Source organism: Aedes aegypti, chromosome 3 (assembly GCF_002204515.2).
Source record: "Aedes aegypti strain LVP_AGWG chromosome 3, AaegL5.0 Primary Assembly, whole genome shotgun sequence".
NCBI classification, from domain to species: domain Eukaryota; kingdom Metazoa; phylum Arthropoda; class Insecta; order Diptera; family Culicidae; genus Aedes; species Aedes aegypti.
In genome coordinates, this window is record NC_035109.1 from 316,446,411 (window position 1) to 316,564,960 (window position 118,550).

General features: G+C 40.5%; 2 protein-coding genes across 2 annotated transcripts; both read right to left on the reverse strand.

The window, feature by feature from the left end:
* Positions 1–9,087: 9,087 nt before the first annotated feature.
* Positions 9,088–11,394, reverse strand: LOC5580238 (TATA-box-binding protein). Its single transcript, XM_001662382.2, has 4 exons — positions 11,290–11,394; positions 10,841–11,223; positions 10,152–10,583; positions 9,088–9,546 (listed from the first exon to the last, which is right to left on the reverse strand). Exons 2-4 carry the CDS (start codon positions 11,090–11,092, stop codon positions 9,271–9,273), a joined length of 960 nt encoding a protein of 319 aa, XP_001662432.1. The 5' UTR covers positions 11,093–11,223; positions 11,290–11,394; the 3' UTR covers positions 9,088–9,270.
* Positions 11,395–21,389: 9,995 nt separating this feature from the next.
* On the reverse strand, positions 21,390–104,776 carry LOC5580239 (calmodulin). Its single transcript, XM_001662381.2, has 4 exons — positions 104,232–104,776; positions 77,894–78,068; positions 42,202–42,444; positions 21,390–22,606 (listed from the first exon to the last, which is right to left on the reverse strand). The coding sequence occupies exons 1-4, from the start codon at positions 104,232–104,234 to the stop codon at positions 22,578–22,580; spliced, it is 450 nt and encodes a 149-aa protein (XP_001662431.1). The 5' UTR covers positions 104,235–104,776; the 3' UTR covers positions 21,390–22,577.
* Positions 104,777–118,550: the final 13,774 nt, after the last annotated feature.

Consider the following 118,550-nt stretch of genomic DNA (forward strand, 5'->3'; position numbering starts at 1 on the left):
GAAGATCGTCCTAAGCACACGTCGTTCAAAAACTCCTAGCGCTTGCAGGTCCTCTTCGAGCATTGTCCACGTCTCATGCCCGTAGAGGACTACCGGTCTTATAAGCGTCTTGTACATGGTACACTTAGTACGGAAGTGAAGTTTACCAGACCGCAAGGTCTTGTGGAGTCCATAGTAAGCACGACTTCCGGCGATGATACGTCTTCGAATTTCTCTGCTGCAGTTGTTATCCGACGTTATCAATGATCCGAGGTAGACGAATTCGTCTACCACCTCGAACTCATCCCCGTCGATCGTCACGCGTCTGCCTATGCGAGCTCTATCGCGCTCGGTTCCTCCAGCCAGCAGATATTTCGTCTTCGACGTATTTACCTTCAATCCAACCCTATCTGCTTCACATTTCAGCCTGGTATACTGTTCAGCAACCACCTGGAACGTTCTTCCGACAATGTCCACGTCGTCAGCGAAACAGATGAACTGGCTGGATTTATTGAAGATCGTGCCCCGCATGTTGAAGCCCGCCCGTTTCATAACACCTTCTAGCGCAATATTGAACAGGAGGCAGGAAAGACCATCGCCTTGTCGAAGTCCTTTGCGTGTTTCAAACGGGTCCGATAATGCACCCGATATCTTCACACAGCACTGTACACTATCCATCGTTGCTTTGATCAGTCTAGTCAGTTTCCCGGGAAAACCATTCTCGTCCATAATCTTCCATAGCTCTTCGCGGTCGATGGTATCATAGGCCGCTTTGAAATCGATGAATAGGTGGTGCGTAGGTACTTGATATTCGCGACACTTTTGGAGGATCTGCCGCAACATAAAGATTTGATCTGTCGTTGATCGCCCGTCCACAAATCCGGCTTGATAACTTCCCACAAATCTGCTTGCCAGTGGCGATAGACGGCGGAAGATGATCTGGGAAAGCACTTTATAGGCTGCATTAAGAATGGTGATCGCTCGATAGTTTTCACATTCTAACTTGTCACCCTTTTTGTATATTGGGTATATTATTCTCTCCTTCCACTCCTCCGGTAGCTGTTCTGTATCCCAGATCCTGGCTATCAATCGGTGCAGACAAGTGGCCAACCTGTCCGGGCCCATTTTAATAAGTTCCGCTCCAATACCATCCTTTCCAGCTGCTTTGTTGTTCTTGAGCTGTTTGATAGCATCCTTAACTTCGCCTATTGTGGGAGTTGGCCCGTCTCCCTCATCCGCCGTACTGATATAGCCATTCCTCCTGCTGTCTTGATCTTCCTGCTCTGCGCCGTTTAGGTGTTCATCGTAGTGCTGCTTCCACCTTTCAATCACCTCACGTTCGTCCGTCAAGATACCTCCATCCTTATCCCGGCACATTTCGGCTCGCGGCACAAAGCCTGTGCGGGATGCATTCAGTTTCTTGTAGAACTTACGTATTTCTTGAGAACGATACAGCTGCTCCATCTCTTCGCACTCCAACTCTTCCAGGCGGCGCTTTTTATCCCGGAATAGATAGGTCTGCTGTCTTCGCTTCTGTTTGTATCGTTCCACGTTTTGACGGGTGCCTTGCTGCAGCATCATCGCCCGCGCTGCATTCTTCTCGTCCAAAACCGTCTGACACTCCTCGTCGAACCAACCGTTCCGTCGATTTGCTACCACAAACCCAATGGCACCTTCCGCTGCGTTGTTTATGGCTGCTTTTAGGCTACTCCAGCAGTCCTCAAGAGGGGCTTCGGTGAGCTCTCCCTCTTCCGGCAACGCTGCTTCAAGGCTTTGCGCGTAATCAGTTGCGACTTCGGGTAGCTTGAGTCGTTCCAGATTGTACCGTGGCGGGCGTCGGTACCGAATGTTGTTCACAACGGAGAGTCGTTGGCGCACTTTAACCGTCACTAGGTAGTGGTCCGAATCGATGTTTGCGCCGCGATAAGTTCTGACGTCGATAATGTCCGAGAAGTGTCTGCCATCAATCAAAACGTGGTCGATTTGCGATTCAGTTTGTTGGGGTGATCTCCAGGTGTACCGATACGGAAGGCTGTGCTGGAAGTAGGTACTACGTATGGCCATGTTTTTGGAGGCGACGAAATCAATCAGTCTAAGGCCGTTTTCGTTCGTAAGCTGGTGTGCGCTGAACTTCCCTATAATCGGTCTAAATTCCTCCTCCTGACCAACCCGAGCGTTGAGATCTCCGATAACGATTTTGACATCATGGCTTGGGCAGCCGTCGTATTCACGTTCCAGCTGCGCGTAGAAAGCGTCCTTATCGTCATCGTCACTTGCTAGGTGAGGGCTGTGCACGTTGATTATGCTGATATTGAAGAAACGGCCTTTGATCCTCAACTTGCACATTCTGTTGTCGATTGGCCACCACCCAATCACGTGCCTCTGCATTTCGCCCATCACGATAAAAGCTGTGCCCAGCTCATGTCTGTTGCCGCAGCTCTGGTAGATGGTATAACCATCCCTATACGTATGTACCGTCGACCCTTTCCAGCAAACCTCCTGCAGCGCTACGATGTCGAACTTGCGGACCCTCAATAATTCGGAAAGAATGCGGGTACTTCCCAAGAAATTGAGAGACTTACAGTTCCATGATCCGAGTTTCCAATCGTTAGTCCGTTTTCGATGCCTGGGTCTATGCCGATTGTTCCGGTCCGAATTTACATTGTATGCTTCCTGTACTGATGATTTTTACGGCTGGCTTGTAAGGCCTGCACCAACCCCCTGTCTCGCCGGAGGATCATCGTGCACAGCACTGTTTAGAGTCCCACGCTGGCACTAGGACGATGATCAGCCGCTCCTAACATGGAGAACAGACGCTGTTTTGAGCCGCCCCTAACATGGAGAACAGACGCTCTGATAAGCTACACCCTCAGAAGAGAGGAGAGGAGCCCCCCTTCCCTGTCAGCATACGACCAAGGTTCCACCAGGGTTGGTTACCCGATCTTCCCTACGGTTACTCGTATCCCAGGCGGCACCACGGGGAGGTATTGATAGGAGTTACTGGACAAGAGGCTAAGGACCACAAATGGGGTCTATTTTATACCTGCAGGTACGCGAAGTACCGATGGTACGCATTGTCCAGTCATTTACCACCCCTATTAACGATCACACTTAAATTATTTTACGGATTCCTGTAAAATCTCAACAGCTGAACGGTTCGGTAAATTAAATTACCGGAGTACGGTAAATTTTCACAGTATTCGGTAAAAATTCACCGGAATCCGTAAAATTCCGACGAAAATACGGTGTTTTATTTCACCGAACTGTTCAACTGTTGAGATTACGGTGAAATTCACCGTAGGAGATTAGTGTGATTGATAAATTTTAAATAAGCAATTATCTTTGTGTTAATTACCGATTTTCATTGATTGACTTATGATATTTAGTAATGAAATTCTTCACCAAAATCATAAGTAAAACTTTAAAATTTCAACAATAATTACTGTGGCACCAAATCATAATTATTCTTTAAAAAATTATTAAGTTTTTTTGCCTCAGTGTACAAATCGGAGTTAAAATTGCTAAAAGGAACCTCATGTTCCGGTGGGGATCGAACCTACCACCCACATGTTGAAGAAGTGTAATCGATGGGAAAGACCTGATGTCGCTCGCATTCAAGATAAGGAAAGACGTGGGTAGTTTATTCAGTACAAAGGATTCCGATGAGCTGAGAGACGCTTTGATTGAAGGCTCGTCAGTTCATTTATGTGCTCCTGAGAAATATGTAACTCTAAGTACAACCAATACAGTGGGATTCCGTTTTTGGCACGCTCCGTTTTTGGCATGCTCTGTTTTTGGCACCCCCCGATTTTAGCAACAAAATGGATCCGTTTTTGGCAACATTTTTCAATATTATTAAAATTTGTTTTTTTTTCTGTAAATATTATTGTGTCGTTTGTTTTAGTCATTTGAAAAGCATTCCAGAGTTCAATTTTCGCCGATATTTCTCAGAATGTCACCAACTTCTAGGAGCACCGTAGTCGTACCGTTTCATGAAGTCATTAATCTCTATGAGTATCTACTAGTATCAACTAGAGTTCCAACATCTTTTCTCAGGCATTCACGCTTTATGACCAGCCCACTTGAGTATGCCGGTAGACAATTGTAACTAGTAAAAGTCAGCTTTCTTCAGCTTTTCTTAACAAAGCAACATTGACATAAGAGGAACAAAAAGTCTAAAAACACACAGAGTTTTCAACTACAATTTCGTTTCGCCATTTCAGCTCACTGTTCTTTTTATTGTAGAACTACTTACATTGCTTATGTAGAACATACCATAGCAAAAGAAGCAAATCCCTTTTTTAAGAAACGATCCAACATTGTAATCCAGTATTACACATCCAAGAGTATACTACGTAGGGTCAGTGTTTCCTTAGTGGACAGTCCCCTATAGTCGCACTAGTGGCTTTTTTCGGCCGTTTGGCTATAAATCTCTTCAAAATATTTTTTGACGTGAAGATCAGTAGCTATTTATCTAAAAACCATTGATACACAGCTTGATTGTGTTCAAAAAATGATCGAAATAATAAGTTTTGCTTTACTGAGAGAAACTATTTTTTATTATACGAAATAATTAATGAATTAAGATTTTTTTATATCAAACGAAAGCTTTTGATCCACACTTTGAAGGAAAAATATAAAAGCTTTGTAAAAATACGGTTTCGATTAGTATTTTGCCAACGCCGTGATGCTAGTGCTACTATTGGAACATAAATTAGAAATAGTGCTACTATAGGCACATCTATTCCTTTAGTGGCACAAGCGATAATAAATACAAACATATGAGTTTTCGTAGTTTTCATATTTTTTCCACAAAACCAAGATAAAAAGCTTTCAGATGATGTAAAAATAATGACGCTAGCGTTATTTTTGATTTTATACGAATATTTGCTCTTAGCTATGCGGCTATTGGTACATCGACCCTACCATATCAAGATTTAATTCAAGTATGCTTGCCGCATGAAATTATCAGAATGTTCCTTACGAGTGACCCCTGGCTGGGTCTAGGGGTTGTCTAACCGGATTCCGGAGAATCCTTACGTTTTTGGACTCCTATGTTTTTAATATGAGCTTCTGAGAATTTTCAACGAATTATTAGAAATACTGAGCTAAATTTGGGAATTCCTATCGGATATTACTTAGGGGTTTCTTGCTGGAACCCGAGAATGTATATTGTGGATGCTGTGCAAAATCTGTCGATTCCATGTAAACTTATAGGATTTCTAAGGCAGCCTGTGAATTTTTAGAGGAATAATACGGATTCTTAAGGTGAAGATGAATCGAAGCCAAAATTCAAATTTTCAAGGGCACGGATCTAGAGAACCTAACACTCGTTTGAGCTGAAAACCTAATCGAGCCAGTGACCAATCGATTAAGTTTTCAGCTTAAATAGATGTTTGCTTCTCTAGATCCGTGCTCTTGAAAATTTGAAGTTTGGCTTCGATTCATCTTCACCTTTATTGTATTTTGAATATTTTTGGTAAGATCTTGAGGATTCTGAATAGGTTTCCAGTGGAATGTGGGATTGCTAGTGGCACTCTAGAAAATCCTTTTGAGACCTTCGATCGGAAACTTGAGAATTTTCTGCAATATCGCAGTGGAATCTTGAAAGTTCAAGTGCTATCTTCAAAATTATTAGCAAGCTCTTGGGTAGATGTGAATTCCTATCTGGCTCCTTAGTAAGATTCAAAGAATTCTAAGCAAGATTCTGTGGATTCCTAGCAAGCTAGTTTAGAATACAAACGGGTTCTATACCAGTTTGTAATAATTTTCAGAGGAATTTTTCATCCATATTTAAAAGACAATATACACCGTCTTAAACCAAAGGCTGCACTTATATTATACAACGGAATTCATTGAAGATGAAACATTTTTGTTTGACGAAAAGATTCCTCCGACAGTGGCGAACCTCCACGAAATCGAACCTACACTCCGTAGTATAATACGCTTAAACGATTGACGCCGCTAACCTCATGGCTACGAAGCCCACATTTCTATGGAAAACCCTTGCGTAGTCAATATTATGTTCCAAAAAATATAATAGTTTTTTTTATTAGTACAGCAAACGATTTCAGCTGTTTTCGTGTGCTCTTTGACTGTAGTCAGTCATTTGATATCAGATGCCTTACTATGCAATGGGATTAAAATAGAAACCGTTTTTTCTTTAAGTTTATTTAACTAGAATCATTCAGTGTTGTAACACCTAGAACTTTTTTTTTTGTAAATACGCTTCCGATGAAATTTTTGTATTCTTACACTACTTTGAGGAATTGTTCTATTCTTGAACAAAGGTCACTTATGCGATTCTTGTTTTTACATGATCTAGGTATACACATATAAAGTTTATAAAACATCATTGAAGATATTTCAGCTATGAAAAGTGTGTAGAACGCCTATCAAAATAAATATGACGAATCTTCAGATTTATAACATAGTCCTATCCTACGGAAATCTCCTTCGAAATGGACCGTTCGGAAGTCTGGTCATCGTTTAGTTCCATAATTATGATGGAACAACGTCAAAATGATATTTTTGAAAATAAAAAAATGGGTTCCGATTTTGGCACGGCTCCGTTTTTGGCAACTGAAAATTTCGACTTTGTTGCCAAAAACGGAATTTCACTGTTCTATCAACGAATGGTAAATTGCGGACGGAAGACATATTTACTTTTGGAAATGATGAAAAATGTCTCCGTGGGCCATTTTGGCTCTACCTACATACAAAAAGTGGCGAAAAGCGCCTAAGTCCGATCATTAGCTATTTTACATTTTAACCTGACAAGTTTTAAAATATATGACGTAGAATTTTGAATATTTTTTCTACATTTCTACCCATGAACGTAGTCCCACACTAGAAATAATATTTCAATTCAAATTACGGGAGTTATTCAACAATCACATTGGGCATACGCGTTTTTGACCCATTCTCACACTGATGACGATATTTTAAATTCTCGGGGATTTCAAAATCCCGATTGTTGTCCGGGTCACAGTCTATCTATAAATTTGTATGAATTTCTCAATGCTAATGCCAAATAAATGTCGGTGGGGATTGCTCATCAAACCTTCCGGTCCGCCTCATAGTTACGTACTATTTGGTGCTGGGTGTAGTTCTTGTTTTTCCAGCTGTATTGAAAAGCATGAGCCATAGTCTTTGGCATACAATCGGATCTATCTTTAGCAGAAAAGAACCGAAATGTCTATCGACGACCGGTGATTGCTAGCAGATATAGTGGAGAGCTTGTCTTGAAACGTTCATCGCTTCAAGCTAGTTGAAAAACTGAATACACTGATTGCCTGTCGATCAGAGCCGAACTAGGCATAGATCGTATACATACATCTGAATCTACATGTCTCCGATGTATTACATCGTTCCAGGTGGGAGTTATCTGATATGTGAATAAGGTACCATAACAGAATTTTCCATCTGAACGAAGTGATAAATCATAATATTCCGCAAACTGTATCACACATCTACAGAATGTATTGCGTGAAGTTAAGACATAGCAGAGTATTGGGTACATAGGACCAAGTCCCTGCCGGGTGGCGCGAAACTGATGAGCGATAGACAATAGAATCAACAACACTGCCATAAGGGATAGTAAGCATGTGACTATTGTCGAAACTATGATTAGGAGGCAAATCAACATCCCAAGATCAAATTTTTGTTACAACCCAATGTAGGTATTATTAAATTAGGCTGTAGAAAATGATAAATATCTGATCACCTAGGAACCTTGCAACAGGTAATAAATGCTTGTAGTCTGTTTTCTTCGAATACACATGTATAAATTGTTAAAATTGCCGAATCATACGCGGAATTTATTAAACGGATCATGAAATTAGGACTGAAATCATAATGATGATAGATTATCAACTTTCCTTTCGTCTTGCTATTTGTTACCGTTAGAATCACCAAACTGATTGGTTTCCCACTACTTACACCAATACAACAGCACGAAAACTGAAGTATTATAATCGCGCGTTGGAACTTTCAATATCCATATATTACATCAATAGTGAATTCTTGTATGTAGCCAGTATAAATAACAGAATCATCAACTTCTTGAACATTCTTTAACTGAAAACAGGATGCTTTTTTTTATCAAACATGCTCAATCTGCACCTAAAATCTCGGATCCAAATAGTTTTCTAAATAAAATTGTGTCTAAATAAAACGTGTAGGCCAACAAAACATAATTGAGTAGGAGTTTACAAGTTACTTAGCACATGAAAAGCAGTTTAAATTAATCTATTACTAGATCAACACTAATGCTCACATTTTTATATTCTCATTTCATCATGGTCCTCATTGCTCGAGCGGAGACGGACACCCTGGAGATGGAAAAAATCGACAGCGCTACGATAAGGAAACGTAACAGATGAGAAACTATCGATACATTTATCAATTATAAAACCCCGTTTTAATGTTAACACTTTGTTTCTGTTTTTTCTGTTTTTTCTGTTTTTTTCGTTTCAGCAATCAAATAACCGAACCAACTCTACTATCTTTTCATTTCTTCTTCGTTATACTTATAGTCCTTCTGGCACTGAACCGAGTGGTGCGCCTTCCGCTTTCTTACTGGTGCTGTTTTTCCTGTACATTTGGCATAGTGTCGGAGGTGGTGTACTGTATTTGCTATACAACGCGCTACTTTCGATATTGTGCTTGGCGTGTGGGAAAGCAGTACTAGTGGTGAAGCGGAGGGCGCCATTCGGTTTAGTGCCAGAGGGACTATATCTATTTAATGTATCTGAAGCTTGTGGGACCGCTTTAATTCCGGCGCCTGCTTGTGGAAGATCCCGGTGTGCTAAACGGTATAGGACATGTTAACGGGGGAGGCTTGGTAGGTCCTCACCCAGCCCGTGTCTAGATGGGCGGATAATTGTCTGCCAGGGTGTGGATTGAGCAATTACAATTACAATTACAATTTCTCAATGCTAATGCCAAATAAATGTCATCAAAAACAAGGAACGACTAACTTATTTATTCAGAATTCATTTTATTATCGATTTTTTATGGATTAGAATTACATTCCTGCTCAGGGGAAACCGTCCCAAGTTTGGTAAAAAGGATATCATTACCTCGCAATATCCTGAAAACGTTGCATTGAACCTCATTAAAGAAATTATTTATTCAAACAAAATTGTCCTTCGCGGCGAATCAGCAATTATTTGCCTTACATTATCTCAATAAATCACTTTCAGAACGCAATGAAGAAATGCAAGTAACTCAGGAAAATCAAGGGCATAGTACTTAACATATAATAAAAGGAATGAATCTTCCCCAGGGTTACTGCTTTTTGAAACTCTTCAAAATGGGATAAATGTTATCGAACGCATCGTAGATCTCCTGCCGCACCTTGGCCCCTGTCAGTACCACCTTTCCGGACACGAATATCAGCAGCACGATTCTCGGCTTCACCATACGGTAGATCAATCCGGGGAACAACTCTGGCTCGTAGGAGCTGAACTTACCGTGGGTTAGCACCAAACCTTCCAACCGAATCGGAAACCGCACGTCGCAACTGCCGACCATGTTTTGTACTTTGAAGTCGAGGAATTTTGCCTAATAAAAGGATAAAAATGTTAAAATTTCAACACAAAATTAACGTAGGGAGCTGGATTCTATTCCTGGCACTTGTGATTCACTTTGGTATAGTGTTTTTTAATCTACTACTGATCTCTTATTTCAGAGCTGCTAGAGACTGAGTGTCTGAAAATTAGGAACTTTAGGGTCAGGAGCAGGAATCTGGTAATACAAGTTTCCATGATATTTTTGTAGAGAATCCTAGCCATTAACTGTATGGATTTTCTTTGGATTTACAATAAGTACCTAGGTGGCTTGAATTTTTGAAACGAAGAATTCCTTTCTCTTGTATCTCTAAGAATCCCTTGAAAATTCACTGGATGAATTTTTAGACAAAATTTAAGAGAATCGATGACAGAATCTCAGATGAATTTCTGGGGTGGTCACTGAAGTAGTCCTCGAAAGTATTTGAAAAGAAATAACTCGAATAATTTCTAAAGTTTTTTCCTCGAGGTTTCTCTGAGCCTCTGGAAGTTTCCACCAGTATTCACTGCTAGAGTTCCAGACAATTCTGCCCAGAAGCTCCCTAAAGTGAATCACGGAAGTGTCCAAGTAGTTCATTACCCCATGTAAGCAACTCTCACCGTAAATCCAAGTTTCTGGATGATTCGCGCGTACTTTCGGGCCGCCAGTCGGGAATCCTCCTCGCTCTTCGCCCCGGTGCACACCATCTTCCCGCTGGAGAAAATCAACGCCGTGGTTCGTGGTTCTCGGATTCGCATGATAACGGCGGCGAAACGTTTCGGATTGTACTCGGCATTACGCGCGTGCAGAGCGATTTTCTTCAGATCCAGCCTACAGCTGAGGTTCACCGTGGACACAATATTCTGCAACTGGGGCAGGATGGCCGGTTCGCTCGGGGTCATCGGAGTCATTGGCGTGGCAGGACCCATCGTCTGGTGGATGTTCACGCTTCCGATGTTGTCCGGATCCCGCACGCTGCTTCCGCTGTTGTGTACGGGGGTGGCTGAAGCCTTGCTCTCCGTCATCGGCACCATCGGGGACATGAGGCTTTGCTGTTTAAGGGAAGACAAAGAAATTTCAATTTACGTGCATTTGTATAAGGAAATTCAATGTTCAGGGTGGCCACCATAAAAAGGACCTCAAGGATTTCATCTCGTTTCTAAAAGAATAACTATGAATTTGTATGTTTTTATCACACTATTTAAAAAATAGGGATGTTTTCTAAAGCAGTAACACGAATTCACGAAATGTGATCGAAGTGATCATTTTACAAGGTTTGGTGGCCACCCTGATTACCCTCATGTCTTACCGGTGTCTGTGGTTGGATCATGCTCTGTGGGGCCGCGAAACTGGGCGCATACGTGTGCATACTTTTGCCGGGTGTGTTCATTCCGGAGGGTAATCCGTAAGCGCTGAGGCCTCCCATCGGAGTCATGTGGGGCATGGATTGCTGCTGCTGTTGATAGGCATGTGGCAAAATCTGTTGATCCTCTTCCGGTTGATGTAGCGGGGTGCCGATACTCGGGATCGAAAACCCCGGACTAAGCTGCATCTGATCCATGGTTGTTTCCGCTTGTTGTTTACGGGTTTACAATTCCGCAACGGGAGTCGAATCGATTGCACGCTTATCGGCGCCGGATAGTTCACTTCACTGCTATCACAAACGAAATAATATAAAAGTTTCTGGGTTCCCTGGATAATGAAAGGATAAAATTCGATTAAATTGCCGTGAAAAACTACAAAAATCTGGAAACTTACCCAAAATTTGCAGGAAAGCTTCGCTTTATTTTGATATTTTGACGTTTATGCGACTTTACGCGAATCATGCGAGTGTGTGAGTGCATACGGTAGAAGATTGCAGTGGCGTAGTCTAGGCTTTCCATGAGCTGGGGGCAAGGAACGCATAAGTTTTGCACGAAAAAAAAACAATCAAAAGTTCTGGACAAACATTTCAAAAGAGCACGTCGACATTGGTAAACAATGGCTTTGCAAGACGCTGTTGAGCCCAATTCAACTCGATCACGTTCACCAATACCATTATCAGGAAAAGCTAACACCAATCTGTCTGATAGTGGTGTTAGTTTGCGTGGGCGGGCTAAAAAGGGCTCAACAGCCCTTTTCAAATTTTTGTCCAGAATTGTTTGGGACACACTGCCGTATTAGGGACGATTCAAATATTACGTAACGCAAAATTTGTCAATTTTGGACCCCCACCCTCCCCCACGTAACAACTTTTGTATAGAAAAATTAAAATTTTTGTATGGACCGTAGCACTACGGAAGACCCCCTCCCTCCCCCTATTGCGTTACGTAATATTTAAACGATTCCTTAGGTGTCGGTCAGGGTAGACGCGTCACGCGAAGCGACGCGAAAATCCTTTGGAGTTTGATATTTCATTAATAATAATTGTTATTCCTTCCCGTGCAATTTTCGCTTCGCTTCGCAATTCGCGTCTACCCTGGCCGCGCCTTTATATGGTTCTGCACTGAGAACAGCGTTGCGGTTGAAAATACTATATCAGAGGGTTAAATTAAATACACAACGCCACTTGATTTGTGCAGACTAAATTCGCATTTATTTAGAATATTTTGTGCATTCAATTTTACCATGGCACCATTTGTATAGTAAAAATTACTATATCATGGTTAAAAACTTGCAGCAGACCAGAATCGAACCGAGGATCTGGTGATTGCCAAGCGCGAACGCTAGCCGCTCGGCTATCGACGCGGTTGGATTGAGAGGGAACGAAACGCAAATAAAAAGCGTTCATGATAGCTCAATCGTGGTTGGAATAGTAAATTTAAAAACATGTTCATGCATGCAACGCTTGTTTCAGTGTGGACTTAGATTGGCGGCTTTTCAATTTTACTCCCAGTCCACCCTTGATGCATTCGGTGTACTTGTTCCTACACTCAGGCAAATGGGCTATCGAAATACATAAGAACCACTTATGTATGAAAATTCATCACAATAAATCGGGTTGATGTTCATAGCTTTGCCTTATGAAACCAAACTATGAAAACAAAAAAATGTTCTCGCGGCAACCTGGAATCGAACCAAGGACCTTGCGATCGTTAGGCCCGTGCGTACACCACGCGCCTATCGACGCCTTGATGTGAGTTGATGCTAAAACGGTACATAAATCGTTCGTATTGCAATAGGGTAGAAGCACCAGTTTTGGCCATACGCCTGTTGTAGCCATAGTGTTTAAATAGCCAATTAGCATGAAACTTTTTGCGTTCAGTAGACCACATACACATGATAGAGCTAAATTGATTTACTCCAGGGGGGGTATACGCAACGAGGTGCGCCTACCGTTCATGTTTTGTGGATGTGTTCGTGTGGCTCAGAACGCTGCTAGACATCCCGCTGTTTGAGTGTTGAAAAGCATCAGCATTTGCTACCTGGCATGGCCCGCGTTTTCGACCTGTGCTGTTTGGCCGGCCCGCGTGAGAAATGATGCTGTTTGGGACGGCCCATGTGAGAGATGATTGTTAGGGGAGCTTTGTTTGTAGTTGACAGCCGTACACCCACCCTGATTTACTCGTCCGAATTGATCCAAAACATAAGAAAAACAATTAATTTTCCTTATAATTTTAACTCCCATACATCTAATTTGGCCAGGAGAGTGCAGTGGAGGGGGAGAAAAATGGCGTGATAATTTAGTAGTGTGTGATCCTTTGACCGTGACGCTTGCTCCTGCGCGGGCGGGTGAAGCGGTCAGACAGGATTAATCTTGTTACGCGCGTAGTGCAGTGGAGGGGGAGAAAAGTGGCGTGATAATTTAGTAGTGTGTGATCCTTTGACCGTGACGCTTGCTCCTGCGCGGGCGGGTGAAGCGGTCAGACAGGATTAATCTTGTTACGCGCGTAGTGCAGTGGAGGGGGAGAAAAGTGGCGTGATAATTTAGTAGTGTGTGATCCTTTGACCGTGACGCTTGCTCCTGCGCGGGCGGGTGAAGCGGTCAGACAGGATTAATCTTGTTACGCGCGCAGTGCAGTGGAGGGGGAGAAAAGTGGCGTGATAATTTAGTAGTGTGTGATCCTTTGACCGTGACGCTTGCTCCTGCGGGGGCGGGTGAAGCGATCATGTTATGCGCGTAGTGTAGTGAAAAAGTGTATAGTATTTGGCGGTAAGCTCAGTGTGGCGCGGAAAAAAAGAGCATTACATCCAGGTAAAATCGTTCTATTACCATTACCATTACCACCTATTACCATTTGAAACTAAATACGTGCCAGGGTCGAAAATTTAATTTTCGATTCGGGAAGTGTAAAAACATTTCATATATCCATTTGATATCTGGGTGTTTTTATGCGGGGCTTACTGTATATGAAAATGACCTCAGAATGTGTGTGTATTTACTGCCATTCTTGAAATGGGTCGTTGGAATTTCAGTAGAGCTATCACCTTTCATCTCCCGGGCTAAAATTGTCTGCAGATATAAAGATATCGAAGGGTATCAAAAATACATGCATACAATTTTCTTCCATAAAAGCACTGCCGGTCAGTGGGAGGTGAATTGTATACACACACACACACACACACATACATCTAATTTGGCCAGGATACTCCTAATTTGGCCACTCTCAATTAAGGAACCGAAGTTAAGTCTCTGGCCGAAACTGGTTCTGGTGGCCTATATTAACCAACGATGTTTTCAAAGCGAAACGATGGTTTTAGCTCAGTTTCGATATTTTACACACATAATACACAGTTAAAAAAATCACCGACGTGGTTCGTGTACCGAAACCTCAACAGCTGAACGGTCGGTAATCCGTTCGGTAAACGGAAAGTTTACCGAAAGGACTGTAATTTGATCCCGGCGGATGAGCTGTCAAAACTACCGGTAGATCGGTAGTGCTTATCGAAATCCCGCGCTTACTCTGTAATGGTATTTACCGAATTATCGGTAATTTTGGATGGAGGAAGCGAAATTGCAGATATTTGTGCAGTGTAAAAAAACCCAATCATAGGGGAAAGTGGGGCAGTTTGGCCACCTTAAGGAAAAGTCGATAAAAGTGCTGAAAATATTACGTGTTTTTCGAATGTTTGCATGATTTCCAACAATTTTCAGAAGAATACACAAGATCCGCATGATTTCCTTTGTCTTATAAAGTTCACGGATGAATGATTGATTTTTCAAAAATTTTAATTTTTCGAGTCGATTTTTTACTGATGGGGTAATATGAGCACCCCATTTTTGATTGCAAAATAATCTCATATAATCTAAAAATTTAATTATGTTGATACTACACTTGAAAGTTATTTGTATTTATAAACACTCTGTGCAAGAAGATATAATGTTTTAGGAACATTCTAACAGTCAAACATCATCATTCTGAAATGATGAAATTTAAAAGAACCATTCGGGGCAATATGAGCAGTTTTTTCGAACATCATTTATTTCTTTTTCTTTGAGTTTCGCACACTGACTTACAACATGCCTTTTGCTTCATTTCCCCATCAGCTCTGGGGTTACATGTTATTTCAGTTGAAAATTCAAGAATTAATGCAGTTTTCAAGGGGTGCTCATTCCACCCCATTGGCCAAACTGCCCCGACTACCACTACTCTTATTTTCGATACAAACATGTATTTCTATGTCATGAATAATCACCTCAGATTGACGAACCTAACATGCGGGGTGGTTATTTCATTTACTACACACACTTAAACGGTTTCGCCGAGAACCCAACAGCTAATATCTCGGTAATAATTTGACGATTCTCGGTAAAACTTTTACCGAATCTCGTTGACGTTCGCCGAGATCTCGGCAAAAAATTCGGATTGCCGAAATCTTGGTAAAATAAGTACCGAGATTCGGCGTTCAAATTACCGAATTCTCAGCTGTTGGGTTCTCGGCGAAAAATTTTACTGAGGTCGGTGAAATAATTTAAGTGTGCGGACTTCAAAATGGAGGTGCAGAGTCGTCTTAAAAAACCAATATGCCAGTAGAATAGTAGAAAATATTCGCCTGCAGGCCGTTGCATTTCTGTCGAATCATAGTTTCATAATGTTCTACACCATCACTACAAAATGCTGCTGAATCTAGGCGTATGTTTGAAGGGTCCAGTTCCCTCGGTTTTTGCTCCTGTAGTAAAAAGTAAATATATCCATTACAAATTTTAGTCATATGTTAGCCAAAAATAAATTACTAACCTGTAACGTTACTTCCCAATCACTTCTTTCAAGCAAAGATTAAAGAACTTTTTGCGGGGAGACTCGTCTCATGCGCTGCTCGGCGCTACGGCTCACCATCGGTATCCAAGTTCTGAAACAACTGCTTAGTAACGAAGAGCCTCTACAAATATTTTCGCCTCATTATGCAGGTGTCTGATGGTCTACATGATATGGTCGAAGACTCGCGATCCAAGAGTTACAATTTCGATTCTCATTGAAAACTTTTGTAATCACTTTAATTATTGCGCTGAGTTTTAAACACTGAAAAAAATCCACACGCTTGATCCGTGTGTTTAAAATTATGGATCGATTCATGAACGTCTATGTCGATTTGTTGTGATTTTCTTACAAACTTCGTGTGAATTACACATTCAATTCTTGAGTTTTGCTTTATGGACTGATTCATCAACCGACAACATGAATTCCATAGTTTTCCACATAAGTTCCTAAAGCTTTCCATTTCAAATTCGTGTGCGTCAACCTATGGGTACTATGGATCATCACCCAACACGGATTCAGTGTGTTTAACTTATGATTATCTTATGTCATGATCATCATGTTCAAGTTGGTCAATTTGAAATCGATGGGCTTGCTGTCGATTTCCGTGTTCCAAATTTCTAAATTATTAGTGATCAACCCATAGCGAACTTAATTGCGGATGGACCTCGTGTCGAACGACAGTCATCATCATGTTCCAAAGAGAAGAGGCAAATTCTGAAGCTGAAAGTGTTAGAGGAAAATTTGTGGATTCGTTTTTCTTTCTAAGTGAAGATGTCCGAGTGAATATGAGGAGCTCATTCTAATTTTCTATATTGTCGCACCGCCACCAAACCGGATCGCGCCAGTGAGACTCGCGACGCGCCTCAACTCGCGCGATTTTGAAATCAGTTTTTTAGTGTGGCGCTGCATTCTTACGATTTTTATGAACACAGCGCACTATTCACATATTAGCTGCGACGCACGGGGCCCGAGAAAACAATAATTATAAATAAATGTTGGTCTTGATTTCTACCGGATACATAATAAATAAAATGCATTACTTCCAGCATTGGATATAATGTATGGTGTTAGAGAAAAATCGGATTCCACTAACAGATTTTCCTAGCTTTCAGCTTCGAATAAAATGAACTATGCTAATCCCGGCCTTCTCAAAATATGGATTTGCGGCGCCCCGCTTGTTGCTGACTCACTTGTTTGAAAAAAAAAACATTCAAGTGAGCTTGCGCCAAGCACAGGAGCCTCGAATCCATATTTTGGGGAGCAAGGTTTCTTCTATCAAATTTCTTCTTTCAGTCTCATGACATTCATGTTCTATCACACATGACTATCTAAAGCCACTACATTTCGAATTCAATAAGCAAATCAGTTGGTTTTCATGATTTAATATTTAGACATTCATGTTTGTTTCTCATGACAACCTAATGTTGATACACATGTTATTATACCGTGAAGTCAATGACGAAATCCATATGGCTACCACACTCAAGTCATGTGGTTTTTCTCATTGCGCAAATCTATAAGTAAAACACACGACCTCGGCGTGTAGATTTTTCTCAGTGAACAGCACATGTGACGGAGCGCATGAGACCGCCTTGAGACACATCTCAAAAAAAATGAGGCGCACTAAAAAAGGTCTCACAATTTACAGCTCGCCCGCGCGCTTGCAAGCAATGAGGCTCCTGCACCTAAGGCTACAGCACGTGCACAGTAACTCTAATCAGCACTCAAATGAAAACATTCGCATGATTCCTTGTTCTGACAGAGTCCTCCTGACGAGATTTCCGAGACTGAATAAAGAATTTCGTCAGAGAAATCATGAAGTGAAATAAATGCGCCTCAAAATGTGGCTGATTGTAGTTTAATTTAAGATAGGGATAACTTTGGCAATTTTCAAAGCGCTGAGAAATTTTGAGCATTTAATAATTAGGTTGAGAATATATGTTATCTGAGAATCATCAAAGGAATGATGTACTTTATGAACTGAAGAGAAATAGCATTAGACTCGACTGACCCTATTACGTCGATTTTCATTGGTTGTGAAGAATGTGACATTCCACTGTACGGTTCAGTAAGAACAAGGGTTTTTTATAGTTCAACCTAAAAGTGAAGAAACATTTATTTCATATTATGTCTTTTTTGAATTACTCTTCTTGTTTTCTCTGTTGATGTTTGTTGCTGTTGTTGTTTTCTGTTCTTTTGCTGTTTTTTCATCTCTATTTCTGCTTGCCATTCTTCTGTAAGCGTTCGTTCTGTTCTTCACCTGCTGTTTCTGTACGCTGTTTTTAAATGTTTGTATCTTGATTGGTTTGTTTCTGTTGTTGTTTTTCATGTTTTGCTATTCGATCAAACTCTGTGTAATAGTTGTTGTTGTTGATGTTATTGTTGCTGTTCATGCTTTTATTCTTCTTGTTATCAAAAGGGGGGATAGCCCAATAAATATCGTAACATAAAAACACAATAACAATAGAATGGGAGGAAAAAGTGGGGAGCTAAAACGTTCAAACTGGTAAACTGACGAGTCCCGCCTGCATAAGAGGGGTTCGCATTCTTTTTAGCTAAAGATTAAAAGTAGATTGAAAAAGAGTGCTGCCAAGGGGTAATTTTTGCGTTTTTTGTTTTCGTTCGAGGGGTGAGAGGATGGTTGCATTCACTCCGCGTTCTATCAAATTATTTGTATAGAGATACGTTTTCATTTCCATCGCAATAAGATAGATAGGGTGGTACCTACATCTACGGTTTAGTGTTGGGGTAGTTGGTAAGGAAACTGATTTTTTTTTTTTGACAATTTCTTGTGGGATGGGTGAGGAAATAAGGAGAAAAGAAAAATAAAAAGAGAAAAACAACGAACGGCAAAAATGGAAGTTGTTCAGAGTTTTCTTCTCGTAAAAGGTTTTTTTGCAGTTACAGTTCCTTCTAGTCGGTTGATGTTATATAAATTTTCTTCAATTTTAAAGTTTGCTTTAGCTAGATGTTTCTATTCCTCTCTATACGAAGGAGTTTTCTTTGTTTTGGTTTTCCACTAGATGATTAACCTCGTGTTTTGGTTTTACTTAATTGTATCTGATTTTTTTTTTTTCAAATTTTTCTTTTGTTTTGCTTTGTAAGGTAGTAACAGTTTTTAAACGCGTTTTTTTGCTTTCTGTTTATAGGTTTAAAGAGAGAGAGTTTGGAATTCGAAGAAAGTATGTTGTTGCTGCATGCTGGCACACGAAAGACGAACGAAAGTTCAAAACTGAAACGCTTTCCAACGGTTCGATATATTTTCCAAATGTGTGCTTGTAGCTTTGTGTGTGACAATCTATTTTCTTCTTTCAACAACAGAATATATGTTTGTTATGGTGGTAATTGGTATTTTAGTTCATGACTCGTTTCTTTCGCACGCAATTTGCATCTACAACAGCTCGACTGTACAAAAAACAATGATTTTTTTCATATATGTTTTAATGCTTTGTTGGTGGGTGAAAAGTCAGTAACCGGTTTCAGTTTTTCTTTACTGTACGAGAGTGTCAATCAAATAATCCAACACGGGTGGATGAAATCCAGCACATAGCTGAAAAAAATCGGAAAAAGAAAATTGGGAGCCCTGATGAAGTCTAACTTTTGGGGCCTCGACGGTGGAAACGTTGCACGCTCTCACACATACGTAAAATTCGTTGCTTGCTTTGCTATCTTTTTCATTCACGTTTTCAGTGAAAACTTATCAAATGGTGGACACTCTCACGATGACTGTCTCTAGCTCTCTTGTTCGAATTGCATAGGCTTCGTAAGGTACAAAGAAAACGTTCAAATTGGAGGGAACTGTTAAGAAATGGGTTGCAACTATAGCGACATGTCATTCTCGGAAAGAAAAACTGATTTTCAGATCATAAAATATGTCGTTTGGATTCATTTTACACTTTCATATTAAGGTTTTACCGTTTTTTTGTATCTGTTTTCGTGTTTGTAATATATATACTTGTTTCTTGTTCACTTAGTACAAAAAGATTCTTCAATAGAAAATTTATACTTTATCGCTTCGTTTGCTTCATGGTTGTTTTTGCATTCTCTAAAATAGACGTGCACTAATTTGTAAAAGTTGCAACTGATTGGAATCTAAAACGAATGAGAACAGAAAATTCAAAGAAATATTTGTTTTATTGCCTGGCTGTGTGAGAGGTATGAACATACTCTTCCATTTGTGAGTGTAGTTGAGTGATTTAGTGTGCGCGAAGTATGTATAATATGTATGACTCGAAGACGAACATGCCCAATGGATCAACAGCGAGCGGCTACTACAAAAAGAATAGATAGCGCCACTGTTTCCTAGGTGATATTGGCCGAACAGCGCCCATGGCCTGCTTTGACACGGTGAGTGCCAAATGAGTTACCATCCATTGATCCATTGGTGTGACGAATAACTTATCTGAGAGAAAATACTACTACATCTTTTTACACAATACAGACACGATTTAGTCTGCTGCTGCTATTGTAGATCGCTCCTCAAAATACGTGACTGCGTTGGTGTGAGTGAGTGGGCGCGTGTCATTATGTGTGGATGAGTGTTTCACTCTCTTTTGCTTTGCTGTTTCGTGTGTTAGTGTCGGTGAAGAGTGTTGGATTAAATCATATTCTATAAGAAGAAAATTACACACAATAGATGATGGATTTGGTTACTCTTTTTCACTGTTATTCTTGTTAAGTTTTGCTGCTTCTTATGCATCAGGTTTTTTTTGCTTACTTTCTGTGTTTTACTCTCATCTAGGTACACTTAATGGTTAAATTTTCTTTTTTCACCGTTAGAAGTAAATGCTGCAAAAAAAGTAAATTTGCTGTTTTGTTTCTGTTTCCTTTTCTGCTGTATTTGCAATTTTCAAATTCTATATATAATGCGTTTACGTTTTTTTTTTGTTGCTTTTACGCTGTCCACTCTGATTACTGCTGTTACCCACAAATAATGTTTCTGTAGAACGTTCTCTCTTCTGTGTGCCTTTTCCCATTTTCTTTCCTTCCTGTTTCGTTTCTGAACTTGACCTTGACCTCGTACCGTCACAAAAATGCCTTCACCAATAATCCCCCAACAGCCAACAAATCACAAAAAAAAATGATTCCCAGGAGAAGGAGAACTTTTCTCTCTCTTTCTCTCACCTTGAAGCGAGCGCAAGAGGAGAGTGCCACCACGACAAATTAACCCATGAGTGGTTCATTTCGAACAAGAGAACGAATCGAAGAGAGATCTATGAGATACTTACGCGATCCTTTGGCCTGATAACTCTCTTGCACGCACGCACTTTAAACATCCCTCTCTCTTCATTTGCCTTATCTGACTACGCAGAACGAAAGAGACACACGGCGACGCCACCAAGAAACAGACAAACCGCGACAACGAGAGAGACTGACCGACCAGTAGCAGTAGTAACAGTGGTGTGCGCGCACGGAGAGAAAAAGTAGAAATAAGAAAACACGACATTTGGTTGGTTTTTTGATGGTTTTTCTTAGATCTTGAACGACTATAAATTACGATTTGTTTTTAATAAATAGTAATTCACTTCCTGTTAAGTATAACCATTACAATGTGTGTGTGGTTTCTGTTGTGTTTTGCTTCTCTACTGTTGTTTTTTTTCTTTGTTTCGAATTATTTGTTTGCTGAAAACTACGCTTGCCAAGCTTTGATATTTTCTGTTTTGCTGTTACTTTTTTTAGTATTTCTGTCAAATTTGTTATGTGGCTCAATTCATCGGAACGAAGTAACGTAAATTTGTTTTATTATTTTGCTTCAGTTTCTTTATTAGTTTAAAAAGTGGGAAATGTTTCATCGATCATTGTTTGCCAGCTCTCTTTCTCAAACTCGTTCGTGGATGTGTACTTCTTCCTTACTTCGCCAAGAAATCCCTAATTTCTCACCGCTTACGCGCCTCGATCCTTTCCTTCTTCCTTATTTCTGGTCTGTTTCTTGGCTGAAAAAAAAAACAAAAAAAAAACGAAAGCAAAGCGTGGTGGTCGTGGGTTTGTGTTGTTGCTCTGCTCTTGGGAATATATTTTTTTCGACCGGTTCAGTCCGTCTGTTCGTTCGTCCGTCCGTCTGTCTGTCGATGTGTCCTAACCAAGTGGTCTGACGTTCCGGACCCGTTATGCAGTGTCGTGGGAGTGTCGTCCCGCTGATTTGATGACGTCGTGGAATAACAGCCTGACACTCTCGTCCCCTGCACTCGCTTCCTTTCCTTTCCTTAAAAAACAACGAAAAAACAAATGCTGCTAACCTTTCCTGTTCCTCTCTCCTCTGTCTGTGCAACCCTAACCAACGAAATTGTCAAATTGTCTTGCAGTCCGGCGTCCTGTACTTGTCGCTATCGTCGCCTAACCCTTGCAATCTGTCCCTACACTTTCCTCCTCAACATCCTCTCGCTCCTCCTCCTTCTCCTGTGTTTGCCTTTCTCCGGTTCTGTTTTTTAATTTATATTTATATTTTATTTTTACAAAAATTTACACAAATAGATTAAGGATAGTGATTAACTTTAATTAATGTATTTTCTTTTCTTTCTTCCTTTTTTTATTTATCTTATTTAAAATTGTGTTGTTACAATTAATTTAAGTTATTTTCTCCTTACTGTGTGTGTGTTTTGTTTTTTTTTTGCATTATTTTTTGTCCTTTTTCACTTCCGTCTATTCTGTTCTGCTTCCTCTGGGTTTTTTCTGTTTTCTTTCTGTATGTGTGTTTTAAATTTAATTTAATGTTAATTTTTACTTTTACTTTTTTCTCTTTTTACTCTTTTTTTGTTATTCTTTTTAAATCCATAGCAATAGCGTTGCGCAGCTGGTGTTGCGCGTGGCTACAGTCTTCTTTATAAACAAATAATAATAGAAAGGCGCAATAATTTTCCGACCTGTAGCTCACTTCGATGTCATCATTGTTACGAATTCTGCAACGAAAAAGATTGAGAGAAGGTGAAATCAATTAGTAACGGATTAGTTTTCTTTATTTCGAGGAAATCAGGGGGGAAAAGGCGAAAATTGATGTTGACGGTGGTTGAGGTGTGATTTACTTCCAGATAAAAGTCCGACACGAATGATATTGGCCCGGACAGTACAGTGGGTTCATGTTCGTAATAAATTAGGTTCGTGCTATCGTGTGATCCTTATTACTCTTCGTCACTCACTCTTGCTGGAGGGAGCATGCCTCGCGTTTAAAGAGTGACTTTTTTCCTCGAGCACTTATTTAGATAAATTGATCGAGATAGGCAGCACAGTCGACTACCACTTGCAGAGTCGGTGGAGGGAAAGCAATTAGAAAGCAACCAACGGGGACTTCTTCAGCAACGACGCCCGATGGGGATGATTGGTTGGAAGTTGCTTCACATGGCTTGCCATTAGTGGGTCGACAGTGATCTACATTAGGCACAAAAAAGGTGAGGAAAATCATCAACTTTAATGTGATTGTGTAGGAGTGCTAGGCGGTTTGTGGTTTTTCACGACATACAAGCGTTATATTCCATGGTACCATGGCGTGTATGACTACTATGATGCATTGACAAAACCTCTCGTAAAAAAATAGTTTTCAAACATTCAGGTTAATTTAAAACCGGGTTTGTAAAACATGAGTTAACTCTGGATTGGGAGATGTTCGTCGACGAGTAAGACGAAGAAACTAGCGAGCGTGTCCGTAGGCCTCCAATAATCCAAAGACTTTGTGGAGAAATGGTGTTGGTGTCCCAGTTGGGACGTAACGCCATAAAGAAGATATTTGATGAATATGCTCTTGACGACTATCTGAAGCAACGTGTTAAAGGGTGGATCCTGGGTTTGTTGTTAACTAAATTTCTATTTTTTTTTTGATTTCCTAGATATAAAAAGAAAAGCGAAGACAGCAAGCCCATTTATTCCGAGAAGCTCCACCTGGAACAGTTGGAGTACGAAGAAATGGAGCAGCTGTATCGTTCTCAAGAAACCTGTAAGTTCTACAAAAAACTTAATGCATTCAACAGGGGTTTTATGCTGCGAGCCGAAATGTGCCGGGGATAAGGATGGAGGTATCTTGACGGACGAACATGAGGTGATTGAAAGGTGGGAGCAGCACTACGATGAACACCTGAATGGGGCAGAGGCGGAAGACCAAGGCAGGATGAGGAATGGCTACGATGGGCGAGGCACAACAATCCCGCAAAAATAGTGTTCACCACGAATCCGGTCGGTACAAGACGAAGAGGAGCGCAACGAGCTAGGTGGTTTGAGCAAATGGAGCAGGATCTTAGAAGTGTGGGGCTATCGAGAAACTGGAGACAAGCAGCCATGGACCGACTTTTTGGGCGTAACATTTAGGTGAAACTGTTTGGAATCAACTTCTGAGATTGCACTAAAACTTCAATGGCACAAATCTCAGGAAGAAAGCTGCCAATAACAGTGCACTTTTTATTTTGGCTTTGTGCACTAGCAGAAAGCTTAAAATAAGGAAAGGAGTTTTTCTTTCTCCAGACTGAAGAAAGGTCCTTTCAGAAAGTTACGCGAGAAATCTCTTAATTGGTACCTTTGAAAATCGACTTGCAGTACCTGATATTATTTCAAACTTCAAAAACTGGTAATACTTGCGCATTTCCGATATAAAATCCAAAAAGAATAGCATAAACCGCATTTGGAGGAAACATCAAAGTCCTTGGCTCGGCCGGCGTCAGCTTACCATAAGCGTGTGCGTTGTTCAGAATGCTTATCTTGCGACGCTGGCAACAGCACCAAAGAGAACCAATTGTTGGCCTAATCATATGGAATCTTCTCAACTTTTGATGAAATATAAATGACCATTCCGCTGAATAGAAGTGGATGGTCGGCTCTAGCTTCGCAAGATCAAAGCGCAAAAGTTGCCTCTCATACACGGTCATCACCAGTAGTGAAGGTAGGGCCCATCATTCTAGCGACAGAATATCCTTCGCAGTAACCTTCGTCGTAGGCGTTGATTGTGTGCCCGTGAAGCGGAACAGCAAAGCGAAGAATTTCGATTATTCCGAGCTTTTGAAGTGTGCAGAGAATCCGGGCGTTCTGAATGAGACACGATAGCCGCTTCAACCTGCCTGGTTGAAGAGGGTTCAAATTTCAAACGCTTGGACGATGATGGAAATTGTACGGTGCAGCGAAGTAACAATTGTTACAAGCACCCTACACGCCTATCGTGGAAATTAATATCGGAGAAAGAATCTTGCTTGAAGCTATCAGGTTACCTTTTCAGTTTGCAACACAGGTACACCGATCTGATTGTAGCAACTGCACGTGATTATTATTTTTACAATAAATCTCCCGGGGGGTTCCCCAATGGAACACTAGTAGCTACCCTCCAACCCCGACTCACATGACGCGAATCGACGTTGCAACGTTTTCGTCGTTTGCTTACATTTCAGACAAAATGAGACCGAAACAGAAGTACACCACCGTACAAAAAAGTGCCTCGAGAAAAAATAAATATTGATTAGAGCTAAAATTGTGTACCGGTGGTTTATTTATGTACGTCCATCGCACTCCGTCGAAGTTCATCTGAGCTGATTTAGCCGAGCGTTCCGCTTACATCTGGTCCAACACGGTTCTGCCGCAAATCTGAGTACCGTGCTGGGTCCAATTTCTGCACTTCAAGATGTACATTTGATTCTATACATCTCAATTAAAGCTTATACCGTGATGATTACATCTCTAAAATGAGTCACGATCCAAGTTCGACTCCGTACGGTTCAGTACGACGGTTCAAGTTGGTTGGAAATAGATTATCCGCCGCGCACTGCTTCGAGCTATTTATTTGTGCAATTAATAAATCTAGCGTGAACCGTGCTAGTCCACCAAGTCAGCTGTGGTTGTGCACTGTTTAATGGCAGCCAGATGAGCCACGAAACCAACGACGACGACTATTTAGGTGTAGTTAGGTATACGACCCCATCAAGTTATCACTTTCGATCACGCTCGTTGAAATGCGTCATCGCAAATAAAGTATCTTTGCCGGTTTCGCTGCTCGGTTTGACTCAGGGAGGATGGACAGTTTGGGTAATGTTTTTCTACCGATGAAATCACGTGCCGAATAGTGGCGATTGCTGCTACTGGGGGACATTAGACCAAAACAACTCGTCGCGGCGGTGGCAGGGATGGTAGCGAATAAGTTTCTCAAGAATAGGCACTTTAGGGAGCTCATGCTAGGAAAAAAAACCAACAGGAGCCAAAACGGAGCATAAAAGAGATCAAACATGAGCCGAGAAACTAACGGAACCTGGAGATAATAGTTCTAATGAGAATCAGGCTTTGCAGAATTCGCTCTCATTTGAGTATGAAGCACGATTAAAGCAAGCAAAGAAAAACATCCCATCTGTTGCGGTCCACGATCGTCATTGTATCGCAAGGTGTCACAAGTCTGATAAATGGAAGCAGTGAGCGAGAGCCCCAAAGAGAGAGCGATGATAAAATCCATTTTTCTCGCTTATTTACCGTTGGGGATAGGTGTTTTTCTTTACTGGCACGATAAACAATCCACGAACTTCTAATAGCAATAGTGTCCCCAGGCTTGGAGCATGTTTAGAGGGGTTTTATCATCATCCCCAATCTGATCAAAGTTGTAGCAGTATACGATAAACAGTCTCTCATAATGTGCAGCATGTTATGATAGTTACAGAGAGCGATACGTGAGAGATTCTCTCAATTTTTGCAGGATTCAATCCCTGATGAGAATTTATCAGAGAATCCAACTTTTACTAAAGACATTTCTAAGAGTTTGTATTCTTGTGGAGTTACGACAAGTATTACTGCTCGTATTTCTTTTAATCATTTTCTTCAAGAGTTCAATTAGAAATTGAGTCAGATGTTTGCCAAAGTTCCCTTCGAATATTCAGACTTATTCTGCAAGTCGATGAGGTGGGACGAGTCGAAAGAGGTTACAAAAGTTGACTCACTCCCGTTTGATTAACATTAGGGGCTGTCCATTAATTATGTAAGGGTTTATGGGGGGAGGGGGGGGTTTGAGATTTCTTACGCGCCATACAATTTGTTTTTAATTTTCATACAATAAATCTTACCATGGGGGGAGGGGGGGTTGAAAAATCCCGAAAATTGTCTTACGTAATTAATGGATCGCCCCTTAGGAACATTAGTCGTCTCACATCACATGAGAGTGACTCATTTCGACTCATCCGACTCGCAGAATAAGCCTGATTTTTCAGAAGATTTTTTCAGGAGTTCATCTAATGATTCTATTACGGACTTCCTACGAAATTCTTCCAAGAATTCCGTTCAAAGCAACTTTGAGAATTAAATCTGGATTTTTTCTAAGGATAACAGACAATTTACACCGTCTTGAATCAAAAACTGCATCGACTATCAGACGATGCAACGGACAACACGGAACACCAAGCAACCCAGTGAATTTTTTTTCGTTTGACCAAAGGATTTCTCCGACTGGAGCGGGAATCGAACACCAGAGGTTATACCTGAAATTTGAAGTTTTTTACCCGAATTTTCTCAAGAAAGTTCTGAATTTTCCATACATCGTTTCTTCCACCGATTTTCATAGAACCATCTTTTAAAATTCAACCAGTAATTTCTTCAGATGCCTCGAAGGATTTTTTAGAGTTTCCTTTGAAATTGTCGTTCAGGATTTCTTTGAGATTTTAAGCAGGAATTTTTCTAAAGTTGTTTACAGTCCGCAGATTACATCAGGAATTTCACCAGTATTTTTTTTTCAGCGGTGTCTGCAGGAAATAATCGAGGGCGTTTTTGAAGGAAATCCTGTAAGGATCTCCGAAAGAATTGTAGACTCTTGTTGAAGTTTTGGAAGATTTGCTAGATAAATGTTTGAGATAACTATTGAAAAAAAAAACTAATAAATGAATAATTTCATGAAAAGCATAGGACGAAAACTACTGTAGTGTTTCCTGATGAGTGACAATTTTCTTAAGAACTAGAGAAGTCATGCCTGAATGAAATGAAATCCGTAGAATTACCAAAATAGAAAGATTCCTCAAGACAATTCATGAGGAATTTTTAGTCGAATTTATTATGAAATTCTCAGAACATTTCTTGCTATTTTTTCCGCAATATTTCCTGTACTTATTTTTGGAGCAACTCCTGGAAGAAATTCTGAATCAATTCTCGATGGAATTCATCAAAAAATGTCTGGAATCCTTGAGAGAAATATTATAGTTTCTTTGAAAAATCCCTAAACGAATTTCCTAGAATAACAACAGGAGGAAACAGTGAAAGTGTTAGTGGAAAAATTTCTGTAAGGTAGGGAGATTCTTTCAAAAATGCATTGCAAAATCATTGAAGAAACTGTAGTGATCATTGAAAGTATTCCAGATTATTGTTGTTAAAATGCCTCGCCAATTCCTGAAACTTTTCTTCGAGGAATCTGGGAAGTAGTGGGAACAATAGCGTTAGTGTATCTGAAGCTTACTTTGCACCCACTAGCTCTAGCATTTTGCAACAAGATTCACTGCGAGCAGAAAAGGGAAAAATGTGACTTCAGAGACTGTTTTGGTTGAGCAAGAAACTGAGGAGATCATCCATTAAAAATAGATACTTTTTGGAGACTTGCATTAAAAATAGTGTGACCAAGTCTCCTAAAAAGCGACCTGCTACCAGCCCTGCGAATGGTGCCGTTTCTAAGTTGTGCGAGCAAGCAAGTGGTAATTTGCCGGTCATGAGCATCGTTTGCGAATTCGTATTTTTAATTTCCTTCTAATTAACTCACATGCTGAGCGTTTTCTTAATGATCAAAGTCACTGCCGGCTGACATGATGACGGGGTGTGTGACTGAGTCATTTCTGCACAGGTCGGTGACTTGCAGCCGAATCCAACGGAAAAAGGCAATGTAACGCGCGGGCATAGCTTTCTGTTCAATAAAAATCAAGGCCAGCATTCCTGGGCACGTTTCTCCGTCGACAATGCGATAAATCAAATCACATTATCGTGATCCACCCTTTTTTCGTCCGTTTTTAGCCTGATTAACTTTTCGGCGGCTTCTCCTGCCTCTATCTTGCTTCGAGCATCTCTCCTCCATTTCCTCCGAACTAAGTAGCTAATGGTTCGAGCTATCCTTCCGTCTGGGCAGGTGTGGAAGGACCTTCCATCGGCTAAAGCTTCTAATACGCTATAAATCAACGTCAGCAGGGAGGCTTCTCGCGTCGTCACCATCCATCCAAGCCGCTACTGTTCACCTAAAATGAAAGCATAAACCACCCGCACACTCCATTGTTGGATTAGAACCCACGCCCCGAACACCGGAACTTGATTAAATTGACTCGAAGAAGAATGCTGCTGCTGGTGCCTCCTGCCAGCTAAAAAGACTTTCAAAGTAGCTCAGCTATATTCCATGCCACCGACAGAGGCAGCCAAGAGTGTTCGCTCAAAGAAAACATTCTCCGAAAACGTTTGAAATTAATTTTGACGGACAGGTTGATTGGTGCCTTGTACCCGTGCCCGTGGAAAAGCATTCTTCTGTGCTGGTCTAGGTACGGGTATCTCCGGAACGAGAAAAGGGTGCTGGCGACACGTGACAATGCGCAATTCGGCTCAACACCTTCCAACGATGGGCAGCACCATACCCCGAGTCGTCGGTCGTCGTGTGATCGATACTTCACAAGAATTGCTATACTTTGCTGCAGTCCACAGACAACTGAAAACGACTGAGCAGACGTAAGTGTGAATTTGCGAACAAGTTGCTAGATTTGCATAGCAAACATCACTTACTGGCGCACTGTTGGATGTCTTCCTTTTGGGATGATACTCTCCTCTGCAGCAGCTCAACTCGTCGGGGAGCCCATCAAAAGAAACTGAAAACTCATCACTTTTGCGTCCACACTTAACGCTCCGGCCGCTCTCTCAAGTCCATAATTATATGCAACATCAATGATAGCAGCCACTTTGCATACACTCGCCTCCTCGCGTTGGGGAGCTTTCCCCAGTGGAGCTGCTAGTCTAGAATGATTCCCGGTGCTCGTGTCTTCCGACAAAATGGTGTTGACGGTAGTTTCGAGAAGGATGAGGTAGTTATGATGTGGAAAATATCATTTTGCAAACGAAAAGCGACTTCTCCGAGCTATCCAGTGTGTGGAAGAAGCTTGAAAGGATCGTCTGCTGGCGGATACATATTATATGAGTAGTTGAATGTGATGTGTGCGGCTAATGCTGCTGTTAATAACGGTACTCGTCTAGTCTTGCACTGTACTTAACGACAGGAGTAGGAGAGGGAGGATATACGTTTAATTTAACATAAATGGCAATGTGACTGAGTCGGTAGGAAATGAGTGGGGTACTTGAGGTACATCCAATACCTACTGTTTTGAAAACTGATAGTAGCAATTTGAATAATTAGAGTTTTTTGAAATAAATTTCATAAACGGGTAATAAAAAATGTCATGAAATACATGGGTGGTAACAACGGAGTGTCTATAATAAAAACTGCTACAAAAATGTACCTAATAGAGACCGAACATTAACCAGGAACGTGAGGCTATCTAAAGGTGAAAGCAGCACTTCGTTGAACACCAGAAAAAAGCTTAAAATGCAGGTAATGAGGATCAAGGCTACGGAGGAAATGTCAAACCAGCGGACGATAACAATCAGCCAGGTCCCCTTAACCCGGGAAGATAAGAATTCCACCATTCAACAGTTCAAGAACAATAAAGCAGCGGATAAGGATGGTACCGTGTACGCACCAAACTTTGCGCAGTTAAGAAATTATAATCGTATTTTTGCTTCAAATAAGGCTAAAATATGTATCTTTTTATTCAAACTTCTGCCAACGATAGGCTTTTAACCCTTCAGTAGAACGCGTGATTTAAAAAAAATAAAAATGATTCACAAAAAATTAAAAAAATGCAAAAGGTGATGCAACACCTTGTGCCTAACATTGCGCACAAAATCTGAATTGTTCCTAACTTTGCGCATGATGTGCCTAACTTTGCGCATGCCTTAAATTGCTCGTTTACTCTAAATAATTTTACTTTTTTACTGGTTTTGTATTAAATAAAAAGGTTACAACTAATATGAGTTTCATCAAGAGTTTTTCACGTGAATTTCAATTTAATTTATTCAATCACCTCAAACATAGAGTGCCTACGAATAGTAATATACTCAGTTCTTATTTTTTTATAATACATATATTCACAAGATTACAATCTGAGCAATATAGTTTACAGCCGCAGCTTATGGCTATTTGTTATCGTACGTTGCTTTATATAACTTATTCTCTTGTTTTTTTTTTTAATTCTTAAACTGAGATCGTTGATCTCTCGCGATTAATTATTTTTTTATCTATTTGCAGCCAGTACGGATATTCCATAATTGAACGCTTTTTGCTAGACAATTGGAGCTTGAATCATTGTCCTTCAACTGGGAAGCCAACCTTTGCGCTATCATTTATCCAAGTTTACAGTAATAGTCTCCTGTGTTAATACAGTGGATTTTCCGAGATTTTTCAATGCACACCTTGCCTTCAGCTTCATACAAAAGGTACTTTCAAGAATATTACATGTAGCCGCTGCCTTATGGATTGAGTAACCATTCCTGGAAAGATCGACAGATTTTGTCATTTGCAAGGACGTACATGTATTTACGTGCCATTCCGAATTGCTGGAAGTGCGCAAGAATTAAGACCCTCGTGTAAAAAATGGGTCCTAACATTGCGCATCGCTTTTTTCAAATAAAAATTCAACGTATTATATAGAAAATAAATGGAATTACTAGAATATTACCTTTCTTGCAAATACACAGCAAATATACTTTTCAAAACACAGTTTTGTTTATAAAAATGTTCATTTTTTGCAGATCCACTCCTTAGCGCTTGTTCTAAAACGGTGTAAAAGTACACGTTTATGCGTATGACGATAAGGTTTTTTGTTTATTTACTAACATTAACGAGGGTTTCCTTGTAAACAAATGTATGTCAAATACTTATTTCACATAAATGAACATGTTGCTGAAACTGAATTGTTAAAAAAATCAATGATTAATTATCATTTTTTCGTGCTTCTTTAAAATGCGCAAAGTTTGGAGCAGCGCAAAGTTAGGTGCGTACACGGTATTGGAACAGAAATCATACGGATGGCCGACTTCATTGATGGTTGATGGACAACGGACCAGATCTTCAATGTATGGCGAATTCTGCAATTCTGTGAATATCAGGTACTGAGGCATCATCTTGTCATTGATTTTAAAGCGACATAGGTTGGTATTAAATGCGTAGAACTAAGAAAAATCTTAGGAAGAATTTGATAGAGCAATCACCGGGTTGAAGGCGGAGGAAATCTTTAGAGCTCAGGAGCAAAATTCTTAGTAGAACTTCACGAGGAATCCTTAAACGAATTGATTCGATAATTCTTGTAAAAATGTATTCAAGGAAAATCGTCTGCCAAAATTTTTAGAGTATTTACTCAAGGAATCAATGCAAAAATTATTAGACAAGTGTTGGAATAATTCCTGGAGATATTTCTAGAGCAATTCCTGCCAGAATTCGCTATGGAACTTTTAGAAGAAATCTCTGTGAAATAGGCTCTGATTGCTGTAAAAATCGTAGAAACATCTGAAAAAAAATCTTAAATTCTTCTTTGTTGGAAAAAATTGTAAAAGAAAACCTGAAAGAAGGCTCTTCAGGTTTTACTGGTGTATCCTGCAGCAATCTTTGGAAGATCCTCTGAAGTAATAACTGATGATATCTGAGGAAAGATTACCAAAAAACCTCTTTTGTAAATCCTTTGGGAAATTTACGGAGCAAACTTTGTAAAAATACTGCAGAAATCAGCGTTGAACTGACATTTTCTGGAGGAAATCAACAGGAATTCATTTAAGACAAAAATCGCTAGAGAAATTCCTGGGAAGATTGCTGAAGGATTCCTTCTAGTGCAGTTCTCCTGGAGCAGTTCCTGAATGTATTCCTGAGAGAACCTCTGAAGGAATCACTGAACGAAATCCTGAAGCTCTCCCCGAGAAATCTGTAGAAAACCTAGGACCTAGACCTAGGAGAAATTCCTTCAAGATTTTTATACAAAATCAGCCAGGAATCAGTTAGAAGAAGTTAGAAGGTCCAACTTATTCCAAAAAAAAATCCCCTGGAATACCACAAGGTACTTGTTTCAATAGTTTCTCCAGGGAATCCATAAGTTTTTTTTTTTTGAAAAAGTATTGGAGGAATTACCGAAAAAAGAAGGAATTCTAGAGGAATGCCTAGAGCATTATTTGATCAAACTTCTTGCGGAATACTTGATGAGCTCTTCCAAAAACCTCTGAAGGAACTTTTGGACCTGTGAAATTCTAGATAGGAAGATTCTGTAGATAATAGGGTGAAGACTATTTACATCGTTCTGAAATGCTATCACATCAGTTATCGTCAGCAGCCAGAAGTACAGACAATCACCTTTCAAACCACTGGCCACCGAGCGGCAACTACACAGTTTGTGTTCCACTATTTGATCATGCTACGTTCTGTTTCCAAATTTCTCCAACTTTCAGATCATAGAAAAATGGTCAAAACGTTTGAAAAATAATTGAAAATTGATTTTCTGGAGGAATCGCTTGAAAACATACATGAGAAATTTTTTTTCCTTCCATAATCAATGGTAGAATCTCTAGAAAAGTTTGGTAGAACGCTATTAGGAATCATTGGACGAACTTTAGAACTCCAGACGATAGTTCTATATGAATTCCAAGAAAATATCCTGTAGGAATTGAAGGAGTAATTATTCAAGCAATCGATGGAAACATATCTGGATGGGTTTCTAGGGTCCTAAAAGAAAGGAAATTCTCAAGAGACTTTTGGATGAATTCCTGCGAGGGAGATTTTTTGAAAGAATCCATTAAAACGCCTACAAAAATAACTAAAAATATCATAGATATTTCTGGAGTTACTGGAAAAAATCTTATACGAATATTCTTTCAGTTTTGAAAAACAGAAGGAAGGATCTGAGAGAGGAACGATGAAAAACACTTAGTCATTGCTGATATTGCTTATTCATTTTCGAACGAATCTTTTTCTAATCTAAGCAAATAATTTCTCACCTTCCTTAATCATGTGGCATCATCATTATCGTGATAAAATTTTCCTTGAGCATAAAGTATTATTGTACCAAAATGGCATCTTTGGAAAAGAAAGCTCTCATAATATCTACTGAAATGCTCTTAGAACACTAAGCTGAAAAGCTGTTTCCTGTTTTTGGATACATGTCTGGAAGGAATCCACGAAGAACAGCGTTTCTTCAATTATTTCAAAGTTCAAAAAGTAGTCAACAATGCCATAAATCCAAAATCTACAGTCACTTCCGATCGCAATTATTCGAAGTTCTGATTCTAACCGTGTGTGTGGTCGACCGGACAAATCAATTCGGCACTGCCAAAATCCAGCTGGCCATACCAATAAGGATTCCCTTTAGCTGGCGCCCCCACGAATTGCTCCTTCACATATTACTCGCTACCCCACTATATAGTTTGATTTATGACTCAATTTTAAGCACAAATGCTAATTTCATATCCTACTCGGCCCATACCGGTGTGGATCCAATGGATCGGAATCGTATATAAGGAGCGTGAGCGCGCAATTACCGGGTGGAACGGGCAGCATCACGACGTGGGCACCCGGCCATCGTTCGCAATAAATGGGGGGTGTTCTCCTCCTCGTTTGGCCGCGACCGACCATCAACCCTCGCCTTTGCCTTATCGGGATGCAATTTTGCGCGCTAGCCCTGTCGCGGGGGAAACTCATTTGGCTAATGAAATGGACTCGATAATGGAGCAATGCGGGCAGTATATTAGCATAACAGCCCATTTCGCCCGGGTATGTGTTCCGTCTTTCCCTCGCAACGGTCGTCGTCGGCAGCATATCCGTCGTATGTGATGAAAACGGGTACCATGAATAATAAAATGCGGAAAGCATACTCCATCAAGCCAGCTCCAACCTGCTGCGCACATTGCAGTGACGTGCCGGGTTGCCGCTGCAGATGACACATATGCGCATATGCATCCCACCTACTGACTACTGCTGCACAGAAGTTCTCCTATAGCTTGACACGGTCGGTCGGTATACGAGCTCTGGAAGTGAAGTCTTGCGTTTGGCACAATGCGGAGAGCCCTCTATGCAAGCGAAAGCCGGTCCCATTATATCGCATTCCATCGGGTTTTATTACATTTAAAAGTTGGTCATTCGGTTACAGCAGGAGACGACGCCCAGTCGGGTAGTCGCATCCCGCATCCCCCGCATTACGACGATGAATGGCTCTTTCGGATATTTCACATCTCGCTTCCTAATTGGATTAGGCTCTTCAAACAACGACGATGATGACGACGACGACAACGCCCTCGCAACAAAGTTGCTACAAAGAGGAAACGGAAAGCAAAAAATCGAAATCGATTTGCGCAAGTGAAATAGGATGGGACATTGAGATTTTTTTTGCCGAAGTAGGTATGAAAACCATTCGTCCTAACATGCGATCAGATCATTTGCGTCATACTGCAGAAACTGCAGAAACGCGACACACAACTGTAGGGGGTACTTGACGGTTCGTGTACAAACTACACCCAGGAGTGTCGTACGCCCTTTGAAAGCGTCGTCGCAGCCTCCGAGCGTCATCATGCGGAATTATGATTGCTACAACTTTTTGCTCTATATATTCCACTTCGCTTAACCAAGCAAAACGGAGCAGAAATAGATAAGAACCGCCTCTTCGAGGTCGGTGTCGGATGACCGAGATGGGGGGTGACCCTGAGAGCACCAAGTGTCGCAGTTTTATCTTTATGGATGATTCTGCATTCCCGTGCCCGTTTCTCATCTCAGATCTTGCCGTCAAAAGAAGGCATAAACAATAACAAAAATAGTAGGGGAACCTGGTTCAATTCGGACCCTGCTCTAATTCGGACTATCAAGCATTTCTCAACACTAGAGGGCACTATTTTAGAATTAGTGGCGAACTCACCAATCCTTTGAAGGCGTTCACTAAGTATTGAGTCAGTCGATCACCAAGTATCTTCCAAAGAATCCGATAAGAAACTTCCATGAAATATCTTGATAGAATCATATGAGTCCAGTAGCTTTTTAAAAACACCCGGCCGGAACAAATCAAAAATACCAGGAATAAGATACATTTCCGTATTAGGGAATATCCAAACAAAACAGCCCGCTTGCCAGTCATCAAAGATATTCGCACGAGATTGAAGATATCCTCAGAGTATTTCCCAAGGATTGCAACAGATCCCTCGAAGATATCGCCAAAAAAACATGATATGGATGAATATGATTTATGAGAAAGGTCTGCGTGAACAGTAGGGATTTGAATTTGAAACTTGAAACCTTCTGAGTTATCGGGTCACCAAGTAGCTCGGTAGCATAGTTGGTAAAGCACCACTCGTCTAGCATACAAGAGTCTTGGTTTTAAATCCTACCTAAGCACGTGGAATTTTTCATAATTTCATTAAAAATTTATTCATCTTTCCCACGCGTAATGAGTTAATTAATTCAATGAAAAATTGTTAAGCTGCCGTGAATCGCAAGTCAGTCCCATCTGCATTTTCGCCAAAATTGAGTTGAGCTCAGTTTTCAACATAGCTTCCAATGCTCTTTCAGCTGCACTAATGAAATAATATGATTTGTTCGGAAAAAATAGAAAAAAGAACAGCAAGTCAAATTGTCCCATAATGAAAAGTAACCGCATATCAGTCCCACTACAGACTTTCGCACCGTGAAACACAAAAATGTAACGTGTTTTGATCATCTTTATATTTTTCTCGGAAAGTTATCGTAGTGAAAAGCAAAATGTGAAAGTTGCATTAAGATTGGAATATGATACAATCCTCTGGAATTTTTTGAATATTCGTATGGAAAACAAGTTCGAAAACTTCACATCCCATTTTCTCAATGCCTACTTTTTACAGATGGGACTGACTTGCGATTCACGGCAGAATTGTTAAGCACACTCTGGGAGCTGCTATAAATATATTAGGAGATCAATGAACATCTTATGATGTTTATCAGTCGAGAATATCGCCAAAAATCACAATGATAGTTTCAAGCGGGTGACGCGAATTGTTTGAGTGGAAGAATTTTTTATCTTGCCCATAACAACCAGGAAAGTAACAAAACCTGCAAAGAACTAAGCCGCAAATATCTCGAAAATTTGCTATGGATACCTTCAGGAAAGATCTAAGTTTCAGCTTCAAGTTCACACTGAATAGAATTTGAAGGATGTGCATTAGAGCAACTTCACCGGTGATCAAAATCACTAGTTTGGTCAAAGGATTGGAGCTTGCACTAGCAAATAATGTTTCATTTTTATTTTATACCAGTCTAGTTTTCTGGTCTATTTTTTGGAACAGGCAAATTACATGGTCCCTCTTTGGTCGGATTTGGACCAAGATTTGAGCTGTTCCAAATCTGGTTTGACACACGTTTATCAGTTTTTCTCCAAGAACTCCTCCGGGGATTTTTTCAAGGGATTTCTGAAAGCAATTCTTACGGGGATTTCGTCCAGATATATTTCAGTGGATTTCATTGAATAAAATTCCTCCGGGATTTTTTTTTCAGAGAATTCATTTAAAGATTTCTCCCAGAAAATTCTCTGGGGATTTGCAACAGGATTTTTTCCGGAAATTTCCTCCAGGGATTCCTCCGAGATACCCCCCAATCCCAAATACTCATTTGGGGATTTTCTCCAAAAATATCCTCGAGATTTCGTCGAAACATTATTCCGGGGCTTTCCGTTAAAAATTGCGTCGGGAATTTCATCCAGGAATTTCTCCGGATATTTCCACCGGGAATTCCTCCTGTGATTTTCTCCAGAATTTCTTCGAAGGATTTTCTCCATTCCCAAGAATCCTCCCGAGGATTTCCCCTTTGAACTCCTGGGGATTTTCTCCAGGAATTTATTATGGGATTTCCAAAAGAAATTCTTGCGGGGATTTTGTCCAGGAATTTCTCAGGTGATTTTGTCCAAAAATTCTCCGGAGATTACATTAATAAATTCCTTCGAGGTTTACAGAGAACTAATCCAAAGCTTTCCTCTATGAATTTCTCTCGGATTTGCACCAGGGATTTCCATTAGGAATTTCTTCGGAAATTTCCCCCAGGAATTCCTTAGGAGATTTCCTCCAGGAATTCCTTGGGAGATTTCCTCCAGGAATTCCTTGGGAGATTTCCTTTAGGAATTCCTCCGAGAATTTCACCGGTAGTCCATTGTCCATCCAAAATGTGTGTTGTTCCTCTAGAAATTCTTCCGGGAAATTTCTTCAGAAATTCCTTCGAGGATTTTATTTAGAAATTTTCTTTAGAGATTTGCATCAGGAATTTCTCCGGAGATTTCCTCTAGGAATTCTTCTGGGAATTTCAAGGATTCATCCAGGGATATTCTCCAAGAACTGCTAAGGAAATTTCCTCCAGGAATTCCTCAACGGGATTCCAATAGCAATTCCTCCGGGAATTCCGTCCAGAAATCCTTCGAAGGATTTCCTCCTGGATTTTCTTCAAAAAATTCTTAGGGGATTTTTCACAGAATTTATACAAAGATTTCCTCAAGGAATTTCTCTGGAAATTTCCTCCAGGAATTTCTCCGGGGTTTCAAGGACTTCTACGGGGTTATCCCCCAAGAACTCCACCCGAAATTTTCTTCATAAATTCCCGTGATGATTTTGAAAAGCAATTTCTTCGGAGATGTCGTCCAGGAATTTATCCTCAAGAAGTTCCTTTGGAGATTTCCTCAAAAAATTCCTGCTTAAAAACTCTTCCGGGGATTTGTTCCAGGAATTCCCCCGGGATTTTGCCTAGGAATTTCTCCAAGAATGTCCCCTTTTGTGGCGATTTGCCCCAGAAATACCTCCAGTGATTTCGCCCAGAAACTCCTCTTAAGGTTTTCACAAGGAAGTCTTTCCTCCGGCAATTCCTCTGGATGTCATCCAGCAATTCCTCGGAATTACCGAATTTCTACCGGGAGTTCTTCCAGAAATACATCTGAAGGTCCTCCAGCGATTCTTCTGGATTTCATCCAGTAACTCCAGTAAAGTTCCTCCAGAACTCTATCGGGAATTCCTTAGGATTTCCTCCATAGTTTCTCCGGGATTTTTTCTGGAATTCCTCAAGCAATTACCCCGGAGTTCCTCCAGAAACACATCCAAAGTTACTCCAGGAACGCGTCCAGGGTACCTTCAGGAACGCTTCCGGAGTTCTTCCATAGATGCTTCCGTTCGCACTTTGCGATCCTCTTCGGGTCACAAAAAAAAACAAAAGCTGACAATTGTTGGATCGCGAAGATGCGTAGATTATCGTTCGCGAAGAAGATCAATCGCAAAACATTTTGTTTTAGGAATTCCATTGGAGGTCCTTGAGGTATGCATTCAGAGTTCCTCCGGGAAATCGTTTGGAGCTTCATCTTCAGATATTCTTCATGATTCTTCCAGCAATTCCTCGGGAGTTCCTCCAGGAATTCTTCCGGGGCTACTCCAGTAGCTTACCTGAGAATTCTTCCGGATTTCCTCCGAGAAATACTACAGAGTTGTTCCGAAAAATCCTCCCCAGAGTTGATCTGGGAATTCCTTAGCAGCTACTCCAGCAATTCCTCCGAAGATCCTCTGGAGGTTCATCCAGAATTAAACAGCAGTTCTTCCGAAAAAGTTTGAAGTTCATCCGGATACTTCTTCGGAGTTTTTTCTTGCCATAAACTTAAGAATGCTGCTGATTCAATCCAAAATTGGTTTGTTTTTGTTGATCACATTAGAAATGGATCGAAAAAAAAAAACAAAATACAACAACCGCGCGCGTTTTGGTCTATTTTTTAATTTTGACAGGTCTGGTGGTGACCAATCGATTAGGTTCTCAGCTCAAGCAAATGTTTGGTTTTCCAGATCCGTGCTTTTGAAAATTTGAACTTTGGCTTCGATTCATCTTCACCTTAAACCATCTGTCAGTCGATACCTCTCGAACTCGATGATTCCTTCAAAATAAAGTTAGGGACAATTCACTGTACTAAATTTTGAACCAGATTCAGATTTCACTAAGTTTTTAATAAAATTCTCATTTTTATTGAGCTAGTTCTGACTTTAACCAAATTTAAATTGTTTACCTAGTGAGTTAAATTTGAGAAAAAAAAAACGATAAAATATAGAGTAGTCCGAATTAGAACATGGGGAGTCCGAATTGGAACAGGATAGATCCAATTTGGGCCTTCTGTAGAATTTTGTTCAATCATGTCATGTCCCGGTAGCAGATATAAAAAAAAACAATCTGAGAGAAAAGTGTGCACGCTAAATCAGGGTTTCGAGGAAACATAAAACTTTCATACCGAATATTTTTCCTAAAAGATATAGCCTAAAATTTGTTACTAGGCCCGAATTAGACCACGTTCCCCTATCTATCATCAACCTACAAACCGAACGAAAAGCAAAGTCTGCAAGTGGGAACAACATAAAGCTCCCAGGTCATTTTACAAGCTAGAAACGAACAAGAAGCTCTGAAATGACGCTCATGGGAACCATAAACGAGGATGAAGCCGGACAAGACTGAAGCCAAGTTTTAGGGGTACCAAACAGGCTCGATACCATTTGCCACTGGTGGATGTTATGTAAACTTTACGACCGGTGATATTACCCAAATCTCAATAGAGCACACTCAAGGTCGACAAAACTGAGCACTAGTTAGTTGCAGTCGCATTCTACAGCAAATATTTCTAGGGAAATTACGTTGTTTCACTTAATCCAGATATTCATCATGGCGCACATAAGGGGGGTGGATAAAAGTGGGAGAGAGAGTTGCACTCATTAGCTAGACAACATTGCAGTGGCATAGTTTACAATTTTTGTCCTTTCTATAGAGCTTTGCAAATAGAGGTAGCGAGTAGAGCGGCTGTCTCATATGTAGGTAATTCCGATGTGCTTATATCATGAGCATCGTGCACAAATTCGGGGGCGGTGTGGGGGTTCAGATGTTCTTCTTTTCTGACATTAGACTGGTTATAGGGCCATTTTTATCGCCTCATCACAAAATAATACTTTGTTAGGACTATACCAGGATTAGAGCGCCAAAGTCAACGATTGTCTTCGAAGTCTGTCTAGACTTTTCTTTAAACTTTGAGAGTTTTTGAAACACCTACATGGACATTCCTGACCATGTGGCATGATAAGACATATTAATTGTCCAAAACCGTCTACGAATCAGAAGGAAGGTTTCGAAAGTGACACTCTACGAGGTGTATAGACCCTAAAGTAATTAATACTTCCATTGTGCGATTGTTGAGATTAATCCATGAAAAATGTTGAAAGAAATCTTTCAATAATCCCAATAAAATCAAATATAGAATCTCACCAGAAGTCAGAAAAAATGCTTCATATGGTACAATTCAAGAATTTTAAGATAATTTGTCTTCACTAAGAATCTTTTAAGGAAAACTGTTAAAATTATTGAGAAAAATCCATAAAAATTCTCGCAAGATCTGATTTTTTAACAAGAAATTACTGCTTATCTCAGCAGGAGTCCTTTATGATCATGCAATGATCTCGCGAGGAAGCTACCTTACAATAGAACGATGATTTTGTCAAGAATTCACCAAAAATCTAAGGTGGAGTATGCTAAAGCTCTCAATAGCCTGCTACTATGATCTCATCAGAAATCTCTGGTATTAAAATTTCATGAAAAGATTCAGAGAAAATGGAATTTCTAGAATGAGATACCAACACAACATTAATTATTACAAGATTTATGGAAAACTTAACCTTCTAAACTGGTCTAATCATATCTATCCCGTCATATGTGCACCATGAGGTGAAGGTGACAAACCACCCGAAACTGAACTGTGGGTGCACCGAAAGCTGCACCACCGGAACCGGCGTTTCATTCTACGGTTGTTTTGAACCGTTTGCTTCTAGCTAGCTATAGGTACGGGGGTACAACCGAATGCATTTTTCTTTCATTTCAAACTAACGAACGGCCAAAAATACCAGACATTTTTCTCATCTGACTCTTCTTTCATTGCGCACTATAATAGCCAAAACCCGGTGTGCGAGCGATTTTTGATGACTCTTGAGAATGAAATACGACCGAGTGAGCAGAAGACAAAAAAATCAACAAAACTGCGCTTCTAAGGCACGCGAACGTTGCAGCTTGCGGGTGACGGAAACTGCTGATATTTTTAGCCATTACGTTGCGCGTTTCAGCGTTGTTATACTTCTAAGTTGACTCATCAATCATATTTGACGCTAGATGCTGCACAACTCCCACGGTATATTTTTTTCCGTATGGCAAGTGGCTCATTAGGTGAGTTGCATTCAGTGTGGAATTGGCGGCTCTCAAAATGCAAACTCCGCGGCTATAAATATTCCGGTAGACGCGGGGGGACATCCGATTAACTCTGGTCGAGAGATGAATTGGCGATTTCTTCTGTGCTTTCGTCTCGCGCTCGCGAATCAGAAAAAAAATCTGTCTGGTCGCTGTCTGGCCATCAAGCGACACCACAACCATTTGCAACATCAACATTTCGCGCTGTGGGGCGCTTATAGGGAAAGACGGAGAAATGTGTATTGGGGGGAAGAAACTTACCTTCATAATTAACTTGGCCATCGCCATCTATGTCGGCTTCGCGGATCATCTCATCCACCTCCTCGTCCGTTAGCTTCTCGCCGAGATTGGTCATGACATGACGCAGCTCAGCTGCCGAGATGAAGCCGTTGCCGTCCTTGTCGAAGACTCGGAACGCCTCCCGGATTTCCTCTTCGCTATCGGTGTCCTTCATTTTGCGAGCCATCATGGTCAGGAATTCGGGGAAATCGATCGTGCCGTTGCCTGTGTTTTGGGGGGAGAGAGAAAAAGAAACATTTCGTCAGTATTTTATAGCGATAGTTTTGTATGATTTAACGTGCGTGGCGTGTGTCGGCATTTTGCGAATGAAGGGAAATCAAATCGATTAGGTTCTGGTGAGAATGAGAGGCAGTTCGCGGAGCGAATGCTATGCCAGAAAGGGAAACGTGACAAAAACGAACTGGCGCATATTAATTTTTGGCTCGTAAAATTTCCATTCGGAATTGTTTTACGACTTTTCTGTTTCACATCAACGATGAAATTACCGGTCGGACATGCAAGCAAGGCAAGTCTCCCCAGGTCGTTCCCAAGATTCGGTTTATTAGGATCGTACCCCCAATGCGGTTTGCTTCTGGGAACCAACTTATTCATCAACAAAGATTTAGTATCGTGCTACTTCCACTGTGATCCGGTGGCGGCATTGATGATGATGGTTGATGGGATGTTATGTGTTTTCCATCATCCTACAAAAGTTAGGAATGATGCATTGGACATGCCAAGTTTTCACTTTAGCACCAACAACGTGGCAGTGCAAGTGCACCCAGCGCCAACAATCCTAATAACAAGCAAAAGTTTTAATTAAATACTCGCGTGCAGCCAGAATCGACTAAGAATTCATTATCGTCCAATAGGCAGCTCGTCTCACTGACTGCTTGGAATTCCCAAGGTTTTTTTTCTCACCTCTTGCTTCTACGAAAAAAGGTCAAATCCACCCCCAAAGTGCACGTTTAGCGGAGAAACTTTGCGCCACGCCTATTGGCGGATACCATAGAGACTAAGCAGAAACGTGATAATAGACTTTCCATAGTTTTCTTATCGTTCGACACAGAAGCAGCGAAAATTGCAGACTAGCATTCCATCACAATTATCTCTGGTGGTGATCTCGATTTCCAGTCAAGATGACGACAGTTGCCTTGCCACCGCCGCTAACCAACCCGACCACAGCACGGTTCCACAATAAAATGCTATTTATCGACCCCGCGCTGCCTAAATGTCAAAGTTGTCCTACACGCTCAGTGCCACTATAATGGCAATTGTGCTTCGGATGCCCTCTAATGTCCTTCTCGGCAAACCGACGACGATGCCCGTCACAAGTTTGCAATTTTCTGCTGCTGGTAGATATAATCAAATGAATTTCATCAATTTTCATGACTACCCGCTCATGGTCCTAGCTTCCGGCCAGCATCGATATTGAGAGAGCTGTGCTGAAAAAAGACATAGATGAGATATCTTGGGCCGGCGGCGCCACTGGGACGTTTTTTTTCGCAATCGATGAGAAAGCTTTCAAGGAATAACTACTGCTATATGTAGTCCACAGTTATGGATTGGTTGGGTAAAGCTTTTGCCAACCGAGGAGCAGTAGAAAATGTGATCGTGCACAATCTGATTGCGAATTGATACATCCGTCGATATGAACGTCTTCTGAGTTTTTTTTTTTTATGTTAATGTATGATGAGATTTGAATTCGGAAACAATAGCATGTCCGATGGTTGTCTAATATTCAAATATACGATTCTAGTTGATGCTTATTTGATTATTTTGAATAAAAGCCTTGACCGAGCAACATTTGCAGTTTCGCCTATTTGATACAAATCGCGACATTTCGACCTTTTATACATAGGTACTACAAACAACATGTTTGCAAGGATAAAGCTAGCAAGCTACTGGTAATTCGCCTTATAGACTTCTAACAAATTGCGAGATCGAATGGAATAATGTACATTTGAAATAGTGGGTGGGAACATGAATTGCAAAATTCCCACAAGAAATCCAGAACGCCTAATGGAATCCTGAGAATTCTACAAGAATCCCAAAACCTATCGCTGATTTCCTGAGCATTTCTTCTTAAGATTGGAATCATGGGAGGATCTTTTGATTCCACAGAAAGTCAGTAATTCTACTGGAATATGAATCCTCAAAATCCCGGAGCAAGACTTAAGTGCTTCAAATGACTTCTTGTTTTGCAAAATAATGAAGTTTGGTGTGTCGCAAGAAATGGTTCAGAACGACTCGTAGCCTCACTTTTTACCTGTTATACGATACTAAACATTGATATTTTGACCAATTTACAATCAAAGGCTGAATTAAACGATTGAAATAAACTATTTTAACTATTCCCTACTCAGTAGATGCACATTTGTTGTGAACATTTTTGAACTTCCATATGTAGAACATGTAGTTTTGAGGTTAGGGAACCGCCGCTGCATCCTTTTGCGAAATTTTCAGGACTTCAAGAACATGTTCTTCGGCCTTCGGATGGCCGAAAAATGTCCGTTTGAACACAAACCAAGTATTACTAATTTAAAACGGCTCTGAAAACTATGATTTGTTTTTGTTGTCATGTTCGAATAAGTTAGTTAACTCTCTCTTTTCCATGTTAGCTCCAGAGCACCATTGATTTTCAACGAACTTGAGACAAACCGAATTAGACGACGAATACTGTGCAATAGTTACTAGAATATGGTTCCATACTCAATAGATTAATCAAATAGTTTCAATGATCAATTATTTATTGAAGAACTCAGATAGAAGGCTGCATTTGTCGACAATTGTCGAGGCTGTTTTTTGTCGACAATTGTTCCAGAAGCATCAGTTTACATCTTCGAAAGAATCTTCTGATTATCCAACTTAAAGATCTTTAGGAGTTCACGAATCAATAAACTAAACTGCAAAACTTTGAAGTCGAATTCCAGAAAGGATTGAGAGGAGTCCCTGAAGAAGAGGGAAGAAAGAAATTCTTGAACGCACTCGTAAAAATGTATTCACTGTTTGCAATAGCTCATGCTTGAACAACAGTTCAATCGAATAAAAATTAATGGTGCGTGTAATACAAGAGCAAAAAGGGGTTAAAACTCATTCAACGGAATGCTAGATTGAATTTCTAGCAAAACTTTCAAAGAAATACCCGGGCAAACTTTCCACAAAGTTATTCTTGAATTGTCTTAGAGATGTCCTCCAGAACCTTTTTCTGGAGTTTCTTCAGAAATATTTTCCAATGCTGTGGAACTTTCAGTTTGAACATGATAAAATATTGTTGACAATGGTAATTTTCTGTTTCGGTATAAGATTATTTCAATTGATATCAGTATAACAAAACAATCACAGTTTCATTTATCATTCCATAAATAGAAAATAACACGACTTTATTTATATTCATCCACAAAAACTGCGCATTTCCATTCTTAATTTCCATTGTCGAGAGACCCAATTCCCTCTCCCCCTAGCGCACCCCGTAATAGCCATAAATATAAATCTTCAGCACGGTCGATTCCACACCTGTAGATTATAGTCAGCGCAAAATAGCACCGAAAATCGACACAAAGAAAAGCTTATCGAGGTTTTCGTTGCATGATTGTGCTCTAGATTGTACCTATGTTGTACTCGCCACCGAGAGGTTTTCTATAGAACGACTTCTGAGTGTTAAAACAACTCGGAGTAATCCAACTAGTGGTGATATCGTGCAGATTGGAACCAAAATCAATTCAGTTTCTCTGAAAACGATCAAAAAACTAAACATCGAACCCTTACACCGAATATTCATATCATGAATGAAATCGAAGCCCTTCAGAACATCCGCAGGCATATGAGAAAGGCGAAAAACTACCATGTTCTGCTAACGGCTTTCCACGCCCCTCCCTCTCGAACAATCAATAATCAAGTATTCATAAACAATTCGCCCGCCCGGCAGTGTTTGATGGCAAACCCCTCTTTGTCCTAGTCTTGATTTCCACTATCGCCCTGCCCCGAACCGGCTGACATTGCTTTCGGTGCCGCAAACACGTAAAAAACAATGACGACGAAACTATTGAATATTTTTTTTTTTTTTTTTTTTTTTTTTTGTCGGTAGCGATAGGGGTAGTACTGGCACTCTTAATCTGCCCTAAGCTCCTTCCCAGCATTTGCTTTTATAAGCCTCTATTGCGTTCATCACACAGACGTTCCTAAGCAATGTTGCTCAAATGGTCACTGTGTACGCTAGCAGCAATCAGCCCTTGCCGTAGTTTTGCAGTCTAGTAGTTCAGACTACTATCAAACTATGATAAGGCCTGAAATGCTACTAGAGTGGTTAAAGTGAAGAACGAAATAGTTTTATTAAAAGGTCCTCATTCCCCATTTCATTTCATCACTCACTATCGTCACTTTTATTTTCGACACTATCACGTATATCACCTATTATCACTCATCAACTTTCGTAATACACTTCAGATATACTTTCTATTATATCACTTTTCACATCACACCATTTTCATATAAATCTGTTAGCATTACCATTTGTTAGCATTACTAAGTAATTTAAAAATATTCAATTTAAATGTATCATTATTTTTGTTGCTGTAGAGTCATTACTATTCAAACTACGATTTTGCACAATGATCAAGAAAGTTACATTAAAAAAAATCACTTCGATCCATTCTTCTGCACTCGCTGTCATTATGTATCAACACTTTTATCATGCACGTTTGAAGAACTAGGCAATTAAATTTATATTCAGAAAAATGATTGCAAAATGTATTATGGCCATTATTAAATTAGTAGAGTTCACATCATTATTATTATATTTTTAACAAAACTATCAGAATCACTTCCACCTTAATTTTCAAATTTTCATCACTATAGATTTAATTATAAAATCACTATTAGCACCTTCACAATCACTAAATTTAATAACGACGAGTGTAACGCACAGTTCCACCAAACACCCATTCTTATGTTGCATTATAAAACGATTGATCACACGTTGGCTTCGAAACTTAACCACCATTTCTGATTAGTACAAAGGATGCTACAGCTCGTGTAAACGAATTGAAACATCAAACAACCAGCACTGGTTTATAAGTAACTAATGAGCCCTGGCGGTCCCTCCGTTCGAAGAGGACCTGATAATATGCCGAAACATATTAACAGATCCTCCGCCTGAATGCAGCCGTTTCATGATAAATCATGAACCGTTGGAGGTGTGCCAAAGTATTGGGAAGGTGATATGTTTCACAGACGGGTATTATTATGGTGCACCTTCTACTTTGGCACCGTCAAACCCTGTGATCGTGGCCAGGGAATGACGACGAAACTATTGAATATTTTATTTCTAAAATATGCCTTCTGTATATTTCATGTCCCGGGGGTCCTCCTCCACCCAACATTTTCCATGCCAACACGTTCCACCGGAATTCCCTCCTGGGAAAGTCGGGGGGTGTGTGTGGAAATATATGGAGCACCACCATTTGCTGTGGAAACGGGAACAATCCGCATTCTTGTTGTTCTAGTTTATGGGATTGTCGGAATGGCTTGCTCTGCGGGGATTGGAAGCCACGGCTTTAACCTGTTCAATATTTCATACGCCACCAACACCTAGCACGAGTAAACTCCAGTTTCCAGATTGAAAATGTGCTTCCCCCCTGTGGGGTGTAACAACCGATTGTTGAACATCCTCTTTTCTGCGCCGGAATGTTGGATTCCAATCAACAACCCCGGTTCGAGGGGGTGGCTGCGGTGGTGGATCAATATTTCTGCCCTTTCGATTTCAGTATTGTACGACCGACACCGTCGCAAATTGATGGTGCAGTTCTTCTGCTTCTGTTCTGATTGTGTCCTGATGGGAGTCCTTTGTACCATTACTGGCGGAAAGAATGATATTGAAGTTTTCAATCACCGGGTTTCCGGGAAAAAGGTTCCTCCATTTTCGGAAGTCATCAGACGGAAACAATGCTCCGGAAGCGAACGGGAAAAACTCGTCGGATGGTAGAGTCAATTAACTTCGGATCATCTAATTGAGTTTGCTTGGAATCAGGGATCGATATGGACCATTGCCATCGTCAGCCATCTATGGGCACACGCACCCGCACCCGGACCACGGTGATTGGTGGAAACTTTGTCTTTTGCCATCGTCGTCGTCGGGATGATGGCGGCGGAAGTTTACACAAATTAACGAGAACTTTCGCCAGTGGTTTCCTTCCTCTGCCGTGGTTTTGGAGGGGCATCATCGATTGTCTTTCCGGAGGGGACCGAACCGTACATGGCAAAGATTTTAATCAGTCGCTATGGAGTTATCCCCTCGTATCTTGTGGGTTCTGAAACAACCATTTCACACTGATCCAGGGTGCGGCTTGGATTTTGTTGCATTAATTATCAAAATCGAACGACGGGGTTTTTCGGCTTTTGGCTCCGGATTGAAGGATATGAACCTCTTGTAGAAGCGTGTCTACGATAAGCTCATCGCAACTTATTTTTGGAATACCCATTTGCGGTTTCATTGGTTGTGCTCCGTTCAGCTTCTTGTAGGTCGATTGCGGTTATTGAATTTGATAGTTTATTTTTATGGAAAACTAGCGTGCCGTCTTTTGTGCACGTTTCGCTGAAATCGATGTAACATCGAGATGCCTTCTTGGGTAGCGGTCGTGGTCTTATCCTTGAATCACAGCGAAACCTCCTGCTGGAAACCACAATAGCGAAAAAAATCTATTTAGGTGTGATCAAAATGTAAATGCTCGCTAGTAGACTCCGCTTTTGTTCGGCGACGGCACCACCATCGTCATCGTCGTCGAAAGTTGTAATTTATGAAAAGCTAAAAGCAGAAAGGAGTTAGCAAAAGCTTCTGCTTCTTATGTCCATAACTCATGCAGTCACGTAAAAGGATCGTTGTTTATTATGGACCACCCATAAAAAAGGAGCCAGTTCGGGTCGGAAACTACGAGACTGGAATGCTTTTATCCTCCTCACCCCATCGACAACCGCAAAGCATCCGTCGTTTTGATATTGCCATGGATGGGGTCATGTACAAACAGAAAGTCCTTTGGTTTCCGATGTCCTTTTCTGCGCATTGTGTTTTACAGGAAGAAAGTGTTGTAAATTATGGTGTTGTGTCTCTCAGGACTGCCGTTCAAGGCTTAGATAGTGCGCCATAGCATAGCATATATCGGAAACGATCAAAGGCAGGCGAGATTCTATGGTGATTAAAATGCTCGTAGCGATGAGGATTTCGGAAGCGACCAACATCCTTTTGGAAACTTCCCCATAGCGGCATATCGCATTAGCCAACCGAGAAGGAATAGCGCGCAAAGTTATGAAAGATGGCGTAGTTACCCAGAAACGCACGAATAACCGTGATGACAATTTTATTGCACGTCGTTATGCTTTCAGTGTTGGGTCCTTCACGCACGGCAATAATATTTATTGGTCATATGTTACAAGTGGTACTTTACGATTAAAACGTTTAATAAACGTTCACTTGCAGCTCTTACGTTCGAAATGTTGGAGCATGTGGTATCGGGCGACGATATATGGCTTCATGCGTCTAGTTTTTAAATAGGATCAACAATTCCGTATATAAATCGCTTAAATTGTTAAAGTTTGAACTTTTCTTTGAGTTGTTTAAGAGCAGTTCGTCATGTTAATCGAGAATGAGTTCAAGAATATATCGAAATTGAGTGAAGAGTGAATCTATACTAAGACGAGAGTTTGTCAATAGTGAATCGAAAACGAGTCGAAATGTGAGTGACGAGGTGCATTAAGAATCAAATAACTTTGAGAAAGATTCGTGTCGAGAGAGAGGCGAGTGCGATTCGAGTCAAAATGAGGAATGAGTGACGAGCATGTCGAAAGTGATTTCAAAACGGACAGAAAGGTGCTAGTGCAAACTGTAACCTCTCTTTTCATCTATATCAATAATGCATACAAACTGTACATTATATAATCAAGAAGTTGGAGGTTAACAAAATATAACCTCAATCTCTCTCCAATGCAATAAGAAGAGGAAAATCTGTATGAAATCCGACTGAGTTTCCCGGAAGTGACCCAAGTTCGTTCGACAGTGTAATGTCACGTTTCTCGCCTTCAGAGTGAGATACTTCATAGGCGGCGGACGACGATAACGACGCATAAGAATAAATTATCCGCGTTTTTTCCATTAGGGTGGATGATCAGATCCAAAACGATTCACAAAATTGGAGTAAACTCAATTACGACAAGCTCGGCGGCGCAGTAGGGAATTGGGACTCTATCTCTGGGAAAAGTTGGGCGGCTGTCGTCGCCGACAAGACTTTTAATGAGCGTTTTGCGTGTTTTAGGTTATTTCAATAATTCTGGGAGATGTTCAATCGTGTTTAAGAGAATAATAAAAGGTTGTTCAATGTTATGAAGTGATAATTTTAATCAGTATACAGGATGGAAATTGATATTGAAAAGTCAATTAGAATGGAAACCTAATTCTATGTAATAGTTTTCATGTAAAATAATATTCAACAGATGTGACCCAATGGACACAGCGATTGATAAACTGCTTCGAAAAAGATAAATCTGGCCAACTGCCTCCCCTGACGAAAATTATGAATCTTCATTACACTGAGAAGACGTCCCCTGTCAATCTGCTGGGCGCGTGGACGCTAATTGACAGACATTATGCTTTTGCTGTCATCACATCGCCGCCATTGCAGCCAATGTCCTTTGTGCCACCTGATTCCCGGCTTTTGTTCCTTCAAGTCGTGTCCCATTTGGGGGTGAACAATAAAAGCCAAATTTTAATTATGACCATCGCCATCTTTTGATTGTCGTCGTTAGTTAACAAAAGATTTTATAGAATACTTAAATGTAATTGTCATTGTCAATATTGTAAGTTTGATGCTCTAAGTTTAAGGTAAATTCATATTCAAGCAAATTTCAAACTTAAAGAGCAGTTTCTTACGAAATTGCTAAGAAATCGATGTCTTGTTTGACAGACGGTACGAGCCTGTGTTTTTATCTTCGATTTGTTGATGATTCCTGTGAACACTGCTTCTCAGTTTTGAAATTTGCTGGAATTAGATAAATGCATCTTACAGTATATATGGAGTTTTTTTTTGTAACATTTGTCATTTAAATATTTGAAGTGTGATAAAGTAATTAACTTTTTTGTTTTGGAAGACAGACAATCGTTTCGTCAGTTCATAAACTGAACATTTTAATTTACAACTCGACTAAAGCGTCAAGGCTACATTTACAAGAAGCGTGTTTCCCCTGCAGAAATTATTTCGTTTTTTTTTTCATCTGCATTCAAATCATTGGAAATGTTTCTCGAAGTACTTTCGAAAGTTGTCAGTTACAAAGGAAGGATCGGCTGCAGGGCCAAAAAGTTATCCAATTATCATTGCTGTTTGCAGGCATATTCTGAGGGTGGAAACAAGTTTGAAGTGGTAGGCAAATGAACAAGCACTGGAAAACAGTACCAAATGGTGGTAGGTTGAAGTATTTGTTCGAACTGATTGAGGCGTGTTTGACTGGAAATTTGGAATTTATGTCTTACTGTAACGCCCATTTTGATGGCAAAAGTTTTAGTTTTTTCGTCATAATTAATTAATTTAGGACTCATATTTAAAACAGGGCTGATAGCAACCAACTTCAGGAACAGGAGCTTCAGAGACCTAACGTATAAGAAAATAGGCTAAAAAGAGACTGAAGAAGAATCAAAAAGAAACCGAAGAGAGACAAAAAAATACTTCTTGGTTTTAATAAGGATTCTTCATAGAATCTGACCAGACATCTCTCATAGGGTATTCCTAAGAATAACTTTGAAGATTCCTCCTGGAATTACGCCATCATGATATTCTCCAGAATTTCATCAGAATGTAATTCAGACATATTCTTCAAGTTTTCTTCACGTATCAAAAAGAAGCTTTGTTCAGGAATCAATTCAGTGAATCCAAGGTTTCCTTTCGAGATACCTTTGAAAACTCATGCCGAAATTGATATGTGATACCTCTAGAAATTACTCCAAAGATCTCGTAAGCAATCTTTGTTCAGCAATTCTCCTGAAGATTCTTCCAGAAATTTCTCAAGGCCCTTCCCGGAACACATTTTCGAGGTTTCCTCTAAGATTTTTGTTTAAAATTTCTTCGATTCGTTCTGTATTTTTTTTCGAAAAAAAAACATCTTGAATTTATCTAAGAATAAATGGACAATTAAGTGAAAAAAAAATCTCGATGAATGTTTGGACAAGATTGAAGTAGTATTATTTGGTTGAAACATTGGAGAAATCTCTAGACAAATTCTTGGTCGTCATTAGTCAGCAATTCGTGAAAGAGTTCATAACAGATTGCTTAGAATAATTCCTGGTAGAATCCATGGAGGAACTTTTGTTCGAATGTTCGAAACAATTCCTGTGGAAATTACTGGAGATATCAATGTTGGACTGCTGAAGCATTACCTGGAGCAAATTCTGCAAGAATTCATCTGAACATCTCTTGAGAAAGCGTTGAAAGAATTTCAGGACTAACTAACGAATTCCTAAGATAATTGCTGGACGAGTCTCAGAATGTGTTCCTGAGCAAATCTCTGGAACTTAAAACTTTTCTTCGAGGAATATGTGAAGTAATTTCTGAAGAAATTGTGGAATAGTCTTGTAGGAATATATGCAGCCAAACACAAGGGGCTTGTCGAAACTGAATTATAGAAGGATGCAGACCGGATCAGATATCACAGTTGTAAAACTCACATCTAATATATTACTTCCAAATTGGTGACTGAAAAAAAGTTCTTTATCTACACACCCATTACACTTTGCAAGGGGAAAACAAGATATGGTTTAATCTTATTCGCCACATTCGGAAGAAGAAAACCCCCAAACCGACGGGTACCACTTTTTCACTGCTGCCATGTAAGTTTTATCAGATTCAACGACAACATTCTCCGTTCTAATTGCTCGGATTCTTTCAAGATAGTGTTCTGAACCCAAGAATCCCGGCTGGAGGATGGATATTGGGGGGCGACGGGCAGGGTTCTTTGTTTGAAACAACAAAAGCTTTTGAAAATATGTACAAAGTTCACCATCAAGATAGGAACTGTTCGCTGCTTTCCGAGCTGTGGAATATTTTTACCTCATGTTCTTGCTGCAATGGAAAACTTCGAGGAAAAGTTGGGGGATGGGAGGGTTGGTAACGCATGCCCGAAACACGCGTTCTGATTTTTCAGGCCCAACTCCTTTGTTTCTGGGCTTGTTCAAACAACTCGACAGTAGCTTTATGACGGGTGTACCGTGTTCCGGTAGCTTACCGAAGGCAAGTCACACGGAGCCTTCGACGACGGTGATAGATGGTTCTCCTCTCAAATCACGTCTCAAACGAGGAAAATTCTGGTCGGTGAAAAGCTCGTTAATGGCGCACAGGAAGTACAGCGCGGTGGAATGGGGAATGGGGGTGGTTAGAGCGCAACAAGGCGAGCGTTCCTATAATCATTATTATCGTCATCGTCGTCATGGTAGTCATCGGTGTTTTGCGGTTGTTGCCACGTTGTACTAACGTGCCGTCTAATGTCCGGTGCCAATGGGGAAGCAACAGCTTCTGCGTTTAGGTATCCACACCTGGTGCAGTTGAGAGTGGAAGTGTGGGTTGGGCGGTTGTAGAACGATCGAAGAAGATTACACAAATACAGGGCCATGGGCCGAAGCTCCCACCGTTCGTTTTTCGCGTATGCCCATATCTGGGTAAATTTCGGACGGTGGTTGGGCTGAGGGAAAACCTTCATTCCGGATTTGTACACTTTGTATCTTGGGTTCCAACCCACAGTGACTGCTGGGTATCAGAACAGCGTTGGGTAGTGGAAAATGGGACAACACCAACACTTTTCCAGGGTGGTTGAAAGAGAATTGTTGGATACGATCCAAGGATAATCGAGCTTGTGGGTTTGTGTTGGTGGTGGCACAGTTTATCCAGCACTGATACGCTTTGCAGCGAAGAACCGCTTTGCAACCAGTGGAATCCGGCTCCGAAGGTAGATGCGCAATAGAACTGACTGGAATATTGGTTGGATTGGTGTTCTACCTATCCACAGCCAGCGTCTTTGAAGGTAAATGTTATTTATTGGAAGATCTACAATGTATTATACGGTGCAACGAATAATGGTTATTCTCATTTATCCCTTCATTGATATTTTGGATTTTATCTTACCGTTGGTTTTTTCATTTCCAAAAATCTTGTTTATCAAAAAAGATACTTTGACTAACTTATTTAATGTATTTTTTACTATTTTTATTTATATTTATAAAATGCTATAAGCTTCAAACGGTTTCAATTTTGAAAATGTATTGGACAAAAAGATATAAATTATTTGGTGAAATATCTAAAGACAGTTCACCCACTACAACTCATAGACAGTTCAGAAAGAATTCGGAATTATATAAACAAATTTCTGCTCTGTGTACCTAAATTAAGACTAAATTTTCACAAAAGGGCAAAGCTCAATAGTCAAACTATTACCTTCTGAGAATACCTTCGAAACTATGCGTAAGACATGGCCCTTCCTTGATCTGATGGAACTCATGTTGAATCCAAGAAAAGATTAACAAAAACGATATCCCCATAACAACGATATCGGCTAACACTTTTGACATAAATCCAAAATTGCATCTCGTAAGAATTGCGTGTATCAAAAATCTGGCTAAAGGACCTAAAGGACCTCACTATTTATTTATCCATAATAGGACTTTCAAGAAATTGATCAATTATCGATTCCAGCAAAGATCTCATTAAAAATTGGCTATGAATCTAAATGGAAATCTAACAAGAAACTCGCCAATAACCTTGCCAATAATCCCTATATACCCTTCTTGTAATATTTCAAAGAGCTTAATATATCTGTCTACCAAGTCACCGAAAGCATTGTGCGACATTGTGCGAAGTTCGAATGACAAGCAGTCGTACACTTAGTGGAAAAAAATCTAGTGTCGCCCATAGTGCTTGAAATTGAAACAAACCGGTTTTCCGAAAAAAAATCCGATTGTTTCTTGATGACTCTTCGCAAAATCCTTTTGGAATTCTTCCGAAAATTTGTATGGGGATTTTCTAGAATTACTTTTGAGATTCTTCGGTATATCCTTCTAGGACTTTTCCTCTGGAGCTCTTCCGAATATCCTGCTGGAATTCTTTAAGATGTCTTTCGAGGATCCTCCCAAAAGAAATTCTGGAATTCTTCAAGAAATCCACAAACCTTTTCGGAAATGCCTCTGCAATTCTTGCGTAAATCTTCTCGAATACTTCTGAAGATCCTGTTAAAATTCTTCGGAATATCTTTCGAGGATTCTTCAGGACAACTCTCTGAAATTTGTCCGGTAATCTTTTTAGAATTCTCCCATAAAACCTGCTGGAATTCTTCAGGTTATCCTTCAATGATTCTTCTGAAAATCCTCCTGAGATTCTTCTACTACAAGGATATCGTATACCTCCAGAAATTTTTCGAAAATTCTTCCGGAAATCCCTTTGAGAATCGTTCATAAATTTCGTTAGGATTCTCTCGGAAATTCATCGAGAATGTTTCAGAAATCCTCCTGAAATCCTTCAAAAAAATCCTCGAGGATTGGTTTCCCGGTGTTTTTCTAATTCCCGGTTATTTCCCGGTCATTTGTTATTCCCGGGTTTTTCCCGCTTTTCCCGGATGGATGGACACCCTGGATATTCTGATACGACTCCTCTGAGAAGCTTTAGAGAGATCATTGTCGATTCCATGACCTGAAATCTAATTGTTTAATAAGAAGAGTTCATGAGTTTTCGTATGTAACCAGTTTGCATCTGCTGGATAAAGATGGTTGAAAAAATCTGATTTCAGTTGTCTATCTCTGGCATCAGATTTAAAATTTTGCAAAATAGTTATTAGCAGTGATGTCAAATAGTTGAAGTTACAACAAGTGATCCTGAATGAGTTTTTCAGATTAAACTACCGCAAAATCAACTAATGATCTCGAAGTTATTATTGCATTCTGCTTGAGTTGTACTTTAAAGGTATACTTGAGCGCATTTGAAATCTTCTTGAGATTTAACCAAGAATCTTAAATGACGATTCTTTTATAATTCTCATATATTTTTTTTTAATAGGGTAGAATTTCAAACAGAATCGCTTTAATTTTCCATCAAAGTAATGGGTTTAATTATTCAGTAAACTCAACTCCAATTATTCCATTTGGAATAATTCGTTAATTTCTTCTAGATACTTTCAGTTTATAAGGTTTATACTTTTGCTCTGCGCTGATTACATTTTAGACGACTTTATGAACATTTCCATCAATATTTTCAGCAAAGGAAAACAGAAAAGTTCTTGTTCGAATCAACATCAGTTCTCTGCTCACCGTCATTCATCATCTTCAACCGATCGATTACTTTCACGTCATTCACCACTGGGATGCACGCCTGCTAGCTTCATGGAAGCCCCTGAGCCGATCGTCACAGTCGAGCCAATCCTGCCAGCGACCAACAGTCATCCCGGTTCTGTGTTCGATACTGGTGAAGGGGTCTTCCAACCCGTAGATGCAGGCAAGTACGAATCCAATTCGAGCAATCACCTCCCCTCATCGTCCATCACTTTCAGTCGTGACAATGCCAACGATATCTGGATCTACTACCAAAATGTGCGTGGGCTGAGGACGAAAATTGACAGCCTGTTACTAACAGCCACCGATTGCAACTTTGACGTTATCATGATGACCGAAACTGGACTGGACAACTGCATCACCTCACAACAGCTATTTGGTGCAGGCTTCAATGTTTTTCGGTGTGATCGAAGCCCTGCCAATAGTAGCAAGTCCCGCTTTGGTGGTGTTTTGATTGCTGTAGCACAACGATATAGCAGCCGTGTTGTTCACACTGAAAGTGGACAAAATTTGGAGCAAATATGTGTATCTGCGATGATCAAAGGTAGGAAGATTATGATGTGCGTAATATATGTTCCACCGGACAAAAGCAATGACGTAAACGTGATCAACGGACATGTTTCCGCAATGGAGGAACTCTGTGCGAAATGCACGACTGGTGATGCTGTCCTCATATGTGGTGATTATAACCAACCACGTATGCGCTGGTGTTTCGTTGATAGCGTCATTCAATGCGACGGTTCTCAACTCCCATTGTCCAGTAGCACTCTTCTGGATGGTATGAATTTTCTGTGCCTTGGTCAAAAGAATCTCGTCCGGAATTCAATTGATCGCATTCTTGATTTGGTTTTTTGCCTGTCGGATTGTGAAGCGGAAGTAAATTCTTGTTCCATGCCATTGCTTCCCGTTGATTCTCACCATCCCCCGCTGGAGATCTCTCTACCATCCCGCATGGTGCATGACGTTGCGCAGATGCGCACTGGAAATGAACGACCGCTTAACTTCCGTATGATTGATTTCGATGCTCTTTTGGCATATTTGTCAACAATTGATTGGAATGTCATTGTAACCACCGTTGATGTTGATGAAATGGCAGAATCTTTTTGTTCCATTCTGAATGACTGGTTTGCCTCGAATGTCCCTCGAAGTCGGCCAGCAGTTTCACCTCCGTGGAGCACGAGTCGTTTGAGGGAGCTAAAACGTGTACGCAATGCCTGTCAACGGAAAGTGCGTCGTCATCGAACATCATTCAATAAGCGGAATTTCCATCAAGCCAGTAATGCGTACCGACTCTTGAATGTCACTCTTTACAAGTCTTACGTTTTGCGCGTACAATCGAGTTTAAGAAGGAATCCACGTGATTTTTGGCGCTTCGTGAATTCTAAACGTAAAGATTCAGTGATACCAGCCAATGTATATTTGAATGAAGCGACGGCTACTTCTGCGATAGAATCAAGCAAGTTGTTTGCAAGGCACTTTGAGTCAATTTTCGTGGCAAGTTCAGCAACAAATTTGGAAATAGAAGAAGCCATACGTGATGTTCCTTGTGATTTAGCTGACATAAGAACGTTCATGATAACTCCAGAAATGGTTTCACAGGCTGCGAAAAAGATAAAGAAGTCGTTTGTTCCGGGTCCTGATGGTTTACCTGCAGTCGTTATTTGCCGCTGCATTGCAGCTTTAGCACAACCGTTAAGTGATATCTTCAATCGTTCATTCCAACAAGCAAAATTTCCTCGGATCTGGAAACAATCGTATATGACGCCCGTTTTCAAGCGTGGTGACCGTCATAACGTTAGCAACTACCGTGGTATTACGAGCCTATCTGCTGTCTCGAAACTGTTCGAAACCATAGTATGTGGAGTTATGCTTGATGCAACCAAATGCTACATATCCAAGGATCAACACGGATTCATGCCCGGCCGTTCAGTTACAACAAATATGCTGAACTTCACGTCAAAGTGTATTATGAGTATGGAGAATAAAGCGCAAGTCGATGTAATTTACACCGATTTGAAGGCTGCGTTCGATAAAATTGACCACATGATACTCCTGCGCAAACTATCTCGGCTTGGAACTTCTAATCAGCTCGTCTCTTGGCTGGAGTCGTACCTCACGGAACGGGAATTGCGGGTGAAGATTGATAGCTGCGTATCACCACCGTTCACGAACAAATCCGGCGTTCCGCAAGGTAGCAACCTTGGGCCGTTGCTGTTCGTACTGTTTTTTAACGATGCTGCTTCAGCTCTGGGCGATGGATACAAGCTTGTTTACGCAGACGATATGAAATTGTATATGGTAGTACGAACAGAAGACGATTGTTTGTGCCTGCAGCATTCACTGAATATGTTTGCTGACTGGTGCCGTAGAAGTAAACTGGTACTAAGCATCGAGAAATGTCAGGTGATTACTTTTCACCGTATTGTGAATCCAATCTTATTCGACTACCGTATTGAGGGCAATACTCTTAATAGAGTTTCCAGCGTGAACGATCTGGGGATTCAGCTAGACTCAAGATTGACATTCGACTTGCACCGTTCATTGATCATAACGAAGGCAACACGTCAGTTAGGATTCATCTCCAAAGTGGCGAGAGATTTTTCGGATCCTCATTGCTGGAAATCGCTATACTGTGCTCTTGTTCGTCCAATTCTTGAAAATGTGTCCGTTGTATGGAATCCGTATCAAGTAACGTGGAGTCTGAGGATTGAAAGAATTCAAAAACGATTCGTCCGCTCTGCCTTGAGGAACCTGCCGTGGAGAGATCCTGCCAACTTACCACCATATCCAGATAGGTGTAGGCTGCTTGGACTTGATACCCTGGAACATCGACGGAAAATCCAGCAATCGCTGCTTGTGGCCAAAGTGTTGACCGGTGAAATTGATAGCCCAGAACTGTTGTCGCTGATCAACTTTCGAGTACCGAACCGATCCCTCCGAAACACGACGTTGCTGCAGCCAATATTTCATAGGACCGCGTTCGGGTATAATGAGCCTATAACTACTTGTATTCGTGAGTTTACGGCTGTTGAAGATCTGTTCAATTTTGACGAACCAACTGAACGATTTTCAAATCGAATTAGGTCTGTAGTTACTTAGTTTAGTTTTTTATTCATTAAGACGAAATATTGTCAGATGAATTATTTTAAATACAAATACAAATATTTGAAAGAGCCCTATTTGGTGTTGGATATCAGTTTGCTTTAGGGTATTTATTTTCTTTTCATGAAGCTAACTGAAGTCATTAGATGGCAGATGTTTCATAGTTGTTTAAAGCGTCAGTGCATCAAATCCTGAGTTGTGAATAGGTTTTAACCAATATTTGGATATTGGAACAATTTAGTAATGAAATTTGAAAGCAACTGGAAGAATTTTTAAAGCAAACCCCAGATAATTCTTGCTGGGATTGCTTGAGGAGATCTCAAATGTTTTTTTTTTAAATTTGATTTTTTCGGATTGATGTCAGAATCACGGAGGGAAATTTCAGTTAACCCGTATCTACCCAGTAAATGAAAAAATGCTGCAATTTCGTCTTTTGTTTTAGCTCCAATTAAATCGTCTGGACTCTTATTTTTTTTGGAATTGTGGATGTTTTGGAAATGTTCATCAGTCTGAATTTATTTCGGTGGACCACTGAGTCACATCGGGTAAAAATAGATCAACTTATTTTGTCAACAATAATGGCCAATAATCTTGGAATGAGTTTTCTTGACCATGTCTAAGTTAGCTATAGAAAATGACGTTTGACAACCAAATGTAATATTTAAAACAAAAACAAAATTGATCTATTTGGGACCGGTACTATCGGGCCAATAAACTAAAAAATTACTCAAGACCAAAGCTGGTCCAATTGTCTAATTTAGTTCTCACATGACACAAGTATGGAAATACATCACATACGCCCCACCGATAGAGGAAAGACTCTATGGTCCAATGATGAGATATGCAGTTGTTGACGGGCGACGTTATGATTTGCAAAGATCGTTGTACCCATTTCATATGTTGGTCTACATTTGATAGGCTTTTGATACTAAATCCCTCATGTTTCGTTGACTTCTTTAGAAGAGTTTATTACATGAAATACATGAGCAACTAATGCTTCCTCTGAGAAATGTGGAAGACTTTTTCGTTATGATTCCGAAATTATTGCTAGAATTCTAAATGAAAGGTTTGCAATACATGGATGTTAGTTGCATGGTAATTAAAAAATCTTAGAAAGTTCTATTTCTAAAGAACAACAGTATACTTTTTACTGTCAGTTATTACGAATAAAACATTGCTCACAATATCTTAGAAGATTCTGAAGAACAATGTAGGAAACCTTTGAGAATCTAATTCGAAGCAATCCAAGCAATCATCATTCTGAGGACGATTGATTAGAGATTATAGTGATAATTCCTCATGACGAAAATAGAATCATCCAGTGACGAAGCCGTAAGATTTGTATCCTGATGAATGTTTGTTGCCTTTGCAAAGGCAAAACCTGATTTCTTTGCAATAAAGGACAAAGTACTGAGCTTCTATCATAAATTGTGCCGACAAGATGTGCCCGCAAAGTAGGCCACCCTCCCAGCAGCTGCAAGCCTTTTTGCGCACCGAAGAAGTAGGCCAAATCGATGCTTCACGGGATCAGTTCCTCACGGTGCATCACCCATGCAGGACGGACAATGGAAGAACCCGCATGCAGTGCAGTAGATAGTGTGACGTCGTCAACTCCGTAGCCGCCAAAGGAAATCCCAGATGCCTGCATTGCAACAAACCAAGTCCACCCGGTTGTACTCCCCCGGAACGCACACACATGTACGCAGGAGAGGTCGGGATGGATAATTTCTTCTCTCGGTCTCCTGTTGGGAGTTGTGGAGCTGGATATTCTCTCGTGTTCGTCAGCTGCTCCCGGTTATTACCATTCTCCAAATGCGGGAGCAAGCATAAAATGCGCAAGTTTTTGCGCACTCAAGTAAAATGTCATGACGAGCCACAATCCGTATGATGATGGTAGCGATGATGACGATGACGATGGTGAAAATTCCACGTGCACGCTAAGCAATTCCACCCCGAAGATGAAGACATTTCCATCGAATCAGAACTTTTCCCGAGGCTTCTCGGTAGATTGGTGTATGAAATGATTATTATGCCAATTTTCGCGCGCTGCCAAATCGTTACTTCTTCGCAGAAAGTTGGCCCAAGACAAATAAATCATGTTTCCCTCCGATACGGGCCGGTGAACGGTTCAGGCTCAGGCTGGCGCCTCCTCTGCCGGAGGTGACAATTTTCACGGGAATTTGGTTTTCTATAACTGAGACAGCAAAACAGAAAACAGGCGAAATTGCGTTGGCAGTTGGGCGATCCCGAAATGCAACGGGACGAATCAAATTTCAGACGCCAGGGTTTTGCCTTCTCAATTGGAACGATGTGATCCCGGTAAGAAATGAATAACAAAATAGTTATAAAATAAAAGCAAATTCAATAATCATAGCTACATAGTTTAACCAACATTACTTGAGTAAAACTACTAAATAACATGAAATACCATCATAATAATCAGCATCGCCATCAAAGTAAATTGAATCGTTATAGAAACATGTTTGAATGTCAAAATTTGTTATTGATTTGTCTGAAATACAAGTTAAAATAACAAAAACTATAAAATTTCTATCTTATTTCGCTATTAACATCAAATTATTGTATACAAATATAAACAAAAGTAAATTGCAAAATAACCAATTTTGTCATTCTACTCTAATGGTAGAATTTGATATCAATTTGCAGTTCTTCTCTACCCGGGATACGTACAAATCGAAAGATGATCCGGATTTTTCCGGGAATGGAAATGAAAGGATGGATTGTGTCAAACTGCGGGAAAATATTGATGTCTCGTTGGTTTTCGATTGCTAGAGGTTTTTTTTCTTTTTGCTGTAAGGTGATTCCTCTTGTGCTTGTCTTTTTCGGGGTGCTCTGTGCAATTTTGGGCAGCAGAACTATGAAAAGGAAAAAAAGAACGGGGGCGTTAGAGCTTGTCAAGGAGCTGTCAGCAGCGGTGACATGCTCCAGGAATGCTTGCTCCGAGGATGGGTTGTATCTATTTGATTTCGAATGAATGCTTTCCAATAGGTTGAACAGGAATGGTTTAAGGGAAGCGGAGAAATCCAATCATTTTATCATTTGACGTAATCGAAATTGGTAATTTTGGTATGTAATGTGCAGAGAACGATATATCCCTACAGAATGAGTTTGAACCCTCGTCGAGGGTATCGATTTGCACATGCATTCTTTAATAGGGAATTAACAAAAACTTCAACTGTGCAATAAACCTTTGTGGATTTTCTTGGAAGCACCTTTGGAAGATCTCCTTGGGTAAAAACTGGAGAAATAGGTGGAAGAATTAGTGGAAAAATATCTGAAAAAAAACCTTGGGATAGTCTATGAGAAAATTTCCAGAGTAATCCCTGTAGAAATTGCTGAAGGCAGTACATAGTAAAGACGAATTTTCGTCTTTGTTAGAGTGCCTAAGGATTTCTTGGAGCATATTGTGGGGAAATTTCTCTGAGCATCCCTTTAAAAAACTCTGGAAGAATTTCTAGAAAAATTAACAAAAATATTTCTTGAAAAATTTTACGTTAGATCTCCTTCTAGGATCCTTCTAGGCCTTCGAATGTATTCCAGAAGAAGTGTCTGGAAACCCCAAAAAGACTTAAAGAGACTTAAGCGACCTTCTATTAAACCTAGACTTTTCAATGTCTTGCATTGAAGTAGTGACCAAGTCTCTGAAAAGAAGCCTGTTACCAGCCCTGTTAGAGCACATCCTCCATTCGGATATCTAATCTAATATACAAAAACTCGTTCAAGTGCAAGTAATTGAATGTGTTTCCACATCCCCGCCAGCACTCTTCAACGGTTGTTACATAATTCAACCCGAATGTCTTGCAGTAAACCTCTTTCCGCCGACATTGAGGTTATACAACGACTCGCCTCTTATTCGCCACCCACTGCTCTTCTAAGGAGGGGTTGTAAATTACTTCACCACCTGCAATCGAACAAAATCCCTTCAATTTCCACTTGAACCATTATCATCATTCTTCATCACCATCGTCATCATCATCGTCTTCAAATGGCTTCATTAGCCGTCGATAAGATATGGTTTACGTGCAGTTGAAATCCTAACATACTCACAGTTAGCTCAGTTGATTTCCGAAGTAGCTAATGGATTCTATTGCTTCACCGCTTTCACAGTGTACAGTGGGCAAAAATGAACGGAAACTTGGAATAATTTGAATATTTCGTTGGAGTTGAAAAAGCTTAGGTCAATTCTGCTTCGCCAAATGATTGATTTCCAATAGAAGCTTCTTAGCTGCTCAATGGTACCTGAAGCTATTTGGCAATACATACCATATTGATGGTAGCGAAATTAAATCCCTAACATTCAAGGATCTTTTCGTACTGGAAATTTTGTCGATTTTCAAGTACTCAGAGTATCTTTAAGCTTGCCCACTATTACTATATACAAATGTAAAAAATGGAAAAACTGCAAAAACAGCTTTCTGTGCTTAACTATGAACGTACTCCGAAGCGGACTCTGTCCCAGTTGGGACGTAAATTTACAGAAATATACGAGAATATTCAACATATTTCAAACATCATGTGTATTTTTTCGATAACACTTTTTTACGATCAGCTTTTCGCACAAATTTCAACCAATTCAATTATGAATAATTATTCTTACGGAAATTAAGAGCTAAATGAGATATTTCATGTTCCTTCCCATAGCACCCATATCACCATTGGCGTTAACTTATTTACCTCGTGCTATCAACTAAATTCTCTAACATTCCTGAACATCCAAACGTGTGAAAGCCCACATTGAAACGTCCCCATTGCACTATGATTACACACATATGCATAAGATGAGGATGATGGCACATATTTCTATTTTGGGATATCTTGGAAAAAGCACCCCCCTTTACGTGGGACTGCACAAGCATTGCAGCAAGCACCTCTCGATATTAAATTTATATTCAAATTCAATTTTCCAGTGTCATTCAGTTGAACGGCGGGATGTTTCAAGAACTCAGTTGGGAAGCATAGCACAGAAAAGCAGCAGCAGAGGAGTTTCCTTTGAAGAAAAGCAGTGTTTGCCTAACGAAGCATACAAAAAGGCGTCGCTCGGTAGAAGTGGCTTTTCTAGTGAAATGGGGTGTTCGTATGAAAAATTCGGACGATATGTTAAGAAATGAACAATTGTATTTATAATCAAATGTATATTCATAAAAAACCACTAAAACAACAGTTTTGTCTAATTTTTATTAAAAAAATCCTTTGTTTTCGATTCCGGAATGAAACGTTTTCGTATCGTTCGGAATAAAACACTTTGCGGAGCAAGTCAACCTGAAAATAATGGATCCCACCGCGGTTCCACCTCAATCAAAGGAAATCCTTGACGTCAGCATGAGCTTGACCTACAAAAGCACCTTTGAGCAGTGACTTTGCTTCATCTTAGAAACGGTTCTCAATGTCATCCAGCCCGGCACTTTATCGGAAATCGCACTCAAAGGCTTCGATAAAAATGCTTGGAAGAGTTGCAATCAGATTCTTGAAATTGAAAAAAATAGATGTAGAATATGGCCATTGACGTTCTGGCGTAAAGATAGGAGATACGAGTTTCCGGAAAAACATCGCAGGTTCTTCCTACATTTATCAAATTTATCGATGAAGATTTGTAATTTTAACTTTAGTGTTGAATGTATCGTCATAGTCAGCAGAATTTATAATTTAGATAGATTTTAAGATATCAAATTTTATCTTTTTTCAATCACAACCTATTCTTGATAGATTTCATCATGAGCTTAAACAAGCTCAAAGAAACTATGAAAAGCTCCCTCCAGATGTTGAAAGAACAAACTCTCTATTCTAGAAAAGGCTTGTTCTAGTAGCTGAGAATTTTCTACCGAAACAAATGAACTCCAGAAGCAGGGAATCCTGTCATGAAGCTAAGGAATTCTTCAGTCCAAATAAAATGGTTCGTTACAGAACTGTGAATACCTGTGATCAGAAAACTGTTAAAAAATTATTTCAGAATCTGGTGAAAGATGTCTTCAAATGCTTAGAAGGCTTCCTTCTTATGCTGGAGGGGATCCGTCGATATTTTCACGAAAGCTATCCAGCAGGAATCATGATCGAAATTCGCAAGGATCCACATAAGGTCACTAGACGAAGCTGTCAAGGATAATCACAAATCTGAGGCACATAAGTATTGGCAATCGGCAATCTTGCACGAAATCCATCAAACTATCGAGAGAAATTACCAAAGATATGGGAAGAATTTCGAGAAATCTGGCAAGGCTTTCAAGGAAGAATCCAGCAAGACATTTACCAAGATCCAGAGAGGTAAATGCTACAGATCTAACCAAGAACGCGTTGAAGATTTCGTCAGGACATTGCCTTCACGGATCAAGCCATGAGTCAGCCTGGAATTTCAGTCGATCTATAAAAATGACTCGGAAAAGTATCGGCTCAGCGTGGTATAATCGAAAAAGTAGCGCGCCGACTAAATCTACGTGACGGATGTATCGGTTCACATCTCTAACGTTTGTGACTAGATAGCATGTATAATTCGCGCATCATTTCTTGTTAGTTTCCGCTGGTGCTACTCGAAAGCTTCGAGTAAGTATGTACAAAAAGGATATACCAAAAGTCGCTTTGATTGTGTGTCTCAGCGAAGATGATACTCATCCGTATCGAGCAGGCAAAGCCTTCTCCTAGGCTCCCAGTGGAAAACTATTTTCCGCAGTACACATCGGAATGATATATTACGCCTTTCGAAGGGTTTTCATCATCCATTTCCTATTTGCTGTCGAGATCAATCAATGATTGATTGACAAATTGCTGGGTTCTTGTAGCTTTTGTGGATTCATCGAATGGAGTAAACCATCAATTTGCGTTTGATGGTTTTTTTTTCGGTATCCGTTTAAATGGGAACATAAATTATACAAAACGATCCGAAGCTGTCGTCGACCGGGCGTCTGTGGTGATTTGCATTTTCTCCTGAGATTTTTCCTTTATGCCAGCGAGGATTAAGATCATTCCGAATAATCCTTGCATCTCATTTCATCGCTCGTTTCTTTTGTACCGGCGGTTGTCGGAAACTGGGAAACTTCTACGAATTGTGCAACCGGGTGGCTTTGTCCACTTCCCGGTGGTCGTTCCCGTGAACTGGAGAAAGGACATTTTATTCCTATCATAAATTATGCATATTTTGCTGGCATGGCAAATTCCTACGAAACTATTTTCCCCATGCAAAAATAAATACACGACTCAACTTCAGCTTGCAGGTGGTGGGAGAAAGCCTTGGCAACAGTTCCACAGTTGCCGACTTCCGAAGTTCGTTAGCATTGTTGAAATATTATAATGACTACTCCTATGCATTGCGATTCATTGTTTGAGGGCGACGACTGTATGTGTGTGAGAAAACATGTCAACGGAAGCCGTAGTCGAACAAGCGCGAAACCTTCACTCTGTCACTCCAAAGGCTCTTGAAGGGAAAAGAAGGTCGCCGTTGGGGAACAAAGTTCGCTACACCAAGGGGGTTCCCCCGAAGGTCAGGCAATTCATTCTTCCTGACAAACAGCAACCTCGAGAGGGAAGCCATTCAAGGGGTGTTTCTTGCCTTCGAAGGACAATTCGGTACACACAAAAGAAACATAAATTCCCTTTTGAACGCTAAGGTAAAAACGTCATTTCACATCAAGGAAAGGCCTGCCCGCTTGTTGTTGTCGTTGAGAAGCAATAGGAACGCAGAAGCAGTGTAGAGGGCGGTCCTCAGTTGGCACTATTGAGCGTTTTTTTTATGACGAGAAAATCAACACAACTTACGACGTTGTGTGATGGAGTGCCCTTGGGTTAGCGCGCAAAGGACCCTACTCTATTCTCGTGGCAAACGGTAATAAGTGCTTTGGCTGGAGTGGGCGTAAGATTCGGGCAAATCCATTTGTAACCAACGGTGCACCTTCCGGAGCGGAGGGAAGCGGATTTGTATTCCTTTCCTTTCGAGCAGTTGTAGATCGCATCTAACCGTCCTGCTCTTGGGATACGGTATGGGGCGGTAGGGAAGCGGCAAGGTGTTACAATTCGGAGCTGCCAAGCAGGGAGGAAAATCGAGAAAATCCAAATACTCCACCACCACAAACGCCGGCACCGATAGTTAAAAATAGTCCAGCTATCACTCAAATTGTTTATTTATCAATTTGTTGTTTTTATACCAGTCCCGGGTGCACGGTTTCACCTTCTTTTTGTATTTTTTGGGGGTTCGGTTGTTGGCTGATTGGGTGTTCGATAGAAGCAATTGAAGCGGTCGGTGGTTACTCGAACTTGTAGATTTATTTTTCTAGGTTTTCTCGGCTATTTTCATTTGTTATAACGTTAGCCACTACTTTCCAATCCGCGAAATGGTGACGAATTGGCCATATAGGGTTCAGTAGCACAACATTTCGTCAGATAGAGCTCGTGTATCATTTTCTGTTTGAAATAACGTAACAGTATCGCGGTCCAAGACTTCAGTAGATCTTCACTTATTATAAGATCTTTGGATGCAAAGGTCCGTCATCTAGAAGAATATAAAGGATGCACTTCGACAGATCTGTAAAATAAAAAAACTACCAGATAATGCACATACTAGAATACATAAAATATAGATAGATTATTGGCTTGAACGTAAACATCTCATAAGCATCTGACTGTACAATTCGTAGTTGCTTCTCCGTGATTGACCAGTATAATCGAAGATGCACAAGGAACCAACAAATGTAGTTTGGGAGTGGCTTGCCATCTTCAATGTACATTTTCGAATATTTGATACCTTCCTGAATTTCAAAAAGGGGTTGCTCCCGATATTAATCAAGGGATGCCTCTCGAAATTCCTCAAGGAATTATCTCCAAGGATTCCCAAGGGTTATTAGGTATTCTTCCAGGGATTTTATCAGGAATTCCTCCAGGGATTTCATCAGGAATTCCTCCAGGATATTATAAGGATTTCATCACCGGAATTACTCAGGAGATTCCTTCCGGTATTTCTCAAAGGATTCCTCGCGGAATTCATCAAGGGATTCTTTCTGGAATTCCTTACGGAATCAATACCGGAAATCCTCGAGGGATTCCCCCGGATTTTTTCAAGTAATTTATCGCGGAATAACTCCAGGGATTCTGGGGGGTATTCAGGAATTCGTACAACGATTTTACCAGTAATTTCTTATAAGGATTTCATCCGAAATTTTACTTGTAATTTGAGAGATTCCTCTGAAAAATTCCTCTGATTCTCTCTTCTTCTCTGAGCGATTTCTCTGATTCTCTCTGAAGGTCCTCTTAAAATTCCACCAGAGGTTCCTCCGTGGATTCCGCCACGAAGAGCTGCAATGATCCCATATCGAATTTCCTATGGGATTTGACCACAATTTCCTATGGATATTTCACCAGTAATTCTTCAGAGACTTCACCAGTTTTTTTTTTCTCGAAACCTGTATTTTTTAGAAAAGTTTCTTAAGGGAGGACTACAAGGAGTGCTTCTAGGGTTAACATTGGGAATACCATCAGAATTCCTTAGAATTTCCATTAGAAACATCTACCAGAGTTTCGCCAGAAGTTCTACCATGAAATACTTGAAAAGTTTTACTAGGATTTCTCTTCAGGGTTATCTGAAAATTCCTCCAGGTTTATTTACTGATTTTTACTCAGATGAATAAACAAAACATTTCTCTGAATGCCTTCAGGTTGAATCTCTGCATTTCTTTTTTAATTTCTGAACATGAATACATGGAGCAATTTCTTGGAGTAAACCCTCAATATATTTTTGGAATAACTTTTGAGGCAATCCCTGAAGGAGTTTCCAAAGGATTCTCTAAGGTAGTTCTGGTGGATTTCTTGGAAAAAAAATCTTTCATGAAATACTGGAAGGAATTGACGGATAAATTCCTTTAGGAATTCTTGGAGAAATTTATTGTAGATTATTGAAGTAATTCCTGTGGAAATCCCAGGACGCATGCCTCGTAGGGTGCCTTCAGAGATACAATGAAGAATCTTTGAAGGAAACACTGGTGGAATTTATAAAAGAATTTATTAAAGATTCCCTATAAGAATACCGGAGGATAACCTGGGAGAACCTCTCAAAAAATGCAAGCGGAATCTCTAAAGGAATTCCTGGTAGTATCCCGTGTAGGAAGTTTTGATGAATTCTTTTGCAGTATTTTTCGTGGAACCCGTGGAGGCTCCCTGGTGGAATCCTTGGAGGAATTCTTGGTGGAATTCCTTGATGAATCTTTGGGTAAATTCTGGATATAACCAATATAAGAATACCTGCATGTATTTCTGTAGGAATTTTAAGAGGAATTTCATTGAAGAATTTTCTGGAGGAGGAATTTCTAGATAAATCACAAGAAAAATCACTGGACGATTTAAGGAACAATTCCTGGAAATTCTTGGTGGAATTTTTGATGGAAATTCTTGTATTAATTTCGTGGAAGAAATTTCTTGAGCAACCTCTTTAAAAATTTCTAGAAGAATTTCTGGTGGAGTCGCAGGAAAAAAATCCTGTTATCCATGTTATGATATTTACAGAGAGCGATACGTGAGAGAGTTTCTCAATTTTCTCAGGATTCAATTTCTGTTCTTGAGGAATCCCTTGAGAAGTATCTGAAATAATTCGTGATGTGATTCCTGGGTAACGCGTGATGGAATACTTGGATCTAACTTCAAGATGAATTCCTGAAAGAATCTTTAAAGAAATTGTTATAGCAATCTCTGGATGAATTCTTGGAGGCAGTCTTAGTAAGCTCCAAGAAGCCATTTCCATATCGATGACTGCTCAGAATATTCCCCAACAGAAACCCCTCATAATTTCAGAGTTTTGCCGGAATACTTCGTGTGAATTATAACTGGAATTTTAGTGATCTTGACTGGTATTTAATGAACTTATTTTTGGAGTTTAGCTTGTAGTCACAATCAAAAGCGTTGATAATTTTCGTTAATTGCCAATGTTTCGATTTCATGGTTTTTAGCCCTGAAGAAGATCCAAACTATAGGATAGAAACGTCTGCTATTAACTAAAATTATCAACGCTTTTGATTGTGACTACAAGCCGAAATCGAAAAATAAGTACAGTATTGGACAAAACATTTGCACCTTTTTTGATTTTCCATACAAAATGGTCAAATTTGGAGGCTTGGATCTCAGTTATTTGTGGACCGATTTTAACGAAAATTTCACAGTACGTTATTTTTGAGAGATTTTCCCAATCACGAGTTCAAAAGTAATAACGGATTGACTAAAGTGAAATTTTTGACGAAAAATTATGAACGATTTATCTGAAAATAGGAAAGCCCTACACATAAACTGTCTTTAGCAAACTTGTTCATATTGTCTAAATCTACAACTTCGCTGAAGACATCTTAATGATATTCCTTCAACTTTTTAAGTTACGTAAATTATAAAAAATACCAAAAAATTCACTTGGTCAAACCGTTGTTGCTGTTTAACTCGTGATTAGAAAAATCTCTCAAAAATATATGTTAAAATTAAAGTTAAACAAATTTCATTCAAATCGGTCCACAAATAACTGAGATCTGAGCCTCCAAAGTTGACCATTTTGTATGGAAAATCGTAAAAGTTGCAAATGTTTTGTCCAATACTGTATATCTAACTGGGATTCCTCATCAATATTCATTTATTCCGGTATTTAAATTTAGAAAGTTCTGCTCTTACTTACTACGATTATTCGAAAAAATAACAATAACATATTCACTAGACCTGCCGGGATCGTTCAAAACATGCGAAGAAATATCGTGTTGCTGAAACGAACTTTCACAGTCGGTCAAACGGTTGCATCAACATAAATTGGTTTGACTAACTTGAGGGCGGAGTCAATGTTAGTCAAACCGTCTGAGGATCTGTGGGCTGCACGTGACGATTGCATAGTAGCGATTACCTCTGCTGTGTTGGTTTATCGCCGGTTTAGCTGCCTCGACAATTATCCGAATAGCATCTTTATTGTGGATCTGCTTTTGATTGATTTCTTTCGCTATATGGTACTTTGCCAGACTATTTGAGATAATTGTCTTCAGCAGATTACCGACTGTGTCACCAGATAGATAGATGTAAAGGCCGATGGCTCTTCGCATGATTTACCCTGCTTGAGTAATAACAACAGTTTCTGACGATTACATTGCTCGGTAAAGACACCTTTCATAGACTTTTACAACATGGTACGGAACATATTCGGTATCTCCTTGGCTTTCTGTTTTCCAGACCATGTTGCAAGTACTGGATGGTCTTAGTGATTTCAGGCTCTTTGTCACCATGGTGAACTCTTCGTTGATAATGAAAGCTTTCTACATGTTCTCTTCGCCATTCAAAGTCGTCGACCAGTTCGTTGGTTCGTGCTGTGCGAGCAGTCCTTTGATGATGTACTCCAGTGTTTCCGGGCTGCGACCTGGCCTCTGTCGGCATGAACTCTAAACTATGTTCTCCTCTTTCATCAAACGTACGGGCCCTCGTGCATCCTTATTCTGGCATGCAGACAGCCACAATAAAGCTCGGCAATTGTAATATCTCAGCAACAAACTGAACGGTGGTCGCTTTTCCTCGGTAGATACATAACAAGCTCGCGTCAATACTGGTACTAGTTCGTCAGCAATAAGGCTTACAAGGTCTCTGTCGAAAGCTTCTGTTTCTCAAGGCAGCTCTTATCCAATTAGGTATGTCTTTCAACGTAGCTCTTAGCCGATTATGGATAAATTATCGTAGTGCTTTTGTTGACTAGATGTTGATCTCTGCGAGAGCTTTCAGTAGAGTCCATCCTCTCATGTTGGAGAAGCGGCTGTCTCATTCTACTCCTTAGGGATTGGAATTGCCAGCAATGACAACTGGCGTCCTGTTCATATGATCCTCTGTTATCTCATCTAGCATGTGGTTGAACCAGGCTATCGACATGGATGGAGACACCATCTTCTATGGTGACAGAGGACTCGAATGGTTTGTCAGATGGATCGGGCCCGGGACATCCTGTCTGTTGCAAATCGCTGCAGTTGATATAGGGCATGTCCATAGGCTGGGTTGAACTGATCTAAAGTTCTCAGGGGGAGGCTGCGTAGCCATTCGTAGATTATGTTAACTTGGCGTAGATTCTGCAACACAGGATGGATGTGTTGCAGTTTTCGGACTGGAGACAATTATCAATGTAACTAGCTTATAACTTTAGACACCTACTTAGAACAAAGTAAATTGTGAGCTTCGCGCACGCTACAAATAAAATAAGAATATCAACATTTAGAATAACACCCCATTAGAAATCCACCACGACGCTCCACTTTCTCCAAACAAACGAATACAACCAACAGACTACGAAGTGAATGCGATTAACGTTAGTCGCCGAAATTTGTTTACTTGCTTGGTTCTGTGTCGGTAATCGAAATACCCCCCAAATCCTCGACATCGTGAGAAAACCGCTCCAATCCCCTTTCGAACGGACGGCACTGAATGAGCTAACCGTCCGTCAAGGTAACGCGAAAGATGGCATTGATTTATTGATGCCATTCGCTAATTAGAGTTAATGTATTTCTCCGGCAGGCGGAATCCACCGATACCGAGAATATCCGTCCGGGGTGCAATGTGCTTTGATTTCCGACCGAGAATTGTTTAAATATTTTATGACCGGAGCTGGCGCTACAATGCCACTCGCTCGCCCCATACGCTCATTTGAAATGGACAGGACGTTGTTACCGACCAACAACGGCAACGGAGCCCAAAGACTACGACAAACGATGACAAGATTAATGATCGGGCGGCTTGACAATCGAAGCGGAGAACGCAAAGTGTTGACAGTTCCGCAAAAGGGGGCGCCATTACCCCTGGCTTGTGTAATTGTGGGGAAGGTCCTTGATTCGGTTCTGTGTAGAAGTGTGCTTCTCTCTTCGGTAAGAGAGGTACTTTTTTCGAGGGAGTGACCTGGTTGGAATGAAAAGTAGGTCAACTGTAGCAGCGTCGGCGCTGTATGCTTCAACTACCGTAGTCGGAATGCTTCAATCGGATTGCAGGAAGCAATCGATTCAACATTGTAGCTAATTGCTATAGGAATCACAGCAACAGTCAGTAAACAGTCAATGCTTCCCAGAAACCCATTTGATTTTTTCCTTTTAATGGATTCCACGCAAATTGGTTTGTCTTGATTAAACACTAGCAAGCGAACATTGACACGGGGCTCCGTTCGAACCTTTTTCAAAATGTTAATCTCCGAAATGAGAGATAGGCTAACAACTTTTAGTCTAACCCTCTTCCCACAAAAACGACATCACCTCCGGAAATCCCCGGAAAATGTTTGAGCAAAAACTTTTCAGTAGGGGGAAGCAATTTCCGCTTAATGGCTTTTCCCTTATCGGATCCTTTCTTGTCCATCCGGACCATCCGTATCACAGCGGTATGATTGTTTTTCCGACAAAAAAGGAATCTAGTTTCCCACACAACACAACACACAATCCCAATGGCGGCGAGTCATAAAAACCAATGTCGTTCGCTGTCGTGTCTTCTTCCGGACCGTTGTTGCCGGATCCGGTTTTGCTGGCAAATGACCAATTTTAAGCTTGCGATAACAAGATTTGCTCTCCCCGGACCACTTCAAGTCCCCAAATGTTAACCTTTTCCCCATGAACTGCCGTCAACAACGATGACAAACAATTCCCAGAGGACAATGGCCTCTGCAACCGAATGGAAACGCTGCCTGCTGTTGCCAACCAGGGCTAATACAGAGAATTCGGGCGTACACGTGTTGGAATGTTTGCTTTCCCATTGACAACTCGCGCATTTTTTCGTTCGAATCGCCGTCGTTGTTGGTCGAGGGAGGAACAAAAAATTGGAAATTTGTTACACCCACGCACGCGGCCACGTTTACCCGGCGTGCGACGAAAGCCAAAGTTCAGTTCTCGAACGCGGTGGGTAATTCAATGTACACAGTCATCCGTGGCGAACTACACATTCAGGTTCGTTTCTTCGTAGAAAGTGTAAGTACAAGTTGTGGAAACATGCCGGTGTTTGCCAAGCGCCAATAGACAATCAACCGACACGATTTCGATAAAGACTCGCGGGAGCGGAGGGGTTCATTGGTTTGCCGTTATATACCGGATTCGCTGGAGTGCAAATAGAACGGGAGGTATGCCGGGATTGTGATTCTAGGAGAAATGTTGATGCGTTATCTTCTAGTTGCAGGTTTTTTTCCACTTCCATTAAGCATGTTGAAATCAGTGGCGATTCCCTAATATCAAATCTACCTATTCCACGAATAAAAAAATCTTGAATTTTAGCAACAAACATGCATCTATTGAGAAGAGGTCTGTTAGAAAGGACGATTCCAATAATTTACTGTTTACTTTATAATATACAGGGTGGCCACCAAAAATCCGTTTTGAAATTCCCGCATTTTTCCGGTTTTCCCGGTATAATTTTCAAAATTTGTCCGGTTTTTTTTATTGAGGAGCCCGAACGCAAAAATAAGTAACCCATTAATCGGTTTTTTAGTTGAATATACCAAAAAATTCTACTTTAAGCTTTTAAACGGTATTTTAGGTGATTTTCCGTCCAATAAGAAACAAATAATATTCGTAGATGATTGACTTGTGTTTTTTTGGCTCTCATACAATTAGTATGGAATGAAAAATTGTTGAAAAAACTTAAAAGTCGATTTTCTTAAAAGTGGGATTCTATCACTCACACCCTATTGCTGCTATTCTTGGCACTTTTGATTCACTTAAACATTTCGATGTCCAGGCAAACGTCGTTTTGCCCAGTAGGCCGTAGAGGCTTTGAAAAAAAATCCCGAATTTTATGTCAAATTCGCATTTCCCGTTCTCTCAACTTTCTTGGAGGATTTTGAAAAATGTTCTTCCACTCAAACACGTCGGAACCCTTGAGGAAAACAAAAGTAAAAGAATCATTCAAACCAGTCGTCCCTTTCTCAAGCCAACTCTTGACATACAAACACCATTCCATTTTTAATTTAAATACCTAGATATATCCCTTTTGGGCATCCTATTACCCTATTAAAAGTATTTCAATTTTTAATGTTTGTTCTTTTATTTCTTCATATATATGAAGAGTTCACTGAAGTAAATAAGTTTAAGGTGAGGATGGAACAAAGCCGCTCTAAACTAAAATACTAAAATAACTAAAACTACGAATCAAATATGCTTGAGTGCTTAAACCTTCTGTAAAAAGTTTTAAAACTCTGAGTCAGATAAGTTAAAGTAAAAATCAAGCCCTGTTAGTAAGAGAAAAAAATCATGAAGTATTACGAAACATTACCAACCAACTTTAGTGTAGCAAACTAGACTATTTCTTCAAGAAAATCATGTTTAAAACCTATTTATCCAAGAAAACAGATGGCAATATGATCAACCATATAAACTTTCTACAACTTATTTTTGATGGTTTGTAGATTAAGAGCTTGAAGATGTTCGTTCAGAATGATTTTCCCGGTGACCATCTCAAATTCCCGGTTTTTCCCGTCTTTGTCCCGATGGATTCAAATTCCCGTCTTTTTCCCGCTTTTTCAGTTTTTCCCGGTTCGGTGGCCACCCTGAATATAATTCTGCCGAATTACCCATTTTTACATTCGTAGAACAGGTAAAAAGTGAGGTTACGAGTCGCCTCTCGTTGAAATAGTGGTTAGAGGCTTCGATTATGTAGGAGTATTGTAGTTTAGACTTATTTATTATTTAGTGCTTATCAAATATCCTCTCACAATTGAGATGTGATGGACAGTGGTTGATAGCAGTATATTATTCTCTTAGGTCTCCTTTGCCAAAGTTCCAAATGTTCTAATAACACTATATTATACGTTGTTATTCTTTAATTGAGCACTGCTCCACATTTACAGAGTAAAACTTCAGCACTACCGATCTCGGCTTGACAAAAACTACATTCAGGACTGTTATAACTTTGAGATTTCTTCAATCGAGCTTCAGTATGGTCCGATCTTTTGCTGGACTACAGGCTTTAGGAATCTTTTTATCTGCTTGGATGTATCCGAAACATTTCAATTGGATTCTACCATGGACATTTCCAAAGTTTTCCTAAGAGTACACTCAGAAACACCACATAAGGCTGCACCCTATCTTGCTAGATTGTCGGGGAATAAATTTTCCCGATTTATAAGAACCACTGTTCGGCGTTGATCTAACTTTGGTCGTACAGAGCTCTACAATGAAGCAACCATTAGTTGCCCAAGGCGTTTGAATTAGTCCCATTTCAATATTTTTTTGTAGGAAACCTTCTGCTTTGCACTGCTGATGCGCCTTTTGCATGATAATTTGTGGTCACCTGTGTGATGGACTTCTACCATCGGAACAAGTAATCCATAGTGTTGTTCCTATCCTTATTTCAATTGGCTACCGACACTACATAGTTTTCTGGGCTATTCGAGTATAGTGTCAGGGTTGATCCGTGTATTCTACCACAGTATTATGCTCCTGCGATTGTTTCTTTTAAAATTTCATATCAGAATCGACCATTTTTTCTATTTTTCTGTTGTTTAAAGCAGTCTTGGGAACTGTGACCACAATTCACCACAGTTCATCGATTCTGCCATTCCATCAAATCACAAAGCAGCAGCAGCATCAATACCATCAGGCGTTGCGCTGCCAACGGTTCACACACTGCTTGACTGTTTTTGTCTCTCCACTATGACCATTTTCGGGCAGCCATTCCAAGCTGAATGATTGAAAAAAGTGTTAAATCATTCAATCGCTAATATTTCGCTTGTGTTTTCAACTAATTGAAATCTATTAGCTCTAACAGAAAGACCACAATCATTCCGTTACGATACATATAAACAAGTTCAATTTCATACTGCCTTTATCGAGCAAAAATGCAAAACCCCGAAAACCGCAAAAATCGTGTCACCACTGTGCTCGAGTCATTTCGCATTCGGGGTTGAAAAACGTTAGGAAGAAGAAGATTACATTTTTTGAAGAGCCGTGACATTTTTTGTTTTGAACCGTCATGGTTTGCTTTGGATTTTGATGGTCGTGTAGAAAGATGTAAATGTAGAGGCGGTAAATGTTTGCTCCAGTACTTTTCTCATCCCTGGTTTAAAGTAATCCCCAAACATAGATTCATTTGACAAGAAAACATGTTCTCAGGCCGCTTCCAGCGACAAACCACGAACAAACACCCCGGAAAAACCTAATCGATTCGCATTTCCTTCCCTGGGCCGGCGGCCGGCAGATGACCCAGATCGGCCCGTCGTCCGGATGAGATAAGCGCTCGGCGCGACAATAATATAAAAAAGCATAGGGCACTTACCGTCCGCGTCGACTTCGTTTATCATATCTTGCAGTTCTGCTTCTGTGGGGTTCTGGCCTAACGATCGCATCACGGTTCCCAGTTCCTTGGTTGTGATTGTGCCGTCACCGTCTTTGTCGAACAGCGAAAACGCTTCTTTGAATTCGGCAATCTGCTCTTCTGTAAGTTGATCGGCCTGTGGAAAGAGAGACGGAGAGAAAGAGGTTTCAGTGGAATCGTTTCGAATATTTCCAATTTGGACGGATTGTGGCAAGGTCCCACGCGCAAACGGTGTGGGCGCCCGAGTGGTGTTTGCGGTTTCACGGCGATTCCCCTGTTCAACGTTGGCATTTATGGAGGGAAAGGAAAACCCATAACTTTGCTGTTCAACGATTATAAGAATCGATGACAAATAACTTTCTTCTCTTGAACACTTCTGCGTTCAATCCATCAACAGGGAAACACATTTCTTCTCAAACTATCATCATTCACCTGTTTCGCGTTGCTCCCAGCCCCTCGATGTCTGTTATCCTAATAAGCATCGAAAACGAGTATTAGCACCCCTCTCCTTTTTCATCCTCGAATAAACACAGCTTTCCAATCAGGTGTCATAAATCAGTCGCTGCGAAAACAACCGCCGGCAACCGATTTGTGATTGATGCGATTCTAACAAACAAAAAAAATCCAAAATTTTCTCCTCAATAAACCACAGTTCTCATCCACGATGCATACTGGGAGGAAGGAGCAGAGCGAGAACTTCCCCTGCCAAAATATTACCAGATGGTTTACGAACGTGCTCTGCGCGCGGCTCTTCAATACAAAATTTATTTCGGTTTTTATTGGACCGGCACACAGTGTGTATAACACCAAATTTCGCGTCATCAATCAAAATTTCCGGTTGCTGCTGGCTCGCCCTCTTCTCCCCCGCCTCGGTCGCAAATTATCCGCCTGGTAATAGGTAATTTGCGAAGAGCGGCTCCGTCCGAGTTCTCCGAACCAAGATTGAGATATCAACCGAACGAAGGCAACATATTAAGGAAACGATCATCTGTTTCGCCAATTGGGCCGCCATCTCCCTCCTCCTTCCGGTGACCAATCGCCGTGTGGCCGCACGATTCGATGAAACAAGCAATTTTCCAATTTGGAATCGCCGGCTTTTGGGGCGAAAGAAAGCGGAAGAGGTGGACGTAGGGAGGACGAGAAAAAAAAACCGACGATAAATTGCAGTTAAATGCACTTAAACCCACCGGTTTTTGTCGATATATCCACAGTTAGTTCGGAGTCCGTAATTTCCTCTCGATTTGGCATCGGTTCGGCCGGCAAGTGTGGGACTGAAATGACTTCCATGTTTTTTTATTTGTGTTGCTCATCTCACTAACTGTCGGACGAACATGTGGCGCTGCAATGAAAAAGTGACGACTTTCACACGCCGGACGAGAGCCGGTTTAACCGGCGCGGCGCAATGCTTGACTGGCATCGGAACGGATTTTTGTGACGAGTCGATTTCACACTTTGCGATTCGTCTTGGTCGAATTCAATGGGACACTTGATCTAACTTTCTTCCTCATAGGTTTGTGCGATTCTTTCCTTAGTTCCCGCTTCTGAACGAGCTTATAGTAATTCCAATTAGTGTGTAGATAACTTAAACCTCTTCCTCCAAATCGTGGTGGCATTTTGTTGTCTGGCTAAAAAGGAGCGTTTATCGGACATTTCGGTATACAATAATATAGATGAGAGTCAACCTTCTGTCAACGTTGATCTTATAGTCTTCATTGAACTCGGTCCATAGCTGTCTGTGACAACTCACGTGAAGTGTGAAGTGTCCGCTGATCGTCCATGATCAGCCCATCTCGCTCACTGCGCACTAAGACGTATTTTGCCAATCGGATTGTTTTCGTGAACCATTTCACCGGGTTGTTATCCGGCTCTCTCAATGACATGCCCGGCCCAACGCAACCTCTCAATTTCTACGTTGTGGTCGATGGTTGATTCTCCTAGCAGCTAATGCAATTCATGGTTCATTCGCCTTCTCCACGTTCCGTCTTCTATATGTATTCCTTCACAGATGGTCCGCTACACCTTTCGTTCGAAAACTCAACAGGCGTGTTAACCCTTTGCACGTAGTATCCATAATTAGTGCCCATAGATAAGTAAAGGTCTAACCTGCGTTTTGTAGATAACGCCTATACTCGAAAAAATGCAACAGACGAAAGTGTTTACCAAAAAAATATTTTACGTCGGATTTTCTTGAAACTTTCCCTTAAGACCCCTCATTACATTCAGTGAAATGGTGGAGCCAACGTTTTTGGTCACTTTCTTCCATGCTTTCTTCAATTCCAGCCCCTTGGACGATTTTCGAACTTTGGCCTTCATTATAGCCCAAAATCTTTCCACCGGACGAATTTCTGGTGAATCTGGGGGATTGGCAGTTTTTGGTACAAAAACAACGTTATTGTCACTGTACTAATCCAACGTCAACCGCGCGTAATGGCATGATGCCAGATCCGGTCAAAATAATGTCTCGCCTCCGTGAGACCGCAGGAAGGGCAACGCTTTTGGAAGCACTCGGTGCGGTAAATTTCGCTGTTGATGGTACCTGTTGTAATGTACGGTTTACTCCCCATTGGCATATGGCCTGCCAAAGCAAGTATTTTTTTGACGAATTTGTACATTTTTTTCTTCCTTATGTCTTCCGGAACATCGAACCATGATTTGACAACGTAGAACTCCTGCCCCGGTATCTGCTTTGCGTCTGCCTTGATGCAGGTTTCGTCATCCATAACCACACATTTCGGTTTCGTAAACCTCGATACAGCTTCCTTGCGCGGGATTTGGCCGCCGTGGTTTATTAATCACGCCGGTTTGGTGCCTTCCGGACCTTGAATACAAGAAGCCCAGCTCGTTTCATGGTTTGCTGAACGAGCCAGGTGGAACGCTTGGCCTTCAGAGCCGCGTCGCGAATCGAAAGGTTCGGATTACGCTTGAAATAATCCAACACCTTCCGGGCCTTCACAGGGTCAGCTGTCTTCGATTTTCTTCCACCTCCAACCCGCCGCTCGGTCGTCTGGGACTCCTTAAAAAATTTTACCACCCAAGAGACAGTTGTATGGGTGAGTCCCAGTTGTCTTCCGATCCATCTCATGCTTGCAGTCGGCAATTTTCTTCTTGTTTCGATGTCCTCTCAATAATCTCACTGAACCGATTATTATGAAAGTTTGCACATGTAAACAATACACTCCAATATAGTTATCCAGATTGTCATCAATTTTTACCCACGGACAAAAAAGTTACATGCGGATAAAAATGGTGCATTTTTTTTTTGAGTGCGGACTTTACTCGGCTGAAGAGTTCTGCGAAGTTAGAGGTAGGCGCGATTTCCAGTCACAACACGCCTCTGGAGCTCATGGTAGGGCCGGGCCATGATATTTCTTGAGCCCCTCGCTGTCATGTGCTTCGTTTTCGACACATTGATGTTCAGTCCAATTCGCCTAGCTTCAGCCCTCAGTCAAATTTATGTATCCACTATCGTCTCTAAGTTCCGTGCATTGCTATCAATGTCGTCGACGCAACTAACCACCTAGTCGTAACCCTCTGCGAGATTCGAGAGCATCCCAGACATAATATTTTCGACATGCTTCTCAACATCATGGCAATTTTCAGATTCTCCGCAAGCTTAAATTTTGCATTGATCAACCTCTCGAATAGTATTTAATCCAGCACCACAAAATCTCAAACTCTCGTTGACCTTCGGATTCAAAACGGATATTTGCTGTTGATTGCTCATAGTACACTTTCAAAGCATAGCACGCCGTTATCTTTGTTCGCTCAACTCAACCTTCATCAATGCAAAGTTAGATCCATATATCCCGCATTATCGGTTCAAGGAATTGATTGTCCCCAGATGGTAGTTCCGTTCTGTGGATTGTTTTATATGATTTATTACGGAGTTGGTCTAGATCTTCGATCTACACTGACAGATTTCCATGGCGTGGATCCTCCTACTGTATCGAACCCTATATCGTCCGGAAAGAAAAAGTACTGAACGTTATCACCATCGGGCTTTCTACAGCACCTTGGGAGACACCGAAGGGCGTTCAATGTCTGCTAGAAAAATGACCGTTAGAAGTCATATTAAACGATCGACTCATGGTTGAGATGCTTTTAATAATCAGTTCTAACTTTGAGTTCATTTCTTGTTGAACACGGAACACGTATGTAGCAACGAAAATTCAGTGATGTCTACGGGCCATTCCCAGTAGAATTCAAAGTCTGATATGCTGATTACTGAAGATTACCGGAAAATATCCCGATCAAAATGATCGGCTTTGTCATATCTAACAGGTTGTTGAAGAGAGGTTTCTGAGTAGAAGGACGACCGGAGTATAAAAGATGCCTTCGAAAATCACTTATAGATTGTTGGGAGAGAACAGTAGACAGTCGACATGCTTCATCATCTGTTGTATTGAATCGTGTATCATCTATATACACGACTGCATCCTATATCATACTTCCAACAGCTTTTTGTCGCAATTTGCTGAATATAGATAGATGTCTTGACCGTATCCATTTCCGAGGGAATGTTTTATCGCACCAGTCAAATGTTTGACACAGTCTTATCTACGAAGTCCATATCTAGTCGATGAATGTGCATCCCATAAAGCTGCTTCTGCTGCATTCGTATATCGCGTGGCAAGCACGATGATACTCTATGCCCAGGGAAGTCAAGGAAATTTCCTTTACGAAAAGATCCTGGACCGACCGGGAATCGAACCCAGACACCTTCAGCATGACTTTGCTATGTAGTCGCGGATTCTAACCACTCACCTAAGGATGGCCCCATCTGAATCCGTCAATAATCCCGTTAGTTTAAGGTCAACACGAAAACATTAGGAAGATGTAGCATTTGATACCCCTCTTGGAACACCCGTTTCCATTCATTGCAATTAGTAGTGGCCGAGCTTCCCGGCTATCAATCACTTCAATCCGCAACGAAAACATTTACTCAAAACAGCGCCCGTATCAAAAACACTACGCTCCATAGGAAACCGTATGTAGCGTGGCCTAGACGAAACTCTCCGCCGTTCGTTTCACACTTGTTGTTTTCTAAAAACACCAAATCCATTTTTAGACACAATTGTGACTTTCCCAATTTCGCACCCACTTTGCCTTTCGTTGCCCCCTTCGCGTGGGGAGAGTTGGCGCTCCGTACCATCATCCGCCATCTATCAGTCTCATCAGAGCTCTTCCTTGTTTACAGTGAAGCAAACGCGGCGCGAATGCGGCTTTCTCTCTTGTGGTGGTGGCACTCCACGGTTCACACATCGGCTAGGCTAGTCCAGTCCGGGGGGCTGCATGCTCGTCAAATCGGACTCAAAACAACATCATGTGCCGCGCGGCACGGTTCTCGCATTAGAGTGGTCCAAAAAGTCCAAGTATGAATCATTGATCCTCATTACTCAAGCTATAAACGAAAGTTGCAGAAGAAACCAACTCATTTTCAGCTAGTTTAGGTGAAGTTTTTGTGGAAGTTGATTGGATTATAATTCCACAAGGAGCTAAACAATAGCAAATAAATTGATGTATATCTCTTCTACCATCCGTCGCATTGAGTTGCTGTCTTTAACAACTGCTTTATTATGGTTTGAAGAATGAGTTTTCATTTGATATGAGGATTTTGTACTTATATTACAAGTACTAACAGTGTTTGGAACATTTTTCTATATTTCTACATGGTAATTTCCACATGAACTTATACCAATCTTTGGAAGATTGGATTTCAAACTCTTTTTGTCATTTGAACCGCCCTACTCTCGCATATCAGCCAACTACCTTGCCTTGGCCACGACGACAAACAACACAAGACGAGACCGCAGCAGCGAGGAGCGCGGCACATGAAAACACCGTTTTGCGCTCGCTATAGGTCCGAGTCGTCCGAGAGATTATTGAGGGGACTGTTTTATTTTTGGGTCACCTTCGACGGGGAGTGAAGGCACTGCAGTTTTGCTGTCTCACCCCACTATACTAGCTGCATCAGCAGAGCAAACACGCATCAAAAGAGTAATGAACCCAATGGGGTTCGCCCGCGATGGATTTCCACCGATCCGGTTAGCGGCGGTTGCCGGGAGGTTGCGTAAGAACGCGGCTGAGGACAACTCCTTCAAAAGCGCGCATGATCTCTATATCTTTTGTGGCTGCCAGACGGACGAAGATTATGATGGTGCTGTGGCCTGCAGTAGCAGCGTAGTCGTCTTCGTTGAGGAATACTGCAGTAGTCATTAGAGAAATTGTGTGGGGTGTTGTTGTGCTCACCTCAAACTCCGGGGCTATGGAAATGTGGGAATGTGAATCACCATCAGTAGCAGCTCTATCCAGTTACGGGGCGGAATACGCCTGTTAGCGCGGATGAGACAGGAAAGAAGCAGGCTCTACTGCATTGTTGATTGCACTTGCTGCTGCAGTCCGACGCATTTCAGAATAATGCCTCACCCGGTATTATACTATCGGCTGCAGTCCCGTAAAAGTGTGCCCGTTGTTAAGGGTATCGCATCCTATTTACCGAGGAAACTGCTGCAGTAGGAGAAGATTCCAAAACGGAGGCATTAGATTTGGTCGTTATAGAACCTTGTTTTGTTGGTCTTTGAACACGATGGAAAAAAATTCAAACTAGATCAAATGAAAAACAAATACAAGAACAAGTTTACAAGAATATTACCAGAATCCTGGCTAGATTTTTATTCCAGAAATATCACTATCGACTTTAGAAAATATTGATGCAGCTAGAAATAAGATATTGGAATCAACATCTTGGTTTGACTAGAAATGGAACTCAAACCAGCATCCAAACAAATTTAAAGTTAAACGAATAACTCTACCAGTTGTTGAAAGCCAAGTTTGATCAATGACCCTGATGGACCCTCCAGATGCTTTAAGCTTTCCTAGTTCTCAGTCAGTCAGCTATTCCGCTTCCTGCGAATTTGATATGCTTCGTTGTACGGCTTTTCTCGGTAAAAACCGGATTCTCCTTTGCAGAGCGTCCACCTGAACGTGTATTCAAGTTCGAGTTACGTACCATTCGCGAAGATGTGCTGATCTCCGCCATCAATGCTTGGTTACCTCTAAGGAAGAAAGAAATCCAGTGCAAATACGTCATCATCGACAAGAGTTACTAATCGTGTGGCATCCATCCTTTATCTGGTAAAGATGTTGCGGAAGAAACATCGATAAACAGGTTGTTTCGCAAACATGAGATTCAACCGGTTGTGAGGAAGCCGGTAGGACGACGACGAAGATACTTTACCGAAGATTTTCATCACATAACTGAACACTATCGGAGATCGAATGCATAAGAAATATGTGATGCTAGTCAAAGACGTATTGTAAATTTCGAGCAATTTTTCAAAAGGACCTATCTAACATTGGGAGGCTCTCTTTGTTTACTTTATCTCTAATCAATAACTGAGCCACATTACCTTGTTGCGTCTTTTTGTATGAAACGCTAGCCAAAGCCATTGTCTTACGATCTATAGTGAAAAACTTTCCAAAAGCTTCAGTATCGCACTGTCATAATCGAAAGAGAGCTAAAGAGGAAAGAATATTGCATTCTTTCATAGGATTTTTTGAAAAGTTACGCGAGACTTCACATACTTACAGACAAACCTCCATGAGTCGATATTGAAGGGACCATGGACTCATGGAAATATCGAGTCATGGAACAGCTATTCTTTGGGAAGCTGTTTGAAGGGACCATCATAGTAACCATGATTTTATGTTTTTAGTATGGTTCTATGAGTCGATATCGAGTAATGGAACATCGACTCATGGAGGGTTGACATATGCTTCGTCATCATAATGGTTACTGAAAATTGCGACTTGCTTGTTCCGATACATTGCTATTCTTTATCGCACTGTCTACTAAATACTCAATCGGAAACTATTCCACTCACATACTACCTTCCCGGAACTAACACACCTTCAGAGTTATTCCAATAAATCATATCGATTCAAGAATAAGGATTACGAGCAATTATTTCCTGGGTCGAGTCATTATAAAGAGCTAGCAACAACGAGTTCTGTGTCGTTCTGCGTTATCTGCGATGTCAATGTTATCAACTAGTTTTCTTCTTCCTCAACTTGGCATTACGTCCCCACTGGTCCCCAACAGAATTTGCTTGTCAGCATAGTCTTCTTCGATCACTTCTACAGTTATTAGAGCTTTCTTTACCAAAGTTTCCATTTTTGCATTCGTATAACGTGTGACAGGTAAGATGATATTTAATGCTCATGGAAATGAAGAAAATTTCCATTGCACAAAGATTCTGAGGTGTACGGGAATCTAACCAGGCACCTATACTTTGCTTCACAACCACGGGCGATACAACAAGGCTAGGGAAAGCTTATTATCAACTGGTATGTTCTGATAATCTATGATACACGAGATGGAAACACAATATGGGGACTTTAGTTCAAATAGTGCAACATTCATTAACAGTATAATCGAGGGAATGTCTGTTTAGAAAGATTGTCCAAATTGAGTGGAGAAACCTAATATTAGTGTAATAATTATTATACTCGCAGGAATGGATATTGCTATAACTTCAGTTGGTCGGGAATTTGAAAGGAGCTTGGCGACATAATCAATAAAACTTTGATTTACGTTTGACACATTGATCATTGATTATAAGCTATGTTTGCTTTTGCGAAATGCATGAAATGAACTGCAGCTTTCTTGAGCAATCATCATGATAAACTGTGACTATTTACGTGTGCCCGAGTGCTGCCCGTTATCGGGTTTAATCAGCAAACGAAGACTACCACCGACTTCGACACTTCAGCTTGCCATTGCTGACGTAGATCTGACGGAATATCATATCTTATCTTATCCACAGCCACAGAATGACCATTTTTCCAATCGTCGGACATGCGGGGCTTTCTGCTTGATTGAGGATGTTTCTAATTGGTGATCGGGAATCGTTGATTTCGAAAAACATACAATTGAAGGAGATGATGTGACCAGTTGTCAAACTACAAGTACCCTCCAATTGAAGGAGAAACAATGAATCACAACCATTGAAGATGTTGTTGATGGAAATTCATCAAAGAATAGAAATTAGTGAGTTACGCAGAAATCATTCAACAAAATATACTTAACTCATGAAAACATTTCTATAAGATACATTTTTTGTTAAATTATTACACAACAACTATAGAATTTATTGTTGACAGAAGAAAAACCTACGCATTTGATTGCTAAATAATGATTCAGCGTAAACTCATTAGGTGTGAAGAAATAATCACAGTTCAACAATTACTTAACACTACCAACAGTAGTTGCACAAATTGGGTCATTTATCGATCGGGAAAATGTTTCACTTTCCACCCCAAATCCCAAAGCGGCGACAGTTGCACCATCCAAAGGTTGCGTCAGTCCCAAATGGCACCACAAATCCCAGAGGTGATGATTTCGTCCTAAGCGCCAGGTGAAACTCCGGAACATAACCACCAGTAATTGGATTATTACAAAACGAGGCACAGAGAATTTTACTGATTTGCCAGCTCGTCGATGACAGCTTGGACGATAATCCAATTTGCTATGGCGAAAACGTTCTAACGACTCGCTGGGCCTGGAATCCTACATCGAGAAGGGCTTCCTCATTCCGTGCACCGGATTATTGCATTTGTCGACACTAATTGCCGAGGGGACAGCGACTATAAGCGCGTCAACTTCTGATGCAAGTGAGTGAACTTCCCCATATAAGTAGAAATTATCATTCCACACATCGACGGTGTTCCTTAAATGGGTTGAGGCAGCAGCGACTGAGATCGGCCTGGGTGGGCGTTCTCGGGGTGGCATACCGGGAACACCTGAAGGTGTGCGGGGGCTCGGCGCAAACCGCAAAGGTAAATCAGTCATGTTTAATCGATTCACCAATACTACGCGGGGCTGTAGCATTGCAATGGTATTGCAACGACAGACAGAGCGCTATCTTTCCGCGAGAATCACCACACTTGATTTGGATTGGTAGCAGTAAAGATCGGTTTCGAGCAGATTTACAGCTTGCGAACCGGTGCCGCAATACAGAGATACGACGATTCTCGCGAGAACTCTGATTGCGGTTGAGAGAGAGAGAGTGTGGATCACATATCACCGCTGTGCGAAAATTTTACGTCGAGATTGCACCAATACTCACTTGTTTTGTCAGTGCCACTCATACGTAGAAAGCTAGGGGGAGTTGAAAAAGACTGGCCCCACTGGTTCGAACATCTTCTTTGAATCACCCCCGCCGCAAAGCAGCTGGCTGCCGGGACCAGGCGATGGAAAACATGGAAATTCATTTCCCGGTTCGAAACACGAACCAAAAAGTGATTTTCCTCTGTAGAAATCCTAGGTCGTTTGCTCCTGCATTTGGGATTGGGGCGTCCTCATGTGAGTGTATCATCTGTCTGAATGTGTTGGTGATTGGGAAAAATGACACATCGCATGCCGGCTCGCGGGTTGCCATCGCCGGCAACTGAAGAACGGTGAGTGTGAAAGCGGGCAATACACACTTCCCATCCCAGATTCGATGTAAGATGTGGCCAGAGCCGTTGGACAGGTGTGCCAAATTGAGAGATGAATGTTCATCAACATCGAACATGGGGTTTACATCTCGATGATTGGTTTGTGGTTTTGAACACCATGTTCTCGTCATTCTAATTGATAAGATATGGCGGTTGCTAACTCGATGAAATTGTATGACTAATCGATTGGTGACAATCAATCGTAAGTGATTCGCATGACCATCGGGAACCGGATGATGACTGATGTGCCCTATTCACACTAGGTACTTAGTCAGACTGTTCCTACGCGATGTGTACTACTTTGGTCGAATTTCTGGAATTCCAGGTACATCTTAACTTAGAAAAAGGCAGCTGTTTAGGTATACTATACTCTATGAGCCACTTTTTGAAATGTTCGACCGACAAGGTCCATATCATCCTCGAAGCAAACACATTAGCTGGATCTGTAGAAAATCACACATCGGCTGTTGAACCCGGCTCTCCGCATAACATCTTCTAGGTATCGCAAAAATTAAACAATAGACGCATTTTCGAAGTCCTCAGCTAAATGCAAACGAACTGGAATGTTAGTCTGAAATCTTCATACAGTTTTGTGCACCATCCGTCGTCACTCTCATCAGTCTTGTGAGCTTCCCGGGAAAGCTGTTGTGGTGTATGATTTTCCATATCTCTACGCGGTCGATACTATCGCATGTCACATTGAAATCATTAAGAAGATTGGTGGGACCTTGTATTTACAGCTCAGCACCATTCAGTTGTTCATAGAATTGCTGCTTCCACCTTTTGAACACCCCTCGTTCGTCCATCAAGATGCTCCCATTCTCATCCCTGTACATCTCGACTCGCGATACAAAGCCATTGCGGAATGCGTTAAGCTTCTGGTAAGACTTCGTGTTCCGGATGCCTGCAAGTCTAGCATAATTATCGGGTCAAAGATCACTTTTGAAGATATGTTTGTCATATTTCCGGTCATTCATTGTATGTCGTCACGTACGGACGAGTGATTTCTATTGTATCTAGATCTACTTCCTTGGCTCATTGTTCCATTTTTTTAACAAAAAGCTACTATTTCAAGCACGATCTGTAATTGTTATGTGAAACGATTATCAATTATACTCTTCAATTCAAATTAGTCATCAAGCATTAGAACATTTCTCGTCTAGCTATTAGCATCAACAGAAGCCCACCGTTAGGCACTGATTCTTCCAAGGTTTAAGAGCTGGTATTTCAAACAACTCACCTCACATAGATTTTCTGTTTCCGGATGGCAACAATCTGTATTTCATCTAGCAGCAGTACATCTTTTCGATACCTACAATGCAGAAGAGGCCAAATCAGCGACCATGTCTTCAATCGGACAGTAAACGAAACGGAACTTGTTTTTATGTCCTCTGAACAGTATGACAGTAAACAAAACGGATCTCACCGGATGCCTTTTGAACAGTATAGCTTCATGAAAAGTGCGTTCTCTCGAACCAATCACGTGTTGAATGAAAACCAGCGCAGCTTGGATATCTGTTACGTCTATATGCAGCACAGAGCTCCGGATATTCTTGCGCCTCATGCCCCTTTGGTAAAACATGTCTCACATCACATTCCGCTAGTTGTTTTCAATCCAAAGTGTCTGGACGACTTCACGAAATTTTTTGAATTCGTTCCGTACGACTTCCGGAAAGCAGATGGTGCATAACCAGATTGGGATATATTGTTCATCTCATTTTCTCACATGTTCAGGGATACGTTGTTGACAGACTTGTCAACGACAAAATCCATTTCTGTGGCAAACAAGTGAATTTGAATAGGTTAAAACGACGAAGGAGCCACTCACAGTTCATCGCTAATCGAAATCATGATTGATAATTTGCAAAGATGAGAATCTAGTCAACGAGAGCTCGTAATAGAAAACTGTTTTGAAAGCTTCTAATCCGTTCGGCAGGAAATGTGGCCGTAATCCTCAACTTGGTTCGGAATTCGGTAACCGGAACCACGTGCTTCAAGTTTATTTTACGAAGAAGAGCAGATGCGGTAACGGGCACACAAGCATCACTCTAGGCCTCGACTACAATATCCTGGGAATGGTTTCCCGATGGGGACTGACCTAATAAAAGATGTGACAACTGATTTCTTGTTAGTTTCTTTCTCTTCTTTTATGATCTTTGTGTTCCCAGAAATCAGGTGCACTTCGATGAAGATTGAAAGGAAAAAATCACAGACGATATCGATAGGATGCAGAGCTAATTAGGCACTTCCATGATTTACTTTGGCAGGGGGGGAGGGTTTCTTGACAGAATCGTCTGAAACTTCCCAAGTAACCAACAAGCATTTTAAATAGCATTCAACAAGCATTATATTCGTATGTACGACATTGCATTAAATGCTCGTTGAACATATAGCTGCCAGTAGTGCTGCACCAAAGCAGGTTTTGGCGAAATAACGGGCTGCTTTAATGCTCCTCCTTCAGAAACGTTGTTTATTACTGTCAAAAAAAGTAACGCCTCCGTGGAGAAATAAAACAAAAATATCAACACCTCTTGCTCTTTCTCACATATCATCGTTGCTTGTCTCGGATGTTTTTGTTGTTGTGGTGTAGTTTTTTTTTTGGCTTTATCCTGGATTGAGTTTCGAAATCACGAACTGGTGGGGTTGGTAGAGTTAATTGTGCTTCGCGTTGCAGAGTATACCACAGAAGGTTCAGCATCAAGCGATGGTTTTATGTCCTACTTAAGCTAAGTCCTGAGCAGACTTAAGTATCGGATGCAGAATATGTCAGAGTAACCGGCATGCCGATCCCTGATAAATTTGATACTAAAAGTGACAAATTATAATATTTCTCCGTAAGAGTGAATAACTTGATTCAGAACATATTTATGAGTCAGAATGAAACATATTTATAAGTTCGTTTATGCGACAACATTCTTGTTTGTTGTGAACATATCTTGTTCTGTTTCATCAGATGGTAGGGCATCCCACTCACGAGGCGTTGGCATGAGAGAGACAAACTCCTTTAGAATTAGTAACATATAACTGTACTCTTCTATCACGGCACTCGTACAGCAACAAATAAGCATTTTGGTTGCTTAGAATCTAAGACACCCCTTGCATTGAAAATGCTCAATAATAACAGAGTGATTTAAGATAGCAGTGCTTCTGCTGGTTTCAAACAGATAAGCAATCAAACTGCTCAAATAAAACAAATAGCAGATCAAATGTTCTAAGCATTCTGTTGGACGACTTGTTCAAATGCTTAGTGGTTACCTGGGTTAGCAATGAAAAACACTTCAATACAACGCATAATGTGCCCAAATATAAGCCCAATTGCTTTCAAAAAAATCCCACCGCCGAAGTGAATCAAAAGTGCCAAGAATAAGATCCGGCTCCCTATTACTATCTCAATGAATGAATTATTGATGCTTTTCTCAGAGGAATTTGTGAAAAGTTATTTCAAGTCCCGTAGGAATCTCTGGAAGCTCCGAATTCGTTGCAAGTTTTTTTTTTCTATACTTTTCAGTTCTATTTTGATTACTCATGGATTTCTCTATGAACTTCCCTGAAATTATTTTTGTTTTAAATCCCATGCAGCAAGGTGTTCCTTTGCGTTTTCATGCAGTTATCAAAGTAAACTGTATCTGTTAAACCTGCTTTTCAGCTTAGTGTTCACTGCGTCCTTCCATAGTTTTTAACTGGGAGCTTCCTTTGCCAAATTTGTCATTTTTGCATTCATATATCGTGAGGTAGGCACGACGATACTCTATGCCCAGAGAAATGAAATATATTTCAATTAAGAAAATATTCTGGACAGACCATCTTTGTAGCTTAAAGGAATACTTTTGCAATTATTCTATAAGTAGTACATTATTATTAAATTTTCTGATCGATTAGAATTTATGATCAAAGTCAGTAGTTCTTAGGGATTCTGGCAGGATCATCAATAATATAAGCTTCCTTAAAGGTAGCATATATAAAACTTTCAGTTAGGCTTCGATTTGGATGTAACAGTTATGACAGCCTTGAGCAAAATAGAACAATCAAGTTCATTTTTAAAACTCTCCATTCTTCTTCTTCTTGGCAATATTCGCTGGAACAGAGCCTGCTTCTCAGCTTAGTGTTCAATGAGCACTTCCACTAACTGATAACAGTCTTTGCCAAAGTTGCCATTTTCGCATTCGTATATCGTGTGGCAGGTACGATGATACTCTATGCCCAGGGAAGTCAAGAAGATTTCCATTGCGAAAAGATCCTGGACCGACCGTGAATCGAACCCAGACATGTTCAGCATGGCTTTGCTTTGTAGCCGCGGACTCTAACCACTTGGTAAAGGACTTACTTACTTACTTATTTGGCTTTACATCAATTATCTTGATAAAGCCTCGCCAACAATATTTCGCCAATTCCCTCGGTTCATGGCCGCTTCTCTCCATCCTCGACTGTGACCCACGCTCTCCAGGTCCTGGTGTACCTGGTCAATCCACCTAGCTCGCTGCGCCCCACGCCTTCTTGTTCCGACCGGATTCGTGGCGAACACCATCTTTACAGGGTTGTTGTCCGGCATTCTTGCAACATGCCCTGCCCAGCGTATCCTTCCAGCTTTAGCTACCTTCACGATACTGGGTTCGCCGTAGAGTTGAGCGAGCTCGTGGTTCATCCTTCGCCGCCACACGCCGTTCTCCTGCACGCCGCCGAAGATCGTCCTTAGCACTCGGCGTTCGAAAACCCCAAGAGCTTGCAAGTCCTCCTCGAGCATAGTCCACGCCTCATGCCCATAGAGGACTACCGGTCTTATGAGCGTTTTGTACATCGTGCATTTGGTGCGGGGGTGAATCTTTCTTGACCGCAGTTTCTTCTGGAGCCCATAGTAGGCACGACTTCCGCTGATGATGCGCCTTCGTATTTCCCGACTAACATTGTTGTCAGCCGTCAACATGGATCCGAGGTAGACGAACTCGTCCACCATCTCGAAGGTATCCCCGTCTATCGTAACACTGCTTCCTAGGCGGGTCCTGTCGCGCTCAGTTCCGCCAACCAGCATGTACTTTGTTTTCGACGCATTCACCATTAGCCCGACTCTTGTTGCTTCGCGTTTTAGGCGAGTGAACAAATCTGCCACCATTTCAAATTTTCTCCCAATAATATCCATGTCGTCCGCGAAGCAAACAAATTGTCCGGATCTCGTGAAAATCGTGCCTCGACTGTTAAGTCCGGCTCTCCGCATGACACCTTCAAGCGCAATATTGAACAACAGGCACGAAAGTCCGTCACCCTGTCGTAGTCCCCGCCGAGACTCGAACGAACTGGAGTGTTCGCCCGAGATCTTCACGCAGTTTTGCACACCGTCCATCGTTGCTCTGATCAATCTTGTGAGCTTCCCGGGAAAGCTGTTCTCGTCCATGATTTTCCAAATTTTGGTAAAGGAAGGCCCCTCAAAACTTTCCATTCCAAACTGTAATAATACCTAATCAGATCGCACGAAAAAAGTAAATTTGCCGTGAAGTTTCGAAAGCTTGAGGCTCCCACACTCAAGCACTGCACCGAAGTACAAAATTCCAATATTTCCATGGTTTGAAGAGTCAACTACTTCGAAGAGCACTCTCCAAACCCCACGATCGATCGTCAGAAGAACCCTTCACAAAAAAAAATCCATTGCTTCATGGACCGAGTTGCTAGTCACTCTCGTTCCCAGTATCGCACATTGCTTCCAAAATCAGCGCAAATTTTCCACTTTACTTCCAGGTCATGTTCCACGAGTTGCTTTTGCTGGCTGCAACAAGAGGGCAAACCTTCCTCCGGCTCGGACAACCCAAGCGTCGTTACCGCTCCGTCGTCGTCGTCGTCGTCTAACAAAAGATATCTACCTACAACGGGAAGAGAAAAAGAATCACACAACGCGAAACAGTTGGTTGGTTGATTGCACGCCACAATCAGTGGCAAGACCATGCAAGCTCAACCATTTGAAATCATTGTGTAAATTTACACCACCACCAGCAAATCGAGAACAATTTATTTTATATTATTCTCGACGGTGTCCCACGTTTCCCTCCCGAACCTCCCCGGGGGATGGGTACCGTTCAATGCTAACACAGAGTGCTGTGGTAAAGCGGCAACGCTGGTACGATATCGATTTTTGTGGATTCTACTGAGCGAGAGCTCCCACTCGGACTCTTTGTCAGCTCCTAGAGACCATCCAATCGTGCCCAGTTCCTACGAGTTTGGCATTGCTGGTGATGATTTCATCAATCCACGTTTGCCCGGTGGTTCCATATCAAGCTAGCTAGCTTCCCACAGGCGTTATGATCCGCCCGATAGCATTGGGAGATGATCTCGACAAATTGGGAAATTCCCATTTTGGGGCAATTGTCGAGGCAATAAAAAACGATGTGCGGGAACACACAATGATCATGTAGGGAAAAAATCCCGCATTGCGGCAAAATTTGTAATCGTGGCTGGGAGCCCGTCCGGTCGCATTCATCGTTCGAGTAGAAGTTGTCTTCGTCGTGGCCCCGGTACGATGGTGCTGCCACTGTATGAGTGCGAGCTGAAGCAACCAGCCTTTTAGTGTGCCGTTCCGTCGTCGTCCGGAGAGAATTTTCAACCATATGCGCGCGGGAGAGAGTGCATGTTCGAAGATTGGGTTTGGGACCGACGAGAAGTGATGCCAGACTGTAAACAAGAGGGCTGATAAGGTGCTGGTAGATAAAAATGATATTGGAACATTGGAATTGGGTCGTTCTGAGAACGACTCCTATCATTTCCATAATCATCAATAGCAATAATGTTCAAGTCTTCTTCTTTTTTTTTTTCTTTTTTCCGGCGTTATGTCCCAACTAGGACAGAGCTTGCTTTTCAGCTTAGTGGTTCTTATGAGCACTTCTTCAGTTTTTCACTGAAAACTGAGATATCGAAAAAAATTGCATAACGAAAAGATTTTCAACCGGTGGGTTCCAAATCTGCGAACCTCAGCATGATATTGCTGAACTCTTGCTCGTTCAACTATTGGCATGATGATTAAAACATCATCTTCATGTGTTCTGCCTAACACATAACTAACAGTAATATTCAAAGTTAACAGAATCTCCTCAGAATAGTCTAATGAAATTCATTTATCCATATTTATAACTATCCATTTTTATATCTAATCATTCTGCCTACACATTGTAACATTGGAATTGGGTCGTACTACGACCGTCGTAGTATTACGTCTAAGTCTCCTTTTTTCTGGCGTTTCGAAACCAACTGAGACAAAGCCTGTTTACCAACTACACTCAGAATAATCAAAACTTCATTTGGTCGGGATCCAAGCACCATTTTTTTCGAAATCGAGTGTTTTACACCAGATTGAGACCTCTTATTAAAAACCTTTTTACAATCAAAATATCGATTTATTCGAACAGTTCTTCGTTATCTTGCATCACAAATTTTCTCTGGCAAGACATGTAAAACATATAATTTTGTTCAGCCAGAGTGAACCATAAACCAAAGCATGTCAACAGTGGTAATTAATTATTCTGAAGTAAAGCAAGATTTTTCCATATTTTTTTTCTATAACTATGTAATTCATCCATTCCAAACAACTCATAGAAACATAGATCAACAAAATCAATTCACACCGCACTGAGTTCTAATTATCTTTATTCAAGTCTAGATGACCGAGCTTTAGCATGCTAAATTACTACTCAGAAAGTATGAGATCAAATCACGATGAACCTTTTTTTCTGTTGTACAATCCGATAGTAATAAAAATCAACTTTTAGCTTCTGTAGCTATTTTTAAACTTTTAAAACAGAAGCAGTTTCATTAAACTGTGAAAGTGCGCCACGTGGGAGCAACTTGTTACGCTTTAGCAGAACAAATCCATGGTTTTCTTCAATCATCTCAATTTTGAAATACAACCCAAATAGACTCTTTAGATGGCCTACAGTCGCAACCACCGGACTACATGTTTTATCATGTTCGGTTGTATCTATGGAGACCAACGAGAATAAATCGCTAATTAAGGCTACTCAAAATAACAATGAAATATTGAAATTTTGAAGTGCTATATGTTACGGAATATGTCGACTGTAAATAATAATTTTAATTTCTTTACCTCGTTTTACTTCTTTAAATGAATCGGAAAATAATGTTATCACATAATGAAAATATTGGTGGAATCTATAAAAATACCAAAAATACCTACTGAGCGGATACAAGGTTTTGTGCTTTTAAGGGGGCTGGATCCGTCATTGATTTCAGAATTTTCAGAAGCAGTTTTTTCGTTCTAAATCAAGAAAATTAGCAGGAAAACGTGTTCACAGAATACTGCAACCGAAACACAGTGAACACATTTTCATCGAATCATATTTAGTGTTGAACAAAGAAACTGCTTTTGAAGTTTCGATGATGACGAAGATTTCGATGACGGAGCGTTGAACGTTAATACAATTATTTATTTAAACAAATGAAAAGAATGTCAATAACGACTTCATATTAAAGTCGTTGATTGCCAGAGAAGGTTCGTGCGAAAGATTACATTTCTAAATAAAAAAAAAAACATTTTTAACCAGATGAGGGGAAATAGGTTCATGAACGGCAACTGATACTCTGATGGTATTTCTAAAGGAAATCTTGAAATAATCTTTTATGGAGCTCTTGGATAAATTAAATATGTGATAAAATCCTGCAAGAATCTTCTGGGATCCTTGTGGAAGTTTTCTCTGGATAAACCTCTAATAACCAAAACCTCTTTACACAACTAAGGGTGTACAACTTGGAAATTTAATTAGAAGTACACATCGGAAAGGTTTATAAATTACTACAGCATTTTTGTATTTAATGAAACTGTTTGTAAAATTGAATAATTTGAAAATGAGCGAATGCCTAGGTCTCATTTAATGTGTAGTACAAAAATTGTTTATTTACATATTCTCACGATCATAGAAACAGAGGCTAGTGGTATCAAATATTCTCCAGAACTGTTTTTTCGTTAATTTGCGACAATAAATAGATAAACAATGGCCAGGATGATATTCTGCAAGATAATCTGAAGAGATCCCTGGAGCTGTCCGTTAATGTGTTCCTAAAGAATATCTGTTTGAAACACTGAAAAAAAAACCCTAAAGCTTTTCCTCGAGGATACTGAAGGTCCCCATGGTACAATTATTAAAGAATCCAAGCAGCATCTGTTTTTGATGAAATTTTTCAAAAAAAGACAACTTTCTAGCTCGTGATATTTTTGTAAAATAATATAAGTTTCCCAATGCCGTTGATAATACCACAAATTAATCCAAAAAATTATTTGGGAATTTATCTAGAATTCCACATATCTCGCATAATCTGAGATAACGCCCTAAAAACCATTGGTAACCACCTGTGTAGCTCGTTGTTTCTGAGTAAATGAATGGATGAGCATCCAAACCAACACCACTGGCAGGTAGAGAATGATCCTTTCTTCACCATAGAGTTGTTAAATAACATGTAAATCCATTCAAATACTCATAAATAACGAGCTACACATGGTTACCAATGGCTTTTAGGGCGAGAACAGAAGTTATGCGAGATATAATCGTCCATGTGATTTAATGCACTCAAACAATATTAGGAAGAAGTAGACGAAGAGGAGTCAATAAGTTTGCTTATGGTTGTGACTTTGATGCAAGAGATCTTATTGAGAAAGTTAGAACCAGAGAAGGGTGTATAACAAGGTGAAGTAAAAAATAAGAAAGTTTGAATGTTTTCCTGCGTGTTTACGGAAGAGCAAAAGTTGGAACTAATGAATATAATGCATTAGGGACTGTCCATTAATTAAGGGACTGTCCATTAATTACGTAAGACACTTTTTGGGGGGTTTCAACCCCCCTCCCCCCATGGTAAAATTTTTTGTATCAAAATAAAAAATACATTGTATGACGCGTAAGAAATCTCCCTCCATAAGTTATTACGTAATTGATGGACAGCCACTTAGTTGACTACAACAAAAAAAAATTACGGAATACCTCTCAAGAAAATCAATAAATTGGCCTTCCACTTGATACAGTGGTACCTCCATATGTCGATGTTCCATGACTCGATATCGACTCATGGAACCATACTAAAAACAAAATTTCATGGTTACTATGATGGTCCCTAGGAGCAGCTTTCCAAAGGATTGCTGTTCCATTGCTCGATATTTCCAGGAGTCGATGGTCCCTTCAATATCGACTCATGGAGGTTTCACTGTAGTATAAATGATTAGACTCGCAAGCTCATTGGAAACGATTGGCTGAGTGGCTCGCAAATGTTCCTTCGGTCAAGTGAATTATCAATGATTGAATACAAAACATCCCATAATCGGTCTTCTTATATTAAGGTTCTGCTAATGCACAATATAAAAAGTGCCTTTAAAATTTTGGTACAAGATCGAATTTGAATTCCATACTCTTTCACCTTAACCGTGTAGCTGTAGAGACAAGTATTTGGATCTGTATGAAAAAAAAAACATTATTTCAAAGAACAAGACGGTTGTCTGATTTTAGAAAAAAATTACCTACCTACTACAGTCAATTCTCGTTTACAAGTTAGACAACCATAGTAAGTTTGTTTTCATGGCTACTTTGATGGTTCCTTGAATCGCATTTGCACTGAATTAGTGTTCTATAACTCGATACAGTAGGGATTGACTCGTTGGGGGTCCGCTACATGGAATGACTCGATGAATAACTAAAAAGCACTCGAATGTCAAGAGAAGATGTCAAACTGACTTTGACGTCTAAGTACTGTAAGTGTGCGTAGTTCACTTTTTTGGGACTTTGATGTAATTTGATCGTAAATTTACGTAGAATTACAGTGCAGGTAGTATTTATTATTGTTGTGCAGTTTTCTCCGTCAGTTAGTCTCATGTTAGGCCGTAGTAGAACAGTCCACCGTATCCACCATCCACGCTACAGAAGCTTTCAGTACCCACCACTAGAGGAATGGTCAGAATGTAGTTGGTAACCTTCAACGGACTGCGAGATGGTAATCAAGACGGAAGGTCTAACGGACACGATAACTCTACGAGAGAGAAGGGTCACTGACCATATGGCAGAGGACAGTGACCCAATCAAAGACGAAATAAAGACCTTCATGTCCCTTACCCAAAATATTATGGCACATAAGGTAATAGAGCAAAATCTAGAGTGCCGAGAAAAGTATACTGCGATCTGTCAAACTTGGGTAACTATTGCAGTCCAGGATCAAATGCAGCATTAGGAGTGGTGCCCAATCTGAACTCGAGTGGGACGCACCTGACTGAAGTTCTTAAGACATTGGACAAAGCTTTTCAAATAGGTTTTTGCTATAAAATACTATCAGAGCATATTGACAAACTCGCATGGAGACAAAACACTAAGATAAAGTTTCTACTAAATTTGCTAATCCAGTTATTTATCTTATCTGCTTGTGGTTTCAGAATTTCTCCGAAATTTTTTGAAGTGACTTCTTTTTACTAGTCACATAATAAAAATGGTGCAAAACCGACCTAATTGAGTACAGATGTAGAATCAAAAACGTAGGTATAAATGGTCAAGAATGGATATCGTAGTTACTGGAACTTTTGGATGTTCTAACCAGACTCAATTGTAACTCTAGACGAATACATGAAAAGGGCGGATCAGCCTTTATTAAATAAAGATTCACTTGCCCATATCTTAGGCGTATTTCTATCGTTGAAGCATTACATACTCAATGAGTATTACTCATGTTAGCTACGCTATTATTCTAGTGCAATATCGATTGGAACATTGAATTGAATCATAAAAACAAAGGACATTCACCGTAAGTGCCGAAACTTCTGAATAAACTCAATAAGACAATTCCAATGGAGATTTTGAATATTATTCCTAATTGATATATGAAGGATGATATATTTAATATTCGAAATGGAGTGTTTCCGTTCTTGGAATTTGATATCTTCCAGTCAAGTTTTTGAATGAGGTTCAAATACGAACAGCAACAAGCATACTGGCCAACACGCTAGTTACTCGATTTAGCTGAAAAGATGAATAATTTATTAGCTATTTTTGGTGTTGTACCAAGAATAACTCCACGAACAACATCTGAAATTGTAACAGTAGTTTGTGTATAATTAACCTGTGAAATCCGGTGAAAATATGTTTAAACCATGGAAGTTCAAGTATTTTTATTATTATACCCAATGTCGGTCAAGAATTCGATAGTTATCAGATTTTAACAATAATTTTAAGTCAAATTTATATGGGTCGACATCGAATGGACTATCGACACATGGAAAAATCGAGGAATCCTTTGGAAAACTAAATGAATAGATCATCGCAGTAACCCGAAATTTTGTTTTTTGGTATGGTCCGAAGAGTCGGTTCGAGCCATGGAATATCGACTTCTGGATGTTTCATTGTAAACGATTACAAATAAATGCTGCCAACCTTACGCTTGATTAATAATAAATTATTACAGCCTTCTTCTTCTTCTTCTTCTTTCTGGCGTTACGTCCCTACTGGGACAGAGCCTGCTTCTCAGCTTAGTGTTCTTATGAGCACTTCCACAGTTATTAACTGAGAGCTTACCATGCCAATGACCATTTTTGCATGCGTAATATCGTGTGGCAGGTACGATGATACTCTATGCCCTGGGAAGTCGAGAAAATTTCCAACCCGAAAAGATCCTCGACCGGTGGGATTCGAACCCACGACCCTCAGCTTGGTCTTGCTGAATAGCTGCGCGTTTACCGCTACGGCTATCTGGGCCCCATAAAAAAAATAAATTATTACAGCCATAGTATGTTATTCGGCTTCCCATGGCACCACTGCTCGCCAGGTGACGAAAACAAATGCCAGACTCTGGGTATCGTTCCAAAATTCGACACAACCCATCTTTCCTTTCAGAAACCCCGTCCCGTATACAGTGGCTCAATTTCATTTTCGTACGGGGCACTGTTTTCATATCAAGTTGGTATAAAACTATTAAATGGTGCATGGACTTCGATATACTTTATCAATAATGAAGGTTATAGGTGTCATCTATTGTTTGGCAATGACAAACTGTATTCATTTGCTTAAATCTTTGGAATAATGGAAAAGTATTGAGATTGTGTCTATAATTGACCCAATTCCATATTCGTACACCTAACAAAAAATAAATATACAGCATTCAAAACTAATTTTCAATGGACTAGATGACTACTTAAGCTCTTCGTTGTGTTGTTCAGATGCAGTAGAATACATTTGGAAAATTTATAAAAGGATATATTTGAAACTTAAGTAAATTTAAGAAAAATACCAGTTTTCCCATGTTTTTTTGCTAAAATATTCGGTAAGTCGAACAATAAATTGCATTTTTTTCATCATCACTTCCTTAAGAATGATAATTGCGAATATTGCACAAGTTTCAAAAAATTATAATCAGTTTTAGAGTAGTTAAGAGCGGATATCGACAACTTATACTTTTGAATCTTAGGTAATATAATATTTATAACAAATCCAAAACCAAAAATTTTAATCAATTTCTTTATGTTTGGCTCCTAAATGTATATACATAATCCATAGTTAATGTTCCTATCAAAACATTGCATAATTATCATTTTTAATTTACATTTTACTACCAAACATGATTTTAGAGATTTATTCGTGATCAAACGTCAACATCCCACCGCAAAATCGCTAGTGTTTGGAGGTGATGGTAACCTCAAAATTGCGAAATCATCACCTCCAAGTTAGTTATAATACCCTCCGTTATATGAATTACGGTGGCGCATCGATCGTCGCAAGTTTCTCGTTTAACAGTCAATAGAATAAATATTATTGCCATAACCGCAACACAAACGTGTTTTTAAAATGATGAAAACAACAGGATATATTCTATTAAATAGTGTATCAATGCTTTCTGCTCATTCAAGTTATTTTGTATTTTTCTTATAAAATCAATAAATTGCAAAATAGGGTGCTATTTTGAATATAATTTAAATATTATTTCAAAGATAATAGAATACTACGATGACATAAATTATGTGGAGGTATGTACAGCGTAGTTTAGGGTACTTTATTGTAAAACGAAGTTCATAGTTCAAATTATTTTTACAGACAAATTCGAAATTAACATTTACCTGTTGTTTAGAATGAAAATTTGGTTTACATTGATTAAAAATATCATTTTAGAAGAGTTTTGAACTTATGGCACAACAATTTTCTGAACTCAAAACGGATAAAAACTGTTTATGATTTCTGTAAAGTGTATATATTTCAACTAAATTTCTATCAGAGCTTACGAGTATAATCTATAGATTGGATCCAATGACAAAAATAAACGTAATTGTTCGAATTATTGGATTTTATAGCAAAAATCATTGGAAAACTGGCATTTCTCATAATTTTACCTAAATTTTATATATGTCCACCAGGGATGGGAAATGTACTGTAGCAAACATTTACCACCTCGACATTCACATTTTTCTACACGACCATCAAAATCCAAAGCAAACCATGACAGTTCAAAACAAAAAAATGTCACGGCTCTTCAAAACTGTAATCTTCTTCTTCCCAACGTTTTTCAAACCCGAATGCGAAATGACTCAAGCACAGTGGTGACGCGATTTTTGCGGTTTTCGGGGTTTTGCATTTTTGCTCGATAAAGGCAGCATTAAATTGAATTTGTTTATATGTATCGCAACGGAATGATTGTGCTCTTGCTATTAGCGCTAATAGATTTCAATTAGTTTAAAACACAAGCGAAATATTAGCGATTGAATTATTTAACATTTTTTCCAATCATTCACCTCGAGATGGCTGCCCGAAAATGGTCATAGAGGAGAGACAAAAACAGTCAAGCAGTGTGTGAACCGTTGGCAGCGAAACACCTGATGGTATTGATGCTGCTGCTGCTTTGTGTTTTGGTTGACTGGCAGAATCGATGAACTGTGGTAAATAGTGGTCACAGTTCCCAAGCCTGATGTCCACTAATAAATTGTCCAAATGTATTTCACTACATTTGAACATCATAATAAAGCACTTCAGTAATCAAATAGAGCTTCTAAATTTAGTTTTGAACGTTGTGCGTTTGAATTTTGGTAGGTGTACGAATATGGAATTGGGTGAATTTTAGACATCAATTCAATACTTTTCTATTAATCCGGAGATTAATGTAAATGGAAACATTTTGTGATTGGCAAACAATAGATGACACCTATTACCTTCAATGTGGATAAAGTATTTGTAGCTCAATACTTCATTTAATAGTTTTTTACTAACTTGATGTGGAATCAGTATCGTGTACGAATATGAAATTGGGCCACTGTACATCACTATCGCAAGGTACTCGTCATCATCATCAACTCGTTCACGGGAAGATTCCTCCGTCCATTACAAGCCCGTGCGGGATGTGCGATGCTTCCAAAACCTCATCCATTGCTAGTAAGCAGCAGCAATTGCAGCTGCTATTTATAATCGAAACAAAAAACGGTCCGATACTTTCCCACCGGGGAACAACGCGGATCTTTCGCAGATTGTTCCAGCTCTTCAAGCCTAGTGGCAATCTAGCAGGCCGAGAGAACCACCGCCGCCTTCGTTCGATGTGTGCGTGTCATTGCGCGACAAAGCGCGGATCCAATCCAATCCAAGTCGGCCATCATCATCATCGTGGTCGTTTCTATGCAACACCACAGAGAAGAAGGAACACCAGCAGGCGACGAGCGAAAAAAAAAAGGTTGATTTTCACTGAAAAAGATTCCCCCTGACGAGAAATTCCGCAACATGAAACCGGAAACTGGCCACAATCCTCGAGGGCGATGTCCCCCGTCCAGTGTAGATTGTCCACGTTCCCCAGCCGCCCTGTAGTGAATGCTTACCATTTTTGTGTTTTTTAACTAGTTTGTAACCTTTCCGGTTTGAAAAGTTGCTTCCCAGAAGCTTCCGCCGGAACCTGCGCCGCTACTTTATTCACAACCGGATCACACTCCGATTCACAAATGCGACCCGCGCTATGTTCTGCAAAATGAACCGTTTTCGGTTCCGCGAACGCGATTTTTATTCTTTTCGGATTTGTCGCGACGGGGACTTCTTTTGAATCCGCGTTTTTTTCCTTTTTCTCTAGAGACAATAATCTGGGTTTTTCTTTTCGCTTTTCACGCTTCACACACAACAGATAGAGAAAGAGAGAGCACTGAGACACTGGCTGATCCGGGGGGATCACACCTCAAAAAACCACACACTGATTGAAGAACCAACAACTGACTAATGGCTGCTGCCTTTTTGCTTTTGGGGGGCCCAACTTTTTTCTTATGATGGAGACTTGACACTGCTCCTCCTCTGAGCTCACAAACGGCAAACAGGGAAAGTTTAACTTTTCAAGTCTGTATTCCACGACGGTTCAAATTCAACTGCCTTCTGTGCAACGACGAACCGAGACACGAACTTCTTTTCTTCCCAGCGAGTCGACGCCTTTTTGTTGGTGTGCGTGCGTTCTCTGTGGCGGTGTGCGTGAAATATTGGCAAATAACGGGCCTTTTTCGAGAGAGATTCAGAGATTTGCACGATCGCACCAATACAGTCACACCAGGAAGGATTTTGTGCAACATCGCTGGGGGCAGCTGGCAAAGCTGTGTGGGGCTGGGAGGAAAAGCTTTTCCAGAGAAGGGTTTTGGACTCGTCTCGTTCGTTTGGATGGGGAGGAAATGAGGCGTGAGAGTGTGTTGAGTTGTGGAGAGAGAACGCGTCGTGTGCTTATGTTGCTGCTCAGCGTCGCACTCCGACAGAAGACGACGCTCCCAATGAACGGTTATTGGCGCATAGTGGGCCAAATGGGCGGAATATGCTGTTCGTTTATACTGATCGATGCTGCTGGTAGGTAATTGGGTCATCGGTGAAAACGCTGTTTTCGAGGCATTCGTTCGATGCTTTGAATAATAATCATTCAGTTTTATATTGTTAATTTGATAGCGGAAGATATATATCGGGTTGTTTAGCGATGAAAAAATTACAGCTTTTAATAGCTTGATCGGAAGAACACAATTTTCTAAGTATAACACAATGTTCTTGCCTTAAATATCTTGATATTGATATTAAAAAATATTTAAAAAAGATTTCAATCTCTAGACTCAATGACATTTCAGATAATGATAGATCGTCCCGAGGTAAAATTTGAGGGGTGATTCATAAGTGATTGTTATACTGATTAACAATAGTTCCAGGGCACGGAACATTTTGAAACTATTGATTCTAGTTCAATTTTTAACGCAGAATGAAAATAAGTAAAAAACAGGATACCCATAATCAATCCAATTGGGTTTTACGTAATATAAATAGGTAGATACCTACTTCATTTTAATCGACTCAATTTGCTTGTAGCGTAATTGTTGAGCGGATTAATGTAAGGCTTCCAAAGCCTAGTGCAGGCCTGTCCAACATTTCCGAGCGGGTCAAATCTAAATAGCTTAGTATTTACACTATGTTAAATAATTGGCTTGGATTGTGGGTGTGGATACACACCCAAACAAATGCTTGACATCACGAAGATTTTGTCAGAGTTGGAACCGATGTTTGTTTGATTTATGCCTTGCCAAATATATGCACATTTGGCAAAGCGTGTACTATAATACGCTTAATGCTACGTTAAGACTTGAGCTGATATTACGTAATAATGGCTATCTTGATATCAAACGTCATATTTCTTATTTTCAGTGAAAACTAGATGAAAAGTTTCTGATATCAAGATAGCCTTTATTACGTTATATAAGCTTTAGCATAAAACACATGTGGCGGGTAAAATTTTCAGTGGCCAAGAAATTTCAACACTTACCTAAAATCGAACAGAAAACAGCCAATGCAGAAAGTTTTATTGGGAAAATTGGAAATGAAACATATAATTTTGCAGGGGTTAGAATCAAAGAATTTAAGCTACAGAAAGCTACCTTTTGAAGAACTTCAACAATTTTGAACTTTACATGGAAGCCAAACTATAACATTGTTTATGAATAAATTTCATAAATTATTTCTCATGTTTAGACGGAAAAAATATAATTATAAAAAAATTGTTGATGTTGCAGAACTTTGGAGACGAAGAACAAGACACGAATGTAACAGGAACAATAACGTTTATTGAAACACACGTCTGATGCGATTGGTGGTTGAAACAGGAATAAGAAAAAAGTGTAACAACCCTTAGTTGCTAGGTCCAACTTACTCCAGGATACGGTTGTCAGGGACGTAGCAGGGTTGTTGAGATAGGGTTCACGATTGCTTCGTTTTTCAACACCTCCTCTCAATCGGTGACTCCCAGTCTTGAACGTAGATCTTGGAATCGTACAGTATCCAATGATTTCGTGAAGATGTCGGCTTCTTGATCTGCAGTTCCAATAGGCTCAATCGTCACGGTTCCAGCAGCAACATGGTCCCTCAGAAAATGATGTTTGATATCGATGTGCTTGATTCTTTTTGATTCCATGTTTCTTGCCAGTCTAATACAGCCACGATTATCTTCAAATATTGGAATTGCTTCTGCCTTTGATTTGCATTTCAAATCTTCAAGGAGACCGCCCAACCAAATCGCTTCACTTACTGCAGAGCTGAGAGCAACGTATTCTGCTTCACTAGATGAAGTAGATACGGTTACTTGTTTTCTACTTGCCCACGATACGGTTGATCCGAACACCTTGAAGACAAAGCCAGATACGGATTTTCTATCTTCTTGATCTGATGCCCTATCTGAGTCCACAAAGCCAATCAACGGAGCTGATGATTCATTCCGCTTGTAGAGCAAACCAAGCTCGCTAGTGCCTTTCAGGTATCTCACAACGCGCTTCAAGGCCTGCCAATGATGATCCACCGGATTCTGTTGGAAACGTCCAAGGTAACTTACAGTAAAACAAATATCAGGTCTAGCACATAGCATCTGGTACATTAAACTGCCTAGAAGTTCTCTGTAGGGTTCATTCGTTCTGCTTCCGGCTCGGCTCAACTGTAATCCTTTTTCCATAGGCGTTTTCACTGCGTTGCTATCTATCATGCCGAATTTCTTCAGGATTTTTTGCGCATTGCTTCCTTGGGACAACTTTAGGATACCTCTCTGACGATCGTAATCTAATTTAATGCCAAGGAAGAACTTTGCCTTGCCGCAATCCGACATTTTGAACTCACGGGACAATTGTTGCTTCAGGTGTTCAATGGTTCGAATGTTTCTGCCAATGAAAAGTAAATCGTCTACATACAGCACCAGATAGATTTCGTCGATCTCTTTTGTTGAAGTGTACAGGCAATAATCTCTTTTCGATCTTGAAAAACCTAGTTCCAGCAACACCGTATTGAGTTTTTCATTCCAGCATCGTGGAGACTGTTTCAGCCCGTAAATAGACTTCAGTAGCTTGCATACTGTTCCTGGCGCTGCCTGCACTCCATCCGGTACCTCCATGTACAGCTCTTCCTTCAGGTTGCCATGGAGAAAGGCCGTCTTCACATCCATTTGATGTAGATAGAAACCATATCGTACGGCCACAGCGAGCACCACACGTACTGTTTCCAAGCGAGCCACAGGAGCAAACGTTTCTTCATAATCGATGCCAGGACGTTGCAGAAATCCTTTCACCACTAACCTTGCTTTGTGTCGAATTGCTTGTCCACATTCGTTTTCTTTCAATCGGAATACCCATTTGGATTTCAAGGGCTTAACACCTGGTGGTCGTTTCATCAGTTGCCGCACACGATTGGCCTCCATCGATTTGAGCTCGTCGAGTACAGCCTCCATCCAATGGTCACGGTCATCACTCTTTGCGATATCATTGAAACACTGAGGTATATCTGTGAATTTTGGAGAGCCAACAGCAGTTACTTCAAAACCAGTTAAATATTCCAGCAACTTACCCGGTAACTTGCGCTCCCGTTCGCTACGCCTCGTGGACGATTCATCTGAATTGCTGTCCCGTTCTTGTTGCGAAGGGAGCGCGGTGGGTAGTTCATCATCGTATTCGCTTCATTTCAACGGAATTTTGCGCTTCGTTTTCTTCACCAGATACGAGGTAATTCTTGCTTTCCCCCTCTTGATCGGACGATGTCAAGATCATCAAAGGAATATCTTCAGATTTGCTACTATTGGACGCATACGGATAACAAGCTTCATTAAACTTCACATCTCGAGCAATAACGATTTTTCGAGAATTCCTGTCCCATAGGCGATATCCATTTGAAGCGTATCCGATCATCACCAGTTCTCGACTCTTCGCATCTAACATCTTGCGATATTGGTTGGGGATCCATGCAAATGCTTGAGAACCAAAAACTTTCAGTTTCTCCAAGTTCGGCTTCTGTTTGGTCCAGCATTCCGTCGGGGTAAGATTCCTCGGGAGAGCAGAAGTGGGACTCCTATTCATCAAAAACGTACCTGTTAGAACTGCTTCTCCCCACATCGATTTAGGCATCCTCGAGTCAATAAGCATGCTTCGAACTTTCTCCACTAGGGTTCGGTTGAACCGCTCCGCTACCCCGTTTTGTTGAGGGGAATATGCAACGGTCGCTTCTATTTAAATACCTTTAGCCTTGTAGAATTTCATCTGATTTCCGGAGCAATATTCTCGACCTTGAGCTACTGTCAACTTCGATATCGATGCTCCAAACATAGCTGTTACCATCGCTTCGTATTCTTGAAATTTTTCAAAAACTTGAGACTTTTTCTTCAGTAGGAACACCATTGCGAAGTGTGAATAGTCGTCGATAAAGCTGACAAAATAACGGTGACCATCCCATGACGCGGGCTCTATCGGTCCACAGACATCGGAATGGATTCTTCCGAGTGGTCTCGTTGCTCTTTCGCGCTTTCCATCAAATGGTTCTCGACACATCTTACCTTGAACGCAAGCTTCACAAAATTGGAGCTTCTGAGGCTTAAAGTTCAGTCCTTTGGCCAAATCTTCCCGCACCATCATCTTCATACTATTCTCAGACAGATGACCTAGTCGTCTATGCCACAGATTTGCTGTCTCTGAACTGCACAAATTCGCTTCTTTCTCCGGGACTTCAATTTCAAGTTCATACAAGTTGCCTCGCAGATAGGCCGTCGCAATGGTTTTCCCGTTTAGCTTCAACGTTGCCACCTTGCTGTTGAACGCCACTTCGACTCCTGCTTTTGCCAATTTCTTTACTGACATCAAATTGTCCCGTAGACTTGGCACTTACAAAACGTCCTTCACATGCAACGGAACTCCAAGATTACTTGATCCTGAGATCTCTCCTACCTGCTTGGCTTCAAGAAATTGGTCATCCTTAGCTACGTTGATGATAATTGGCGATTGTACTGATTTGACGGATTTGAAATATGTTTTCTTGTTCACGAGATGGTCACTCGATCCAGAGTCCAACTTGAACACGATCTTCCCGACGCTGTCTCGCTTAGTAACTGCACGGTCCGCCATGAACACCACTGGTTTAAAAGTACTTGCCACATTTGCATTTCCTTTTGCTTTCTTGCAATCTTTCTTCATATGCCCTCTTTTTCCGCAGGAATTGAACCGGTTGCCTTTCTTATGGTTATCGCCAATGAACGCTGCCGGTTTGTCTTCCACAGTATAGCTTCGATCGTTTCGTTTCGATTCTTCATCGATCAAACGGGTCTTCATCACTTTGTAGGTAAGTTCGTTCTCCGGCAAATTCTCTAAACCCGTCACCAGAGCGTCGTATGATTCCGGAAGCGTTAACGCCAGAGACGAGCAAACATCGCTTTCTTCCAACTTCGATCCCGCCATGCGTAACTGACGAATCAAATCTTCAAACTCCAGCAGATGAGTCCGAACCGAGGCGCCATCTTTCAGGTGCAATCTTGCAATTTGCTTCCTGATTAGGGTCTGCCTACCTGCTGATTTCTTCGCGAATCCTCGAGACTTTTCCACATTGCTTTTGCTGTGCCCTTGTCCCGAATACAGCCTAGGTACTCGTCTGCTACGAAGCCCATCAAAATCGCTTTGGCCTTCCTGTCCGTCTCGTGGAACTTTGCCGCTTCCGCAGCCGTTACGGGTACATCCTTTACGATAGCGTCCCATACGTTCACCGACTCCAAATAGGGTTGAACACGGAATTGCCATACATCGTAACCTTTACCAACGAATTGCTGAATTCCGTGAACCGCAGCTTCTTTACGGTGGTCGCCCATAACCTGTTGATGTTGCAGAACTTTGGAGACGAAGAACAAGACACGAATGTAACAGGAACAATAACGTTTATTGAAACACACGTCTGATGTGATTGGTGGTTGAAACAGGAATAAGAAAAAAGTGTAACAACCCTTAGTTGCTAGGTCCAACTTACTCCAGGATACGGTTGTCAGGGACGTAGCAGGGTTGTTGAGATAGGGTTCACGATTGCTTCGTTTTTTAACAAAAAATATTATGGAAAAGCTATGAAATAGTAGATTTTTTCGTATTCTAAATACAAAACCGACCAAAATACTTATACTTATACTCATTTGCTTCAGGCTTTAAATATTTGCTAAGAAAGTGCTCAGCAATTCTGTAGTAAACGTATTCGAAGTCTTTTGAAAATCTTGCCATAGAATCAGTGAGAATGATTTGTGGGATTTTTTAAGAATCTTATCCAGAATTCTGTGAGGAATTTGCATATGATTATGTGAAATTCATCTAGTCTTGTTTAAAAAACCTACGCTAAATTTTGTGAAAAACATTTCATCTATTGGTAGAAAGATGTCAAGAATTATACAAAAATGCTTCCCAACAACTCCTGCTCAAGCTTGATAGAACTACAGTTTTGTCTGTCAATAGTAAACCATATAATAAAAATGAAATTGTTCCAAAAATAACAAAAAATATCTTTGCTGTTGTTTGGTATTAGCTATACACTCAATAGTGTTGAAACCTCAAAACTAGACTGAGGATAAGAAAGAGGATGAAATTCTTACGAAGCAGTTCACCAGACGTACAAGAAAGTAATAGCTCCCAAGAAGACACTGTTGCGTTCTAGCTGCTTGTTAGTAATGTCGATAATTTGGTCCTAATCTATAGCAAGCGTCGTTTATTCTCATGCGATTAAATATGTAGAAATGTGATGTTGGCATGGTGAATACTATTTATTATTTAGGAGAAAGTAAAAATAAAATACATTTTAGTAATTTGTACAAACATTTGCATTTATTTGTATATATTTGCTATCAGCTGATCTTTAACTTACTGATTCCAGCTTAGTTGATCCCCAGATTATGGATAAACCACATTCTTCAAGTGTAGGTTCATTGAATTTATTTTAATTTAGGAAATAAAGTGAAGTTCATCAAACAATTCTCATACACATCACCAATGGACCAATGCACATGTTCACTAATTTGACGTTTAAGCGGTGCCGAGTTCACGCGTCGCCATGGTCACATAAACAACACGGCACCGCTCAAACGTCAACGAGTGAAGTCGTGCATTGATCCATGGCACCAGTAATGTGCATTTCTTTCTCCATCTAAGGGCACACCACCCACCGTGTTTTACCAGTTGTATTGGATCTAAATTACGAATTTTCTCAGGGCAACTTCACTGGTAGTTCATTTTTTGGTCCATGCTGCTGCGGAAGAACTTCGTAGCAAATCCCGGTTGAACTTCCGAGGAATTGTTGCATGACATCCAGGAGAATTTCGGGAAGAAAGGAATTCCTGAACAAACTCCGGGAGGAGGAATTCTTGAGGAATTCCGTAGAAATTCTAAGACTCTTGAGAAATTCCCGGAGGAACTCTGGAGGATTTGTCGGAGGATCGATTCTCGGAGTAACTCCAGAAAAATTCCTAGTGAAAATAGTGGAATTACACCAGGAACTCTTAAGTAAATTCCCGGAGGAAGTCAAGAGCAAATTCCTGGAGAAATTTTTGAGAAATTTTCTGAGAAACTCTGGAGGACTTCCTGGAAGAAATGTAGGGAATTTTTCTAAGTAATTCGTGAAAAATTGCAAGTGGAAATCCGGAGATTTCCCGAGGTATTACTAGAACTCTGAATAAATTTCTGAAACAATACAGGATGAACCCTGGAGAAAATCTAAAGAAGTTCCCGGTGAAGTTCTTTCGGGGGAAAACGGTGGGAATTTCCGGAGGAACTCCGAAGAAAATCCCTGAGGAACTCTGAAGAAATTCTTGAAGTACTTTCAAAAAAAAAAACTTCCTGCAGGGAATCCGAAGGATTTGTCAGAGGAATAACTTTTAGAGAAACTTCTGAGAAATTCCTGATGGAACCATGAAGGGATCCCGGAAGAACCATGAATAATATCCGAGAAGATCTCCAAAGAAATTCCTGGAAGAGTTCCAAGAAATTCCTGGAGGAAATCCGAGGAATTGCTAGAGGAATTATGAAAGAAATCTTGGAGAATCCATTAAGGAAATCCAAAAGAACTCCCGGTGTAGCTCCAAAGGTACTTTTGTAGTAACTACGGTAAAATTCTCGGAGGAACTCTGAAGAAATTCCCGGTGGACACAGAAGGCAAAAATTCTGAAAGAGTTCGTAAAAGATTTCCAGTGGAACTTCTAGAGGATCTGTGAAGACATTTCTATAGGAACTTCGAAGGAATACCTGGAGATACTGAAGAAATTTGTTGAGAAATTTCTGGAGGAAATCCCCCGAGGATTTTTTGGAAAAATAACCGGAATTTCTCGAGAAAATCCCCGAAGAAATTCCTGGATTAAATTTCTGGAGGAATTCCTGGACGACATTCAAAGGGGGGAAATACCTGATGCAAATCTTTAGAGACATTCCTAGTAAAACTTCACGGATAAATTCTCTAAATAAAACCCCGAAAATGTCTGGAGGAATTTCATGAAGAAATCCCCAGAGAAACTTCTTCACGAATTCCCCGGAAAAATTCCTTTAGCAAACCCCCGGAGGAACTCTTGAAGAAATCTCACGGAGGTATTTCTGGAGGAAATTCTAAAACGATCTTGAGAAAATCCTAGGATGAATTCCTACGGAGGAATTTCTGGACGAAATCCATGGAGAAACTTCTGAACTTCCTGGAACAAATCCCCGGACGAATGAAAGAAATCTCCAGAGAAATTACTGGTGAAAATCTTGTTAGACACATCGAAGGAACTACGGTAGAATTCCTGGAAGAACTCCTAGAGATTTCTTTAGGCGGATTTCCCCGAGGAAATGATCTGATGATTCCTGAAGGATTGTTTCCCCGCCTTCCTTCTTATATCGCTCTTTTTTAATTCATAGACTATCAAGCTTTCCCCCAGCTTGGCTATTTTACTGAAAAAATCCGAACTGGTAAACAAACATGTCTCAAACCAAATTTGGAACAGCTCAAATCTTGATCCAAATCCGACCAAAAATGGTCCAGCCTGTTCCAAAAAAAAAAGACAAGAAAACTAGTGTATAATAACATCGGTGCTAGCTCCAATTTTTAACATGGTCCAAAAATTTGTACCAAACCAGTGATTTGGACCACCGGTAAATTTGCACTTACATAGTTAAAGGCTATGTCAAAGACGGAATAAATACGTTTGCAGTTACCCCCAAACTTTAAGGCGCATGAGGTAATAGATCTAGATATAGAAAGTTGAGAAAAATGTGTACACTGCGATCTGTCAAACTCGGGTACCGAGTGAAGTACTAGAGGCAATGATACATAATGTCAAAATTTTGGAAATGTTGAAATGCTTTTATTTTGAGCGTAACATCGTATGAAACAGATAGAATTTCGTTTTATCCATATATACTGTCAATGTTCGCATAGTCGACGTAAGGTCCAATATGACCAAAATTAATCTTTGGCGTTCTTAGCCTAATAATGCACTCATTTTACACGGTGTTTACGTCATTCATACTATTCAGATCACAAGATTACGGAATGAATTAAAAATCTCCCACAGTCAACTTTATCAAAAGCATAGATTATTTGACTAGAGCTTGTTGCTGTTAGAAGAATGCAAAAAAACACACAAAAACGCCTTTTCCCAACAATGATAGTGCTGATGGTCAGGTCGACCTTGTGAACATGGGCAATATAGCTCTCATTCCGCAGTTAGGAAATTAATTTTTGTTTAGTTTTTTTCAGAGTTTAGATTTTTTTAAATCTGGTTCAAAAGAACAAAACCTTCTTAATCATAACTAAATCAGCTGAAATTTGGATCAGATACTCTTGTGAGGATGTCAATACGAATATGAACTTGAAAATCCGATATTTTTTTAAATGTGCAAACAAACGTAGAGAAATTACAGTATACTATCATCATTCATATGAAAAATATGTTCACATTTGTTTGGTAGTCTTTAAAAGCCAATGCCTTTAGACTACACACAGAAAGAAAAATTCATGTAAATTTCAGCATAAAATCATGCACATGAGGTGAATGCCAGATTTGTCGCAAATTTACACGTCACATCGTGTAAAATTACAATAACATCATGTAAGTGTCCGCTATACATCGTGTAATCTAGCATGGGCTCTAACCGATTACGCGACAATTAGCATACATTTACATGACGTTGATGTAATTTTACACGATGTGCCATGTAAATTTTCGACAAATGTGCATGATTTTACGCTGAAATTTACATGGATTTTTCTTTCTGTGCAGCTAATTGAATGGTTTTGTTTGATTCTAAACAATGAGACATTTTAACCGAAAGTTTGGTGAAAAGTTCTGAGTGAGGAAAAACATTTGTACCTTCCAGCCAAAATCCAGTAACGTTTTCCCGCCCTCCAGGTTGTAACACTCTCTCGCCATTTGTGGCGAAGTGATATCGAGAGCTCCCAGCTTAGTGGATCTATATTCATGTTTTCAATGGCTCTATATTATGTTTTCAATCAAGTATGTATTATCCGGCTGCATATACGGGAATCAATCTCCAATATAATGCTTACGTGGGTATACATTTTTTAGAACATTCTATAAAATCTGCTCCAGGGCTAATTTATTTTACATTTATTCACATGAAAAGGCATTCCTCTATTTCTTACACGAAATAAATATACTATCACCTTGGATTGGCCTCTTCACATTGCTCGATTCAGGGAAATGTGAAAGCGTACTCTTTCGCCAAGGTGGGCCAAATTTATTATCGACAGCCTCCCTTCCATGATTTTTCCTCAATTGATCGTCTGCACGCCTTGATATCTTGGCAACAAAAATGGGATGATGGAGACTTGGAAAAGTGGTTACATTCTATGCTCCCACAGGTAACGTAGAAACCGTTGTTTGAGGGACTGGTCTTAATTCGAGACTTTATTAAAGTAATATATCGATTTATGTACAATCACTACTCATTTGGCTCGCACATTTATAAAATAGGACTTACAGGTAGCAAAAATTGCAGCAATTTTTGTGCTACCCTCAGGGCTCAAGAAAAACCAAAAATGGAAGACATTAGATATATTCTAAGTAAGCGGGATCTCGACTATATGAGACTCGTTTCTCGAGTTCTTGAAGAGAATTGAAGTCGCTGTTCGATCCCTTCCCCCGTGTCGTTTCGCTGGTCGCCTCGTTTCCTCTCCAAACCCGTTTTTTTGTGTCGTTATATCCGCTCTACGTTGATTAGCAACAACACCGCAAGAAAACGACGCTGTTGAATGTCAACGGAAAGATCCTTAACCTCATCCTTATCTATAACATTTATTATCCCTAACCTCGACCAAACTGGGAGTTTTACCGTTCCCCAAAGCAAACATTAGATGTTAACAGTTGAACAAAATTGTAATAAAAATTCAAATGAGTTCGGCTCCACATAATTTCGTTCAGACATGGCGTTTGAGACTGCAAATAAACGAATTAAAAAACAATCGCTGTATATTGTCAAATTAGAGAAAATGAAGCAGACATTTATTTTTAGGGTTAAATAGGTTCCATACCGACCGTAAATCGATCCTAGAAATCTTCAGTATGGCTTTGCTTTATATCATTAGGCTGAAGATTGCCCCTTATGGTACTTTCTATTTTTTTTTCTCAAGTTCCCAGATCATTTGTCTGAAGCTACCGAAAAACATAGGAGAATAATCGGTTACACTTGTGTTGAAGAATCATTAAACTTGATGTACCATTTGCCATAAGCAATGAAAAGCACATAGTATTCAGTACCGCTTCAATCTTCAAATAGTGACATCTGAATGTGTATTTATTACAATCCATAAAATATGCGGTAAAAGGTTAAGGCCGCACGGGACGTCATCATAATCACCCTATCCATTTCAAGAAGCAAATCCCAAGAACCATTCCATATATCGATGCGAAAAATGTATCACTATGATTCTATATATGTACACCCGATTCTGTTTTTGCACGGGGGATGCGTACCGTGCAAAAAAAGTTTCTATTCATAATTTCAAAAACCGTTCAAAAAAAGTAACATCATTTCTAGACGTTTCATGCAAAAATAAGGTTTTGGCAAAAAAATATATATGGAAACTTTTTTTGCACGGCCGTGTAAAAAAAATCCGTGCAAAAACAGAATCGGGTGTAATGCACAACCCAATAAATTTTCACTTAACTCGAGATTTGCTTCCACAAAGTTTTGATGATAATTGTTAAAGTGAGACAAAAGATAGGAAAAATAACATGGTATCCCGTGTCACCTTACGATAATTCAATTCAATCCTTGTATGGTTTTTATATCAATTGAAGTTTCCAGTTCCAGATATGCCTCAAACATTTTTTCCTCCGGAAGTAGATTCAATACAGCTATTAAACCCCTATTTATTAGAAGCAAAACTTAAATAGGGGAATACGCTTTATGGTTTCATTGTTAAGAAGGTATATCGAGGCTAACCTGTATTACTATCATCGTTTCGATCAAAATTATACACCCCCATAAACTAGCGCCTAAACTCGCACTTTATTGCATGCGTCTTTCCATAACGAATAAATCTCGATAACAATTTGAATCGCACCTCCACACATGCTAATGTCAATAATCTGAGCCACGCGATCTCTTCTAACATCCCAGTGTGCGCATAAAAATCACCGCATTCCCAATCATACATCCATCAAACAAAGAGGCGAAAGACCAGCCAAGGCAATCCTCTCCGGTCTAGGTTCATATGTAGGTGAACCTCTCCGCGGTAGCAGGGTCCCGTTGGCCGCTCCAATCTTGCAATCTCCCAGAACCTCTCCGCCCGTTTTGGATAGTGTGCGTATTCGTCGGGTTTGCGTTCCGCTACCGCTCTATTACTGCGCAGAACTGTCGCAATGCACACAAAACTTTTCCCTGGTCCACGGGAGTCCTATCATCATCATCGTCGGCAACGTTATGGATAATAGTCCACTTTTCGTGAAGAAAATCGCTCTGAGTATGGTTCCCGATGAGCTGGAATAGGAGCGTGGAGCGGAAGTGCTCGAACCTGTTATCATTGGCCGTGCCAGCATGAGATATTGAATGCTCTTCGTTGAACATTTTGGGGAACTTAATAGGTCTATGCAGCGTTCAAGCTTCGCGACTTAGTCGTGTTGTACGCTGAGAGGGCGACTTTTGTAGCAAACATGGCGGTGGAGCCGTGAAGCTCCATCAGATACTGCGGGTTCTGCAATGCTCACAAACACCACGGTCATCGTAGTAGACATTGGAACACTTATCATGGATGCTCTCCCTCCACGCAGTGCGAAGTGTACTGCTCTCATCATCGTAGTAGTCGTCGTCGTCGTCGTCGTCATCGTCACCATTATTCTCAGTTTACTCGTTCAAAAGTAGCATTTTTATGGATGCAAATTTTTGCGCTTCCACTTTACGGTTCCTCCGGATTGCCACCACACACCACCCACTCCCTGTTTTCGATCCAACATCGGTTTGTGTCATGGTGATGTCGTTTCACCAATCCAACAACCATACACGATGAGCAGCTAAAACAATCCATCAGAAAAGCAAGCAAACGAGAGGCAGAAAGGGTGTGTTTAGGCCAGCGATAGGGGAGACTGGATAAACTAGATCCCCGTTGAGATTTGATTCTATCCTGTTCTCTCGGAATCTTCTTCTTCTTTTTCTTTTTGGCATTACTACCTCACTGGAACAGTGCCTGCTCCTCAGCTAAATGTGCTTATGAGCACTTCCACAGTTATTAGTCGAGAGTTTTCTTTGACAAAGTTGCCATTTTTCGCATTCGTATATCGTGTGGCAAAGTTGCCAGGGAATTCAAGAAAATTTCAAGAAAAAAATCCTGGACCGGCCGGGAATCGAACCCAGACACCTTCAGCATGGCTTTGCTTTGTAGCC

Excerpts from the sequence above, each read along its gene's own strand:
- LOC5580239 (XM_001662381.2), bottom strand. Across the intron at positions 42,445-77,893 it reads AAACGAAGTCGACGCGGACG|GCAACGGCACGATCGATTTC; the intron begins GTAAGTGCCCTA and ends CCCAAAACACAG. Across the intron at positions 22,607-42,201 it reads TGGCCAAGTTAATTATGAAG|AATTCGTAACAATGATGACA; the intron begins GTAAGTTTCTTC and ends TTTTCGTTGCAG.
- LOC5580238 (XM_001662382.2), bottom strand. The coding sequence starts at position 11,092 with ATGGATCAGATGCAGCTTAGTCCGGGGTTTTCGATCCCGAGTATCGGC. Across the intron at positions 10,584-10,840 it reads TGATCCAACCACAGACACCG|CAAAGCCTCATGTCCCCGAT; the intron begins GTAAGACATGAG and ends TCCCTTAAACAG. Across the intron at positions 9,547-10,151 it reads TCCAGAAACTTGGATTTACG|GCAAAATTCCTCGACTTCAA; the intron begins GTGAGAGTTGCT and ends TCCTTTTATTAG.